The following is a 144,179-nucleotide window of genomic DNA, read 5'->3' on the forward strand; positions in this document are numbered from 1 at the left end:
AAAGTCTATGCGGAATCCATTTTCGCAGCTTTGAAACCTTTCCCAACTGAACCAGGTGCCTGTGAACTGTTCCATGCCATGAATTTAACATCTGAGCTATCATATCGACCGTCAAATTTGGCTCAGCTTCCACGAGTTTGAGCAAGGCGTCGGAGTTAAAGACTTCAGGACGACCAGCGCGCGTCCTCTGCGTGAACAGCGTTTATTTTTGCAGCAGCAGTTGTTGCACTTTTACCACTTTTATAAAAAAAATACAAAATACTCCATTTTATTTTTTAACAACATGTGCTTCTATCCGCAATTAAAATCACTTGTTGAATGCACAATATATCAAAGAAAATATAAATAGTTGCGTTATATTCCGCGAATAATTTTGTGTAAGCAAAAACCGTAGAAAAGTGAAATTATGGGTAAAATACGCACGAACTTATGGACTGATCTGATATTAACACCTGTACCTATGATACTTCATAGTTTATATCATCATTAATCGGTATACGTGCCACATTTGATTTCATAAACATAAATCGCAAACGTTTCATACTTTTTTGACCTGCACTACTCAGATAAATAGTGAAAAATACAAACTTTAATCAGGCCTCTCTTTTCACTTATTTTCTTAATTAGTTGAATTTAGAAAAGAAGCAAAAAAAAAAAAAATTATTGTATCATTTCCAATTTTTCCATTTGCTAGTTGACCCACTTCTTTCCAATTCAACTGCTTATCTACTTGGAGCAAAGCTACTCAGCTCATCAATGCTCGTTCAACAAACGTGCCCCAATTAGCGCAGCTATGTTGATGCCACCTGAGCAACACTGTCCACTGGTGCGTGTATACAGCGCATAAATATCGGAGCACCGAACATTATGTTGGAATTTGCCACCAAGCCACACCCGAATAAAAAATAATCACCTACACACACACACACACATGGAGACATGGGTATGCACATAAAAGTACGCAAATAAATGCACACAAGCAGAAATATAAGACACGCGCTTTGAAATTAATTTTTTCTTCTTAGGGTTGGTAAACATAGGTTGGTAAATTAGCGAATACACGGCGTGGCATGCAACATGGTGCTAATGCATTAGCGAAAGCTAAAATGAGATACAATAAAAAATGCGAAAAGTTATGTATTCACTCAATAAAGTCGAGGGAGGAATGCGCAGAACATAACAGCGCGCTGGAGATGAGACCGTCAGCCAGTCAGCCGGCCAAGCAGCCAGGCACCTCGCTAGCTAGGGGCATAGAATATATTGCAAAATTATACAATTATGTGGCGCAGACGGTGCACGCCCTCCGGATAACATTGCCAGCATTAGCGAAGAACAGCGCAGCTGGAAAGTATGCTACACTTCTTTATTGTACCCACACACCTAAGTATGCGCGAGTATGGCGGCAGTAGCGCGTTCTTACGCGTGATGAGTGCTTTTGTAAATTATGGCACTACTTCAGCTCCACGCCCAGTTGGTATTTCATGTTTCAACTGCCTGCGCCGGTGAACATGGTCATTAGTCAAATTAATATGCAGAAAATGAGCGCACTAGAAAAAAGGGAGAGTGCGAGAGAAATATGTTTGCATGTATGTACGCAGAGCGATGAAAAAATTAATTCCAATTTTTTTTGTTGTTTCTGTAAATTATGTAATTTAACTGAAAATGCCTGCTCTGCCGCCAATGGAGCGCACCAGTGGCAATAAAAACAGTTGCTATGAACGACATGAACGATGTGTAGAACAACAGCGATAACAAAAGCTGAAAGAACAATAGGAGTAAATTTTGCGTGAAAGCTTAGTAGGAGTAGCTGTAGTGAGCAACAAGGGATTCTAGGTAAAGCAACTAAGCCCAAGTGAGGTGCTCCAATTGTATGTGGGTGTCTTTCTGATATTACATATTTTATTTTGACATTGACAGGCCCTAGTGGCCTTAAAACTTTACAACTTTAGGAAATTTAGAAAATTAATTTTTAAAGTGAGAGCTGTGTTGTCAAAGTTGTGAGTTTATTGAGTAACATTTTTGGATCAATTTCATTTCCATTCCTTCTTCTTGATTGGCGCGATAACCGCTTACGTGATTTTGGCGGAGTTTAACAAAGCGCGCTGGTCATTTTTTCCCACCAGTCTTTCTCCAGCTGATCTTTCTAACGCGGATGAGGCCTTCCTCCTCCTCTACTACCACCAGCTGGTACCGCATGGAATACTTTCAGAGCCGGAGCGTTTGTATCCATTTGGACGACATGACCCAACCAACGAAGCCGCTGCATCTTTATTCGCTGCGCTATGTCTATGTCTTCTCATTGTCATTGTTTCATCGTCTGCGATATTCGCCGTCACCAAAATGCAAAGCTCTAAAAATCTTCCTCAGAATCTTTCTCTCAAACACTCCAAGGGACGTCTCATCTGATGTTGTCATCCTCCAGGCTTCTGCACCATACGATAGGACGGGCATGATGAGAGCCTTGTAGAGTGTTAGTTTTGTTCGTCGAGAGAGGACTTTACTACTTAGTTTCCTACTTAGTCCAAAGTAGCACTTGTGGGTAAGAGAGATTCTACGTTGAATTTCCAGGCAGACATTGTTATCGGTCTTAATGCTTGTTAATGCTGGTTCCGAAATAAACAAAGTTTCTTAAAACCTCGAAATCATAACTGTCAACAGTGATATATGTGCCGAATTTCCATTGAATTTTCTTTACCTAAATATATATACTATATTTTTCATTTAACTCCTATTGGAGTATAGGGCGGCTATATGAGTATCTATAAATCACAGCATGCACTGAGAATCTATTGACATCTATGTGATTAGCTGAGGCAGAATGGGTGCTTGATATAGCGAAGAATGAAGGAGTGCGAGAAAAAGACGAGTCAGCTTTGTGATTTAATTTAATAAAAATTTGTTCGAGAGCCATAAGTAAAGTCTCTTATGCATGCCGTAGACCTATTTTCCATGCTTCTAGTGTTGGTGGTACGATATAGAGCTAACTAATTTAACCTTAGTATTTGTTGGACCAAGCAAAGCATCCTTAAATTGGCTCAGCCTTAAGACGTGGGGACTTTCTAAAATATTAAATGATTGCCGTGTTGCATAAGTGATTCTTAAGAAGCTGTTTGGTATGATGAAAGTATCAAAGCTGGTGACACTAAAAGCGATTCCCATCCAAAGAATTTCGCGATTTAGGTACGTTGGATGACGGCTTAGTGAAACATGAACAAATGACAGAGAAACTTGCTAACAGATTGAAGCAGCGAGGGAAAGTTCTTTCTAACAAAAAATTGAACATGAAATTACGTCTTAGGTCCCTTAATCGTTTGCTTTGGTATATTTTGTTGTACGGTGTGGAGGCATGGCCACTAAAGGTTACGACACATTTGAGATGTAATGATGAAAATATCAGGGACAGTTAGTACCAAGGAAGTCTTAACAAAACTTCGAAAGGTTAGAGACCTTTTATTATAAGTAAATATAAAGCGCCGCAAAACCGCATATTTTGGTCATATTATACCTGGACGAAAATGTGAGTTGTTACAACTGATTGTGAAAGGTAAAACCGAAGGCAAACGAGGCATTTGAAGGACGCAAGTGTCGTGGCTGCGTAACCTAAGAGAGTGGACAGGATTCAGGACTATCAAGCAGTTGGTTGGAGCAGCACGAAGCAGAGACATTTGTCATAATATTTCATTTAATATTTTATAACTTCGTTTAATGCAAAAAAAGAAGAAGTAGTTATTTATCATATTTTTTATTAAAATTAATGAATAACTTATTACTGGAATCGCTTGCGTTCTGTATCAATTAGAATAAAGAAAACGAAGATAATACAGAGGTGGAGATACTTAAAGCGAATCGCTGCTCTCAGTGAATTTGAGCAAATCAGCTGATTTTGTGACGTAATATGTAATGCAATATTGGTATTCATTTCATTGTTTTATGTTTTCTCATTTTTATTGCTATTCAGGAGTGAACTCCCCCTACAACGTTTTCTTTCATGTTTATTTATTGCTACGTCACAGCCAGAATCACTCTCGCGGTTGTCGCAATTTTGTAATCTATCGTTTTTGGGGCCAATTAGCGCATGAAGAAGACATTTCGTTACACTACTTATGGACGATACACCAAGTCAAGTAAAACCTTATATTTTGACTCTCTAATAAATTTTTCTCAGACTATCTTATGAGAAAATTCTGTCTACTGCCGTAATTTCTGTGCCTTCCGAGCGTTCCTCAATCTTAACATCCAAGGTCCGGGCCATTCCATTTGTACCTTATTCGTGAAGCATGTCTCGTAAGTATGGAGTGAGGCTCCATAACAACAAGTTTCTACAACTCGTAATACTAGGTGGTTCAATAAGTTTTACGGTTCGATAAGAAATACACAATTTTATGATTTAGAATACTCTTTATTATACCGTATAGGCTCCTTCAACGTCTATACACTTGTTACAACGAGATTCCATTTTACAAATTGCATTTCTGAAGTGCAAATCTGGAAGGGCTGCAAAATGCGCTTCTACTGCTGTTATGACCTCATCATTTGATGAAAACTATTTTCCACGCATGCATTTTTTTAGGTCTGGAAACAGATACAAGTCACTGGGGGCCAAATCTGATGAATTCCTTAGAGACTCAAACAGTTCGAACTTTAATTCATGGAACTTAGCCATTGTCAAAATGCTCTTGTGACACGGTGCTTTGTACTCATGAAAAAGAATTTGTTTCTTTTGCAAGCTTGTTTTTTTTCACGAATTTTTTCCTTTAATTTTCCTTTTCCTGAATTTATTGTTTCACCAGTTTGTAAGTAATTCACAAACAAAATTCTCTTCACATTCCAAAAAACGAATGCTAACATCTTCTTGGCCGATTTCCTACACGAATCCGTATCTGACCCGAATAACCAGGTTCACACCACTCTTTGGCCTTTTGTTTTCATTTAAGATCAGGATGATAGACCCAAGTCTCATCCATAGAGATGAATCGACTAATGGAGTTCACTTTTTTTTAGCGAAAACGCTCTAAATGCTGCTGAGAAAGTCGCAAAGAAAGTTGCTTACACTGCCCAATGAGAAGCCTCGGGATTCTTCTAAGTCACGCTTAGTCACTCGACGATTTTTCAATCCGATATCCTGTACATTTTCGTGGCTGACCACTATCTTCTCGCTAGTCCAAGAAGATACAATTAAATTTCATTTTAATTTACACAGAAATGGGTTTTTAATGCCAGCGTCGCGTATTAATTCGAGCAGGCTTCTGAATTAGCCATTTCTTCGCTCTGTCATTTCCTATATCTGAACACGCAGATTCAAGAGGCTATCATCAAATTCGAATTGCCATTTTGAATTTCTTTACCAGCTTGAATTTTTTTTTTTGTTTTTACAGGAGAGGTATACCGGTTGGCGCTAGCTTTGTTTCAATCTGCATACATCTTGCAGGCTTCCCAAATAACTGTAGTGACTGAGTGATACCAAATTTATCGCTATAAATACCAACCCCACTTCCGTAAAAGCTCCTTTTTAGTCGAACTCGCCGCTTCTGATTGGAGAAGGTACCTGAAATTCCGTGATAGAATCAGTGTTGGCTGCTCTATGCTCGCTGGCACTGTCTTTTGTATTATATTTGTCTTCCCTTCTCTCGTGTATAGGTCACGTGTGCAGGGCCAAGCACGCGTGACTTAGAATATTGGTTCACTTTATTATGCTAGACGTTATTGCAACCGTTACCCGTTGCTGTACATGCTGCTCTTTTTGCACTGCTCAGTTTATATTATATGGACCAACTAAGGCACTTTGTGTTAATATCCGCCTTATGAAAGAGTCTTACTCTTGTTAGGAAGAAACTGATGCAATGAGCCGAGTTCACATTGCGAACGTTTTCAATTCATCTTTCATAAGTCGTTTGAGGGCAGCAGACACCAGCTTGACGATCTGGCAGCAAAAATCAGAATTTCCTGCATACTTACAGGAAGTGTTGGATGAGAAGAGTCATCGTATTCGCAAGCTGACCACTATGATGTCAAGGCCTTTCAATTTCGAGCCTGGTCGCTTCGAATTGTTCGCCGAGAAAGTACGAAACTCTGCGTTATAAGTTGACTGCAGGATTGGCAGTGCATCGTGCTTGCTTTGGTGTATTGCGTTTCATTATGAATTCGTCAATGAATCCAGGAGATTTGTGGAAGAGTGACCTCAGACTAATTTATCGATCTTTATTCTTTCTACTGAAATCTATCCAGGTCTCTTGACTGAGTGCTTGGACTTGTCCAACCCCCCACAAATCTAATCTAATCAATCTAATTATGGATTGTGAAGTATGATAGTTGTGATGATTGATGCAATTCATCGATGGTCTGATGATTCACTCTGGTGATCCATGCAATGAGTTCGTTGAAACCGATACCCGTCATGTGTCGCTGCGTTAAGGTGTTAAGGGTACCCGGTGGTCTAGAGCAAGAAAATTTCACCTATTTTCACGATATTTTTTTGCCATTAAAAATTTAAAAAACGATGTTTCATCTCTTCGGGCTTATTAGTACGTTTATTGAGCATACAAAAAATTTGTTTTTTTACTTTTGAAACCATATTTATTATTATAAAAATGCCGCTGAAGATGACCCTCTCGAAAAATCGAACCCGGACGGCGTAGATGACTTCGAGACTTCTACTCATCTGAAACACGAAATTCAAGAAGATTCTTAATCAAAAAGAGTGCAGTTATGGTCAAAACTAGAACAAATCGAAAAAATGAAAAATTGACAAAATGGCGCACTTTTGAAAAAAAAGTTCGTAAAATCGGGTTTTTTTCACTAGTTTTTTAGTTTAATAAATAGGAAATTATTTAGATAAAAATATGATTCTAGTTCCGACGATAGCGATATATGTTGTGAACAACATATCCAAACTTCAAGTTATTCGGTTGAATAGTTATTTTGTTTTCATCCCCGCCGTGCCGCAAAAAGTCGTTTTGGGATAAATGAGTTTAAAGTTTGAGGCACAGGAGCGCGCCGACCGCTCTCTACCTGGTTAATGGGCTGTAGAAGCTATAATATTGGGAATTTCCGCATGAAAATTTCACGGTATATTCTTAAAATACTATACTTTCGAAATATCGAAAAAAATAGATCTTTGAAAATTCTAGACCACTGGGAGGCCTTAAGGTGTTTGAGATTAAATGTGCAAACCATGATGCCTTACGATCCCAATCACAAGATGGGTCCCACGAAGCCATTGCGGGATAATGTGTCCGTTGTGGAGTCCGAGGAGGGAAAAAACTATGAGACCGTAGAGGCAGAATACAAAAATCCAGCACCCAAACCACCGCATGAATTGGCGGAGCTTCTAAAAGATTTGTAAATTTTTAATCTAAAAAAAGCTTTTATGGAAAAGTGAAGTGGAAAATCTATAAAAAATTAAAAGTGACGTCTTCAACGGACAACCCAAAAAAAAAGTCATATTCTCCGTAACTCAAGTGCGTCCAAAATTTAGCTCTTCCAACGGTGGCACAAGCATACCTAAGCGCCCGCATCCGTTTTAAATTACACGAACTATGTAAAAATTAAAGTTCAATTTTGTATGAATAGCTCAAGCCTCCGGCGCTGAACTAACTTAATGCTCTCACTCTCGTTTTCAATGTAGCCAAGTATGTAAATTTATTTAACCTTCACTTTATTTATTTAACTCTGCATGTGCTTGTGTCTGTGTGCACGAGCGCAGATGCGCCTTTGAAGTTTAGCAGCAGGAGAACCGTTGCTTTTCCCCTAGAGATAATTTCCCCAATCCGTTCCGACCTTTGTCGCTTATGTATTGTACGCGCGTCGTTACGCAGACAAAGTGCGTCATCGAAGAAAGCATAGCAGTCGCCTTCTCGTCCGTAAATAAATAAACGCCTACCCTCCGTCATTCGGGCGCTCTGGCTCACTGGCAAGCAGGGAAACGAAGGCGTAGGAACATAACAAAAGAAAAACAATTTAATTTTATTTGCCTCAAGAGATTGCGGATGAAAAATTCAAGATGCTACAGGTTTACCATCACAAGCAAAAGCCGTCAGTGTCGCGCCCATTTCCTACAAGTCCGCATACCGTCCCCGCCTACACCCGATACACCCATTCATTTTATACCGAAATTCATTGCTTTATGCGCCTATTTTGGTTAAATGTATTACCCAGATCGGTTATTTCTTATGAGTCTGTTTTTCCTTTTTCTTTTCATTTGCTTGGTTGTGTTGTGCTACGTTGCGTTGCGTTGGCTGCTTTGTTTGGCTATAGTATTTTTCCACAGCATACAGACTACCAGAATTGTGCTGAGGAAGCAGCTACGTATCTGCCTTCTATAGGCCGGCCAAAGGTTGCTCATCGTTGTGACACAAATTAACCGCCATTACTTTTAAGCGTTGCATGGCGACAAAGAAAATGTGTTGTTGGTGGTGGTGCACTTACTGCTGGAAATTGCCACAACACGCTCACAATATATGTTCAAGTATGTGTTGTGTGTTGGTACAATGGGAAGGTAAAAATGAAAATGATAATAAGAAAAAAAAATTCAAATACAAAAAAAAATATATATTAAAAAACAGGAGAAAAAACCTTTGCCAATGACCGCTACGTAACTCAGCTTTGCCGTAGCCGAAGGTGAAGAAGTTGCTGCAGACAGCATATTTTTGCTGCTGACGTGGCTGCTGTGGCTCTACACATATTTATTACGGCTATTAGTGGCGGCAATGGTCGTTGAAACGAAAATCATCTCATTCCCTTTATAGCTTGACTTTCGACAAATTCATGCAACACTGCGCACATTACTTATTTGTTTTTGTTTTTTGTTGTTATTTTTTATTATTCCTGCCTTACAGCCGGAAGTTGGTCTTAAAATTTGGAGAATCCATTTCTTTATTATTTAAAATGTACGACCATTACGTAAATCGTGTTTGAAGTGGTTAAAGAGGCAAATTAATGACAGATTTGGGGCGAATTAAAAACTAACTCTGCATTAAAAACCGACATAGGTCGCGCGTTTATGGTTTGGTGGTTTGGTTTCGGATGGTTTCGAATTAGGTGCAAATGGAGGTTTGTAAATTGCAGCGTAAGTGATTACCGGACAAGCGGTTTTATGGCCAAGTCAGCTCCTTGAACTCTGGAGAAAGGCACGCAAAATTGCTCAGCAGAAGAGATAATCTTAGTACAAGGTCAGGTTTTCGGAATTGAATAGTGTTGGTCTTCCTTTCTGCCTCAATTTGTTACTTGAAACAAGCAATATTTTTTATTTACGAATGTGTAGCATACACAAATATACAGCTGTTTGCAAAATAGTAGTAGCATTGCCACAAGAGTATGCATTTTTTTGTTTGTTTTTGATGCGTAATCTAAATGTCGATCTCCAAGGTTGAATGAGTACCGTTCGATGGCTACTGTGAATGCGAGTAATTAATTTATGCAAACAAATTTTTCTAATAGCATCTTCGATAGGCTACGGCACAGCACCGAATGTATCTCTGTCATAGAAAGGCTTCTCATAAAAACCATCTGCCCCTCAGAGTCAGCATTGTAAGCGCCCCAAGTTTTGAGGCAATATCAACACTTACACCGAAGAAGAAGCATCCTTGTAAAAGGATGTATGTGCTAATTATACTTTATTTTCTTTATATTAATACCAGAAATTAATATATGTATGTATAATTCATTTCATTTCGGAAAGCACAATTATTTAGAAGAGAAAAAGCGTTTCTTCCAGAACAACTAAATGCCATAGACTGCTACTAGTTCAGAGCCAAGAGAGCTTCTTCGTAGTGTTTGCCATTATTATCGGTTGTTATTGCTGAATGCTTTTTATGCATGTACTTATATGTACCAAGTAGCCAAAGTAGTTATATCTGGAAAAAGTATTATTAAGAATCATATTTGGTTTTTTAATTGATCGCTCCGAAAATACTATCATATATCCAATTATATCTTTTCTTCATAAATAAGACTTATTTTTCGATTGTTCGCTCTGAAGTAAAAGGTCATCAGATTAGAGTTACCTTTTCGAGATACTTTTGTTAGGTCACTCGTGACTGCTGTTAGTTCGATTGCTTGTTTAACACAAGACAATAGGTGGCCCTAAGGCCCATTGTGACACCTGCATTTAGTTTCCTTCCCCTAACTAAGTTGCTTAAACCACATATATCTTTGTAAAAACTTAACTAGTCCCTCCAGTGAGATTCTTTGCAAATTTCCCAGGTTCTTTGAAGTGCAGGACATGCACAGAGGAAGTGTTATAGCGCCTCAATTTCTTCTTCATCTCCACAGCTCCTGCACAAGTCATTGTGAGGTACACGCATTCTACTGGTTAGGGTGTCAATAGCGCTAGTAAATATTTAGTTCTTTGAAGATTCAATTTTGGTCAGAGCGCTTTTTGAGGCACCGTAATTATTAGTCAGATACCACCTCCTATTGGTTTCTGCGATTGCGGTCAAGTCAATCGCGGTGTTCAGTTCGTTTAGAGGAATGCTTAAGTCCTCTACCACTCGCTGAAGGTCCAGTTTAGAGCCTTTGCTTGCACACTCAACCCCTCTTTCATTTCCCTCTACTGCAGAGTGGTTGGGAACCCAAACAAAAATGTGGCGACCTCCTGCATTCTTTAGCATATCTTGAATTGGTGTGCGTTGAGGCCAGTGCTTTGATCGCTGCTTGACTATCAACGAAAATGGTAAGGTTTGCCGGGGGTAAGCCCGTTAGTCTTTTCGTTTTTGCTGTTTCGTCTATAGCGTAGATCTAAGCTTGGGAGACGCTGCATCAGTCTGGGAGTCTAAGTGAGCAATTTATAGATAATTTTTCTGAGTAAACTCCTTACCCAGTGCCATTGCCCATCTTTGAGCAGTCAGTAAAAATATGGTGACCACTTTCATCTGATATGACTCTGGTTTGACAATCCTTTCTGCCGGTAGCTTTTGTACTCTCTTTTCAGGTCCATGTTGGCAAACATATAGTCTGTTTTCGATGCGTCGTGCAAGTGTTCCACAGATAGTAGGACTGATGCATGACCGTACGTATTTTGTTGTTGTTGTTGTAGCAGTACCTTTGCTCTGTCAGTGTAGCATAATCACCGGTAGTCTTCGTCTAGCTCGTCTAACGGTAGGCCCAGGAAACTAGCTGTTTCGGCAGGTTGGGTCCAGCGAGAGAGGGGTGTTAGATGAGTGGGCTTAATGGGGCATGTGAAAAGGTGATTAGTGTCGTGCGGGGTGCCTTCACATGCTGGACATATGTTTAGTATGTCGGGGTCAATTCTGGATAAATAGGAGCTTAACCCACTACAATATCCAGAACGTAATTGTGCCTAGGTTACGCGGGACTCTCGGGGAAGTCGGAGCTCTTCGTCTGCGATTGGTGGTGGTTGGACTCCGATAACGGCATTTGGGGGTCGGGAGCTTAAGAAGGTGGTGAGAGTCTCCCCATAAATGTCGTTTATGGCCTGTCTGTACACTGTCCGATCCAGTAGCTGTCTGTTGGTTTTGTCTGAGATCTCGTCCGCGTAGCTGAGGAGATGCCTCCTGATGTGCCTGGAAGATGGCTCAGGCTCGAGCACGTGTCTGCATGGGTGAGGCCTGCGGTAACACCCTAGCAGAAACTGCTTACTGAGCAATTTGTAGTGCTCCTTAATAGGCAGCAATTGGGCCGCATCATGTAGATGTTGTATAGGTGACATCAGAAGACATCCTGTCGCGGTTCTTAGTACAGTGTTTTGGTAGGTCAGAAGCTTCATCCACTGCGAATCACTGGTACCAGGCGACCACGCAGACGCAGCATAGTTTAGAACCGGTCGGATTATTGCTTTAAAAGTCGACAGGAACTTTTTCTTGTCTTTGCCCCAAGTGCTGCCAGCAAGCGACCTTGTTGCGATTCTGTACTTTAGTTGCACTAGCGGTTTTGTGCGCTGTGACTTCCAATATTTTGGGGCTGTTAACCGTCGGAATTTGTGTATCATCGACTTTCACCTTGAGTTGTAGCTGCCTTAATCCTGGAAGCAGATTTGGCGACTATCCTTTTATCAATGCTATCAATGGGTGGATAATGTACGATCACTTCCAGCGCCGCCTAAGGTGTCGATCGGGGTGCACCTGTTATTCCCACATAAACTAATCGTTGGACGAGGGCATTACAAGCTTTCAACCTTTCCTCGGTGTTGTTTTACAAGAAAGCTCTGAATCCAGAATTATGCCAACCCAAGTACGTTCGTTCGATATGGTTAGTGGTTATGGTTATGGTTATAGTTAGTATGGTATCCTATATATTCTAGTGAACAGAGCTAGTTCGGTCTTGGGCTGCATTAATCTTTGGACCATTTGAGCTCGCCCACTTGAAGAGTTCCCTTAACGATGATTGCATGAGCCCGCTGATAGTCGGGAGAAACTTTCCTGTCATCAGGATGACTAAATCGTCTGCATAAGCATGCCTATTGTCAAACTAAATACATAATTTGTTTCAGTGTTCATCGACATTTCCTCATGGAAAGACAAACGCCTCAACAGCATTTACAGATCATACAAATGTATTATCTCTAAATTGATCACCTTTTAGTTGGTTTCACTACTTACACAGGGTTACAAGCAAAACCGTCCTATATAGTTAAGAACACAATCATGGCTCGGAGGTTGCCATGAGTCTTCGAGGTTTAGACGAGTACTCACGAGGACTGCCTTGGGGTACCTGACGAACGAATCGGGACGTTGCGTGATGATCGGAGAGGAATTACCAAAGTTATTTATCGGCCTTTCTTTGTGTTTGTGGCATGCGTCTTGATGTTGTTCCATAAATATAAGACCTACAATCTAAATCCGACTCCGAATGGCAAAACTTTTTTTGTGAGGATGATGCCATGAAAAAGACAGAAATTCACCGGTAGGTTTGCCATTTCAGGTAATTCTTGATTAATTTGTTAAAATGTCAAGTTGTCCAATCCTTAACCGTTTTCGAGATATTCGATTTTAAGTTATCTTTGAAAAGTATTTTTTCTAGCGTCAACGAACTGACTTTTCTCTAAGTGTTAGTTGAAAGGCGTGGCAATAAAAATTATCAATGAAATTTCAACCAAGCTGTGACAGTTAAATAAGTAAATGGATGCGTTTAAGATTTATTTTATGACTTTTTACTAAGAATTGCATAAAAAAAAATTGTTTGAGGAAAACTATTCTGGAAACTATTTTAAAAACTAGTACGTATTTTCAGGTGTCCTCAAGCTCAGAGCCTTATTTGCCACTTGGCTGCCAACGTAGATGTTTTTGGCAGTTGCTACTTAAGTAAGCAGACAATTCTCCTACAAGGACCATCTTTGCTAGCACCACCACCGACTTCGACACTTCAATAAAAATTTCTCTGCGATATTTTCATCTAGAGCAAAGGGGGTGAATCTTTAGATATTTTGATTCAAAAATTTCCAACGAAGAGGCCAAGGTAGACTCCGGTGTCGGGCCGGTATTCTACTCTTGATCCCCAAAACTCTACAATTCAATGCGTATTCCAGCCAGAATTGCCAGCGATCAGGGAAGCCTGCTAAGCCAGCTCTGAGCAAATGCAAGCTAGAACCAAGAGAGCTAACTTCGCAGATAAACTTTACAGGCATAATTTCCAAGCTTGTAATGTAGTGTATAGAGGAACTGAACTCGCTCGTTCGATATCATTCTAGTATGAATTCAAAGTCCCAGGAATATTGAGGGCAAGCAGAAAGCATATAGGCTTGCTACGCTAGGATCTCCTCCTTAAGCTCAACCAAAGCAGAACTAATAAAAGTTGCCTTTAGGCGGATTAAGGCCGAACTTAAGTCTCACTGTTTTCGTATTACAAAGAAATAATGAAAGGAACTAGCAGACTGTGCAATGTCTAGAAAAACTGCATGTAATATATCAAAGATCAAACAAATGTTTGTGTATGGGCGCCCCTTAACCCTCAGGATTAATCGCTGCTCTTATAGGACACTAAAAAGTAAGGAAACACACGGCTGGGTTGAACATACCAAAGAACAACATATGCCGCTGCTGTGAAAAAAAACTCTTATTCACTATATTCGCAAATTTAAGAACAATTGTGGTCGATTCTGAATGCTGAACGCACAGCATCCCTGCTAAGCCAAAATAGGCAACTCCATATCGCACTGATTTCTGCGGTAACAAGACATTGTCTTATAGACAGATGCACTCAGAGGCTAGGCGTGGAGATGCCTGACTTGTGCAGAAGTTATTTAAACAAAAAGGATTAGGCTATCTCGCTCTTGTTCAAATGGAGGTTCACCATTTTACGTGAACAATTTTTAAATGAGTTGGAGGATATCAGCGCAATGGAAATCACTAAAGCGTGACTATTATAGTTTCTGCAAAATTTTCATTTGTTTTAGGGAGACCAGAATAAGCCCCCTAAACGATATAACAATGAGCTTTGAATCTGAGTAGGTCTCATAATGGACAGCCGCTAAAAACTAACCTTACCCAACCATCTTCGCAATTGTCCGAATTTATCAAGAGCAACATTGCACAGCATTCCACAAACCGTTCCTCAACAATGATGAAGAAATTTTTCAGGAAAAGAATTTTGATCTGTTGTTGTCTTCTAGATCCACGTCGTTGGATATGTCGTTCTTGAAAACTCGACGACCAAAAAGTAAATGGTTGTGGTATTAAAACGGCGCATTAGTTAAGTGTCACCCACTTCGGGAAACATAGCCACTCGAACAACCAGGCAGTCAGCTACTACTTTGGTAACACCTACGGGTCATACACAAAATTTTACTAATTATAAAACAAATCGCGAGGAGAATGTTTCAAAATCTGTGTCATTCATTGTTGACGTGACAGTCCTTCGAAATTCTTCAAAAGGAATATAAGAGCTAAATATTTAAGAATATTAAAAATAAGGTTAAAAACATGCGCGGGCATATAAAAGCCCCAACTTAAACACTTTCTCATGTTTTTATTTCATTACTAGGCGTTCTAGGTCAATTGGCGCTATGCATATCAATCGTGGCCAACGAGTGGGCGATTTCTATTCCTCTTCACGTTAGTTTCGAGGTTTGGGCATAATTCGCATACACACACAACCATAAGAAAATGAACACATTCACAGAAATGTATCTTTTAATAAACACACATATATCCATCTATGCTGTCACATATACATACACAAATTTGCTGGCACAGGTGTTTATATAGTGAAGATTATGGTAATTTGTAAGATTCTTTCATCGCCCAAAATGACACTGAATACGCCGCTGAAATACCAAAATGTGTCGGCAAACTCATTTCATTGCAAATAGCCATTTTGGGAATATGAGTGGATCAGCTTGAGGGCTCACATTAAAAATTTATGTACATATTTATAGATATGTGTATGTGTGTGCGTATGCATTTTCGGTCTGGCGTCTATGGACGTCAAACTTGACTTAATGCAATAATTTGTTAACGAGATTTTTTCACAAGCCAACTTTGGATTGAAAAGATTTAATTTTAATAAAATGTCACAATTTTTTTCTTCTATACTATTAAATAATTTTGACATAAAACATTAATGGCAAATCGGCCACTCTTAGAATGATTACAATCCCAGATGCTCGTAGAGGTACAATCAACAGAAGATGCTTTTAACATGGAACCAAAATGTTTACCGAAATCCTTCACGACTTCATTCAGATTAGTAAATAAATTCAGCTTAAATCTTGTGCTGTTGCCTTTCACAAATCAACTGAAATCAAAAAGTGTTTCGAACGCCAGTTTGGACAAATCCTTAAATCTAGTAAGGTAATTCATTTGCAGAATAAAAACTAGACCGAAAACTGCAATAGCGAACCCATCTATCAAAGTAAACAGGGCCAACAGTACAAGTACTTTGGGAGTAAATCGAAAGCCACTTTTTAGAAGTTTTTCACATAGCATAAAAAGTAAAAAATCTTGTCGTAAAACTGATTTGCCAACTCAACTTTGAGTTGCTTAACAGGCCTCATATTAAATTTTGGTTCCTATGCCTTGTTATTTGGCCTTACAACATATACGATTTTATCAGGTGCACCAAAAATAACCACTTTGAACTCACCTATCCCGAAAAATCTGTGTGGTTCAGTCGGTGGTCAATCACAATGCAGTTCAGCGAATATACGTAGGTTGAGTGCATACCTCGTCTTAAATTAAACAAGGGTACACTTCTTAATTCATCTCTCAAGTATACTTTATTTAACGACATGTAGTTGACCTACGAACTTGAAGCTCTAGGTCTGGCTTTAGTTTTTTTTTATGCAGATGTTCATATCAGAAAAAGCGACCACAAGGCGTCCTTACGGATAGAGTAACTATGCAAAATTCTTGACTTGAAAAAATACATCTTTTGCTTTGAATTAAATTTTTTACTGTGGGCAATAACTGTGGATGAATATCCCATTCTGAGTCTGCAATTTTGAATGACACGCTGGAGGACTTCGGTCGGTGTACCGTGAATAACTTTAGTAATGTTGATTTTCAATGCCTCAATCGAAGCTGGTTTATCCACAAAGTATTTAGACTTTACACACCCCCAGAAATAAAAGTCCAAAGGTGTGATATCGCACGATCTTGGTGGCCAATCCACTGGTCCAGGACGACAGCACAGTAAACCTATTTCTTCCCTGGCTCTATGGCAAGTAGCTACAAAGGCCGTTTTGCTGGAACTAAATGTCGTTTATCATGGCGCGTTAGCATTCGCCATTCGCTGCTACATTGGGGCCAGCCTCGTCTTTGAAGAAATATGTGTCGATTATTCTTCCAGCTCACAAGTCGTACCAAGCAGTTGTTTTCAATGAATGTAATTTCTACTGACTGGTTCTGGAATGGATTCGGGATGTTACGCCCGTAGATACTAAGTCAAAAATGGGCCTTATCACTGTATACCGTAAGTTGGCGCACGATAAGTCTTTTGATGATGAAATGCCAATGAATACTGAAAAAAATTGGCTATTTAGTTTGACAGCAGTCGCGCGTGGTCTGTCAAAAAGATCCTATTTGAAAAAGTAACTCGAATCTGATAACCCCTTGGCTGTGAACTATCTTACTAACGATTTGCTTCGCAACTAAACTGGTTCGTCTTCTATCTTTGTGAAATGCTACTAGCGGGTATTTTCCACATTGCGATACCGAACGAATTGTCAGTACCTATTGTCATCCGTCTTACACTAGTTAATGAACTAATTCATAACTGACTTAAAACATTCGAGGCCACTTGAGCTGATGAAATAAATAGAAATCGATTAATGAAAGTTTGAATCATATTTCGTTATAGCGAATGTTATGACTAACAGCAAAAACATGTTGCTAGGTTTAATACGATTTTATTTGAAAAAAAAAATACACTTTTTCTGTTATTCAAGTTTATTTTGAACCTTATTTGAATATTCTACGATCTTATAGTTTTTCTTAGATGTAATGGCAATTAATGGAGGAATATTTATTTGCATACATCCCAAATTGGTTCTTTTGCAACTAGATCCAGTCTAGTTACTCTCGACCTACTATGACTTCTTCCGTCAAATATCAATTCACGAACTAAATTGTTTGCTTATTAGTTAGACTTTTCATTACAGGCACTTCCTCATACAAATACCAGGCGCAAGCAGTTGAAAAGTATAACAATTAAAATTCGTTGTTAATTTTAGACTTATTTAAAAAAGTGTAGTTTTCATAAATTTTAACTTTAAACTCTGTTATTCAAGTTTATGGTTTGATTTCTTATACCGTATCTTTCTTTTTTTTAAGTAACACCCCCAATTGGTCCTTTTGTAACTAGTTCCAGTCTAGTTACTCTCGACCTATTATGACTTTTTCCATCAAATACCAATTCATGCACTAAATTGCTTTCTGAGTAGTTAGATTTTCACTACAGGCACTCCCTCATGCAAATACCTGGTGTAAGCAGTTGGTCAGGCAGCAATTCAGGTTATTAAGTGTTTCCATATGTATGTACGATATAGTTGCAAATAGGCAGTATACATTCGTATGTGTTTGTTTATGTGGCTGTAGGTAAGTGAAATTGCTTTTTGAAATATGCATATGAGCGTGAGGGTTGTTGGCAGGATATACATGGCATTGCTACAAATGCCAAGGGAGTATTTTGTATAATCGAAGTGAATGAAATGGGGAGGCTGCAAAAAAGCGAAAATATGAAAAATATACCAGGTGGATACAAAATATGCGCACACAGGCGTGTACTTGTAAACAAAAATAAATAAATGAATAAATGAGTGAATGTAATTTTTGATATATTTGTATATGTGCATGTTGCTGGGCGCGTACTCTTTGAGGACTTCACAATTCAGTGCCCACATTGGCGCCCAAACGCGTATATTTGCCACATTCTGCCTTAACGCCGAGGCCAGGAGTATTCAATAAATTAACTAAAAAATACAAAAAAAAAAAATATAAAAAAATAAAAAAATAAAAATAAATTAAACAAAAAAATAGAAATGCATAACGGCTGCCCTGCAAATGCTAAGGGCAGCAAAAGGTGTGGGAAATTAATGGTATTTTCTTGAAATAATAGTACTTTCTGTGTAAAAACGAATATAAATATATAAATGTATGTATGTATGTGCCAGATCCCTCGCTCGTTTTTTTGACGGTTTTTATTTCACTTTAATTTAAATAATTTCCACATTCAACTAGCATCCGTTTAAAAAGCAAGCGTTTTACTTTCCTGTTTCATGTGTCAGTTAGCTCAGCTGTTGATTTGCTTGTACTCGAATGCCAGCCATTCTGCTTTCTAGTCAGTCGTTGTGCCGCCCTTCCGACAAGCTGTAAACATTGCAACCACATGTAGCACATTCAAATGCGCCACAGTTACACACTTACACACATATATAAACATATTTTCCTTAACTGTGCTCTCGTGTGTTAGTCAATTATTTGTGTTTTTATCGCATGTTTTATTATGCATTAACATCGCAGATATGTTGCGTATACGCCGTGTTGCGTTCTAAATAACCATGGCAAGGGAAAACGAATATGAGCGACATAATTGCTTTTGTGAACGCGATGTGGAGCATAATTAAATTAGTACAAATATGTACATTTGTAGCGTTTTAGTTCACTTAATTTTATATTCTTGCGGCATGAAAATTTTGGAGATACTTTAAGTAAAATCATCGAATGCCTAATCTTAGCCGTTTTAGTCTTTTTTCTAGATCAAAATAGGGCTTAAGGAAGAATTTTAAACTTTAAAACAATTTTTAGTTCTTCTTTTATTCAAAGTGATCACGAATCAGCTGCTTATAGATCTCCACATCAGCGAATTATAATCAATTTTGCAATTGAACTCAGAGCGTCTGACTTAGGAGTTGAAGGCAGTTTGCTCATGGTCGTAATTTTGATAAGTTTTTTGGGTCAGAGTGAGAATAAGAGTGTATGCTCCAGAAAAAACTTGAAAGTGAAGTCCTTTTTTGGAGGTGCTAGCGCAGAGACTGCTTAAGCAAGGATGATCATGGGGACATCTATACCGATGATAATAAACCGGTCAGTGGCGTCGAGAAAGGAATTTTCAAGCGAAAGTACTAAATATTGATAACAGATGTTGAGAAGACTGGTAGGTAGATGAAATGGTGGAAGTACCGCTCTGGCACTCCCCAGCCATCACTAAAGCGCCATTTTGATAACATTATGAGACCCCTGAAAGGTAGGTATCTACAGAGCTGTTGATGAAGTAGAGAAGGAAGACTACAGAATAAAGAAAATACGATTATTTTTAGATGCCCATTAGCATTCCTGCAACGCGCATCTCTAACAACCAATGCCAGTATATTCAGGGTTTGCAAGTCAATGTTTAGCTTGGCAGCCGAATGCATAGACCTTTTATTCGTGACATAACAACGAGACAGAGGATAGATTTAAAAATATCGAACCCTTTTTTAATGGACCATGAAACAGTCAAACAGCATGGAGTTACTTAGGGTGCGACCAGAGTGAGCGCTGAAAGCCGAGCCGAGATTGTCAGTGCGATAAAGATTGTCAGTGCGATAAAACTGATTACATACAAGTCAATACAAATAAGCTTGTGTATAACACAGTGAGCGCCGACAAGAGCAGAGAGCAAAGCCGATGAGTGCGAGAAAACAGTTTCAAAGCGTTTTGCTCGCTTTTTTGGATTGTTGATGTTTACTTTTTAGAGTGCAGTTGTGTTTTTAACACACTTTTATTAGGTCGGGTTGTATGTATGTATGTATGTAACTGAATCTTTGAGCTTAATTTTCACTGGCTTCTAAAAATCTGATCGACTTGAAATTTTGCACACCTAATTTTGCATATCCTAATTTAGCTGGATATTTTCTTAAATCATTATATAAATGATGAAATTCATAAATGACATAAGAGCAAAACACATGGAATAAACAGAATTTCAGCGCTGATTCTCGCATTCACTGTGTTATATACAAATTTTCTTCTCGCATGAAAATAAGCGTCAATAAGCTCGGCTCGGCTCCGCTCGGCATCAGCGTTCACTCTGGTCGCACCCTTACACTGCCTTAGCTTATTATGATAGACCCAAACTTGAAGTCCATACGAATGGCTAAACCAAAAAGGAACGAGCTTAGCATTTGCAAGATTTGGAAGCAGATTTGACCCAACTATGACAAGTCAAAAACATACAACTTTCAGAGAAAGTAGCGCCACAAACTATTAGATCCTAAGCTTTCAACTTTGGAGGAACACCTGAAGAACTCTTAGATGTAGATGTAGCTGTCTGTTTTAACGCATGTTTTACTTTTGTTAACCATATTATATAAAGTGGGTTATTCCAACGCCTACTTCGATCTAGTTTTTTTAAGCCTTATGCGAAAGTTTCTAAGGATTGTTATATTAGAAAATTATTGCTTAATCCTCTAGTCCGATCCAGCTTGGAATATCCTTCTTTTATTTGGAATCCATTTTATGCTTCAAACTCTGGTAGAATTGAGCGAGTACAACGCAGTTTCGCTCGTTTTGCCATTCAACGGCTTCATCTTGATGATTCCTATCCATCTTCCACTACTCACTGCTTGCTGATAAATCAGAAATCACATACAAGTAAGCGAGAAATTCAGTCCATAATGTTTATTTTCGATGTTATTAGTGATTTAGTTGGCTTTCCACATGGGACACCAGGCGCTAGGAAGCTACTTAAACAAAATTTGTATGGCGTTCTCCAAGTGTTTCTCGATTAACATAAGTGAATTGATTGTCCAAGTGGCTTGAATATAAGAGTGAAACCACAGGCTTTACCAGATGATCTAGCGAAAGCATATCAAAAAGTAAATTGAGGCGCTAACTGCGTTCTTGTCTAGATACTCAACAAAATCAGCTTAATTTGAGTAGTTACCATGCTAAATACTTCAAGATTTGTGACACTGTAAGGAAGATCGAGTTACATAGGATTAATTTAAGTTATATGGTTGCCTACGGAATAAACTCATAATTTAAGCAATTAAGCAAAGGTACCTCCCTCTTTGGTGTCATGAAAACTGCAATATGCAGGGGGAATAAAATTAAATCATGGAAAGTAAACTCTAAAAAAATTAAGTACCGCCTGTGCCAATTTTGCGAATGTAACATCTCCCCAGGTCTTGGCAAAAATTGAAAGGCTGCCCGGAAAAAAGCGGCAAGTGAAAAGGAAGGAGATGCTGAGGTGATTCCGCCTCATTATCTGCATGCACCACTTATAGAAAATAATCTAAATCGTTTTGAGCCGTTCTGACTGCATTTTCAAGGACAACAGCTACGGTGTCACTGACAAGAGGTATGTGTGTGTTTATTAGCTGCAAAAGCTCTCTCGATCGCAGCTGGCCTCTGTATTGGCACAAGAGCTTTACATATTTACAAGTCAGCGTTCTTTCGGGAGGAAGAAAAGTTTGTGAAGAATTCTTGCCTTCATTTTTTGTATAGGACCATTTCTTTTTAACTCCAAAAGAAGCCTAGAAATAATTTGTGTGAATCTGGAGCGTTACTAGAATAATTGCATTTTATGTTAGGCTACAAAACCAATATTAAACGAAGTATAAAATTTGACGCTTAATGTTTTTTTTTATTTTTTTGTTTTTTAGTGGGTGAGGTCGCACTTACAGCAACCATCATTTACTGCGTCGAGTGGTGTGCCAATAAAACGATCCCTCCTCTCCTTCTGTGGAGACACCCTTACCGGAACTGTTTTCTATATGACTTCGGGAGGGCCCAGAATGGCATCCATAAAGGACCGTAATATGTTCTCGATGTATTTCTTTACCGCGTTCCAGCTGTCCTCGCGTTCGAGCATTTTGCTGATTATGTTGCTCGGCATGATGTTGCCAATCTGCTCCCTCAGAGTATTTCTTTCCGCGAACCATCTGTCACAACTAAAAAAAAAAAACGTGTGTTCAACGTCTTCGCTCAGCGCTTCGCTGTGTATGCACTTAAATCAGTTACCTTGCCCATGCGGTATAGGTTTCTCCGGAAGTATACGTGGCCCGAGAGGAACTGAGTTAAGAAGTAGTTCACTTCTCCGAAGTTCCTTTGAACCGATTTGTCAATTGATGGAGTAAGTTTCGCCGTCCATCTTCCACTCGGTTCAGTGTCCCATCGGCTTCGCCACCGCAGCAGGGCTTGGTATCTCCGTTCTGAGAAGCTAGTGATTACGTGTTTCTTTATGGAGTCCCACGCATCCATACGTTCCCGGACCATGAAGTCGACGGCTGATCACAAAAGTTGCTGCGTCTGAGACAGTACGGTAAGTTGAGGCAACTCTGAGTGCCTCCAGTGCTTTGCACTTGGCTTTGCAGTTTAGCACAATTCCCCAATCTTCGCTGCTGTACATGAGAATCGAGTTTGTGGCCGTCATAATTAGTTTTTAAGCCATTAATCTACCAAGCGTACCTGTGACTTTTGCTGGTTTGGTAGTCACATGCCGTATCTGGGTCCAAAAAGTAAGCCTGCATTCAAGTTGAATACCTTAGTATTTCACTACTTTTGGGACCACCTACCAACGTGTCGCCTATTTGCATGCTAACCTCGAGTGGCATGTGGCTTCGTGTCATAAGAATGACTTCGGTTTTATATTTAGCGAGTTCCAGGCCGTGCTTCTCAAGCCATATTTGCCACCTTAACATAGCTTGGTTCATTCAGCTTGCTCCTAACGTCCTCCACAATAGCGTCCGCTTAATTTCTATAATAGAGTACAAGCAGCTTAGTCCATCGACTCTCTAATTTATTGGTAAGTATGCGAATACACATGAAATACGGGAACTATAAAGATATTGAGCTTAAAATTATAGGTAGGTAGGTGAAATGGTTGAAGTGCCAGTCTGGTACTCCTCAAGTAGCAATGAATCGCCATTTTGATACCATTATGAGACCTCCAACAGGCAGATTTCTACAGTCAGCTTGATCTATTGATATAGTGGATAATATTGATGGGATTTATGTAGGTTGGCGCACTGCCCCAGGCTGTCGAAGAAAGGAGCATTTAGTGACCTAAAATTATACATTATGTACATATTTACAAAATTTAATATACTTAAATTGCTTGCTTTGATGAAATTATATATACTTGAAAAACACTAAATACATTTTAGAGCAGTAGTGTTTTAGCTTTTATCTCTCCAAAATTAAACACTCGTAGAGGAGTGTGAGTGAAAAGGTATAAATAATCGTTTACTCTATAAGAGGCTATGGGGGCTGTGAAATTCGTTTTTTAGCTAACGAAAATGGTGCTGATTAATTTGAAACATTTTTATAAAGCGGTAAGATATTTATAGGTACTCGCATAGATTCCAAAAATTCGAGAAATAATACTTTTATTTTTTTATCGAATTAAAAAAAAAAACAAGAAAACTAAAACTCATGAAACAGTCTAGGGGAACGGGTGTAGTAGCAAACATAAGATCTTATTTTACGGAGAGTTGATTGAGATTCATTCAAAAGTTCAAAGTGCTGGGCAGGTTATAAGATTAAATGATTAGGGGTAGTCAGCATTTTCAAAAAATTTAACGTTTTTGCATTTTCTTAAAATATAATATCTTAAAAATATTGTGTGAAAATTTGAAGTGAATCCGACAAATACTTTTCGAGTTATTCAACAATTAACAAAGGACGCTCCAGAGCGCGATAGCAAAACTTTAAAAGCGTTTTTCCCAAAGCTATGTTTTTTTGAATTGGGGATCACTGTAACTTGAAAACCGCTTGGTAGATTTCAACAAAATTTATACAGCTTTTGAAAAACATAAAAAACGTGTGGATGATCGAAGGATTTCTTTTTCAAAAATTTCGATTTTTTTAAACAATTAATTGTCGGTTTTTTTCTCGAAAATCTGAAAAATATTTACTGAGGCCACCATATTGTTAATTCTGAAAAACGAGTTTTGATTAGGCTCAAAATTATCTATTAATAAAACTAATTTCTCTTGTCCGATTGTTAGAAAGCCCTACGAGTTCTGAGGTGAATATACCCAAGTGGGATCATCTTTGACCCCACTTTTAAACCTCGATTTTTTTATTTTCGTGTTTTGAGTTGTTTTTTTGCTTTTTTTTTATTTAAAAAAAACTGCTTTATTTTGTCTGTTTAGCATTCGCTCTACTTCCACCGCGTCTGTAAAAATGACACATGTGCTTTGCTCGTGATTTTAGTACATTTTTTTTTACTTAGTTCTTGGACTGACCTCATGTGGAGTTGTAAAGTGAGTCTAACTTTGAAGCTCCACCTTGCATACTAGGCGTCGGCGTTGCTCGGTTGAAACTGATATTTTTTTGTTATATAAAGAAGAAAGATTGGGCTATAAATTATGACCCTAAAATTGAGTAAATTTGTGAAAGCATTCTAATACATTTACATACATTTAAATTCGTTTTGGGTCTAAGTGACCCCACCCGGGCATTTAAGGCTGATATGGTAAGGGGTTAGGGGTAGTCAAAGGCCTGAAAAAATGATGATTTTCAAAATTTTTTTTTATTAGTCAGTTGCTTTATTTTATAAAAATAAAAACAAAGCATTAATACATCGTGTTTCGACTTGACTTCAGCAAAATTTCAAAAAAAAAAAATGTATAATTATAAAAGATATTGCTGTTTGTGTGGAGCCCGTTTCTCCAGAAGTCTCTTGCGGTGATCATCACAAGTCCTTGCAGATTCATTTAAAATCAATCGGACAAGAGAAATAAGTTTTATTATTAGATAATCTTGTGCCTGATCGAAACCTTTTTTTCAAAACTAACAATACGGCGACCTAAGGAAATATTTTTCAGATTTTCGAGAAAAAACCGACAACTAAATTGTTTAAAAAATCGAAATTCTTGATAAAAAAAAAATTCTTCGATCAGGCACGAGTTTTTTATGTTTTTCAAAAGCAGTATCCATTTTATTGAAATATACCAAGCGGCTTTTAAGTTACAGTGATCACCAGTTCAAAAAACATACAGGGTTGCCAATATTCGACGGATCCATCTGGGAACCCTGTATCTTTTGACAGAGACGTCAGATCGCTTAATGACATACCGCGTTGGAAGCGTCAGTCCAAGCAAATTTTTACCATGGAACAGTACACGCCACGCGAGCGCTCCCAAATTGTTGAAATTTACATTCAACAAAAGAAGTCAATTGTGAAAACTCAAAGTGCGAATAAAAAATTTAGTAATGTGAAAAGTGCGCCTTCTAGGAACACCATTAAACGCCAAAGAGGCCAAATCAAAACGAGCAAGGCGTCGCCAAGGACATCGCAAAATCGCCGATCTCAGCAGTTGGGCATTGCTACAACGAATTATCCGCATTGATTTGCATTTATTCCCGTATAAGATTCAATTGACGCGAAGATTGTTGCCAGCGGACAAGCCTCCTCGATTGGAATGGGCCCAAAGAGTCATCGAAATCCATCGGGTCCGTCGGGGCAACCCTGTAGTTTTGAGAAAAACGCATTTAAAGTTTTTACTACTACTCCGGAGCACCCGAGCGCGCTTTGTTAATTGTTGAAGAACTCGAAAAGTATTTTTCGGATTCACTTAAAATTTTCACACAACATTTTTAAGATATTATAACGGGTGATCAATTAAGAGGAGTTTTTTTCATTTGCGTTTTTTTTACAGATCGCGCGCGAGTTGTGGCAAACTGTCATCGTGGATTTGTTGAACAGCGTTTGGCATTTCATCATGGAAAGACTCACACCGCAACAACGTCTACAAATTGTTCAACTGTATTATGAAAATCAGCGTTCTGTGACAAATGTTTTTCGTGCTCTTAGACCGCATTATGGTCAACATAATCGGCCTGCCTTAAACGCTATTCGACATACCATCAACAAATTTGAATCCGAATATTCATTGGTGGATAATTCTCGACTGAATAGACCACGTCCAGCAAGAAGCATTGAGAATATAGCGGCAGTAGCAGAGAGTGTACGTGAAAACCGCGATGAATCGATTCGGCACCGTTCTCAGCAACTTGGACTGTCGTATGGAACAACTTGGTCAATTTTACGGAAGGATCTTCATTTAAGAGCATACAAAATACAGCTCGTACAAGAACTAAAGCCAAATGACCTTCCTGCACGTCACCGTTTTGCTGATTGGGCTCTTGAAAAGATTGAAGAAGATCCGCTGTTTTCGAGCGAAATTTTGTTCAGCGATGAGGCGCATTTCTGGCTCAATGGTTACGTCAATAAGCAAAATTGCCATATTTGGGATGAAGAGCAACCAGAACAGGTTCAAGAGCTACCTTTACACCCAGAGAAAACAACGGTCTGGTGTGGTTTATGGGCTGGTGGAATCATCGGTCCATATTTTTTCAAAAATGATGATGGCCGCAACGTAACTGTGAATGGTGCTCGCTACCGTACCATGATATCGGACTTTTTGCTACCTGAAATTGAATCTAATGATCTCTACGACATTTGGTTTCAACAAGACGGAGCCACTTGCCATACAGCTCGTGAAACAATGACTTTATTGAGAAGTCATTTCGGAGAGCAGCTGATTTCACGTTTAGGACCTGTGAGTTGGCCACCAAGATCTTGTGATATCACACCTTTGGACTTTTTTCTTTGGGGATTCGTGAAGTCCAAGGTCTATGCTGATAAACCAGCTACGATTGAAGCTCTGGAAGCCAACATCACGACATACCAGTCGAAATGCTCGAACGAGTGATTGAAAATTGGACCTTCAGAATGGACCACCTTAAGCGTAGTTGCGGCCAACATTTGAATGAAGTCATATTCAAAAAGAAATGTCAAAGAATGTCCTTTCAAATGATAAATAAAGGTTTTGAACATAATTTACATTTTTGTTTTTTTTTAACTATTGAAAAAAGCACCTCATGATTGATCACCCGTTACTTTAAGAAAATGCAAAAAAAGACATTTCTTTGAAAACACTGACTCCCCTCACCCCCTTAAATTAAACGCAAAAACTTTGCATGTGATGCTAAAAACCACCTTTACTACAACATAAAAGCGTGGCAGGTGTGCAACTTCGATAATCCGATGTTGTATAGAAATGCTCCCATCAATCAATAGGTTCTGACACTTTCCTTTGCATACGCTTCAAAAACTTTCAACAACAATTACGAAAGCGATTATTTTGATGTATAAAATTTCACTCCATATTTTTAGTTGTCGAAATTGTACTAATATTACATGACACTTCTTTCTATGTATGTATGCGTGTAATCTGCATTTTTTTGCATTTGTGAACGCAAATGTTAGTACGAACGTTTAATATTGTAATCGCTGTATTTATTGTGCAGACACGCACGTACATACATACATCACTTGATACCCATGAGGGAAATTCAGCAGAAGTTGAACAATTTATATATTTTATCTTTTCTAAATAATGAACTGTAAACGCCGTACCTGAATGGCGTCGTGACTACCATTCGGAACTGCCAGGCTCGAATAACCACGGGCACGAAATACCAATTGACTACCTTTTTCTTATAGCGGTCGCCCTTCTGCAGACAATGGCAAAGCTCCAAAAGTAGATCTGTCATGAAAAAGCTTAAAAGAGATTGTTTTCAAATGCACTTTTTTCTTGGATGTTAGCTCAAGTGCCCCTCTTTTTTTCTATTATTAGTTAAAGGCTATATGTGTTAAAAAGGAATAAATTATTAAATTTGAAACAAGTTCTGACAGCTACGAATCGACACTTGATGGATTGTGAGTTTACGGTTTGTCACTAAGTGTTCTCTACTTCACATCAATAACAGTAACATAAAAAATAAAAAAAATTGTGTAAGGAAATTTAAAAAATTAGTATGTTTGTTTAGGTATTCCGTAGGTGGATTGAGGGCTCACCTAGTGGAGCGTAAAATTTTATAAGAACGAAAAAATTTAAAAAGTATGTGACTGGAACAAAAAACTTAGCAATTTAAACTTCTTTTTTGATTATATTGGGCTGCGGAATAAGTTCATAGCATTTTTTATTTTCTTTCATTTTGCAACGATTTGTTCGCTGTTTAACACAGAGTGAGTATTCATCCGATTGAATTCTTTCTGCTACACAAAACTATGTTAATTGCATTTTTGAGTTATTTAATTTTTTATTAGTTTTGAGGCTTAGAAATGTAATAGCCAGGAGCCAAAAATCAACATTTTCAACACCTGCTATTCTTTGCTTTTAAGCGAGGTCTAAAAGCTGCGGAAGCGCAGGACAATTGTATTAGGGAAGGTGTCGTGTATGGACAAGGTGTCATAGGCGAGTCTACAGTACCGGAATGGGTTGCAAAATTTCAAAAATGGCGACATCGATGACACGTCTCGCAGCGGATGGCCTTCTGAATTCAATGAAGAACGTCTCAAATCACTTTTGAAAGTGAACGGTCGCCAACCAGTCATGAATTGGCGGAACAAATGAGCTGCAATCACAAAATTATTATCAATAACCTTATTTCAATGGCATTTACCGAACATTTGGTAGCTTGGGCTCACGAACTCAACGAAACAAACCAAGAAAACCGCCTTCAAATTGCTGCTCATCATCTCGCCCGCCATCGAGCAACACGCGGTCATCAACAGGGCGTTTTGTACCGAATCGTCACGGAAGATGAGAGATGAGAGATGAGATGGTGCCTGTATATTAGTTTGAAGCAAGGAAAAGAGTGGGTGGCTCCAGGAGATACGCCTAAAGCCAAGAGCCTAGCCGGGTATGTGTTTGGGGGGACTGTGAGGCCATGGTGCTCTGGGAATTTCTCGAGAAGAGGAATCAATCAATAAGGAGTTTTACATTGCCCTACTACACCGTGTGAATGAGGCTATTCGACTGAAAATACCTTATTGACATGGTAACACCATAATCCTCCACGACAATGCTAGGACCCATGTTGCAGAAGTCGTCAAAGCCACACTCCGATAGTTCGAATGGGAGATCCTTCAGCATCCGCATCTCCGAACCTTACACCAACCGATTACCATCTTTCCACTCCCTGTCAAACCATATGAAGGGCGTTCTTCTTCTTCTTAGCCAGTCGTTTCTTTCTCATGCTAACCGGCGCCAATTGAACACACCAAGTGAAGCCAAGTCCTTCTCCACCTGATCTTTCCAACGCAAAGGCGGCCTTCCTCCACCTCTGCTACCACCAGCTGGCACCGCATCGAATACTTTCAGAGCTGGAGCGTTTGTATCAATTCGGACGACATGACCCAGTCAACTTAGCAGCTGGATCTTTATTCGTAAGCTCATACAGCTCATAGTTCCATCGCCTGCGATATTCGCCGTTGCCAACGTGCAAGGACCAAAAACCTTATGCAGAATCTTTCTCTGAAACTCTCCAAGCGCTTCATTCATCGTCCAAGCTTCTGCGCCATACGCCATATGAAAGACGTTACCTTTGATAATAAAGAGGTCTTTAAAAACTGGCTCAACAATTTCTTTGAAATCCAGACCAGTCGATTTTTGATAGAACGGCATCAACAAATTGTTCGAGAGGTGGTAAATAGCAACGGCGAATATATAATGGATTAACTTATTGATATAATTATTGTTTTTTATTTAAATAAAATTCTTCGGTAAAAATGCTAGGAACTTATTCCCTCTCTAGTACATAAATATGCAACGGGGTAAATAGAGCGTTTTCCAATAACAGGTGTTATTGTGGAATGGATTGCGCTATCGAGAGATGATTAACGATGATTTTCTATAGCCGGATTTAGTCGGTATTGATCTGGACGACGTTTATTTTCAACAAGAGGCGCTACGTGCCACACAAGCAACGAAACCATTGATCTGTTACGGAAAAAGTTTCCGGACCGTGTTATCTCTCGAAGAGGGGATCACAATTGGCCACCGAGATTTTGTAATTTTTTTCTTTGGGGTCAGGTGAAAGAGAAGGTCTACGCCAGCAGCCCAAGGCCGATTCAAGACCTCAAAGATGGAAATCGTGAGGCTATCGAGGACATAGAGCAGCCACTTAGCAATTCGGTTATGGAAAATTTCATGAAAAGGTTATTGTCCTGTAAGCGTGGTCGTGATGGTCATTTGCCTGATTTCATTTTCCACTATTAACGGCATACCTTCCTCTTTATAATGAAATAAACATCCTATAATTTATATTAAAAAATAATACTTGTCTTTGAATATCAAAATAACACTTCTTATTGAAAACCCCTTCATTTTATTAAATTTGAAAATAACTTTTCCCACTATTCCTGACTTGTACTGGCAACTTATTGCATGAGAATTCGTATTCCAGAAGAACGCGCTTTACTCCTCGAGGTAGTCAAGCCCACTCTGAATAACAAAACGATTCCCAATGGACGAGCTGCTCCTAGCGTTGCACCAGAAATATGTTCCACTAATTCAGATTTTCCCTATAGGGCACCACACGTCGTCCATGGAAGTGTGAGTGGATAATACGGCGAAACTAAATATTTGTTTTTGTTGCTGTAATTGCGCACCCAACTGTCATGTAAGCACGATCGAACACATAAACTATAATATCTGCATAAATACGGAGGTTGAATGGATCCCTTGTACACGCGTGCTGGTGAAGGATATTCTGAGAAGTTCAAGCATTAAATATGTATGCATATGGATGTGTGTGTGGATATGCCGATATAAGTGTGTACACTATTTCGTTTGCTTGCGCCATTCATCGGTTGCACTTCTGCATCTGTGTGCGGGTGTTTGGTGCCTGCATACATGCATATTTTCCAATTGCTTATGCAATATGCTTATTTGTGTATATATCCATGTATTTGTGTGTGCCATACACACACATGCAAATCAGTTACTGACATTTATGTGCTCACTGCGCTGTACTCGCTCTCGGTGCAGCCGGCATCGCCGCCGTATTTGCATCCTTGGCCTCTGCTACTTTTCGTATTCAAATCCCAAAACGTTGCGAGTTGCAGCCCTTTTTTATGTAATCATGCATTTTAGCTATTTGTGTATGTATGCATATGTAGATATGTTTACTTGTGAGTTTGTCTATGCAGAAAAATTCGCATTTGCATGCCTTTCACTGCTTTGCCTACGTTTCGTTTCGTCTTTTATATTGCATTTATTTCCTTTGTTATTTTGCAAATGTTTTCCATTTTTATTCGAAAATAAATGCCAGCACAAATTTTGCATTATACTGGGCGGATTTTTTTTTGCGTACAAATATAAACAGATATTTTTTTGTACTCCCTCGAGTTTGCCTGCTTAAGAGCCGTTTGCCAATGGCCATGACATTTCTGCTTATTTACTCGCTTGTGCAACATTTTTCAGGTAATTGAATATAAATTTTTTCTTTGTGAATTTGTTCACTCAACTTTGTGCACTCAGTCTGCCACAGTTAAAGAAATATTTCATACACATAAAAGTATATCGCATATACTTATGTATGCACATTCCCACATATGTACATGTAAATATATGTATTTAATTGGAATAACTGTTTGTGATTTTTGAGTCGATAAAAATGTTTGTGAAATTTACTGGCATAAAAAGTGCTCACCAATTATTTTTCTACATGCATTTTTTATAAGATTTGCCGGAATTCGAAAAGTTTCATTACAATTTAAAAATTTGTAAACAGAATTAGAAAAAAATACCGCTATGTGTATTTATGTATTATTACTATTATTGATGTTGTCACGCTGACTGGAGGCGCAGCTCGCCGAGCTCGTATTCGGTAACATTTTAGTTTTCAAAAGCAATCGGTTGTTAGCCCTAGGGAACGGAAGAGTTGGTGGGGGAGTATTCTGTAAGGAGCTTCCCATCAAACTTAAATTCAGGCTTCCGGACCACTGTAGTGTTTTCCAAGCGGAGGTATCAGCAATTAAGAAAGCAGTGGATTGGTTGCTTTCCTCGGTAGTCACTGTTAAGGAAGTAAATACAGGGTGGCTGATGAATTTTGCTACATTAAGAAACTCAAATAACTTTTTTTTTAGTGTATGGAATTAACTTATTTTTGTTTCAAGTTGAAGGTCATTAAATTTTATTAAATGTAGCTTAACTAGTTTTAAAAATAATTGAATTTAAATGCCCCCCATGCTCGTTGACACAAGTGCGGCATCTTAGTAAAAAGTTGTTCATTGCTGCTTTGAGAGTTGCGACAGGAATAGCCGCAATTGTTGCCCAAATGGATTGTTTTAGTTCATCTAAATTTGTTGGCTTTGTTTTATAAACTTCTTGTTTACATAAACCCCACAAGAAAAAGTCAGGTGCAGTAAGGTCAGGCGACCTGGGGGGCCAACCAAATTCGGAGTTTCTTGAAATCAGTTTATTGGGAAATTTTCGTCGCAACTCTGTCATAACAGTCTGGGCTATGTGAGACGTTGCCCCATCTTGTTGAAACCACACAGAGTTGAAAGGAATTCTCTTTCGGCGTAGTTCTGGATAGAAAAATTCTTTCAGCATTTTCAAATAACGGTCTCCAGTAACCGTAACGGTGTGACCATTTTCTTCAAAAAAATAAGGCCCGACAATACAGCGTGAAGAAACCGCACGCCACACTGTCACGTGAAGAGGATGCAATTCCGTCTCGTGGAGTATCTGTGGGTTAGAAGTACTCCATATTCGACAATTTTGTTTGTTCACATTGCCGTTTAAATCGAAATAGGCCTCATCAGACATGAAAAGGCAGTTTAACACGTTTTGGTCTTCTTCCACCATTTGCAGGATCTTCTGGCAAAATTCCAAGCGAATCGGCAAGTCTGCTGCATTCAGTTTGTTAACCATTTGAATTTTGTAGGGAAATAAGTCTAAATCTCTGTGCATTATTGTTTGCAAAGACTGTCGGCTGACACCAAGTTGAGCAGATAAGCTTCTTGTTGAAACCCTTGGATTGCTTTGTATAGCTGCAGCTACAGCAGCGATCGTTTCCCCCGTCCGAACTGGTGGGTTTCGATGATAAGGCCTTCTTGCGACTGTTCCTTGCTCAGCAAAATTATTCACCAGTCTCATTATGGTCCATCTGCTCGGGGGATCGCCGCCAAACATCCGCCTGTACTCTCTCTGTACCAAAACTACGGACTCCAGTGCGTGATAGCGGCGGACTATCCAAATTCTTGTTTGCGTGTCCCAGTTATCCATTTTAATAAATTTTAAAGATCAATCTGCAAATTAAAATAAAAATGGAACAGATAACTTAAAAAGAAAAAAAGTTATTCAATTTTTTTTGGTAGCGGCTTTCATCAGCCACCCTGTATTTACTCCGATAGCCAAGCGGCAATTAGGGCCTTGGGCTCGTTATTTGTGCGTTAAAGATTGGTCGGGGAATGTCTGGCTTCCCTCTCGCTTGCATCCGAATACTTCGACATCAGGCTCTTTTGGGTTCCCAGTCACAGCGGCATAGACGGACTGCTGGGCTGATGGACTGGCTAGACAAGGAACTGTGGAGCCGGTTTCGTCGCGAAATGAGAGCATTGGGATTCCCTTAAGAACCTGTGATCCGCTCTAGGAAAGTTGGGCCTCGAGTCAACTCAGCGAGCACTGGGCTAGTGCGCAAACGTGCCAGGTCACGAGATCCTTCTGGCCACGGGTAGATCGGGGACTCTCGAGTGAACTTCTAAGGCAAACAAAGCCCCAGCTCTCGAATTTGGTGAGTATCCTTACCGGACATTCCGTTAGCTGTTCATGCGGTGAGATTTGGGATTGCCTCAAGTCCGTTCAGCAGAAGCTGTCTTGAGGACGAGGAGAAATCATCTGAACGCCTTCTGGCAAAGATTTAGACATCTGGGCTCTCAGTTTTTCGCTACACCTGCGGATATAGCTGGTCTAAATATCACAAATTTGGTGAAGTTCGTAAGGAGCTTGTTGCGGCAAATTACGAACGCAAATCAGCCATCGTTGGCGTCATCGTAAAATGCATGGTCATCATCGTCTCTAATCCCAAGGCTCCTTCTTTTTTCCCTTCTCCTTTCTCCTCCCCCCTGTATAGCATCAGAACGGACGAACTTTCAATATTTGTCCAAGTGTGCCCTAGGCTAGGACAGCCATTTAACCCAACCTAACCTGGTCCTAGGCACCATCTTAGATCTAACTGGTGTTAGAATCATGTCGTTAGTTAGTCTCTCGATACAAGGCCGACCCTATTTGGAGCTGCCCATCCTGGATCAGATGCTGAAGTCCGATTTTGGTTCGTGGTTGGTACTATAAAATACAGTAAATCTCAACAACTTGACAAGTATATATCCACAGGGCTTTCCTCTATCCGCCACCTGAGGACGCGTCCGATGTCCGAGATTAATAGCTCCGCATGCGGTTGCCCTCCCGTTACACCAAAATGTTATAGCGAAGTGGCTGCGACTTGTGAAAGTTTGCCGAGCCATCTTTGTAGTGTTGGGAAAGTTAAGGTGACAGATTTACATTCAATTTATGAGATGTGAACAAATTACATTCCAAGCTATCAGTGTTGACGTTTGTTTGCGGTTGCATGTGGGCCATAACGTTCTGCTAATTTTGCATATTGTCTGGTCTCTCCACCTACAATCCACGATTTGGATGTATTTTGAGGAAATTGTATTCTTGATTGTGGGGAGAATACTGATTCTGCAAGAACTTAATTCATAACAGATCCACCTATTACCAGCTCATCCGCTTTTTTGATACCTTCAATGTTCCGATATCCGGAGACTCAGATTATGGGAACGTTATGGTTATGGAGGCGTCATGTGCCACTTGGAGGCGGCATAAAACTGGGCCCTACATTTAATTTTTAGGACAACAGCAAGACGCATACCCCAAATAGGTAAAGGAGTGTGGTCACGCAGACAACAAATACTTACTAACTTTTTTTTTAATAATTTTTTCCTAATGAAAAAAAAATTTGAGATGGTGATTTTTTGACATTTACGCGCTCTGTTGCTTAGACTAAGAGTTATATTAGGTGCGTTACTAAGTTCCTGCTGTTTGTCAATAACATATGTCAAAATATGGTAAACAAACTGCTTCGACACATTAGTGATTTTGTTTCGGTATTAAATACTTTTGGTTTCGTGAAAATGTCTGATTTTGTGCCGAATAATCGTCATTTGCGGGAAGTATAGATTTTCCTATTTCATTCGGAAAAAACGGCGGCTGAAGCGCATCGAGAGCTACAAAAAGTTTATGGAGATGCTGCTTTGAAAGAAAGAAACTTGCGGAGATTGGTTATTGGTTGCGTCGCTTCAAAGACGGTGATTTTAATGTTAACAACCGTTCGCGTGAAGGAAGGTCAAAAACCTTCGAAGTTGCTAATTGAAGGCATTGCTCAACGAGGATCCGTGTCAAACGCAAGAAGAACTTGCTTCTGTACTAAGAGTTACCCGGCAATCCATCAATCCATTTCCAAGCAATTGCATGCTTTGGAAATGATTCAGAAACAGGCGACTTGTGTTCTTTATGAGTTAAAGCCAAGGGAAGTGGAACGTCGTTTTTTCGCCTGTGAACAACTGCTCCAGCGGCAAAAAGGGAAGGGAGGAAGGGTTTTCTTCATCGCATCGTGACGGGTGATGAAAAATGGATTCATTACAGCAATCCAAAGAAAAGAAAGCCATGGGGACTGCCCGGTGATGCTTCCACGTCGTCGCCTCGGCCGAATATTTACACTGAGGAGGTTATGCTATGTATTTGGTGGGACCAAGTTGGTGTTATTTATTATACCTATATATTGTATATATATAACTGGTGCGTACACCCTCTTTGGGTGTTTGGCCGAACTCCTCCTCCTAATTTGTAGTGTGCGTTTTGATGTGTTCCACAAATGGAGGGACCTACAGTTTCAAGCCGAAATACACTCGGAGGTTTGCCATTGTCTGCCGAGGGGCGATCGCTCTTAGAAAAAGCTTTTTCTTAATTTTTTCATCTTTCACCGAGACTCAAACCGACGTTCTCTCTCGGAATTCCGAATGGTAGTCACGCACCAACCCATTCGGCCACGGTAGCCGCCAGGTGTTATTTATTATGCACTGCAAAACCAAGCGAAATCATCACTGGGGATCGGTATCGACTTCAATTGATGCGATTGCAAAACCTGTTGAAACCTACCTGGCAAATCCTACCCCACCCGCCACCTCCCGCCGCCATCTCCAGATATTGCGCCGTCCTAGTATCACCTGTTTTCATCGATGACACATAGTCTAGCTGACCAACAGTTACATTCATATGTAGACATCCAAAAAATGGCTTGATCCGTGGATTGCCTCAAATATGAACAGTTTTACCGCGACGGTATACGAGATCTACCAGAAAGATGGGGAAAAGTAGTAGCCAGTAGTTCAATTATTCACTTGTAACCATTTTTTCAGAATAAAGTTGTATGTGCTCAAAAAAAAAACAAAAAAAAAAAACAGCGAGAACTTAGGGGGCGTCCATAAATTACGTGAGGTGTTTTTTTCAATTTTCTGACCCTCCCTCCCCCCCCTGGTGAGATGTCGTGAGATTTTATTCAACCCCCTCCCCCATCCCCCAATCTCACGTGAGATTTTTCAAAAGGTGGGTTTCATATGTAAACGCGTTGCATTGTTATTGTAAAAAGAAAAAAAAGTTGCTTCCTGCTTTTATTTACGACTAGTTAAGACTAGTAATCAATATTGCTGAGAGTTATAAGTGTAATAAAAATTTAACAATAGAAGACTTAAATCGAACTACTGCGATTAAAAAAAGAATATCTACTCTAATTCAGTCCATGGAGAATCATGCGCGGTTTCAAGAGAGACTATTGGGACCAACATGTCCATATGATTTTTAGTAAAATCATGTGCTCCTTCAACTTCGTTCTAATCTAGCCACTCTAAGCCGTTGACGCTTGCGCACAGTAACTCATTAGCTCGTCTTGTGACAATCCGTGGGGGTCGAACTTTGCGGAACATACGCGGTTGCTTAGCTGGTGCAATGTGAGTCGCTCTTCTGTGCTCTGCAGCTCTTGTGATAGATGCGAAGTAAATACCGCATGTACTGCAGCATATTTTCTCTAAATCATCACGTATACTTGGGCAATAGAGATCAATAGACGTGCTGATGAAGGCATTCAGCGGTTCAATCGGTACGCGTATTAGAAATGGAGCAAATGATTTTCCGTCATGTTCTTTAAAGTCCGGAATTGTCAAACGTCAACCTGAGTGATAGGGCGTTCGGCTCATAGTGGCCCGAAAACAACCGACGGGCTACACTGTACCGCAAATTCAGATTAAATTGAGCTATTTGGTATAAAACAAATATGGTGGTTTGACAGTAGTAATGTATAACGTCGAAGTATGAATGAAATTATTTTCTTTCGAACGAATTAGTGAATGATCTTAATCATACTACGATTACGCTTGAGATTAAATCTTAAGCATGTACAATTTTTTTGTTTCAATCAGAAAAAAATTGCGTGATATTTGCCGAGACCCTCCGCCCCCCCCCCCTCTCCAACGTAATATTAGATGAGATTTGACTCGACCCCCTCCCCCCCTTAAACATCTCACGTAATTGATGGACGCCCCCTTAGTTGCGCACCTAATACTTAAAAAAAAATGTATATTTAAAAGAAAAAAAAGTAGTCAGTATTGGTCAAAATGTTCTACATCGCCCATAAATATCAAGCGCGTGAGTTTAAAAAAATATATAAAATCCACGAAAAAGAATTCCGATAAAAACCAACTGACCATCTGAGTTGTTATAGATCTCTCCTTTTGTGGGATAACATGAAAACGAACACTCAAACCCACAGCCAATTTCCTTTGGCTTCAATCGGATTGTGTAAAAATTTAACATGTTCTGGTTATTTGCAATTGTTAACATATTTTTATTATAAATATTTATGTACTTTACGTATCAGTAGAAAACAAAAAAAAAGAAACAAAAGAGTTCAAACAAAACATCGGTTTCCATGTTCAAAATATTGTAATCGCTTCAAAAGGATTTAGGCCTGTCAATGCGGCTTTAGCAGTGAGACAGCAATTTCAATGATTTTTTAGCTGTATTAAAAATTAAAATGCAAAATACATTTATTTCAAATGTAAATCATTTAAGCTACGAGGTAAACAAATCAATTTGATTATTAATCGCCCATAAATCACCCACAAGCATACAAAATAAATATGAGCTGACATGAATTTCAGCACAGCGGCGTTTCAAGCTTTTTGCGATATGTAAAAAGTGTCAAAATTCTGGATTGCAAGTGTAAGAAGAAAAATAAAATATTTAAATAAAAATAGAAATAGCAGTAAAAAATAACAACAATACTCGTAACTGCTGCACGGCAAAGAGCTGGTGCAATATTTTATATGAAATTTCATAATATGGTTTGCACGGCCTCGGGCTTTATGTTGAAATTTTGTCGCTTAAAGTAAAGCGCTAAAAACAAGTTTTTTATACACTTGCGCACACAGGTGTACACATATGTACACACATGTGTATTCTCATATGAACCCATAAATATTTAGTGAAAAAAAAGAAGAAAATCATAGGAAAAAACAGCTACTGCATGCGAATTTTTTATGACAGCAACTTTTTCAACTTTTTGCTTCTATTAATCTTCATTTTCCGTTTTTGTTTGTCTCTTTCTCGGTATTATCTGCTTTGGAAAAACGACAACAAAAAAACGCGCAAACACATAAAAATTACAAAAAATTGCACAATGCAAACAACTACAACAATAACAACAGCTATCGTTGAAGGCGCACTGCGAAATGTCAATTTAATCATCGAACCACCGGCGGTCAGACGCGGCCAACATGCCATCGTACGCTGTCTCTATGATTTGGAAGGGACGCCACTCTACTCAGCCAAATTTTATCGCGGTCAATTGGAGTTCTATCGCTATACACCTGGTGAATTTCCGAATACGAAAGTTTTCCCATTTCCCGGCATACATGTCGATGTGAGTATACAATTAAATATCCATACATACATATATACATATATACATACATACAAACTTACGTGTATTCATAGTCGGTGATATTGTTAGTGTGCATGTGTGGGTGTACGTACAAGTGTGAGCTCTGCCAACATATCAATGAATTTATCTGCTTTTGATTCCCGCACGTATTATGCACATACATACTCCCATTTAGATGTACATATGTATGTGTGTAATTGGTATGTGGCATGTATGGAGATTTTGTGCCTTTGTTTCCAGTTCACTTGTATGTGTTTGTATTTGAGTTTTTTTACGTATGCATATCCAGGACAATTTTTTTCAAGCTGCAGTTTGTATCATTTCACTTCGGTATTTTTGTGGTATTTTTATGCGGCATCGAAATGGAATTAAAAATGGAACTGTAAAAGGCAGAAAAAAGACAGAGAAGATGCAGAAACGAATAGCTTGACTTTTTTTTTTTAAATAAACTTACTCCATATAGTGCGGGTGCACACTAATGCCAACACTTTTGAGAGCAACCTGTCCACGCAAACATATGGAGAATTTTTGATTTATTCAAAGTTAGAGAAATTATAAATAAAAGCTATTGAAATTGAAAGGAAATTTGAAAAAGTCGAGCCAAGGAGCACCAGGAGATTTGGTGGCTCCTAAAACAGTCAGGCAAAAAAGCCCATTGTATTTAAAGCTCTGGAAAGGGGGTAGATAGTCAAGGAGGGAATGAGAAATGTATCAGAGAAAGAGATAGGAAAGAATAGAGACAGAGATAGAGATAGTTAGTCCTGTGAGAATTCTCCAGATTCTTTGGAAAATCTGTAAACATTCTCAAGTTTTAGAGAACGAATATTACTCATTCTCATGGCATGGGAACCCAAAACTCGTAGCCACATGACAGGCACGCTGGGTCCTCGATAATTCCAATGGTGGTCATATGCTGATCCCATGGGTTGTGCCCTGTAATGATACCGACCATCAACCGAATGTTTTTCCTTCTAAGTTTTAATAGAAAGTTTGACAGTTTTCTGTTCGGACTTGTCATAAAACACTTTGCAGTTCTGCAGCATTCTAGACCGGACCATCGATCGCTATTTATGCAAATTGCATACACAATGGCTGATCCAATTCATGATTCCGATTATTGGCTCTGGCCCATGTGGTGCACCGCTGATCCACGGTTGGCCAATTCGTCGGCGATTTCGTTCCTTTGAACACCGGAGTGTCCCGGATACCATATAAGTACAAGTCTATTTTGTCTTGCGACAGAATTGAGCTTCTTCTTACATTCTTGAACAATCTTTGAGGTTTACTTTGCCTTCTCCAGGGCCTTCAGTGCAGCCTGACTGTCATTGAAAACTTCAATCTGTTTCCCGCTCCATCTCCTCTCGATTATCCATTCGGCTACTTTCAGGAAGGCAAAAACTTCTAAAAGCTATTAATGACCCGCCCACTGGTTAGATATCAAATGTTTCATTAAAAACATGCGATGTTTTTAGAAATAAGTCCTTGCAAAGGATTTAAGAATTTTTTTTGTTGTTCGTTTTTTTTTTTTTTGAAGGAGGCTTAAATCAAAATGTCGAGACATTTCAAAGGTGCCGTCCCACCAATGACATGCAGGGCACGCTCCCACTAATACCATAATAATCCCACACCTCGGTTAATTCTACACTGGGACCACAAAAGTATAACCAAAACAGATCTTAGGATCCAAGATGGATTGCGGTTCGCCGCGGTTGCATATTCAAAAGACCGCGAAACTTCCAAGTCCTTTTACCTGGAGAATCGGCGAAGCCTCTTTCAAGTAGCGGTTCTCGGGGTAAGGAAGCTTGCGGAATAATGAGAAATCACCCAAAAAAATGTCAGAAGCACGTATTTTTTTCAGACAGTCAAGCCGACATTTTATCTATAAAGTCACCAACAGACAATTCAAAAATCGTCAGACAATGTATAGAAGAATTAAATGCCTTAGCACGCACGACATATGTACATCACTCTCATCTGGGTCGCTGGGCATAGGAGCATAGAAGGAAATGAAAAAGTTGATGAACTGGCAAGACAGAGAGCTTCCTCTAGAGCATCCGAAGTTATAGCAGTGAGCTGCCTTCAAACTGTATATAAAAGGTCTTGCAATTACCCGAAGTGTCTTGCAATTCTAGAAGCTGGCTTTTGACAGATGGACGAACTCCGATACCTGCAAAATAGTCCAGAGCTTATGGCCCAAGAACAGACGTCTTCAGCATTAAATCAACAATGGCTGGCCAGTTTTATGTTCTAGTCATGTATTTTTATAATATTTTCCTTCTTGAGAAATTTCAAATAGGAAGACACTCAAAATTTTCCTTGATTTTTGATAATTTTTTACACTGAAAGCTTTGCCCTTTTTGCCTATACAACGAATGATTTTTTTTCAATACATCGATAAAATGTACAACATCGGCAGAGAGAAAAATTATCAAAATTCAAACGGGACTTTTAGAGACTTCAAACTTGCACTTTGCTATATTAAAATGGAATTGACTATGAAACTTCGTACCCAAAGTTTTTTAAAAGTTCTGTTTCTCTGGCCAGTAGCTGTGGATGAAGCTTTAACTCACTTAAACATGGGTGGGTTAAAGGTGGTAGCATATGCCGATGACTTGGTCCTAATGGTCTCAGGTCCCTTTCCATCAGTAGTGGCTGAAATTTTGGAAGGTGCTACACTCAGTAGATGGGCTACCAGTGGCGGCCTCAGAGTCAACTCTGACAAAACAGAGTTGATGCTTTTCACCAGAAAATACAAGCCTTCACCTTTTAAGATTCCAAGACTTAACAAACAGTGTCTTAGTCTTTCATAGGAAGTCAAGTATCTTTGTGTAATACTTCACCCCAAGCTCCATTGGAAGCTACACATGGAAAATCGGGTAAAGAAGACCTTCTACTCCTGCAAATCTATGTTCAGTAAAAAATAGGGTCTCAAGCCACGCTTCGTACTTTGGATGTACAACTTAGTGGTTCTGCCAATTTCAGAAGGGCTACAATACCACTAAGCTAGCGAGAGTGCAGAGAACTGCATGTGTGGGCATCACTGGTGCTTTTAGAACAAGGCCCACTGCTGCGCTCAACGTTATTATGCACTTACTTCCTATAGATCTGCAGGTTAAACCCATTGTTGCTCAGAGCGCTATTAGGTTGAAGGAGATTGACCTTTGGAGGCAACTTTCTGTAGGACATAGTAGCATCTGGAAGCAGGTCTGCCCTTCCCTCTGTGTTACTCGCACTGACTTTTCCATCCGCAAACTGTGCTTTGAGGGTTGTGCTAGGGCTATCTTTCCGAGCAGGCAAGATTGGAAAGAGGGGAGAGTCGGTACGGATATAGATGCCTTTGGTTTTCACTGACAGATCCAAAATGCAGTCTGGAGTGGTAGCAGGGGTTAACTCTAAATCAGCCAGCATTTTGATCTCCTTTAAACTGCCGGAAACAAGCAGCGTCTTTCAAGCAGAAGTCTTCGCGATCCTGCAGGCGTGCAGAATGATTCGGGATCGCTGTTGGGAGGGAGACATTAATATTTTTTTCTATATTCAAGCAGCGATCAAGGCCCTGTCGTCGCCGTATTGCAGCTCTCTTCTGGTGAACTCCTGTAAGGAGGAACTCAAACGTCTCGAGCGTGCAGGAAACATTTCCCTTATCTGGGTTCCTTGGCAGAGGAATATAGAGGGAAATGAGATTGCCGATGAGCTTGCCAGGAAGGGGTCGAAAGAACTGGTTTCAGTTGTCCCCTTCTCAGACATCGGTGTCCCCTTGACTGTTTTTAAAGGGAACTACACAATTTATTTCTAAAAAAAGCGCGAGACGGATGGAAGTCTGTCTCATCGTGTGCTATTTCGAAAACACTATGGCCTTAATACGATAGAAACAGAACGCTTAAGGTGATAGGAATCCCCCGCCATTCAATTTCCAAACTCATTGCGGTGTTCACTGGTCACTGGGTGATCGGTACTCGTGCGGAGAAGCTTGGAATTCCATACAACTCCTATTGCAGAAGCTGTGGGATTCCTGCAGAGAAAGAGGCTGTTGAGGCCGGATCTCTGCAAATGTCCGGCTCTGGCGAATAAGCGCTTGAGATTCCTTAGCGTGCCCTTTGGGGAGGACTTGAAGAAATTCTCCACGCTAGATCCCTTTTCTCTCCTATGCTACATTAACAGCACTGGATGACTGTAGACGGTTTTTTCTCTTAATCTTTTCACAGGTGGTGGTCCACATTATGGTATCAAAAAGGCACGTAAGTGCTACTTGAAGTGTGCGTGGGGTACTCTTGCCATCTTACCTACCTACCTACCTGTTAAAACATTTTTCAATTTTGATGAAAATTTTTCGAATGTTTATAAATCTTGTAGAGAGTTTGAAGTTTACATTAATATGCTCTTTCTTATGGAATGGACTTTACTTTTCTAAAAAAACATTTTTACTAAAAATTAGTAAAAAAATATTCATAACTTGTGGTGCTTTTATCATATATTTTTAGCGTGACAAGTGAAACTGCAAAGTACCACAATATTCTGCGATAGCGTGGCATATTTTTGTAATTTTAAGTAATTAGTATATTTTTGTTTTTGCCTTTTCAATTATATCCAATATATTAGAATTTTTGCAGATTCTAACAACAAAAAGTCAAGTTGAAGTGAATTCTACAATAACATTCGCTTCAATCGCTCGAAGTTGACCACAGAAGAGATAAAATCCTGTTTATTTTAAAATAAATTTTTAATCGTTGCAGCTTACTTTTAATATCTTCACAGCTGCTGGCGTATAAACTTATTTGCTTATTTTTTATTTTTTTTTTCATGGGCTTCAACTAACAATACAAAATATTTTTTTACAAAAGTATTATTGTATTTGTATGAAATAAAAGATCTGCTACACGCAATCCGTTCGCCCTTTTCGAGCTGCAAAGATCCCATATTTAATATTGTATTTTCCGTAGATACTCTTTTATATTTTGATATTTTGATATATACATACATACATACATACATGCGCAAATAGGATGTAGTTATTTGGCAAACAGTGGAAAGCTTTCGAATGCGCGTTTTATTGAGTCAGTGGAATGGCCCACGGGTGGCAGCAAAGGCGACGGGCGATCAGTTATGCAAAAAGAGAACTAGCAGGAGAATACAAAGGCAAAATGCTGTTTCAGGATAGTTGCTTTATGACATTTGCGAATTTACCAGTAACGCTGCGTGTATCGTTCCTTTTGCGCGCTCTCCCTCTTTCTCTCTCTCTCACTCGCTCGCTTTGCCACTTGCACCTGTAGTCAGCAGCGCGCTATTAACACAACCAAGCAGATGCATATATGCAAGTAGGCAATGCATCCATCTACTCTGTAGTGAAACATCAAACTAGTCAGAAAATTACTAGTTTACCACTAGAACGTCTTGAATGAAAAGGGCAAAAATAACAAATGCAAATATAAAAATGCTGGCCAATAGAATTGGAGAAAGTGAAATATCAGAAGAACAACAGGGTTTTAGGAAAAATAGGTCAACGCTAGATGACATATTTATATTTCAGAAAACAATCGAGAAATCGATATAATATGACAAGTCTGCTTATCTTTGTCTCGTTGAACTCTCTAAAGCCTTTGACAAAGCTTAGGCTTGTCTGGAAATACGTGATTGGAATTCTTTAAAAAACTGAAAATAGACAACCGAATCATATCACCTATCAATATTAAAAATCTTAACACCGATAACACAACAAGCATAAGAGTCGGTAATGAAGTGTCTAAGAGTCGATCAGCAACCTCTGGGATAAGGCAAGGTGCCAGCTTAAGCGCTATACTCTTTAACTTAGTTATGGATGAGATAATAGCAAACGTCAAAAATGCAGCTAGGGGATACAAATTGAAAACGGAAATAAAAATAGTTTGCTATGCGGTGGACGCAGTACTAATATCTGACAATGAAGGCGATTTACAACGTCTCCTCTACGGTTGCGAAAAAGCTGCAGAAACATTCAAAATTCGTGATTTGATGATGAAGTAATGAGCTAAATGAGTGCATAACTTAAAGGTTGATGAAAAAATTTCAAAAAACTGTTTTTGTCGAGGATAGAAGACGGACTGGCAGACTAAAAACTGGAAGTTCTGTTGAGAATCGATACCTAGATGTCTCAACAAATAGACATTCGACTGAGAGTCCACTAATTGGTGGATTTTACCGGTAGTCGTGCTCATTGTGGACATTTAGGTGATTTAGTTTTTCAAGTGGAATTGTTAAAAGTCGTATTTTGAATAGAAATTGGGAAACCTGAAAGAATTTAAGTTTTTAAATGTTTTACTTAAAAACAAAAAACATCCAGGTGTGTCTTTTGAACTACCCCTTATATTTCACTACTGGGTACGTATGCTACATAAATGAAAAAGTGATCCAACATTTTTACTTGACTTTATTTCCAGGTGTTGAATTCGCCATGCCACCCCTCACCTGTACCACCCGTCTCACCCGTTCATGGTTGCCATGCCACAATTGCACGACAGAGTCGATGCTATTACTGCCTTGTACGCCAGTCAAGGATTTTTGTCCTGTGCAAAAGTCGAAGCTGCTACACACACACACACGCGCATCAATAAATTGATATCAGGCGTTGCAAACAGCTTTTTGCAATGCAAACTTTTCATTTAAATTTAACGGCATGCAGAGTTGCCTTAAGGCAGCGTTATTTATATGTATTTGTGTGTTGGTATGTATACAGTTATATAGCGGTATATTTACACCCCGCACGGTGCGGCAGTTAGTATTACGTACCTGTGCAAAATATTTTCGGTTCATCGTTCACGCCGCAGCAAAGAGGCAACAAAAACCAATTGCGTCCAAGAGTCAAGTGGGAGGGGCGCTAGTGAACCGCTGCTTTTGAGTAACTTTACGCAGCTAGATTATTGAAAAAGTTTGCACATTTCGCTTCCTAGTGCCAGTTAAACCTTTCGCATGACTCGTCCTGTGTGTGCTTCATAAGCCTTCCTGTTATTGCTATGCCGCCAGCGAAATGCAAAATGCAAAACGCGTCCATCGAAAAATGTGGCATCATCACCGCAACGCCCAGGTGTGGCGGCGGCAGCAGTTGACACTGCCAACTGCATTTGCATTTATCTAAAATTTTGCCGATGTTCGTAGCTTTGCCACCCACTTTTTACCACATTTAAGTTATGCGGTCAGGTTTTACGCTTCTCTCTTCACTTCTTTTTGCTCCGCTCAATAAACAAACGCTACTTTCCCGGCTTTGCGAACAAGTTAGTCGGCTGAGTTTTTGTAATTAGGTATGCTGTTGGTGATGAACAGCTTGGCACTAGTAGTTTTTTACATACTGTTCCTACGTACACACACACACATATATATATATATGTATCTATAAGTCTATAAAATATGACTTCCAGATGGCGCATTTTATAAATAAAAAAAGTTTGCGCAAACTAGTGAGACTCAGCTAATAGGGTGAACCAATTTGATCAATTTTATTTAGGCTGGCTGTTCCATGTACATGGCTGGAGAACGTTCCAAAAAAATGTTTGTAAATCTGGCTCTAAATTTTCAATTTATTATTGCTCTGCTTAAAATACCTTAATACCTTCAAAATTACATTTTTAATAAGGTGAAAAAATTAGTTTAAATATTCAATCTTTTAATGGATTTTCAATGGACGCTGATTGATTGCCTGATACATTTAACTTCTCGAATCTTTCGCTTGAGTTAAAAAGGTATGATTTCAGTGATTATTAAGAATGATCAATTTAGAGTTCTCAGATCGTAAATTCAAATAAAACAAAGAAAACTCAAATTTATTGGGCAATTTTTATTATTTTTGTGTAGAACCATTCATGATATTTATTTTGTGAGGGCAATCCATTTCAAATGTTGGCCGCAACTGCGCCGTAATTCGGTTATCCGTAATCGCTAATTATAATTGACTCGCTGGAGGACTTCAGCCACTATCTCACTACCTTCCAATACCTCAATTGAAGCTGGTTTATAAAGTGAGTAGTTCAAAATGGAACAAAAAAAATGTATCATACTAACAAAATTCTCCTTTGAGATTAAATTATAAGAAAACCCGAAATCATGTTGGCGATTTTTAGAGATATAAAAAAATTGTTTAGTTTAGAGTGAAAGAAATCCTCTCAACATTAGCCTTAAATACCCCACCCCTGTATTCGGGCTAGGGTAGGTAGGTCGGTTTGGCAGCCAAACTTAGATTCTCTCAGGTTGACAACATTTAAATGTCCAACACCACCACGTCCACAGCACGCCAAAGAGTCAATTCGTGAATGCCTAATTGTTGAGAACGTCGAGATTTTAGTTATTTATGTTGAAGGTTGTACAGCAACACTTTGGGCTACAGCTTTTGCTGCTTTTAGTCGATTTTATCCTAAAAAATACAAAAATACATACAAAAAAATAATTACAATTTTTATAAATTTTTCTATTATTAGAAGGCCATTACGCATAATAATAGAAAAATTTATAAAAATTTTAATTATTTTTGTTATTAAGTAGAGTTTTTAAGAATAATGGTCAGAATTAAAGAATTTTCCTTAAAGAAAACAATAATAATATAAAACAAAAACATCTAATTTTTTCCAACATTTTTTTTATTTACGTATAAATACTTTATCTTAGAAATTACAAAAATAATTAATGAATAAAAAGATCATCCCCCAAAACTTTGAAGAAAGGAAAATTAATTTTTCCCAAAAATATTTGTTAAAAAGTATATTTTATACTAAAAAATATAAAAATTATAAAAATAATAAAATGAACCGAAAACATTTGACTTTAAAAACTTTATTCCTGAAAATTTTTTATAAAAAAATTAAAAATAAATAAAAAAGTTAAAATTTAAAATTTATGAAAATAATGCGAAACAACTCCATATAAAATTTTTTTCAGAAAAATTTAGATTTTTTCGAAATAACATTTTTGTTCAAATGTATTTTATCCTAAAAATCAAAAATTAAAAATAATTAAAAGAACTCTAAAAAATTCCATACACAAATTTTCAACAAAGATTAAATCTCAAAATTAGTGCATTCCCCCTTTTTCTACCCACGACCGAACTAGTTTCTTGAAATTTTTTCACCGAACTTTGAATTGTCGACTCATTCGTATGAGTATTTCCACAAAAAAATAAACAAATTTTGCGATATGCTTTTTTCTTTAAGGTAGACCATTTTCTTAATAGTTAGGTTAGGTTAGGTTAGGTTTGGCAGCCGCATCGCACATAGAGATAGCGCAGACACTTAGACCACGAAATGGGGCCATTGTGAACCGAAGGGGCAGGGCTACATTTCCTTTTCCATATTGAATCATCCTGACCTTTTGACAAAGCGTAAAAGGTTGTTGATACCTAAAGTGTATAGATTATCTAAGGCGTTTCAGCTCAGAGCCAATATTGAACGCGAAATTGCTGGAATTTCGGCCGATTTATGCAAAAGAGTGGTCGAAAATTGGGTTCAACGATTGAACTTCGTAAAACGTGCACGAGGTGGTCATGCAAAAGAAATCGAATTTCATACTTAAATGTATATGTTCAAACTCGATAATAAAAAAAAAAAAATTAGTTAAAAAAGTCAAACCGTTTGTGTTTTATTCAAAAAAGTTCAAAAGTTTAAGCGTTCTTACTGAAAAACTGGCTAGGGTCTGGCTAGAGCCGGACATGTGCAAAAAAGATGTTGAATTGTTTCCAACTCCTCCTCATTTCTGCAGCTTCGACAGAAATCATGCGTGTAAATGCCTAATCTCCTTGCATGATTACTTCTGAGACAATGCGCTGTGAGGGCCCCTACTAAGGTCCTAATTTGAAGTGTACTCAGTTTTACAATATTCCTGGACAGACGTTCGATATTGCTTGGCCGTCTCATTAAAAGATTGGCGACAATATAAGACACTTCTTGATGTTATTTGGAATGCATCCAGTACCCATAGGGCAGCTTGGCTGTCCGATAGAATGCAGATATCCGTTGATGATATTCCGTTTATCTTTAACCATTGTAAAGATTCATGAATAGCGTTTATTTCCGCTTGAAAAACACTACAGTGATCCGGTAGTATAAAGGATTCACTGATAAAAAGCTATTCGCAATATATCCCTGATCCTACACCGGTGTCCATTTTAGATCCGTCCGTGTAGGTCTTAACGGGTGTGTTGGGTGATGGATCTTCTTCAAGCTATTCCAAACTAGAAGGGATTTTCATTAAGAAATTCCTTTCAGACAGAATCAGAGGATGGGAGAGTGATAATCACAATCATTGGGTATATCCGTATAGTCTAGGATGGTTGAAGGTCCATGTGTGACAGTCTTCCATTGTGAGCTCGCTCTGAGTCTTAAAGCGGTACAGGCCTCTGAGTATTTGCAGAAGAGTTCTCGGGGTGGCAGATGTAATATGGTAACCAAAGCCATGGATGGCGTGGTTTTCATGACGCCACATATCGCTTATTCCGCTGATCTCTGCACCTTATTCACAACCAACAGACATCATTTCCATATAGGAGAATGGGTCTGGCGACATCAGTATAAAACCAATGAGCAACCTTAGGTTTAATTCCCCAGGTCTTACCTAAAGCACTCCAGGCGTAAAAAGCTAGGTTCGCCATCCTAACTCTTTCTAAGATGTTTAACTTCCAAGTCAATTTCCTATATACGTTTAGTCCCAAGTACTTGGTTTATTCCGAAATCACAAGACTTGACATAACAAGACATGATACTTTTTACTAGAAAGTATAAGGACCGGCGAGGAGTCTTCCAAAGCTAAGCAACAGCGAACTACATGTCAAAGATCATGCGAAGTACCTCGTAGTAATACTGGGCAGTAAATTACCGTGGAAGCACAATGTTGACGAAAGGACGAAAAAGGCTAGTAACGCACTGTCTGCATGCAAAATAATACTGGGCGTTACTGGGGGTATATCGCCCTCACTGATGCATTGGTGCTACATGACAATAGTCAGGCCAATATTCCTGCGATATTGTCAAGGCCCCAGTATGGTGGACTGGAACAAGAAAACGACATATTTAATGCCATTGGAAAGAATCCAGCGACTAGCTGCGCTGTGCATAACAGGAGCAATGAAAACCACGCCTACGGCGGCACTAGAAATGATACTTAGCACATCACCTACTGACCTTACGGCAAAATTCGCGGGAAGGTTAGTGACTGCTGGAGTATTTACTTACAGAACCTTCGGTCACAGCTCAATAGGAAAGTGGAGCTCAGGTGGCACAGACTACATGACTCCGTATTTTAATTGGGAGAGAAGGTTTCACACAACAATTGAAGTCGGAGAATGGCACAAAGGCATGAAGCCTAGCCGTAGAACTTTTCACATTTACACAGACGGCTCTAAGGTTTTACACGGAGTGAGCGCGTGTATCTACTGTTCAAAACTAGGGACTAGGCAGCCAATCAAGCTGCCAGACCAAGCGGAAGTTTTTGCTGTTGGGAAAGCCGCGGAGTTAGACTACACAACAACTGAAAAAAAAAATCTATAATTAATATTTACATGGACAGTCAACCAGCAATAAAGGCAATAACCTCACTTTGTATTAAGTCCAAAAATGTCCAAAGGACCAGGGAAGCCATAGAAAGGCTAGCTGTAAACAGAAGGCTGCATATGTATTGGTTGCCTGGTCACAAAGGCAATATGGGGAACGAAATAGTAGATGAGATAGCAAAAAGTGCTGTTAAACTACCTTTTGAACAAGAGAACGACGTACAAAAACCGCTAAATACTATATACAGGGTAGCCAATATTCGACGGATCCATCTGGAAACCCTGTATCTTTTGACAGAGACGTCAGACCGCTTAATGACATACCGCGTTGGAAGCGCCAGTCCAAGCAAATTTTTACCATGGAACAGTACACGCCACGCGAGCGCTCCCAAATTGTTGAAATTTACATTCAACAAAAGAAGTAAATTGTAAAAATTCAACGTGCGTATAAAAAATTAATTAATTAATGTGAAAAGTGCGCCTTCTAATGATACTCTTTCTAATCCAAAGAGGCCAAATCAAAACCGACCAAGGCGTCGCCAACGACATCCCAAAATCACCGCTCTCAGCAGTTGGGCATTGCTCGGACAACGAATTATCCGCATTGATTTGCATTTATTCCCGAATAAGATTAAATTGACGCAAAGATTGTTGCCTGCGGACAAGCCTCGTCGATTGGAATGGGCCCAAAAACCACATGGGTCCGTCGAATATGGGCAACCCTGAACAATGAAATGGACAATTACATGAAAAGGCGAGTGGAAGCTAGGTGGACTAATTTGACCACATGCAAAACTGCAAAAGTTATGTGTAGAACCAACGATAAAAAACTGACTCAATTCGTACTTACGCTCTCGCGAAAAGTCTGCAGAACTATCATAGGTATGCTGACAGGTCATAATCTATTGGCTGCACTTGCGTTCAAGATAGGGATTGCTAGCAACGACAAAAGCAGGAAGTGCAGCGAGGAGGTAAAGAAAACTTTAGAATATGTTCTGTGCGTCTGTCCGGCAATTATCAAAAATGCGCTCGAAATGCTTGGGGCCCCAACAGTTTGAGGATCCTCCTGCGCTGCTAAGGTTTGTTAAAAGCGATTACATACTAAAGGGTTTACCAACAATATGCGTTATTCCCGTAAAAGATCAATGATTTCGTTCCTTGTGTGGCACATAGCGCCGTCTCGTTGAAAATACACATTAATACCAATCCCATCCAATTCCGGCCATAAAAAATCGTTAATCTCGATAGCGCAATCCATTCACTGTAACTGTACCGCACCAAACAGTCACACGTTGAAGATAGAGAGGCTTTTCAACAATAACTCTTGGATTTTCTGAGCCCCAAATCCGACAATTTTGCTTGTTGACGAAGCCACCGAGGTGGAAATGGGCCTTATCACTCAAGATGATTTTTCGATGGAATTCCGGTTCATTTGCATGCTTTCAACGACCCAATCAGCAAAGACACGACATTGTTGATGATCGGCCGGCTTGAGTTCTTGTGTTAACTGGACTTTATAAGCCTGGAGACCCAAATCTTTATGCAAAATACGATGCAATGACGTTTGTGGAATGCTTAATACCAAAGAACGACGAGGTATGGGCAAACCTGGGTTTTCTTCAACGCTTTCGGCTACATCAGCAATATTTTCGGCTGTTCTTGAGCAACGTGCACGAAGCGTCTCTGCCAAATGTTCACCGTTTTTATAGTGGGTTTTAATAGTTTCAGTGCATTGTTTAAGCGTGCATCGTTCCATTTTTATTAATGGCGTAGTTTCTACTTGTCAAATATCAAAAAAGGACAGCTTCAAAAGTGACATCTACCGAAATAGCGGGCTATTAACAATAATACCTGTTATTGGAAAATCCTTTACTTTAAGTCTTAATAAAGGTCAGTCTCCATTTGGCATCGCTAAGGACCACAAGGTCTATGCGTGGCTTAATGCCAGCCGAGTTAGTCTAACCTATTTTGAAAGCCGCATTATACAAACAGATCAGGAATAGAGCGCGTAAAGGTCAAAATAAAGAATGCCATTAATAAAAATATATTTTTAATTTTCATTTAGTAAAGAGTAATTCAATACAAAATTACAACACAATTACATTCAATACCGATACATTCATTAGGTTTCATGCCGCATGGGTTACAGGCAAATTGAGGTTATATAATGGGTGGTTAAGTTTCAAAGGCCGGTGTTGATTTTAAATAAAGTAGAATTTTTTTAAGAAATTATTGTCACTTTTCTTTATTATGATAATATTGGTATGCCTCAATTACGTATAAAACAAAATATCGGCCAAATAGCCGCCGCGGCCTCGGCGGCACACCTCCATCTGATGGTCCAAATTTTCGACGACGCTGAGGCATAATTGAGATTCTATGCCGTTAATGTGCCGAATTATCTCATCCTTTCGGTCTTGAATTGTTGCTAGCTTATCGACGTAGACCCTTTCTTTCAAATAATCCCAAAGAAAGAAGTCCAACGGTGTCGAATCACATGATCTTGGTGGCCAATTGACATCGTCGTGACGTGAGATTTTTCGGCCGTCAAATTTTTCGCGCAAAAGAGCCATTATTTCATTAGCTGTGTGACAAGTGGCATCGTCCTGTTGAAACCACATATTGTCCACATCCATTTTTTCCAACTCGGGCCATAAAAAGTTCGTTATCATCTCAAGACATCAAACACTAATGATGCCGCCTTTCCATAAATCGCACCAAACATTCACTCTTTGTAGGTGCATTGGTTTTTCGGCAATCACTCTTGGATTATCATTCGCCCAAATGCGGCAATTCTGCTAATTGACGAATCCACTGAGGTGAAAATGTGCCTCGTCACTGAAGATGATTTTCTTCACGAAGTGCGCGATATGCATTTTGATTTGAACGCCCGATTTCATAACAAGCCTGAAGAACTTTAATGCGTTGTTTGATTGTGTATCTTTCCATGCTTCAAATTGAATTAGTCTGAAATTGAAAAATATCAAATGAAATGCAGAAAAAGCTTGACGTTTGGGTGTGATTCGCATGCAACATCGGCCCTTGAAATTTAACCACCCTTTACAACCAAAGAAAGGCGAGTAGTTGAACGTTACTTTTTGCTTGAAATGCGCTCCGTTAGTGCACTGGAGTCTAAAAATGTGCCGCTGCTAACTACCGATCTCGATTCTGCCAACTCAGGTCGCCACCAAACACTGCACTGATATTATATCCACAATTGCGTCTACATACATACAAACATTTGGCAAAAGCAACCCACTTAGCGGGGTGCGCAATAGCAAAAAGTTCTCAACTACTGTAAACTTTACCAACTATTTTCTTTTTATATTGCCGCGGTTCGGATGATTTAATAAACCTAAGTGCTTTTTTGTGAGTAATGCAGGTGAAATTGTGGCCAAAGTAATTTACAGTTACCGAGGCTAACAAAAACTCACAGGCACCCAAGTCCCTTTGGTTGTGTCTCTTATTTTTCTGGTCCTTTATTTTACACTTACAACAAAGAGCAGCAGAATTTATTTCTCTTCCATGGAAATTTGATTTGTAATTAGTCAGCTGCATTTCATTGCATTGAAACGCATTGCCATTGTCGAAAGCGTCGGACGTTTTGTTGCTCAGCAGACGAAAAGTTTATTTGGCAAAAATTTACATTTCCTTTTGTATGCGAAGCGCCAGCGACCTTCAAACAAAGATTTGAATATATATTACCTTTGCTCCGGCTTTACATTTAGTTTTGTTTCGTTTGGCAGCCATTGGAATTATGCGAATAATTTTCGCTTTTAATTTGAATTTATTTTTCACTAATGCTTTTTAGTTCTTGTTCAAATCATTCCTCTACTTAGGCATTTGCATTTCGCTTATGCGGCATTTTTTTGTTTTATGTATTTATACTGAAAGTTTGCGCAATATTTCATTTGTCTCCACAGGTGACCAATTCGAATGCAACGCAAGTGCTCATCCGCAATGTGGGCTTCGGATTGTCCGGCAACTTCTCGTGCGAGGTGACAGCTGATGCGCCACTTTTCTCAACAGCCACGGCCACGGGCATTATGCAGGTTGTTGGTAAGTGAATAAGAGCGAATTTGAAATGCTGTAAGTTTTTACTTTTTTTAGTCAGCTGACTGGCATGAAAATGTCTCCGTTTTCTGTATTCCTGGGGAAAGAAATTTTGTATTTGTCTAACTAATTAAGCTTCCTTGCTTGAATTAGGTAATATCGATTTAATTTGCTTGAAAGCCATGAAATTGGGTCATGTTGCACAAATTGAATAAATTTGTTTGATTTCCTCAATAAGTAAATGTCAGCAGGAAACTTAATTAAGGAATGAATGGGATTGCGATGTAGTGGACTTTTAAATATGGGACACCGAAATTTAATAGTAAAATTTTGACGGTACACTTTTTGTCGATTAATGGCTAATACACTAAGGGGGTAAGGGTTTCAGCGGAAAAAAACACTATTTTTGGGAATTTTTTTCTTAAATATGGATTGAGCAAATTTATTAAAGCCTTTTGTAGATTATTAAGCATACTTTTAACTACGTTCTGTAATTTTTTTATGTGGCAATACATAAAAATAAGCCGGTGACAGACCATGTCCTGGAACGCCTTGAAAAAAAAAAATTTTCAGTGATCACTGTATCTCGGTCGGAAATTATCGGAAACCAAAACCAATACAAATTTAGTCAAAGTATCATCATTAAATCTTCCCCCAACGTTGTGTGGGTAGTGTGATAAAGGTATTTTGTAAAACACAAAACTAACTGACGCAGCACGTTCAAATTTTCACAGGAGATGCCTGTTGACAGGAGCACTATTTCTTTTTCAGTAAAGAGGTCAGAAATACAAAAAGTCACGGACTTATATTCTTGAAATGCTAAACAATAAGATAAGAAAAGAAAATCGATTTCTTGAAAGTGCAAACCCTTACCCCTCCCCCCTTAAGGGGTTAGGGGTAGTCAGAATTTTCAAAAACTTGTATTTTTTTTATATTTTCTTAAAGTATAATATTTTAAAAATATTGTGTAAAATTTGAAGTGAATCCGACAAATAATTTTCGAGCCATTCAACAATTAACAAAGGGCGCTCCAGAGCGCGATAGCAAAACTTTAAAAGCGTTTTTCTCAAAGCTATGTTTTTTGAACTGGTGATCGCTGTGACTTGAAAACCGCTTTGTAGATTTCAATAAAATGTATACCGCTTTTGAAAAACATAAAAAACTCGTGCCTGATCGAAAGATGTTTTTTCAAAAATTTCGATTTTTTTTAAACAATTAATTGTCGGTTTTTTTCTCGGAAATCTGAAAAATATTTCCTGAGGCCGCCATATTGTTAATTTTGAAACAAAGCTGCGATCAGGCACAAGATTATCCATTAATGAAACTAATGTTTCTTGTTCGATTGATGTTAGATGAATCTCCAAGGACTTGTGATGATCACGGCAAATGACTTGTGGAGAAACGGGCGCCACACGAACAGCGATAACTTTTACAATTATTAATGTTTTTTGAGAAATTTTGCTAAAGTCAAGTCGAAACATATTGTTTTAATGCTTTTTTTATTTTTGTGAAATAAGACAATTGACTAGCAAAAAAAAAAAAAATGATTGAAAATCATAATTTTTCGGGCCTCTGACTACCACTAATCCCTTAAGTACACCTAATTCGTTTTTCACGCTACAGATACGTTCCCCAAAAATTCGTGTGAAAAATTTGAAATATTAATTAACATACTAAAATAAATATTAAAAAATTCTTTTTACAGTTTACTTAAGAATTTATATCATTCTTACATATTTTAATTCATTAAATTTATTATAAGATATAAATTATTGAACGGCGAGTCTAAGAAAATTCTCCTGGGACTAATTTAAGAGCTTCGCACTCTATTTGCTCTATGAGATTCAAGAAAAATTCATAAAATATTGAAAATAATATTACAAAAAAAAAAACAATCAATTTGTGTAAAAAAAAGATTTGTTTTTCTTGTTAACTCGTGCTAAATCAAGTTCGTGTAAAAATAGAATTAGGTGTCATCATACCAAATCAAGGCTGATAAATTATCAGGTTCGGTCATCTGAAGCAAAATTGTGCAAGTGACTTCGGCTGCACCGATACTCCGTAGTAGAATTCTGCCCGCTCATTTCATACGTATTCACTCGTCCAATCAGGCGTTGTTCAGAGGGCAACGAAGTAGCATCTATTGAGATTGCGTTGTTTTTTCCGTATATTATCAACACAGACTCAATTTTTTTCCTAAACACACAGCTGTCAATACCCACCGCGGTTATGTCAGCCAATCAGCTGATTCCTTCAAAATCACTGTGAGCCGGTTAACGGTCTGATGTTGGCCACACAACTGCATTCTGTACATCGTAATATCAAACCCATTGAACAAATTTCGTTCTCTCAAAAATTTCTTAAACTCTCAGGCATATGAGCGCTAGTTGCTGTGAAGTGAAGTGTAGTGCTGTAATGCACGTAGTGAAGTGTAATTAAATTAGACAATAAACAAGGTGGCCCAAATGCTGTCGCGCCACTTGAAGTCCACTTTTTCATTTCCCTATTAATACGGGAATGTATTTGCATTTATTTTATTTTTTAGGTGACAGTTGAGCGACTTCATATCAAGTTATTCAAGTATTTTTTACACTGCCGTCAATTCCTTCTATAATTACAATATAATTGATTTTTTAGGCTTGATCATAACCAGGGGTAATTTTTTTAAATTTAATAATGAATTTTTTTGTTAATTTAATAACATGAGATTTACCAAATGCTGAAAATTGGGGTATAATAATTTTTGAAATGCAATATCTTCGATTCTTTTTAGAATATCTAGAATTTTTATATATTTTTTTTTTTAAAACAGAATATACTTAACCCTCTGCGACTGACGTGACTTAATTTGCCCAATTCCACTGACATGGTAGTATATCAGACACCATTTCGACGAGTTGCCTTTACCAAAGTTCCGGCTTGTAAAGATGGTGAAACTATTTACATTTTTTTATAAAAGACTTATATATTTATTTATTAACATATTCATTGAATCTAAAATGGCAGTTTATGTTGAACAGGTTTTGTTCTCATTTCACAAATTATACCTTAAAACTTATATCTATACAAAAACAACGAAAAATATTCCATACCTTATTTTTTTTTAACAAATGTTTTATATTTACTTTTGTTTATACTTAAGCTCAACAATATATTAAGAAAAAAGATAAATTCAGTGGTTAAGTTAGAAATTATTTCACGTTGAACATTACTTAAAAATGTGTCCTCCAAAAGTTATGCAATTAAAAAAAAAATATTCCATTCATTCATTCATTAGAAAAAAATTTTTGCATGCTATATTAAGCTTAAACTTATCAGTCTAGTAAAAAAAGATCATATGAATCATGTAATAAAAAGTTACAATTTTTGTTTGCAGGTCTCAGAAAGTGGCTTAGAGCATCGGCGGCAAATTGGCTTTAAGCTATTGCATCAACAATATCTAGTTACTCTTTTTATTTTTGGCGGAAAAATAGTACAAATGAGTTAGATCGATTCGTTGGTGGGGGAGGGGGAATATCTTTACTCTTGGCAATCTTTCATTATACACCCGAAATTTCATGTGATCTAACGCCAATTCTCTTGCCAGATTGAGTAAAAAAGTTTTTCCTCTCATTTTATCATCACTGTCTGAACACATTTGATTCAAAACAAAGCTATTAATACCAATCATATCTATTAGTCTTTAGAAAACTCCCATATGCCGACGAGTCTTACGGCTGTTTGAATATATCGAACATTTTTTGTCAACTTCGTCGACTCCTCCTTTGGTAAGGTTGTAATCTGCTATCAAAACTGGTTTTTTTGTGTCTGCATCCATTTCTTGATTGTAAGTACGTTGTTGTTCAGCAAGGGACCTGACTTGACTTGAAACAATAAGTTCTTCATCTGCTTTATCATTTGAAACTTCGTTTTCTAAAAGTTCAGTTTTTATTATAGAAAAATATGAACAAATTTGAGTGAGGGTAGCTTTTTAGAATTACCAAAAAAGAAACTTAAAGTACCCAAAAATTAAATTGCCAAAAAAAACTTAAAATTTTAAACAACAAATATAATTTTTGTCTCAAATATTTTTTTAAAAGTATACACTAACATTAAAGATAATTCTCTTCAAAAACTTCACTCAAATATTCTCAACATCGAATAAATTTCGAAAATATTAATTCCTACAAATTTTCGAAACATATTTAGTTTACATCTTTTTATACTGGACTCTACAAATAAACCAATTTTTAGAAGGATTGACCACGATCTCTAAAATACTGGGATCCCTTCGCACGAATGGCTCAGTTACTCTATTTATTGTGCCTCCAAATGGAAGGGTTTAGTAGCCATCAACATTACCGCGAATACTCGCAAGACAATTGGCTATTTCTCTGGAGCTCTCTAAAGAATTTCTATCAAAGATTCCTCGGTACAAAATCCAGTTGATTCAAAGTCTAGTGACAAATCCGTGTAATGTTGGTAGATAGGTTGGTTGTCGTATGACACACTTAGACCTGTCGTACATTCATTCTGACATCTCTAGAACGTATCCTTACATTATGGGTTGCTTTCTAAACCATTCTGTAATTTTTATAGTTTTAAAATAGAAGATTTCGTTTTTTAAGTGTTTAAGAATTTTTCATAAAAGTACCCTTATTCATGGGTGTTTCCGATTTAATAAAAAAAAAATTTAAATTTGGACCTAGACAATATCTTTCAAAATCATTTAGTAGCATTTAAAAAAAAAAGACTTGAAATCGATCGAAAATTGGATTCTGTAGTTGTTTTTCAAAAACAATGGTCTAAAAAGCCCACTGCGCGTCCGCCCGATCTCGAACGTAGTTTTTTGATGTTATGCAGAGAAGCTGGTCTAAGTGAATAAGTCGCATATCTTTCAAACTACCAAGCTATACCTTGCAGACTCTGCAGGCCGTTAAGAACAGCATTTTTTAGCAAAACAAACAATTTGTCGTCAAAAATCGCGACAAAATTGATGTAAGAGCCGTCAAAGGTACCAACATTAACTCTGGTAACGATGATTTTTTAAATATTTAAGACTGAAGTTCATCGCATCAAATAAATACAGTCGGTAAAAAATAGAATGATTTCTTATTATTCATGGATCCACAGCGAAAGATAATCGGATGCTATTTTTAAGACCTGCACTTACATACGGGTGCGAGGTCTGAGTTCTGAGATCCAATGAAACCGATCAGTTAAATTGTTTTGAAGGAAAGATTCTAAGAAACATATATGGACCTGTACGATTTGAAGACGATACTTACCGCATTCGGTACAACGACGAATTAGACACACTTACAGGTACATCAAAGCGCAAAGGATACGAAGGTACGGTCACATTTTTAGAATGAGCAACGATAGAGCTATAAAAAAGATCTTCGAAACAAATTCAAAAGGCGGCAAAAGAAGAGGCTGGCTGAGAAAACTATAGAGAGATGACATTGAAGGCGACTTTAGAGCTATGGGCCTATCTGATATCAAACGAAAAGCTGATGATCGAGTGATGTGGAGGCAATTTTTAACGAAAGCAATGGTTCACTCCGAACTGTGATGCTATAATGATGTTGGTGATGCTATGGCGACATTTTGTTACTTGGCGCTTAAGAGCTTTCATCGAACCTACTATCTGCAATATGAATCTAAAAAAATGAATCTATTTAGGTAAAACTGTCACGTAACGCAGCAACGAACTCGGTGAGAAGACCCCTTAGGGGATTATGTGCAAAAGCGACATATTTCGTACACTGAATAAGAAAAATAAAATCATCAACGCCAATGTTAAACAGCTTTTTGAAAATGCGCAAAAAATTTACTAACTCTTCAACCGACTGCTTGATAACCTGATAAGAGATGGCCAAGCACTTTTATCGTTTCACTTACGGCATTTGCATTACGAACATATTTATTTCCAAACTGATGTTTATTTTCGTACACTTTTTCCGCACTTACTTTCGATTGCTACGTTCTGGATATTTCCCAGTTTTCAACCTTTTATTTAACGCAACGTTTACTAGAAACGCCTGAAAGCGCACCACGAAAGCGAAAAAGTGTGTGCGTGTAAACATGATAAGCGCAGCTGGCGTATCCTTCTCAGAATTTGGCGGTTGGCTCATACCAACAATCTGCTGACTACTTCAATTCCAGCCAATAAGGGTGTTGATGTCGTTGATGAGGGTGAATAGTGTTAAATGCTCAACGAAAAGGCAGGTGCGATACTGACACACTCACACACACACCCCCAGCTATGGCTTTGGGGAGAAAAAATGTAATGGAACTAACTCATAGCGCCACAACAGTAGCATTCCACAGTATGCGCAAAATATTGGCTTCGGCCACCATTCGGCACTACTCCCCCTTTAGGGAGCATGTGGCAACTAGCAGAGGATTTTGTAGAAAATTGCGAAAATTCTACTATTAGCAGGTCATTTCGTTCCGCGCGTTTCAAGTGATAATAGCGGAGATAAAAAAGGACGATGAGCAGTTAGGGTGGAAGGCTTGGTACTACTCAAGGAAGTAGGACAATGTGATAATAGGTATAAAGTGCATTTAATACACTGAGAAATGTAGCTTTCACTCATAATATATTGCAAGAATAATCTGTTTGTGTTGAGTAGAAAAATTAGAGAATGATTTACATGAAAATGTAAATTATAAAAAAATCATACAAATATTTTTTATATTTAAAAATCCTAAAAAATGAAAAAAAGTATTTTCAGTATGAAGAAGAAAAAATTATAAAAACGTTTTTCATTAAAAAAGTTAAACTCATAAACTTATTTTTTTATTAAAAAATCATAAAAAATATTTGTTATTAAATAATCTTTATTTAAAAAATCAGTAAGAAGAAGAAAAAATCATAAATACGTTTTTTTATTAAAAAGGTTATCCCTTTCTTTATTAAACAAATCATAAAAATATATTTGTAATGAAAAAATCATACTTAAATATTTTTTTCTTAAAACAAAATTATAAAATGTTAGTTTTTTGTAATCATAAAAATATTTTTTTATTAAAAAAATCGGGAAATTATGAATCATAAAAATATCGTAAAATAGTTTGTTATTAAAAGCATAAAAAAAAAATATATTTTATTAAAAAAATTAGAAAGAAGAAGAAAATAATCGCAAAAATATTTTTTATTAAACACACACAAAATTTTTTTTGTTAAAAAACATAAAAATATTTTTTTATTAAAAAATTTATAAACTTTTTTTTTAAACAAATAATAACATTTCTTAAAAATTCACAAGATTTTTTTTAATAAAAAAATCATAAAATGTTTTTTTTTTTAATTCAGTAAGAAAAAGAAAAATCATAAACGCGTTTTTTATTAAAAAGGTTATACAATTTTTCTTAAAACAAAATCATAAAATATTTGTTTTTTTTTTTAATTATAAAAATATTTTTTTATAGAAAAAATCATGAAAATATAAATCATAAAATAACGTAAAAAATATTTTGTTATTAAAAGAATCCTAAAAGTTATATTTTTTATTAAAAAAGTTAAAAGAAAAAAATTATAAAAATATTTTTTTGTTAAAAAAAATCATAAAAAAATTACATACATAAATTTTTTTTTTAAATCAATAAGAAAAAGAAGAAATCGTAAGAAATATTTTGTTATTAAGAGAATCCTACAAATTTTATTTTTATTAAAAAAGTTAGAAAGAAGGAAAAAGAAAAAAATTAAAAAAATATTTTTTTATTAAAAAAAAAAAATCATAAAAAAATTTTGTTATTAAAAAAATTATAAAAATATATACATTATAAATTTTTTTTAAATCAGTAAGAAAAAGATAAAATCGTAAAAAATATTTTGTTATTAAAATTAAAAATTATATTTTTTATTAAACAAGTTAGAAAGAAGGAAAAAGAAAAAAAATTATAAAAAAAAATTTTTATTAAAAAATCAAAAAAAAACGTATATCATAAATTTTTTTTTTAAATCAGTAAAAAAAATAAAAAGTCGTAAAAAATATTTTGTTATTAAAAGAATCCTAAAAATTATATTTTTTATTATATTAAAAAAGTTAGAAGAAAACAATTATAAAAATATTTTTTTATTAAAAAAACCATAAAAAAAATTTTTTATTAAAAAAATCATAAAAAAATTTTTTTATTAAAAAAATCATAAAAATATAAAAATCATACATTTTTTTTTAAATCAGTAAGAGAAAGAAAAAAATCATATATTTGAATCTATATTTTTTTATTAAAAATGTATACAATTTCTTTTTATTAAACAAATCACAACATTTCCTAGAAAATAGTTTGGTAATAAGAAATTATAAAATAATTTGTGTATCAAAGAAGAAGAAATATAATCACAAAATTACTTGTTTTTTAAATGTTATAAATTTTTTAATAAAGAAATCATAACATTTTTAAAAAAAAATCGTAAATATTATCATAGTTTCTTACTAAAAAAATCACAGAAATATTCGTTTATAAAAAATCATTAAAATATTTTTTTATTATTGAACGGTGCTGGTCATTTTGGCTCTTCTATTTATCTGAAACACAAAAGCCAAAAAAATACGAAATAATTGAAATAATAATATGATTCTAGAAAGGGCCATTGATGTTGAACAGCAATTGATGTTGTGAACAACGTATTAAAATTTCAGACGGATCGGTTGAATAATTTTTTTTGTTTTTTTTTTTAACAGCACCAGACCGAAAGTAGTTTTGAGATAATTGAGAACAGCTGACGTGCGACGACCAATGCGACCATTAATGCCACCGCGTGACAAATTTAACTCAACCTCCTAAAACGGCTGTAGAATCAAAAATACTAGGAATACGCTTCCAAAAATTTTACATATACATATTCTTAAAAGCCTATACTTTCGAAATATCAAAAAAAATCGGTATTTTATTCAAAATTCTGGACCACTGGGACCCCTTAAAGACTCTGCTGTAAGATGATGTTAGTAGTATATAAGCGCATACCATTTTAACTCATTATTTCTTAGACCTGTTGAGAATTGCAACCACTTAAGCACTCAGTCAAATACGTTTCTAACTTTTTATTACTTTTATAATTTTGTTTCAGTGTGCAGACGCCTCATCAGCCGATTTAGTTCTATTTTTACAATTGTGTGTTTTAGTGTTCTCGATTTTAAACAAACTAAATAAAATTTTTGCCCCCTTTTCCTTGTCATCGACTCAACAACTGAAGGCACGTCAGATAAGCATTTCACTAATGCTGCCTCCCGCTAACAACCAACCAACACAACCAACCAACCAACCAACTAACAAGTGTCAGACGAAGAACATTTTCGGTTTGTCTTCCTACTTATTGTTTAAAGTTGAGCTGATTTAACGATCAAATAAGGTTCCGTTACCGTGAAAAGATTAGAGAAGATTACAAGTACGTTGTAGTCAAACGAAAGTAAGAGGAAACTACCACCGCAGAGAAATTGAAACTTTTCACTTTTTCTAACTCTTTAGTTGTTTGTGGTAAATTGAATTTGGAGCTCATACTCCTTCACAGTTTAATAAATTCTATGCATAAAGAGGTAGAGGAAAGCTAAAATATATGTAGCAAGTGTGCTGTGGCAGCTTCTCAGTGACGTTGCGGCAGTGCTCGGCTTAATGGCATACAAACACTAACTCATAACTTACCCGTATAATGGGGTACTCGTACCTATTCGGAAAGTGTGGACAGTAGGGGAATTGGATTTAGCTGAAACCAAATAGGAAACTGCAAAATAAGAAATTATTAATGCACCCACAGGCGTTGGGTGGCTCGAAGCACTCGTTGAGAGTTGGTGAAATAATAAGAAAGAAGAAGAAGACTAACTTAGGAGCTGTGGATGTTGTTCTATTGACAAACACATGTTGGTTTATTGTTGGTGCTGGTGCAGCATTTCACTTATCTTTTGCTGGCGAACCGTGGGGAACTAAAAATGGAAAATAAATAAAATAAAGGGTGGTCAAAAGAAAAGCTTGGAGAATTGAAAAAGCTAAAAAATTACAATACAAAAATGTATTATTACACCCTTATGAGGCATAGTCAATAGGAAGCCATTATTTTTCAAATATACGGCTTTTAATAATCTTTAACTTTGAGTTTTATAAGAGTGATCGAGTTACGTTAGACGAGTTTAAAAAAAAAAAAGAGGTTGTCTGTAAAGTCGGTTTACTGACGATAGTTTAACGTGATAACGTCATAAGAAAATACTGATTGAATGGTTGCATTTTTCAAAAGAAAATTTTAATTTTATTTGTTTGATAGATATTTTGTATGGATATAGAGAATGAGTTAACATTAACATAACATAACATAACATAACATAACATAACATAACATAACATAACATAACATAACATAACATAACATAACATAACATAACATAACATAACATAACATAACGTAACATAACATAACATAACATAACATAACATAACATAACATAACATAACATAACATAACATAACATAACATAACATAACGTAACATAACATAACATAACATAACATAACATAACATAGCATAACATAACATAAAATAATATAACATAACATAACATAACATAACATAAAATAACATAACATAACATAACATAACATAACATAACATAACATAACATAACATAACATAACATAACATAACATAACATAACATAACATAACATAACATAACATAACATAACATAACATAACATAACATAACATAACATAACATAACATAACATAACATAACATAACATAACATAACATAACATAACATAACATAACATAACATAACATAACATAACATAACATAACATAACATAACATAACATAACATAACATAACATAACATGCTGTTCAAGCAAGGTAACGACGCATGAGCAAGTTAACGACGCATTTTTTGGTGCGTGCAGCCGGCTACATAGAATTATAAGACGTTATCACGTCGAAGAATAATAATAACATTAAAACAACAGGTATTATTAACAAACTTGGTTTTATTTTAAATTCTTCAAGTAAATCAAATTAATAATAATCAAAAATTAATAATAATAACATTAAAACAACAGGTATTGTTAACAAACTTGGTTTTATTTTAAATTCTTCAAGTGAATCAAATTAATAATCAATAAGAAGGCATATGCAAATACAAATACGTGATTTTATATATGTACATATGCGCATATACATACATATATGTATACGCTCACTTAAGTAGGAGAGAGCAAGATGTCGAACGTTGCCGTTCGTTTGCTTTGTTTGCTTTGTCGTTCGTTCCGCGCTTTCGCTTGCAGTTCATTCAATGCAATGAGCAAGGTAACGACAAATGAGCAAGCTAACGGCAATGAGCAAGGTAACGACATATGAGCAGGGTAACACTAATGAGCAAGGTAACGCTAATGAGCAAGGCAACGACACATTTTTTCGTGCGTGCAGCCTGTTAAATCGAATTATAAGACGTTATCACGTCAAAAGAAATAAATAAGTAATTGGGGTGCGTCTGGATGTTGTTTTAAGCCGATTCCGAACGGCAATGGTATATATAACTAGCTTTTCCATTATTATTACACTTGGAGGTTGGCCATTACCTGCCGAGGACCGATCGCTATTAGAAAAAACTGTTTCTATCAGTTTGGTGTTTCATACAAGGAGATTTGAGCTCACGCACTGGTGGACGAGCACAAAATCATTCGGCTAGACGGCATTAGATGGATAGAAAATTGTATTAAAAAAAATTCCGTAATACTTTTGTGTTTTCTCAGCTGTACATTGTATGAGCGCTCGTCTACCATGGACACCTTCAAAGAGAGAAGAGTTCACAAGCATGTCGCTATCCCGACTTACATCGCAGTAGCACAGAAAATCAAACCAGTTGAAGCCTTGCACGATGCATTGAAAGCATGAATAAATATTGGAAATATCAAACAAAAAAACAAACAACCAACGAATGGCACTATAATTAACCTTTCTATCTCTCTATCCGCAAACTGGAGCTTGAGGATCGTGCTAGGGCAATCTTTCCAAGTAGGCAGGTGTGGAACGAGAGCAATATCTGTCTTCACTCACGGCTCCAAGATGGAATCCGGAGTCGGAGCAGGGGCTTACTCTAAATCAGCCAATTTTTCTCTTTTCTTAAAATTGCCCACACTGCCAGTCTTTTTCAGGCAGAAGCCGCAATATGCCATGGTGCAAATCCTAACTAGTCAACTCCTGCATAGAGGAGATCAAATCTCTTGGGAGTGCAAGCAACCATTTTTTGATCTGAGTTCCAGGACATTAGATTATATTGGATTAGATGTTTGGGGCGTTGGACAAGTCCAAGCATTGAGTCAGGAGGATCATTGTACTATACCCGGATAGATTTGAGTGGAAGGAATAGTTAAGAGGCAGGATAGTTACAGTATGGATGGTAAGACGGAAAAATTTGTTTGAGGTCACTCTTCCGCGAACCCTTAGGATTCATAGATAAATCGTAATGGATGCAGAAGAGAAGGAGTATGAAGTTGATTCATACTCAGTACAACGCACCCCAACAAGCAAAGTCTGATTCTAGAAAAACTGCTCTGCAGTGTCCTCATTCTCACGGCAGAATAGGCATATTGAGTCGCCAATGATTTCCTTGATAGCCATATTCTGACCACAGGCTTTGTGCCCTATAATTACACCTACCAGTGCTCTCAAGTCCTTCGTACTAAGATTTAAGAAAAAGGTCGCTAATTTCCTGTTTAGTTCTTTCACAAAGCACTTGGCTACTCTGCTGGAGCCCAACTCAGATCAACGTTCTTGATAGTTGAATCAATGCAATTCGAATTGACAACTAGAAAGGGTTAAGAGTGTAGTGGTATGCTTGCAGAACCTTCTTTAGCCAGTTCATCAACCAACTCATTTCCTGTATTACCACAATGTTCAGGCACCCAGTTTTGTCTTACATTCACCGACTAATTTCGAAGAGAAGCGTGGGTTAGCAAGGACTCTTAGCGCAGCTTGACTGTAACTACAAATTGCAGGACATAGGAACATAGAGGGAAGTGAATTTGCTGATGAAATTGCCAGGAAGGGGACTAAATTGATCTCAGAGACCTCCTAACCGGTCATCGTCATCCGCCTGACAGCTGTTAGAAGAGAACTGCACAAATTATCTCTCAGGAAAGCGTAGAAAAACTGAAGATCCATTTCTTCACGTGCTATATTATATCGAAAACCCTTTGTGGTCCCAGTACAATAGAAGAAGGACTCAGAAAGTCTTGTGGACTCTACGCCATACAATTTCCAAACTCGTGGCTGTGTTTAGCGACCATTGGACGATCGGCACGCACGCGGAAATGCTAGGTTTACGTTTTAACCAGCATTGCAGAAGCTGTGGGTACCTTTCACAGGAGGAGACTATAGCACGCTTTCTCTGTAAATGTCCGGTTTTAGCAGCTAGATGATTAACGTCACGGGGTGCTTCTTTCTTCGACAGCCTGGGGCAGTGCGCCAACCTAAATCCCACAAATCTTCTCCATTATATCAACAGATCTGACTGGTTGTAGATATCTGCCTGTTGAAGGTCTCATATTGGTACTAAAACGGTGCTTTAGTACTACTTCGGGAGTGCCACCGTTTTAGCTAATATACCTAAAATTAACCTCCGAGGCTGCCAATATACTCAAAGAGGCTGACGCGGCTCAGCACGAAAAATGTAAATTTTTGACTTCCTGTGTGGGATGCTTAAGAGCTTAAAGAGTTATAGGAACCAGCCTTAAACAAATCGGTAGTGCTGTCTCTGTAGCGCTTACCGCTGGGTTACAAAGCGTATAACTCAAGATTTGTGAGCGAAAATCGCATAGGGTTGGTTCTCAAACTATTGAGTTATAGAGTTGGCTGAGGGAGTTGATATTCCTGAATAGAGTTTCATATGCAGAACGTCGAGATATCCGTAGTGAGTGCTTCATTGTGACCAAAATTTCTCCAAAAAAACCCATTTGAAAAAAAAGCCTTGAAAATAAAAGTTGTATAGCATTGCATTTCGCAGCATTTTTTCATGCACTCATTGCCTTCCACATTGCCTACTGACTGATTCAGCTGAAATTTCGTGTGTGCAAATGCCAGCTGTGTCAAAACTACATAAAACTCACAAAGAAATACGAACTTGAACCACCCTGTCTATGCACGTAAATATGAACAAAAGTAGTGAATGAAAAGCGCATAAACAGACTGCCGTGATCAGCATAGTGGCAGCATCGTTGAGTGGTTCTCCGACAGCACGTTGCACGTTGCACGCCACTACCTTTACTTCCTCTCCTGTGCTCATGCATGTAGTGGAATACACACTATACTGCAGCTACTACTGGTAAATGTATTAAGAAGCAACAACAATACACACAATTTTATTTCAATAATATGCAAAATAGCAACGAGACAAACGGAAATTGCTTTGGGGATGTTGTATTAGTAACTGGCACTGTTCGCCTACAACTGATCCACATCAGCTTCGGTTCTGTACGATGCTGTGGGCATTAATAAAGTAGAGAGAGAAAAAAATGAAAATAAATTCATAAAACTATAAAATAGAATTTTTGCAAAACTGCTCTTTCAACGGAGCAACGCCCAAACCGTTGTCTGTGTGTATGTATGTATGTGTGTATGCATATTTGTAGCACTTCCTTCCGCTCATCCATCGTCTGTCTTGAATTATTACGAAAGGAAAAGCGTTACGCATAAATCAATAAAGACCATAACGAATAAAAGTAGGGTGGGAAAAAATGAAATAATAATAAACATTCTTTCAATTTTATTAAATTTTTTGATTTGTTTTTTCGTTAAATCATTTTGTTATATGCATTTTTCTGTTGCTAACTACGAGCTACATTTTTGGCGCAGTGCAACTGCTGCTTTTCCCTCTTGTCCACTTCTGTAGGGCGATAAACGTACATACATACATACATGCATGCGCATGAGTGTGAAAAGAAAGGGAAAGGCTTGGGAATAGTTGAATTTTTAGTAGCTGGAATTGAGTTAAGTGCTGCCGCTTTCTTACTTACACCTGTGTGCACAATAAAAGCAGCGTCACATATAGCAAAAATGTGATTCTTTATTTATTTATTACTTAACTTTTCTTATTTTTATTATAAAAAATATAGTTTATATTATGCTACAACAGAACTATATAACATAAAGTTCCATGTTTCGTACAAAATTAAAAAAAAAATCAAAAAGTTCAAATCAGAAACTTCTAATCAGAATCCCTACAAAAATTTCCAGTGTGCAGTTTTGTAGCCCGTGAAATTTTAGTACAATAATATGCCAATGACAGCCGCTGTAGCTGAATTGCTTGGTGCGCGCCTACCGTTCGGAAGTGCGTAAGTTCAAATCCTCGTGCATGAAACACCAGAATGACACTAAAAGTGTGTCTCCCCAGAAGGAGAGAAGGGTTCGTTTTAGTGGCCACACCACACGACCCAGTAGACGACTGTCGCTGTAAGCGCGAAGGCGTTTTGAACCATACCTCACTCAACAAAAACAAAAAAACAAAAAATAAAAAAAAACACTATTACAGGGCCGTCGAGGTAAATCCGGAATGTTGAACTTAAAAACAAAACTATTGGATATTTACTCAAAAATAATTTTATTTGCACTTAACTTTGTATAATGTGAGTACACATATCATAGTTGAAACCTATTCAATGTAACCTCCATCTCGTGCAATTATCTGTTTCACCCGGGACCTGAAGCGCCCACATGCGCGAGCTACCTCCTATTTGTCCATTGTCGTCATCACTTCCTCGATGGTTGTCTTCAGAGCGTCCTTAGTGTTATGAGGCTTCGCGCTAACTTTTGCTTCAACTGTGCCCCACACGTAATAATCAAGAGGATTGCAGTCTGGGCTTGAAGGTGGCCAAAAATCTGGTGACCAGTGGTAGGGTAGGTTGTTTTGGAGCCAAGCCTGAGTCTTCTTTGTCTTGTGAGCAGGTGCGGAGTCCTGCTGAAACACATATTCTCTTCCAGCAGCCACGCGGTCCATCCAGGGTTGCGTTTGTTTTGTAGCCAAACCACTCAATTATCTCTTTGGGGCTTTTTCCGGCGCGAAGTGACTCTACTATCGCAGCTCTTCTGTTCTGCTCTCCGGCACTCCAATGTCAACCAGGAAACAATACACTAAAAATATGTCCCTTTATCAGCGGTTTTAGACTTAACATTACTGCTCCAGAGCTTTCGAAATGTTTTCCGGATTTACCTCGAAGGCCCTGTAATAGTGTTTTTTTTTATTTTTTATTTTGGTGGGTAAGGTAGGGTTCAAAACGCCTTCGCTCTTACAGCGACGGTCGTCTACTGGGTCGTGTGGTGTGGCCACTAAAACGAACCCTCCTCTCCTTCTGGGGAGACACCCTTCCCGGAACTGCTTTCTATATGACTTCGGGAGGACCCAGAACGGTATCCATAAAGGACCAATTCTATTCACCCTCATCTGGGTACACCGTATTTGTACCCATCTTTCATGCTACAGACTCGTCTTCTTGTGTCTCTATCTGTGCGGTTTCACATTGCTACACTTTTTTGAGGTCTACCGTTTTTTCCCGTAGTACGTTCTTGATATATTTCTTTACCGCACTCCACCTGTCCTCGCGTTCGATCATTCTGCTGATTATGTTGCTCGGTGCGATGTCGCCAATCTGCTCCCTCAGAGCATTTCTTTCCGCGAGCCATCTAAACTACTAAAAAATGTGTGTTCAGCGTCATCGCTCAGGGCTTCGTAGTATATGCACTTGGAATCGGTTACCTTGCCCATGCGGCATAGGTATCTCCATCGCACGCATTGCCTTACAAAAATGATCTGTGAAGCCCTGGTTTAAGCATTGGGTCAGGATGCCTACCATGCAAAACTGGTGCTGGACATACCGTTCTAAACTCTTCAGCGAGTTGTTGCTCAGAAGTGCACAATTTTGAAAACGAATTGTTTTTTCTACGAATTTTACTCTTGCACCAACTTTAATCAAAATTTCTGGAGTAAGCAACCCAGTGCCTTGCTAAGGGATCCGATTTGCCAAGAGGGAATGATAATGCTCTAAACTTTTTATGAATAAGTCATGAGCTGCGACTATGCTCAGTATTTTTTGAAGATTTCATAGTGAGATCCCCAGAACATGAATCACTTGACGGAATGCTTCTTTAGAGTCTCAAACGTGACGTGCTAAAATATTTTTCAGAAAATCGGAAATTTTGAATTGTGTATAGGTAAAACTTTAATAAAAAATAAAATTAAGTTAAGTAAAGTTGAACCTGAAAAAACTTTACTCGCGTTTTACTTAAATTATGACTTCAGATTTTCATCTTTGGATTGATAATGTTGATTGATTGTATTGACTATATTGGTTCGCTTGATACGTAAATGCGTCCTGAGAAGGGATTCACTACAATTTGGTCAAACATTTATAAATGAAATAGAGCTGGAGAAAGTCAATTTTTTCCTTTTTTTATACCTTTCCATTTTTGTAATTTTTTTTTGACTAATACTGGCACTGAATCGGGAGTGTACTTGGAACAATTATCCTTAAATTCCTTCCTTAACTTCCAAGCTGAGATCTACACTATAGACAAAGTAGCAAAAACGATAAGATTAATGCACTCACCTCCGGCAAACCTTGCAATTTTTCTTGATTGTTAAACAACAATCAAGACGCTGGCCTCAGCGCCCATCAATTCAAGATGTATTAAATTCTGCAGGGGATCGGTCTCGCTTACCCAACAACACAACACCACACTTTGTTGGGTTCCCGTTTACTCTGGAGTAAGGAGAAATGAAAGAGCGGATGACCGTGCAAGCAAAGACTCTGAGCTGAACCTTCAGTGAGTGTTAGAGGGCATAAGCATTCCTCTAAACGAACTGAACACCGCGATTGACTTGAGCGTAATCGCAGAAACCAATAAGACTACTTTGACTACTAACAGCCGGATCTCCAAAACACTCTGGCCAAAACTGAGTCTTCAAAGGACTAAATATCTGCTAACGCTATTGACAGCCTAGCCAATAGAATGGGTATACCTCACAATGACTTCTGCAGGAATTATGAAGATGAAGCACAATTTGAGTCGATACAATTTGTGCAGTCGAATGTAATGCACTTGAAAGCATCCGTTCTAAATATCTTGGCGAATATTTCTTTGAAGACCCGGGAAATTTGCAAAATGTCACACTCGAGGGACTACTTTCCTTCTTAAAAAGACCTAAGTGGTTTAAGCAATTTAGTAAGGGGATGGAAATCAAATGCGGATATCACAATAGCAGTTAGGACCCCCGAGTGTCTTGTCAACTTGGCGGACCTAATCCAACCTAACTAGATTAGGATAAATGGTTTTCCTTGTTTGGGGCCTACTTGAACAGAAGTTCTAAATTCGTCCGTTGTGATACCATATAGGTGAAAGGAGAAGGGAGGGAAGAAGGAGCCGTGGGATTAGGAGATGATGAGGACTTACGATGACACCGATGGTGGCTGCTTTAGATTCGTAATTAGCCGCAATGAGCTACTAATGAACTTCACCAAATTTGTGATATTTAGACTCGCTATATCCGCAGGCGTAGCGAAAAAATGAGAGCCCAGATGTCTGAATCTTTGCCAGACGAGAGCAGGGCAGCTGAGGAGATGGAGATGATTCCACCTCGTCCTTTTGCAGAACGGACTTGAGGCAATCCCAAGACTCACCACATGGACACCTAACGGACCGGGCATTGTAAGGATATCCACTAGCCTCGAGAGCTGCGGCATTGTTAGCCTACCCGTGGCCAGAAGGATCTCGCGACCTTACACGGTTGCGCACTAGCCCAGCGCTCGCTGAGTTGACTGGAGGCCCATCTTTCCAGGAGCAGACCACAGTTTCTTAAGGGAATCCCAATCCATTAATTTTGCAACGAACCCGTCTCCAAAGTTCCCTCTAGCCGCCTCATCAGCCCAGCAGTTTCTCTCTAGGCCACTGTGACCGAGAACCCAAATGAGCCTGATGCAATCGAGAAAATAATTAAATCGTAGCAACTTTGCCATGCGTGTCGCTTCTATTATTGTGAGCTCAGGTGTACATACTTGCACTTTCGGCTGCAAGTGCCTGAGTGTGCAAAAAATCGTATCGTGTGCCATTGATGTTGAATTATTAAAGACCTCTGTTGCTTAAGTAAATGATATTTTATAGAGGGTGAAAACAATGTAAGGAAATCCAATTGTGTATTGAATCAGGCTTGAAGATGTGCAGATGGCTCAGGTAAAGAGGACATTGATATTAATGTTATTCTTCCTGATACAGTAGCATAAAATGCTATCTGAAATTTTTGGAAGGATGCTGCAAAAATAATAACTTTTATTAGATATTAGGGAGGCCATTATCTAGTCCATAATTAATCACCCTATCGAAATATATCATATTTGATACTTATGAACTAGACAGTATTTTTCGTGAAATATTCTTAACCTAAATGCGAACCCATTTAAGAATTTAGAAGAAGAATTTTCACTCCAGTGTCATTCCCGTGATGCTCTCTGGTGATTTTCTAAGCGTGTGACCTATCCATCGCCACGTTCTCCATTTGATTTATCACAGAATGAGCTCCTCATTCGTTGACCTCCACAATGCGTCGTTGCTGATGGTTTTCAACCAGAATATTCTGCAAGTGGTGCGGAGGCATTTGTTGACGAAATATTGAAGCCTCTGTGGGATTGTGTTGGATACCAGCCATGTTTCACTTCCGTATAACAATACTGACTTCACATATGCAATTACTTTTTACATGCTCAATTCATTTCCCGTAAACTAAATAAATCGAGCCCTAAGCAACACTTAAAAAAAGATCTCTACAACAGCGCCACCTAGCAACAAAAAAAAAAAAAAAATACAAAATCCTAGGACCTGACTGAACGCTACTTTCGCATTAAAACAAGGAAATGAATGTTCTAACCTTGAAGAAATAAATGCTGGTGTGCCGCAAGGAAGTATTATTGGTGCGCTCTTGTACCACCAAAGTCTTGCCGATACTCCCGAATGGCTTGGTCGTCACCCTCACCGACGACACAGCCATCCTAGCCACTGCATCATTTTTGAAGAAGCTGCAGTCAAATTTCAACTTACAACAAAGGCTGCTTAAGAATAGACGAGTCCTGACGCATAAAATTGAACAATACGAAGTCGGTTCATGTAAATTTCACCAACAAAAATGTTAATCATCATTTTCGATGGAAGGAGTATATAAAACTTAAACGACATTAAATCCATCTGAAGTTAATAAAAATGAAATTACTAATTGGGCGAAGGTCAAAGCTCTCCATATATAACAAAATAGGTATACATAAACAAATTTTAGAACCTTTGTGTTCTTATGGCGCCCTATTATGGGGTCGCGCCATTCGAAGTAATATAAATATACTTCAACGACTTCAGAATAAAATCCTTCGAGATCTTCTCAACTTACCTTGGTTCGTTCTCAATAAAGGTATTTATCGCCACATAATAATCTCCACGGAGGATCTATGTGACCTCAAGATCTCTGAAGAGGAAGCTTGTAAACTCCTCCATACATGATCTGGCATGATGGCTGTTAGCTTAAAAAAGAGATTATGAAAATCTCCTCACAAAATTGGATTTGTGATACCAAAATTGTACTGCTCGTTAATTTATTTTTAAGTATCTACTTTTAGTTGCAGTATCAACAAACATTATTTTGTATTTTATTTTTATTTGTAATAAAAAAGCCTGCATGGCAAGTATGGATCACAAGCTCCGATTAATAGCCATTTCGCTATGTTAGCTTTAAATCAATAAAAAAATTTCGTACTTCATTTTTTCCTTCCTTGCTTTTGTCCCGTTTAAGTTGTGGTCAGCTCTCCTAGTTCACAATTGCCAGATTTTTCGATACTGTCCCGTTTCGGTGCTTAAATTTACAAGTTTCATGTCGCCATAATTTCTCCTCTTCTTTACTAGAACAAATGTTTCGTTTTCGTTTTGCGATCGGCTGCTACTTGACTCAAGATAGTATCCCGCCTAACCTAACCTAAGACTAGCACCGTAAACTCTGGCTTATTGAGTTCCTCTCCTGTCATCTCCTACATAAAATCCCAAGTAAGAATGTCGCTGTCCTTCGTGACCCCATCCTCCGCATATGACTGAGTGGCTCTCCAGAGAATGTGCCTGTTTATTCCCCGGGAGGTATATCATATCTCTCCTCCCCTTCATACGTATATAACTGGCATTCGTCTATCCGCCATTAGTGGATGCGCTCTCTAGGGACTTTAGGCCCCCCCGAGAATTTAAAATTCTCATTAAAAATTTTGTATTTGGTCTTGTTTTGCCTTTTCCTGCATTTTGTGAAAATAGGAAACACATCTGGTCTACACGATGATAGATTTGCATGGTTTGCTTTAACTATGGTGAAAGAGAGAATTGTGAGGAGATCTTCGGCTACCACGTCACATTAGGTTCCCACGACAGTCGGTTCTACGTAACCGGAACGACCCAGATTTGTATCCGACCAAGGACTGTCACTTCAGTATGCTGCTACAACAATAACATAACAACAACAACAAAGCAACGAAGTGGCATCGTGTTGAGTTTTTGCTTATATCACCAACACAAACCCAGTTTTTTTGTAAACGCATTTCCTGCTCCGTCAGCCCATCAAGTGATTCTGTCAAATTCGCTCAGAGTCGAATGACGGTCTGTTATAGAGCACACCTTTTCAATCCTTTCCACCACGGGTCTGGTATGCTTAAAATTGATTAATGAAGTTAAATTTCAGATTTTTGTCTTGAGCTCTTGTTCGCTTCGTCCCTTCCTGCCTCACTTTGCTTTCTGGGACAAGGCATCAATTGACGTTTTGATGTTGAAAAAATTCCAGACATCTTTGACGTTATTAAAGACATTGCGAGCTTCTCGTTTCTTCTTCCTCTTCCTTTGCTTCCACCAGCTGATACCGCATCGAATATTTTCAGAGCCGGGCATTTGAATCCATTCGGACGACATGACCCAGCCAACGAAGCCGCTGGATCTTTATTTGCTGCACTCTGTCTATGTCTTCATACAGCTCATCGTTCCATCGCCTGCGATACTCGCTATCACCGACGTACTCAGGTTCAAAAATCTGCCGTTGAATTCTCTCAAGCACTTCAAACGATGCTTCATCGGATGTTGCCATCGTTCAAGCTTCTGCGCCATACGTTAGGGCGGGCATGATGAGATCCTTGTAGAATGTTAGTTTTGTTTGTCGAGAGAAGACTTTACTACTCAATTGCCTACTTAGTCCAAAATAGCACTTGTTGAGAAGAGAGATTTTTCATCGGATTTCAAGGCTAGATTTCCAAGTGTGATTTTCAAGGCTAAAATTAAGGAACGGCTAGTCGCTCAGATGCTTAAGGGAGTTGATGGGCATAAAACAATCCAAAAATAGCAGTTCATGAACGAGAAACTCTCTCTATTGCCTTTACGTGCTCTTTCCTGAAAATTTAGCAATGCTCAACTCTGTCCAACACACAACTAAATGATCATTAGGAGTATATCGGCTGTCTGCAGAAGTTTAAATAATGTTAAAGAAACGTGTTTAGGCAATAGAACCTTGAAGGATAAGCTTGAGTTCTATGACATTGATAGGCTTTAATAAAAATCTTCAACAAAAGCAAAAAGATATGAAATGTGTGTATAAAAAATCTATCCGCAAAGTAGCATCGTCACACACAGCCAATATGCGGATATCTCGAATCAAGTAAAGCGTTAAATTAGTCCATTAGTACGCTACTGATGAGGACATACGGAGCGATATATGTATTTTCGCACACATATACACATACACACGTGCACTAGCGAGATTGAGTGTGTCAAAGCATTCGTAAATAAATCTCCAAAGCCGGATATGAACTTCAGGCAGACAGACAGTTAGATTTACAGTCAACCAAATGGTTCGGAAAGCCAGCAGACTGACAGGCGAAGGCGGAAAGTAGTTGAGGAGCGATGGAGTGAGAGTGCGAGAGAGACAGGGGTAAAAGATAAAGCAGCAAATATTTCGAGTGACAAGCTTAGAAACAAATAAGATGGCGTCAAATGCAGTGACACATTCCAACGCAGACACCTCTCTCTACCCACCCCCCTATTTGTGTGCGTATTTATGTACGTACATAAGTACGTTTAATGCACACAGCCACATATTTAAAATGTTAAGCTTGTATTTACAAACATCGAAATACAACCGAAATTACATTGAAGGAGCAACATAAATGAATAGCAATGGGAGAGCCAAAACAAACACAAACACAAAAAAACAACACATTTTAGCCACTAAAGTGGAATTTAGCTGTCAGGGCACATTTGTCCATATTTAATGTCAAACGGAAATAAAGATTAACTGTAGTTGCTACTGCCAACTGCTGCCATCCACCACATTTGGGCACAAAGCTCATATGAATCCAACATATAATAACAACAACAACTACGCTCACAGTTATTTCCATGATTTGGTGTTTTATTGAGCGCATCCAACGTTGACTGTCACCGTCTAAAAGGTGTATGTGTTTGTGATTGTCGTCAATGTATAGTAAATACATTTGTATGTTAGCTCCACCGGCAGCGGCAACTCAGATCAACAACAAACCATTGCCAAAGTAAAAGTATTAACAAATCAACGACAAATTCAACGGAAACATCAACGACGCAATGGAATGACAACCTTTAAGAGCAAAACGCAAAACAAACAAATATTTTTGCACACTGTTTTCATTTTCATTTATGTGTGCGACCCAGTAACCTGAACTCAAGTGCCAGCAATTGTTGCTGTCACTGTCAATATCATTCTGCATTATTCAGCGTCACCCCATCGCCGCTACCATTTAGTTGCTTGCTGTTGCCTAGCTGAAGGCGGGGGTGGTGGCTAATAAATTGTGCTTCTTGTCTACAACTAACAAGGCTACTAAAATTGTATTTTTGTATTTTATTTTTAAGATTTATTCAACGATTGATTTTGCTTAGGTAGACACTGCGTTACTGTGGTTATACTGTTGCTATGCTAATGGGTCATTTCAGGGCAAAAGGAGTAGTTGGTTGAGAGTTTGATTGAACTTGCGTTTTTATTTCGCCTCTTTTCTTTTATTCCGGCTCTTTCTTTTATTCAATTGTCTTATATTAATTTTTTTTTGTTATGCTGGGCTATCACTGATAGATCTTTTTGCAGAAAACCTTGCATCGAAATCTGCAGGAAGACTGAAAGCCTTAAACGAACTCACCGGACCTATAGACATAGCTGAACAAACCGAAATAGCAGAATAATTCTGACTTTGTCTTTAATTTTTAATTTGATCCGTGGTGCTGTTGAGTGCCCGATACTTTTTGAGATAATTTTCTTTAATATTCTGGCCAGAGCTCTTAGTAGTTTGGAGTTCTTCTATTTTGGTCTCTCAAATCTGTTTATGCTCAAAATGCTCCAATTACTGGACATTTGGGTTAGGTTAGGTTGTAGCGGTTGTCCTTTGTAGCACACATTCAGACTCATGGCCCATTGTGATGCTGCGTGGGCAACTAGTCCTTATCCCTCCAGAAACCAATGTGTACTATTCAAAAATTTCGCAAGATCCTTAATTTCGACTGAGCCGAGGTCTTCTAATTCGTTAAAGAAATGTCCGCCCAAAATGGCGAGTATACGTCTGGATAGAGCAGGACACAGAAGGGTTCGGGATCGTCTCTTCCTCGTCTAGATAACTTCTGCAGAAGTCATGTGCCTGCACACCCATTCTCTGGGCGTGCCTTCCGATTAGGCAGTGCCCCGTAATAACTGAAATCAGTGTGTTAAGACTATGCTTATCTCTTCTTAGTAGAAGTTCTGTTCGTTTAGCATTGAGAGTCGGCCACATCTGTCGAGCTATGTTGCAAGTGGCTTCGTTATGCCATCTTTCATTCGCTACTCTTACAATTTCCTCGCGGATACGTAGTCTACATGTTTGCAAGGGAGTACCTATATCATTGTCTATGTACTCATCAATCAATTTGGTACCGATTTTCGTTAGTTCATCGTCTCTGCAGTTCCCCTCAATGTCGCAATGCACTATGGTCTGAAATTCAAATTTTTTGGCATAAATTAGAAGGAGTGGTACTAGGCCATTGAAATTTCGCACACAGGTTATAAATGACTTAGTTAAGAAAAATTCCAAGAATGGATGAAATCGGTCATTCCCCAGGGGTACCTCCCTTGGAACTATAGTAAAAATTTTTGAATTTCAGCTCTAAAAATTGCGATATCTTAACGAAAATTGGTAAATATGTTATTCTCGTAATACGCATCGACGATACCAAGAATAGTGGAAATTGGCCAATCCCTAGGAGTACCTCCCTTGGACCTATAGTAAAAATTTGGTTTCATAAAATGAAAAATTTGCATATGATAGGCAAAAGTGGTCAAATAATTTTATTATCCAAATATTTATACATATGTTTTTACTGAAACAATTATTTTTAGAATAACATTAACTGTACATCTGAAATGAGAGAAAAGTTACAGAATTATTAAATTCACTTGCATATAATATTGTATAAAAAGTTATATGTACCAAGCAAATCATTTTTGGAGGTAACAGCTTTTCTTATTTCGCTTTGTTCTGCTTGATGCGCAGTTTTCTTTAAAATAAATAATAAAATAATATTTTAAATCACTTTGTTTTGATTTTTTTGCCGGAACAGTAGCTGCATGAATCAAAAAATCAACATCGTCATTGTTTTCACAAGAAAGATCACTTGCCAGCTTTCTCTTAAGCCGATCTTTTGCATCTGTGTAGCTAGCCTTTGATCGTCCTGCTTTACTTGAACAGGGGTTTTCAAAACCATTTTCAGAAATTTCAATAATAGTTGTTGCGAAAACCCACTGCGGGTATTTCTCTTTAAATCTATTAACCTTACGGTTACATTTTGATAATTTTTCGCTAACATATGCTAATAAATTTTGTATTTTTTTTCTTATTTCATCTTTTTTCTTGAAACTTAACTCATTAGGATTAATTTTTTTAAAAACCCAATCCAAAACAGCATTCGTTTTGCGATCGCCCTCTATCCAAACTCCAAGCATTTCTTCGTGTTGGAATTTAAAGGTTGCTGAAAATTACAAATATACTTAAATGGGGCAAAAACGGGCAAATGTTACATACATGATTTTAAAGAATATACCCCAAACTTCCACCGAACATAAAAATCTGGAACAATACGGGGCAATACACACAACTTTCACTCCACAGAACACAGGTTAATACGAAATTTTCGGTTAAAAAAGCTATTAAACAAAACTCCACACGATACAGATATGACACAATAAACCACATTTTTTTTCATTAAGTTAAAAAATAAATACCTTTCTTATAATCTTCCATTATAAATTTATTTCTTTTTTTCGTTTTTAACTATTATCGAACAGCTTTATTCTTACAATATTTTACTGAACTGTTTACAAGTTTGTTAGTGCTTCAGAAGCATCATGTTTTATAGCTCATATTTAGAACAGAGTTGCCATATCCAAATAATTTTTTTTATATTTTAGACCACTGAAATGTCTCAATTAATACTGCGTATCTATTTTTTTGAAATAAGAAAAAAAAAATTTTGGATTTATGCCAAAAAATTTGAATTTCAGACCATAGTGCAATGGCCTGACCCTCAATTGAGTTTAATAACATTTCTAGATTTGTTGAGCTAGATTTTTCATTGTCAAAAGAACGCCTATTGAAATTTTTGAATATTTATTAAAAATATAGTTTAATTGTACTTCCTTTTTTTAACCCAAAGTACAAAAAATTGCGTGGTATCGAGTATGAACTTATATTTACGAGCATCGCAACATCCCTATTGAGCTATCGTCTTTTAAGTGGACAGATAAAACGGCCATATTTTCTCTGATTTTCATTAAAATTATTTAAAATGAAGAAGTTTTTTCAAAATTGGCATACAGTTTATTTATACATTGAAATAATATAAACATTTTGTTTTTTATTTTAATCATTTAAAATGGCGGATGTACACTTAATTCTTCCAGGAAGGTCGCAGCGGGGCTACTCAATCGGCGGACATTCTAGCATCGGCGTCAGTGACCTGAATACAAAAACCAAACATTTTTTGGTTTATTAATGTCATAATTTCTATATGAATTAAAAAAAAAAAAAATCGCGGAATAAAAAGCTTAAAAAAAAATGAATTTTGGGGCGAACTTTCCTATTATTTTTACTTCGAAAAATTATTTTTTCGAAAAATTTTCGAAAACTTGTACATTCACATAGAATGTAATAAGCAGGATGTGCGCAAAATTTCAGGGAGATCGGTCAATAACTTTTCGAGTTATCGTGTACGCCAATTCAAAAAATATAGTTTTGAGAAAAACGCGTCTAAAGTTTGAATACATGAAAATTCAACCTCTCCCAGCCCTCGAACGCAAAGAATAGAGTCGTCACGGTTGACGATCTATAAAATAAGAAATACTTAAATTAAGTTCTAAAATTTTTTTGGATTTTATTAACAATTATGAAAAAATAAAAAAAAAAAATTTTTTCGAAATTTTACAGGTGTCATCTGTCCCCTTAAGTGTCAAAATATTAGTTTGCAAATAAATGTTGCAGATCTTCTTGTTTAATTAAATAACTATTTTCTTACTTTTTATTTGATATTTATCCATCCGTTTTCCATAGAATGCCCCTAATGTTTACTGCCAACTTTGCTTCCGCTGCTCCTACACATTCACACACTTATGCATGTATTTTATGTTAAGTATTTTCTTCTTCTTACCCCTAATATCACGCTTCAACATCAACAACATCCAACAGACTTTCGCATTGGTTCAACTTTGGCTTCATTTACCTTTAGCCGCTTGATTTAACCCACAATTGTCGTTGGCGTCATTACCGGCGTCGTTGTTGTCGCTAGCGTCAGCGAAGTGTAAATATATTCGTTGATTCCTCCAACACAACTCCGCTCAGCCAATAACCACATAGCGACTTGCGTGCAGAAATCCATAATCAGCAGCACAATACAAGTAGACGCGGCGTCATTCTCGTCTGCCGAATTGTTTACGACCGAACCAAATTTACTTGTGCAAATTTGTTTGTTGTTTTTTATTGCAATTTTTACTCATACCATTTTTTTTTGTTTGTTTTTACATATTTGGCCTACTTTACAGCTCCTTGTCTCAAATCATTAGAATTTTTTCCAAATCTGCTGTTCGTGCAGAAATTTGTTTACAAACAAACCCAGGCCCACATTTTCCAATTCAAGAGTTTGCATCAAATTTTCCACTCCCCTTTATTATGTTCATTGTTCATTTGTAATCCGCATCTTTCGCTTTAATTCTTGCTTTTCATTCTCACTCATTATTGCTTGAATTTATAATAGCAAACAAAAGTAAAAGTAACAATAACAACAGGAAATTTTCTCAAGTGTTTTAAACAACGTAATCCCTGGTTTACCATTCAGCGTTTGTTGCATCCCATTTAACATTTTTATTGTCATTTTTTGTTTGTTTGCTGGCTGTGGTTGTTGCTGCAAACCGAGACTTGAAAAATCATTCACTCGTTCGAATGGGTTCAAAGGTGCCTTAGCCTCATTTCAGACACACAATATTTGCGCATATAAGCAGCAGCACGAGCAGACTTACTTACATTTACATACATACTTACATACATATACATACATACAGCCATACATACATACATATATACATAGATCCATAGAAACGAACAGCGAGTTGCGTGTACCTACTTAACAGCCAGCATTGGCAAGGATAATGCGAAGCAGCAACAATTCGTTGTAGTTGCCACTTCAATGCATCAGCAATTTGAGGTTCAGTGCGCTTTGTAGATTGATTTTATTTGCAATTTTACATTGGAATGTTACTACCAAGCAGGATGACTTCAGTGCTTTGAGATTTTTAGGTTTTATTAATCTTGAATTATTGAAGGTTTTAGGAACTCCATACAGAAGGTGAACTATTTAATTTTAAGGTTTCTCATATTTTTTCAAAAATATTTTTTTCGTTTTCATTCATCATTGTTCGTGAGCTCGAGCACCTTAAAGTAAATAAAGCCTTTGTATATCGCATGATACTGGTAGCATTGCGAAACGTCATGGAGGTGATTAGCAAAAGACGGCCACCACTCGTGAAATGGTTCAAATAGTGAAGAAGCGACTTGAGCGAAATCCCCGACGAAGTGCCAATCATATGGCGAAAAAACTGAAAATATCTGACCGTAGCATCCACCGCATACTGAAAAATGATCTTAAAGTCAAGCCTCACAAGATCCAAAAAGCGCATGATCTCACATCGAAGCAGTAACAAGTCAGACTTGAGAGAGCGAAGCACTTGCTTAGTAGGTTCCGCCACAGGTAATAGTTTGGGTCACTGTAACCGCAGATGGGCGCTCTCCAATCATTTTCATCGAGCCTGGCGTAAAGGTAAATGCGAAATATTATCCGAAAAGTATTCTGCAGGTTGCTCTGAAGCCGTGGGCAGACAAACAGGACTCGACATCGGCTCACAAAGCACGAATGAACCAAGAATGGCGAAAAAACAACGTTCCGAACTTCATAACGTCCACACGATGGCTCTCAAATTCACCAGACCCGGTCCGATGGGTTATTCTCTTTGGGCCATTGTGGAGAGCAAAGACCAAACTAAAAGATTTACCAGTCTCGAGGCGCTGAAAAAAGTCATTGTCCGCGAGTGGGCCACAATACCTGCAAGCCACTTTCTGGCAGCTTGCGATTCATTTCTGGGCCGTTTCAAGGCCATAGTCAAGGCAAAAGGTAGTCATATCGAGTATAAGTAAATTGGAAATTGAAAAAGTAAATTAATAAAGTAACTATAAATTGAAAAGTAATTTTTCAACTGAATTTATGGCCTTTTTAATTGGTTACAATTCGAGTGCTGGATGCAGTATGTAAAGTTATTCGGAGCGGGAAGAGAATGCGTGATTTGAAAGCAAGTAAAAAAAAACTCAGCGCGATTTTCCAATCAAGCCACTTCAAATTTGCATCTAAATTCAAAATCACCGGTCGTTATTTTTAACATTTTCATAATGAAAAGAATATGAAAACATCTCAGGAACTACTTCAAGCGGCCATTATGGCGACGGCGAATCTAAACTCTCGGAACCGATGTGGTCCTCCTATATGGCTCTGAGACCTGGCTTGAGTCTAATCACATTAGCCGACGTCTTCAAACGCTTGTCAACAATTGCCTCATAATTACATCCCGTAGCTTCTGGCCGCCGTAGCCGAATGGGCTGGTGCGTGACTACGATTCGGAGTTCAGAGAGAACGTAAGTTCGAATCTCGGTGAAAGACCAAAATGAAGAAAAAGTGTTTTTTAATAGCTGTCGCTCCTCGGCAGGCAATGGCAAACCTCCGAGTATATTCCTGCCATGAAAAGCCTTGTCATATAAAATATCTGCCGTTCGGAGTCGGCTTGAAACTGTAAATCCCTCCACTTGTGGAACAGCATAAAGACGCGCACCACAAATGGGAGGAGGAGCTCGGCCAAACACCCGAAAAGGGTGTACGCGCCAATTATTTATAATATATATATTGGCCTAGAAGAATCTCCAATATGGACCTTCTTCTGCTTACTAAAAACTGCCCAATTTAATTCCGAAATAAAAAAGCGAAAATAGAATTGGATTGGTCACACTCTCCGCAGAGAAGACGATAATGTTGCCAAAAAGTCTTTTCAATGGAGTCGCAAAGAAATTGACGCAGAGGCTGCCCACGTCAAGATTGGATGCCCAAAATCTCCCACGAGAGCCCTTCAGCCACCACCTGGAACCAAATCAGACACATAGCGGCTGACAGAGATCGTTGGAGAATATTTGTTTCCACCCTCTATTCCGACTACGAATGATACCTATAATATGCATTATGATGTTTTTCTTGTATCGTTTGTTTATTGTCAATTGAGAATGCCATCTAAAGGTACAATTTATCAAGGAATAATAAATAAAAATTTTTTTGTATATTTGAAATGCACACAGAAACGAGTTCACGCACATTTTACTATTTATCCGCTTCGATAAAAAAATGAACGGAGTTTACGATTGCAAAAGAATAAATTTGCTTGGATATCAAATGTTTGGAGTTCTTAAGAGCCAGAATTGCTATACACCGGAACAAAACAGAACGATCGTTGAACAAATATTTAACTATAAATAACAAAAAACAAAAAAAAACGTCAAGCTGAGAACCAAATTTTGGTTGGCATCTGATTTACAAAGTAAATTTATTATAAATAGATTCCCGTTATTGGGAAGGCTGGAACAGGACAGCCCTCAGTTCCCTCTAGTGAGTTTTCCTAAAATTAATTGATCCATTTACTGGTGCGGGAAGGAATGTAACGACTTATAATTTTTTACCAGCAAGTCACTGACATCAAAGTTATTAGAAAAACGAGCTACTTTTTTTGGGAAAATTCGTGGCAATAAAAGGCAATTGCCAAAACTGGCTAATCAAAGAAAAAAAGGGAATTTATCCCGAAACATGAAATTTATAAAACCGGTTCTTTGATGGTATATAAAAAGAAGCCATCTGAAAAGTGCTTCTACTGATTGAAAATAGAAAAATTGACATAGAAAAAATACTAGAAACTATTACATTTTTTGTTAAGACTGAATGCGGGGTAGATATCACAGATCTAATAGCCAGAAAATGTAGTGTGAACTCAGGATCCCGAAGATGGCCTCTTCAAGTATATTTTAACATTCCCGAATTAGTGGCAATGAATTCATGGACTTTGTATAACAAAAAATTAGTTTGCATCAATTAGCAGAAAAACTTTCCGTAGAGTTTAAAAATCCGTTCCTTATTTTCTCTTTTTATTCTTACTCCTCTTAATTGATTCTTCAGTGGCCGCGGTTATTAAAAATGCTGTGTAAGTTTTCGAATTTTGTCATCGTCTAACCTTCTGTGCCATGCAGTAAGTTAGTTATAGAGATAGGCTTATAGAGTGTGGTTTTTGTTTATCAAGAAAGGTCTTTATTTTTCATAAGTTTTTTGTGTCCAAAGTAGCCGAATACAAGCGATCCAATGTGAACGATTGAAATAAATTACGAAGAGAGCGGATGTTTGTGTACGACGATGAGACGGATGGGTAATAAAGCAGAGAAAAGCCTGGCGGTGATTAAATCTGTGATTATACAAGTTGGCAGAATTATGTTTTTGAATAGCTTTTTTACTAAAAAAAAATATAAAAAAAAATCGATTTTAAGTGGTGGAAATATTTGTTTTGACCTTTAAGCGTTCCATTGCTCTTCGAGTTGTGTAACGCAGCTGCCATTTGCAAAAGTTATAAGTCTGCCGATAAGGTGATTAATTTGGCGTGGCTTTCATTGTCATCAACAAGACAATGAAAGCCTCTGTGTTCGAACAACAACTACAAACTTGAGCAGCGCCTCATCAAGAAGAAAGTGAACCAATATGCGAGTGATAAACATAACAAATTTCTTCCTTATAAAAATAGTAATTAACTTAAAAAGTTTATTAAATGGCGAACACAATTTGGGTGTACTCTATTTTTTTCTACTTTTTCGGTCATATCATAAGACACATCTGTATGTCCCAGTATGTTAGTCAGAAAGAAGAATAGACATAAGGGAATGTGAAAAGACTATGTAAATCCTATTCCAAGTAATAATACCTAGAAGCTGTTGAACCCAATGTTTTTATCTTCATCTTGATATGCTGGATTTAAAGACCAACAACCACAGGCGATGAGACAGGCGTCAGGATGAAAGACTGACAACTGACAAGCGGGAATCAAATATCACATGCACACATTTCTATTGTCTACAGTGAACTAAACTCCTGCATAAGCGAATTCGTATTTTTTTAACACATTGTGATTCGTTGTCATTGCCGAAGTGAGGTTTGAGTTAGTTTAGCCAGCGATCTGTATTCACTCAGCAACAAGTGTTAGCAAGAGTTGCTATGCAATGTAGCGCGCTCTTCTCTTTTAAATGTGAGCATTTAGTCTTATACTGAATTTCATTGCCTTTCGAGTTACGACAGAGGTAGCATCTGCAACAGAAGAGAATATCATAAACTTCGCGAATTATTCGATTGCACAGTTGCTATTGTTATGCCTTTGGCGTTTGCTTTTCAAACAAAAAGTATAACGACGCTACAATGGAAGAAGATGTAAGTATATACATATATTTTATTGATGAAAAAACAAATTTTGGTAAAATATTAGTATTAAGTATTTAAAATTATGTGTTATAGTTACCGTCTAATAGCCTCACATTATCAAGCAATGTGGAAAACAGTGAAGAAGTAAATTTTTCGGAAATAAAATTGAAAATTTTAAATAAAGAGTACGAAATATGCAATAAAAAAGGGCGTAGCACTGTTTGGCAGATTTTTGGCAAGGTGAAGACTAGCACTGGTGACGAACTAAATAATATATATTAGTTGCGTGCAGAACCTGTTGGAACGTATATAAGTTCAATCAAAATAGCACTTCTAATTTAGTAAGACATAAGTGCTATAAAAATTTTAAAGACAGTGTTTCTGTATCGAAGATAGAAGTTAGTGCTGATTTGAAGCATGTCGGAATAAATATTTTAACAGAATGGGTAATTGCAAATTGCCGTCCCTTTCAAATAGTAAAGGATTCGGGTTTACTGAAATTCTCAGAGTTTCTTGTATCAATCGGCGCAAAATACGGACTCCACGTCAATGTTGAAGCCTTACTACCTCACCCAACAACAATATCAAGAAATGTATCTACTTTATATGACAAAACTCTGGCAAAAGTTAAAAATGACTTACAGTTTGTAACTGGAAATAAGATAGGTTTTGGCTTAACATCCGATATTTGGACAGATAACTATATTAGAACATCGTATGTTTCCCTGACTATACATTATACAAAGGATGGTGAACTTATAAATCGGCTATTAGGATTGTCCGCCTTTGAAGGACAAAGATGTACAGGTAAAGTTTATTTTAATAGTCAGTCGGTTATGTTATGATTTTGTCTTTAGGGGAAAATATCCAACGAAAGGTGTTGAACATTTTGAAATTTCATGACCTACTTATTGATAAATCCGTTTTTGTGACTGATAGAGGTAGCAATATGAAGAAGGCTTTTGAGCCTTTTAAAAGAATTTCATGCATAAACCATTTAATGAATAACGTGTTGGAACAAGCAATAACAAGTATTCCTGAGCTCAATGAGCTATGTGATGCAGCTACCAAGCTTGTTAAATTTTTTAAGAAATCTGGAGAGAATTCCGGTTTACAAACGACCTTAAAAAGCTTTTCACCCTCCAGGTGGAACTCAATATTTTATTTGCTGAGCTCAGTAAAAAAAAACTGGGCAGAAATTACTGATATTTTACAAGCCAAACAACAACTGTCTAAGTTGAATAGTATTAGCTTAAGCTATATAGAGGAAATATTAAAAGTATTAGAGATTTTCGAAGAAGCATCAAAGGAACTAGAAGGCGAAAAGTATCCAACGCTGCATTTGGTACTACCCCACATAAACAGACTAAAAAGTACTTGTTCAGTTCGTGAAAGTGACTTAGCTTTCATAAATCACTTTAAAGAAAAGTTAAATAATTTGTTGGACACCATTGTTTTTGAAAATCTTACAGTATATCACAAACTTGCCGTATTTCTGTTCCCGCCAACAAACAAGTTAATATTTTTCAACGAAAATGATAAGACTCTCATAAGAGATGAATGCAAGACTCTAATGTGTAGCTACTTTAACGATACGACCATCCAAGACCATCAAACTACACCTGAAAACCCGCCCACCACTCGGAAAACGCAGCTTTTCACAGCATTTTTACAACCAGCTGAAAGTTCTAATGAAGAAGATAATATAAATAATGAGATTATCAGATACGAATCAACTAGCGTCATATATTATGACGAATTCGACGTCCTTCAATGGTGGCGCTTACACCAAGTACAATTCCCTTTGCTTTTCAAAGTAGCCAATAGTCTGCTGGCGATTCCAGCCAGTAGTGCCGCTTCGGAAAGGCTTTTCTCAAAAGCAAGGAACTTAATATCAGAGAAGCGAAGTGCAATCGGTTCCAATTCATTTTCTGTGCATCAAATAATGTTTTTACATTATAATATGGATATGAATATATTAAATTAGTGTACGCTAATATTTTCTGTTATTTATTAAACTTATTCATGAATTAAATTTACTTTTGTTATATGAAATAAAAAACTTTTAGATACATATGTATGTACATAAAATTCCACCTCTTTCTAATACATACCTAATTACATTTATGTTCGTATACATATATTCTAAGTACTCAACAGTAAAATCAATTACATGTTTACATATTTTTAAACTAATTTACAAACGGTAATTTGTTGAAGTCGACCATATTGCCAATCGATTCATTTGCCACTCAAATCAATAGCTTTTCGAATTATGAACACCATGGACAATAATAATAAATGAAACATCTATCGTTATTGCAGTGTAGTGAGATCACTCTCTCTCTTCGTAAACATGCTCTTTAGTTCAGATGTTGAGTTAGCGTTATGTAGATCAAGTAGCAGAGTTTTATGCGAGTGACTTAGAACGCCAAATGAGTGAACCGTTGCAGGTGTTTACAGTGAACTTATCTGATTAATAGGAAACTTACATTTGTATGCGTGTGTTCATATATACATGCATGTACAGATTAAATGATGACCCTGTAGGAAAAACATGCGCTGATTGAGCTATGCTCTAAATGGGATACATTTAAAATAGCCAAAAAAGTCATTTTTTATAAATGCACAGATGAATTACAATGTGTGTCGAGTGAATTTTTTTATTTGGGTTTATATACCGTAAAATATTAGATTGATTAAAAAAATTAATGTAAAAAAATGTAATTTAATTTAAAAAATTGTAATTTTTTTTACTAGTATTAACTAAAATTTTTATTAATATTAATTAAGCAAGCTTTTTTAATTTTTTTTTATTTTAAAAAATGTAATTTTTTTGATCAATATTAATTAAAATTTTTATTAATATTAAGTAAACAAGTTTTTTTAATAAAAAAAATATTAAATTTTTAGTAATAATAGTTGTATAAATATTAAATATAATATTTTTTTTTTTAAATGTAATATTTTTTTTAAGGTAATATAGTAATCTGGTCAAATACTCATTTTTTATCGATATTTTTTAGGACCTTTTTTTTAAGAAAATAAAATGCGATCGTTTTGATTTTATAGTATGTTATTATTGACATCAAATAGTATACAAAAACAATTTTTTTTTGACAAATTTTTTTGTAATAGTGTGGCATCAAAGTAAGCGTCTTAAAAAAAAATAGGTGGCTTGTCAACAGGTTTTTGGCTCTGCAGAACATCTGAAACGATAAAAGTTAAACTGATTATTATTCTCTGTGCTTGTCATTCTAGCAGGTGCTACAAGGGAAACATTTTTTTGAAAAAATAAAGTCCGCCATTTTTTATTTTTTGAAAAAGGGGTGGAAATCAGACTGTAGTATGGAAAGTTAGGGCTGAAAAGAAACGAAGGAATAAAAAAAAAAAAATAAATAATTGGCGCGTACACTTCTGTTAGGTGTTTGGCCGAGTTCCTCCTCCTATTTGTGGTGTGCGTTTTGATGTTGTTCCACAAATGGAGGGACCTACAGTTTCAAGCCGACTCCGAACGGCAAATATTTTTATGAGGAGCTTTTTCATGGCAGGAATACACTCAGAGGTTTGCCATTGCCTGCCGAGGGGCGACCGCTATTAGAAAAATGTTTTTATAAATTTTGATTTCACCGAGATTCGAACCAACGACCTCTCTGTGAATTCCGAATGGTAATCACGCACCAACCCATTCGGCTACGGCGGCCGCCTGAAACGAAGGAATAACATACTATAAAATCAAAACGATCGCATTTTATTTTCTTAAAAAAAGATCCTAAAAAATATCGATAAAAAAAATGAGTATTTGACCAGATTACTACCTTAATTAATAATATATTAATATTTTTATTAATTAAAAAATATTTTCTAACCGCCGAAATTCGATAGGAATAAGTTTAGAACTATTACAGGAATTCTAATCTGCATTGTAGATTGAATCAACATTTTACCAACCTGTGGTTATCCTCCAATGGAAATTGCAGTTTACTAAATTATGCATAAGCGGCACCAACACTTTTGTAAACATACTTCATCAGAAGAAGAAATAAAACTCAATAAATTAAGACAAATACTAAAATTTGTCAAGGAAGTTGGGCCCAGAAAAATACTTTCAATCCATGAAGCGGGCATAGTAGATTCCTCCGGACGTAGCGCTAATTCCTCTCATAACAAAAGTAATATAGTAAAAGCGGTAAGCTCTTGGGCAGGCAGCAAGAAACTTCATAATGTTTTTGTGCTAAGAAAAAGTTTCCAAATAAAAAAATAATAAAATAGCTACCGAGCAAAAGTAAGACACTTCTGCGGATTTATTCATTTGTGAATAAAATGTTTATAATATACGAGTAAGATTCAGTAATGAAAGGTTTGTTCAGTAAGCAGCTTTCCCATTCCCTCTTGACAAATCGGTTCCATTAGCAAGGCACTGGATTCCTAATTTTAGAAATTTTGAGTAAAAGTGGAGGGAACGTAAGATTTGTAGGAGAAGCATTTCGTTTTCAAAAGGGTGTGCTTATGAGCAAGAACTTGCTCGGTACATATGTCTAGTACCAAAACGATATGGAATACATCCTGAAATATCACTTAAGTCAGGATATCAGAGAGCATTTTTTGGGGAAGGCGCGTGAAAGATGGACATTTTGACAATCTGACCCCGATGCCTTTCAAATATAGGTTGCGGAGGTACTTACTACGTTGGTACTAAGTTACCAACAAGAGTTCATTTAGGAATATGTTATTAATCACAGTCTCCGCACGGCAGATGGTTTTTTATGGGGAACTGTTTCATGGCAGAAATACCCCCCGAAGGTTTAGCATTACCTGCCGAGGGACGTGCGCTATTACAAACATCATTTTCTATCATTTGGAGTTTCGGGCTTCTTCCGAAAGGTACCCACGCACCAACCCATTTCATCGCTGATGTAATAAAAAATAATTAATTAATAAATCAGTACAGGTAGTTTGTCAAGTAGTTTGTAATGTAAGAATAATCGTGACTTGGGGATCAAAACTTTAAACTTACGTGGGTAGAGCATAGTAAAGTATGCCCAAAGTTTCTTTTTAGTCAACTAAATTTATGATGTATGCGCCTCTTTTATATGAGCACATAAACTGACGAAATCTTAATTTAAATAAAAATTTCTATACTAACAAAAGAGTGAAATTTTAACTAAAATAACACAGAATATTCACACTTGATATTGGCTGGTTGGTTGGTTAAAGTGGTGATTCATCTAGAATACAACTAGCGGGACAATTTTGTTGTTACAGCCTCGCTATCAACTTGTTTAAGGGGGTAGTATGGTTAATTCGGTGTAAAACAAGCATATTTTTCGAAATTTTTTTTGTCGACACAGTTGATTTATTCAAAATTTTAAAATTACTTCATTATAAAGTCATATTTAAAGAATATTGTGTGAAATTTTCATTGATTTTTATGAAGAAATAAGTTGGTGGCAGCGAATCTTCGCGGACGTCTCATAAAAAAGTTTTATTGCGGTGTCCCTCAGAACTCATTACTGGATCAACTAAAATCAAAAAACCAAATTGATTTCATCAGCTAATAAAGTTTCGCAGGTAACAACGTCGAATTTTTTTTTTTTTTTTTTTTTTTTAATTTTTTAAAGCGCTTTGAAGTCAAAACACCGATTTTTCATAAAAAAAACTTGAAAACTTTGTTGTTTTAAAATATGACAAAATTTAAAAAAAAAAAAAAACTCGACGTCATTACCTCGTGAATAAAGTAAAGAAACAAAAAAACCAAATTTGAAAAGAATCGGTGCAGTAGATATGAATCTACAGTGGACACCGACCGTAAAAAAGGCAAGTGTGAGAAAAACGCGTTTAAAGATTTGTGAAGATTTTTACAGCGTGAAATCCGGTTGGAGAGGTAGATACTTAATCCTTTGTGTCTTTGTCAATTTTTCTCTAATGCACTTCAAACTTTCACACAATAATCTTAAGATGTTATAGAATAATTTAAAAAAAAAAAAAAAAAATGAAAAAAAAAAAAAATACCATACTACCCCCTTAATGGCTATTTGCAGCATGACTATATCCAGTCTGTGCGCTGTAAGAGACTCTCGAACAGTGGTTTGTCTAGGGTTGACATTCTCTCCTTCCATAAAGCAGAGCATTCACAGAGGAAATCGAAAATTTCCTTTTTCTCTCGTTGTTTAAAACTGTAACAGTGAGTGTAGCGAGGGATGTCAATTTTGGCTGCTTGTTCCCCGATAGACCAAAAGCCAGTTATCACCGTCGTGAGTCTGCAGATATTCTTTCGTTTCATATTTGTCAGTATTGATGTTTATTTATGGTTAGTCGACTAGAAATTTATATTTAAATTTCAAAAAGCATCAATGATTTGTTTCTTCATTACTTAGTTCAAGGGATATACATAGCAATCGCTACCAGTATTTGATACATTTCTCCCAAATCACATAATGGAAAATGCCCAACTCTGCAGAGAACAGACTACTCTTTGCGTTTATGCAGTTAAAAAGCTAGAGAAGTACTTAGAGCGCCTTTACAAATTTCAATTTTTTTACTAAAAATGATCAATAAAAAAAAATTCAAAGCTTTTAACAACGAAAATCGCCCGCAAATTTTTTGTAAGAAAAGTTATACAAATATTGAAAACAAACTACTTACAACTAGCAAAATGTAATTGAGAATAATTTTTAGTTTAAATTGAAAAATAGTCGATCAAGATTTGTTTAGTTAAGAATCCATTTTACTTGAAAAATGAAGTTTCGAGTATTAGACGTTCAAAATTTTGTGGCCGGTAAGCAGCGGACTGGAAGCGACTGCGATAAATTTCAAAATTAAAGTATCTAGATATTTCCCACGGTTTAGTTCTTAGAATAAATAAGTTTTAATGTATTAGGGCACAGAGCACGGAAAGGTACTAATTCTCAAACTGCTTATTGATAGGTATACCATTGACCATTGGCATACCTATGACCGCGATCAAATTAATAATTAAGAATAACATTATCCAAGAGGCCCATGGGCCATAGAGGGATAAAGTCACATGCATGACTGCTACGCTACTATGGCCTCCAATACTCGTAAATAAGAAAAAGCCAAAGGAACTGTTCGGCCTTTCAAGAGAGGATATCTCAAAGGTCGTGGCCTGTAGAACCGGTCATTTACTATTCGATAGACATTCCTTGAGAGTAGGTGTTTTTTCCCATGAATATTGCAGAAGTTGTAGGTACGAGGAAGAGGAAGAAACGGTTGCACACTTCCTTTGCAACTATCCAGCCTTAGCTAAAATCAGAGCAGCTTTACTTTTGAATTCTCAACTAAAAAAAATAAATGAGATTCCCGCGTCGCACAGTAGTATCACAATGAACCTGTAAGTTCCAAGTGGCCGACCACCACCGTAACCTAACCTAACCTAGCCTACACTAGGGCATCTTTCAAGCAAAAGAAAATCGGGTTCTAGAAATTTGTACCGTGACTTAACCCTTTAGCATGTCAAGTGATAATAGTTTGCCTTCTGTTGAAGCCTAGAAAGAAGTCTAATGAGAAGCTTCCTTATATAAAGGGTTTTCCAATAGCAGGTGTTAGGTGTTAAACAGGAGAGACGATTAACGATTTTTTATGGCCGGAATTGGATGGTATTGATCTGGACAACTTTTACTTTAAACAAGGCGGTGCTCTCGAAGAGGTGATCTCAATTGACCATCGAGATCTTTTGATTTAACACCTTGTGAATTTTTTCTTTGGGGTCACTTGAAAGAGAAGGTCTATGCCAACAGCCCAGGGTCGATTCAAGACCTCAAAGATGGAGTTCGTGAGGCTATCGAGGACATGGGGCAGCCACTTTGCAATTCGGTTATAGAAAATTTCATGAAAAGGATATTGTTCTGTAAGCGTGGACGTTTTCTCGCTTCCATATTACACGAGGGAGAGAATGACAAATCTATTTTTGTGTTCTCACAAACCATATTAACTTTTCCCTTATGTAAGTATTTTATTTATTGCGAATACTAAAAGTAATGAAAATCTATCTTTTTAATCCCCGCTTTACTTCTCAGATCGTTTTATTTCTTTTCCACCTCTTTCAAAAATAAATCAATGCTTGGTATATAAGTGAATGTGCTATTTAGTATACATAGGGTGGTCCTTAAATGTATGAAGTAAATTTTTCTTCAGATTTCCTAAGCCTGAAGCCTTACGTCGACAATAAAAATTGGTTTGTTTATTTCCTTTTTTTTCTTTTTTTCCTTGTTCCCTTCACTCGGGAGCATAGGGCCTCAGTCTTGCGTTGGTTTCGTTAATCTGTTTTGATTTCTGATTTCTGGTTAGCGTGCCACTAGCAGTCCCAAGTAGTGGGAATGCCCAGCTGTCGTTGCTTAGGAACAACGCCTTCTTTAACTGCTTGGGGCGCCATCTGTGTGTCACATTTTTCTAGCAGAAGGATCGCCCAGATGGTTGAGTACTTCGCTAAATTTTGTGTGTCTGCGCTATTACCGCGGCCGCCCGCTTCGTCTTGCTGGCGCGACTGACCCAATGTGTAACTGTGTGTTTTTCTTTGTTTTTGTCTGTCTTAGCCGCCACACAATGCAAATAATGCGCTGACTATTGTGCGGGAGTAAGGATGGAAAGGATACGTTTTTGGGGTTGAGGAATGGAATTGGAGGATTTCTTATTTTTTAGTTTTTAGAAGCTGGGAAAATAGGTAAATTTGGAAAAGTGCGAGGACCGTGCTGAACCGGCAGGCTCGGGCACTTACGCTATACTACCGAGGCAGCCTTATTTGCCTTTAGTTTTAATTTATTATTTTTTGTTTATTATTATTTAATTTAATAGGGCGGACTCTTGTGTGGCACAACTTAACCATCTTCAATTGGGATGAAAATCTATATGTATTAGACTAGAAAAAAGATCTTTTAGTTTTTGCGCCTTCTTAGGGTAATCTAAATTTTGATCGCTGTGCGACAAGCCTTAACCACCACCAAACGGTACCTAAATTCTTATGGATATCTTTTGCCTCTGTTTGACGGTGACACTTTATTTTTATGTACCACCCTAATGTGTCTGATTGTCAATTCGACTATATTTGAGTTAAATCCTGGCAACAAATCTTTCAAGTGTCGTTATTTACTCGTACATACACATATCCAAAGGGATATTTTTATATCTGTGCATAGATATGCCCATTTACCCACTCACTTAATTCTTTGTGTGTGTGACATTGTTCATTTAATTCTTTTGCTTGTCTTTGGGTCGTTTGATAACATTTTTATTTGTTGACTATTTTCCTTCACAAGTGCCCATTTACTTTATTTACTTTTGTATGGTTTATTCACTCAAATTAGGCAAGCATATTACGGTAATGAACGGTAAGGAGTTTTACTTTACAGAATTTAGTGTTGAAGTGCACATACAAGCAGACATACACATTTAGGTGTATATGAAATTACGGTCAAGCAAATATTATTAAGATAGTTCCGTTAGTAACTAAAAATTAAAAAAATACCAGCCGCACTCACATGTGAAGTGAAACTTCTTAACTTCTGGATAGAATTTAAGTATTTTACTGAGGACTGAAATGATTTTTTATAAAATTACATACAATAATAGTGGATAATATTATTATTCATTTATTTCTGAAATTTGTACATTAGTCGGTGCTTCAATAGCCTATACATTTTGTATTGATGATGCAATAGCAGCAGTGGATAAAATCGGTTTGTGGTAACTGAAATAGGATATATATGTTCTTGACTCGATTGTGTCGATATAGCGAGAAAATGCGGCATCTACCGTTGTTCCTGATTTTGTTGTTGAAATATAGCGGTCATTACTCATTTGTAAATTCAGTTGATGTTCCAGAAATACTATTAATTTCATGGAAGTGTCCGATGCAAAATTTACATTGAAATCTCCAGTTCAGGTGCGAGGTTTCAGATCGTCGCGTGGAGGAAGAAGTTTACTACCATCACGAGTGTATCTTAATAACAAACCATGTAAAAATGCAATAATTTCGCTGATATGTGAATTCGGAATTATGTAGACACCCACAATTACAATGATTTGCCCATTTATCGCACGGCACACAGAAATACAAATATCACCGACATCTTTTGCTATAGCTGCATTTGATGTTGACTGTACAGCGGTAAATCGTAAGTGTGATGTGAGGACATTCACGGTATCATTTTTGTTGTGTTAGATAGCGACTCCTCCGGTTCGAACATTACTTCTTTTACACTGGATGATGCAGTTAAAATTCGGTAAACTGATTTCCTCGTCTTCACGCAACCTAGTCTCATGACAAACTACCACATTGCATTTTTCCATAACTGGATTCAATACGTCCGTAGCATGAGCACGTAGACTTTGTCAATTAAAATAGTATATCGACAATCATTCTCTTTGTTGTATAAATTGAATCATTTGTTGATCAAGAGTTTCCAAACAATTCATCGACAATCTTAGAAATTCTGCTTGCAATGATGTCTATTTCCAATGTTTGAGATTGTAACACTTCAGCAAAATCAACTTGTATATCAATCAAATTCGAAGACACATTCACAATAACTGGAAAAACAACTGGCCTTTGGACGACAATAGTATTGACATCTTCCAGCATCTTTTTTCGCTGTCTATATTCACGACACCGCTGAGCGACTGATTTCCTCGTCTTTGTGGATGTAGTTGAGGTCGGATTCATTGGACTTTGCGTTGAATTGGCCTGATGCACGTGGGCTTGAACGACAATTATTCTTTCCTCAGTATTTTCAACATGAACTTGAGCCTGCTCAGCTTGACCATTCGTTTGTGATGAATGTTGATGCAATATGTTACCATCGTCTCTGCTGGTACTGGGTTGTGGATTGTCTGGATTGACTATGGGTAATACACTTGGCCCGAAGAAATGATTCACTTGGGCCGATAATGATTTGTCTCCGATAGTGACGACTGCATTTCTCAAAGCCTTCTGTCGAGCCCTACATTTTCGATTGCGTTGTGCTGCTGTTTGCGCTGGCGATTTTTTTTAGTTTGACAATATTTTCCGAGCTCTGTATTCTCGTGCACGTTCAGCAGGTGTTTTTGGCGAAGTCTATAGCAAATAGTAATACTAAATTGGAAATCAAAAATATTTTTTATGGTCATCCAATACAATAATATAACTATTATAAAATTATACTTACAAATACTCAAATTAGTGATGTCAAATCGGGTTTAGTAAGGCACAGCAGTTTTTCCTCAACAATACCTGTGAACTGTGTAAGATAGATCTTTCATAATAACAAGTGGACTACACATATCCGCGTCGTTTTCTACGTGTCTAGGCGTCTGCGTCTCCTCGCCCATGTAATGCGCATGCGCGTGTATACGGATGTCACCATATGACGTAGGCCGTAGGCTGCAGTATATGGCATAGTATCACTAATAATATGTATACTATATATTGTCTGTGTATACTCTGTAATACGTAATATATCTACAGAAGCACCGCACAAAGCGGAGAAAGAGAACAGCTTGTATGCCGTAGGGTTATACATTTCGTGACGGTTTTTCGTAACGCTTGCTCGTGTGTCGCGGTCTTGAAATTATTCTCTGACGCGCGGAAAGAAGTTTCACTTCAAAAATATGATGAGTTCATTTAAAAGGTTACTTCATTTTGGGGAATAGGAAAATGTCTCTAGTCTCTACATTTTTTCGCCAAAAACTTTTTTACTTTGAAAAAGAGATGACAATGCGTACCAAAGTCTCTACAGAAGGCTACCATAGAGACAAAAACTATTAGCATTGCCTTCAGCTGCAATCAGCGTTAGAAAACGTTTACCGCGTATTTTATTTTTGATATTCGGAAGCCACAAGAAATCAGGTGCCAAATCAGGGCTGTAAGGCGGGTCATCCATTAGTTCGATCTTTTGAGCACTCAAACCCTCTTTTGGGTCAGCCGATGCGTGAGAGCTCGCATTGTTTTGCTGAGGGATAATTCGTCTTCGACGGTTAGTTTTCCTTAATCCTAAAACAAAACTTCTGGCAAACAAATGGTTGTGTACCACTCAGAATTGACTGTTTTAAGTTTCTCTAGTGGCACAGTTGCTACATGACTAGATTTTCTGAAAAAAGCAGGCGACCATTTGCGATGCTTCTTCGGTGAACAACTTTTGTTGGATTAAGCTCATCTTGGACCACGCATAGTGTCGATTGCGACTTTGTTTCTGGCTCATGTACATATATCTCAGATTTGTTGTTGTAGCAGATGATTAAGTTCTCTAGTGCGGTGTATGTATGATAGTTACCGATTATCATCGTCTAACTGATCTAACGCTCAGGCCAGGAAACATGTTGTTTTGCTGGGTTGGGTCCAAACAAAGAGGGGTGTTAGTTGAGTGATGCTTAGAGGGCATACGTGCATTCATATGCCGTACATGTATTGGGTACATCGGGGTCCAAGATGCTCCACCTGTTACCATGTCATAGACGTGCGCTGAACCACCGCGGCTGAGTTTCTGCAACATTTCTTTACACCAATCGACACGAGTCTGTTTTTGGGCTTTTGTAAAATTATGAGAAATACAACGAAAACAAATCTCCGTGACGACTAAATTGAATGTATGCTGGCAATAATGCCCAAGGATGCCTCTTTCTCATGATGTGAATATGCCACATGACAACTTTTCCTTATCAATTGAGGCACAACATCGATTGTTTTTTCACGAACTGGTTCGGTTTTTGCATGGCCCTCAGAAAATTCATCGTGCAAGGATCGACGGCCACGTTGGAGCTCATTGTACCAGCGCTTCATAGTAGCTAGATGTAGCATTTCAAAGCCACAAGTCGAAGCGAATTCATCAACCCACTCCTGCCTTGATAATCCACGTCGAAAATCGTAATAAATAATCGCACGAAAATTTTCACAAATTAATTGCATTTTTCGAGGATGGTTCCAGGTGTAGAAGCCCACGCAAGTAGGGAAAGTACCTGACCGCCATTCACTTGTGAGTTCGTTTAAGCCTTGTGCTAGTTCAGAAAGGGATGGTACATCCTGCTAACTCCTGCTTTGCGCTTATAACCATCGCATGGAAATTACCAAGGAATACTTGTTTAGCAAACATGAATCACGAGAACATGAAAGCCATGAAAATTCGATCTACTAGCAGCCGCCCGTTCCTCTTAAATGGGGATCAAATTGAGAACGTTGACACCTTTACCTACTTGGGTAGTAGCATTGCCGCTGAAGACAGAGCGAAAGTAGACGTTATCGCCAGAATAAATAAAACGAACGGCGTGTATGCACAGCTCCGAGCTAACTGGTCTTTGAGCATCCTCAGCGTACATACAGAATTACGGATCTTTAGGACAAATGTACTATCAGTACTCCTGTACGGCACGGAAATCTGGCTCACAAATAATTGGATCGAAATCAAATTGCAAAGCTGTGTGAACAGATGCTTACGCAGGATATTGAAGATCTGGTGGCCCAACACAACGATCTATACGAGAGGTGCAAAATCCAGCCGGCAGCTAACATGATTACACTGCGAAAGTGGAGGTGGACAAGGCGTACGCTTCGCAGGACGCAAATGAAATCTGCCGTCAAGCACTGATTTGGAATCCAAGGTACTCGCAAGGTTAGCCGTCCAAAAATATATTGGAACAGAACTGTCCAGAGAGAAGTTGAAAAGTTGAGAGGAACATCTTAGAACGAAATCAAGCTCCTAGCAAAAAATAGAATCAGATGGAGGTGTTTTACTGAGGCCCTATGCTCCAGTGGGAGAAACAGGAACCGATGATGATGATGAACTTCATTTTTGGGTCAGATGAATTTTCAACTCACTGAAAAGAGAACAAATAAAGCTCATATTTAAGTGAAAATGTTGTATTTAAGTTAGTTCAAACTTTTCGTTAAAAACATCGAATTACAACTCATGTTGTTGTTGTTGCAGCATAAACATTCCCAATACTTACATACGGGGAATGCTGCTGGAGTGACAGTCCTTGGCCGGACATAAATCTGGGTCGTTTCAGTAAGGTAGAACCGACTGTCGTGGAAGCGAATTACAACTCATCTCACGTTGCGTTGCAAAAGCGCGGAACATAAAAGGCAACCTCGTATGCTTATAGCTGCCTTGCATAACGAAATGCGGATATAGAACTGATCTGCGTAAATAGTAAATTTTTTTCGCCTAAATACGAGGGGTGCCTTTTATATGTCGGGATTTGGCAACCCTGGTGTTGCAATCTGGCAACTGACAGCTGTATCGCAAAGTTTGACATTTTTTGGCTTTTACGTACTCATAACGTTTTGAAATACCTGCGCTATTTGTGTTGTGTACAGTAACTTAAAAGATTAATCTCGGTCCAAAAATGGAATTAAATCGTGAAAATTTTCGTGCGATTGTCTTTACAACTTTCGACGTGGATTAACTCAGCAACATTGCATGGATGAACTTAATTCATTTTTTGGCCATGAAGCTCCATCAAGGACCAGTGTTTATCGATGGTATGGGGAATTCAATCGTGGTCGTAGTTCACTCCAAGACGAATTTCGTGAAGATCGTCCAAAATCAGTTGTTGTTCCGAAAACCATTGATGCTGTGCGCGAACTGATATTGCAAGATCGTCATGTGACCTATCGTGAGATTGAGACAATCTTAGGCATTAGTGGTACTAGCATACATTCAATATTGCATAAACATTTGACTGTCAAAAAAATTTGTTCGCGTTGGATCCCACACAATTTGTCAATCGCTCAAAAAAAGGCTCGGTTCGATTGGTCGAAGGAAATGCTCAAAAAATACGATCGCAGGGCTTCGAAACACGTCTATGACATCCTGACAGGTGATAAATCATGGATTTACGCGTATGAGCCCGAAAGTAAACAGCAGTCGACTGTATGGGTGTTTCAAGATGAGCCAAATCCAACAAAAGTTGTTCGCGCACGAAGCACTTCCAAGCAAATGGTCGCCTGTTTTTTCGGAAAAACTGGACACGTCGCAACCGTTCCACTAGAACAACGCAGAACAGTAAATTCTGAGTGGTACAAAACCATTTGTTTGCCAGTTGTCTTCCAAGAAATTAGGAAAACCAATCGCCAAAGACGGATCACTCTTCACCAGGACAATGCGAGCTCTCACACATCGGCTCAAACAACTGCATTTTTGAGCACCCAAAACATCGAGTTAATGGGTCATCCGCCGTATAGTCCTGACTTGGCACCGAATGACTTCTTTTTATTCTCGTACGTAAAAAACAAACTGAGAGGTCAACGTTTTTCGACACCTGAAGAAGCGGTTGCGGCATTCAGAATTAATGTTTTGGAGGTACCTGATTCAGAGTGGCAAAAGTGCTTCGACATTTGGTTCAAACGCATGCAAATATTTCATGGAGAATATTTTGAAAAACAATAAAGTTATTTTCGATGATTAAAATTTGTTTTTGTTCTCTAATCCCGAAATATACAAGGCACCCCGCGTACATATTTATACAAATTCACCTATTAAATAAAAGCATTCTAATAAACAGTCGTACAAAATTTAAGAAGTCGCTACTACCCTCTAAATATCTACCCTCTCTTAATTTCTGCTCTCTAGAAACGATTCACGACTAACCGCAATGCGCCTAACCTACATCTCGAGTTCAAAAAAAGGTTGCTACCAAATGTTATTGTATTAAAATTCAAACATTTTCTTAGGCGCTTCTTTAAATTAGTTTTACTTTTTAGTCAACCCACACAATTTGACATATGCTGCTATATCGCATTTTTTAACACTCGACAGCAGGAGTTGATGGACCAGAGAGGGGATATTAAAGAAGAGACATACAAAAAGGCAAATAACAGAAACAACAAAAAATATATGGAAAAAAGTAATGCTTAAACGCTAAGTTGGGGCGGCATTGCCCTTTTGAACTCTGGCAGCAACCACAAGCCAAAATCATGAAAAGTGCCAGCTAAAGCTGCATGAAATTAAACTTGAAAGGTTGTCAGTGACCCTCATTAAAAAGCGGCAGCCAAGCAGTAACAACAAAAAATAAAAAGCGTTCACACACACACACACATAGACAGATTTAAACTAAGCTGATAAAGAAACGCCTAATGAAAAGGTCACTTTGATGTGCTGCAAAACGTCAAACACGCCCATGACGTTAGCCACACCTCCTCCAGCAATGTTTCTTCGACGCAATGAATTTGATTTTAATTTGCTTGACCGGCGCACGACCAAAGTTGTGGCAAATAATTTTTGACCTCGGGTCAGCTATGGAAATCCTTGCTTGACTACATAAAGTAGAGCTGCCAACACCTACAAGTGCACAACTAATATAACACGCTTACACTCACACACACATACACACACATTGACATTCACATGTGTAGGAGTATTTTGTGAGCACTCAAAGCATAATTGTTTTTTGCCAACAACACTGATTTTATGGTACGTACGTATGTTTGTTTGTGTTTAAGGGTATGTTGTGCCCGATCTTGCCTTTGCTGTCGCCTTTGGCATACAAATTATATTCTTCATTAGTTACATTGCTTGGTGACTTAATTAAAAAGTTCGCCGTAGATGCCTTATAAAAATATCACAGCAAAGTTGAAGATGCCGAGTTGTGAAGTGCTACAAGAGTTCGCTACTATGCCGGAAGATGTGAAAAGGGACTAGTGTTAGTGGTTGGTTGGATGTTCTCAAAGTACGTCAAAGTTTTGTGGAGCTTTTTCCAGACGTCTACTCATAAAGCGAAATGAAATTGTTGGTGTTGTAATGCACAAGTCAAGGGTAAAACTTAACGTATTTTGGACTTCTTTGAAAGGAAGCTGAAATTGACTTCTCTATTATGAAGTGTGTGCGTGTGTGTGCGTATGTGTGGTATGCTAAGGATGCCAAATTGAATAAGGATGCAAGTATTTTAGTTGGTGAATGTTTACGTATGAGCTAATGCAATATCTGGGCTTCAATATGAGCAATGAAATAATTTTCCAATATCCCCGTAGGAAAAAAAAACAACTATGTAGAATCGAAAAATTAGCAATTCTTCAGAAGAAAAAATTCCGAAATCACTAAATCAGATTTTGTAATAAATAAAATAAAAGTGTATTTTCCCGAAGCAAAGTGATGAATAAAATACGAGGGTGGCTATTTATATTTCAATCTTTGGTCATTTCTAGTGTTGTTCAGTGTAAAATGTTTTCATTGTTAATTTGTTCATTGTAAAATTTGACATGTTTTCCCATGTACGCACTCAAAATACTTTGTTGCATGGGATGGAAATTGGAATTAAACTGTGAACATTTTCTTGCGATTATTCTTCACAATTTTCGATACGTTACCTACCAAGTGCATACGTTTGAGTGTGTCGATAGCCGTTAATTTTAATTTCGAACCAACCAAAGTTGGCCTGCATTGGCTTCCACTCAGCTTCTTAAGTTGGATCTCATCTTACTAGCAGAATCGCCATTGGTTGGTCGTCGTCGACAACGTTAGGTCTCTTCCTTTCGTTGCCTACACTGGGGTTCCGCAAGGTAGTATTCTGGGCCCACTTGTTTTGTTCTGTTTATCAACGATATTTACTATTGCTTTTCGTCAGCAAGATTCCTGCTTTCTGCAGACGACGTTAATTTTTATTCGACGATTACTAGCTCCCTCGACTCTGAATTGATGCAAATTGATTTGTATAGTTTCAGCAACTGGTGTATCAATAATCGTCTATTGCTCAACTTAAAAAAAGTGCTTTAAAATTCCTTTTCCAACCGTGCCATTGTTATTGACTCATCTAATCACATTTCGAGAACACCCCTGTCACGTGTAAGTGAAGTTAAAGGCTTGGGTGTAATATTTGATTCGAATCTTTCTTTTACTAATTATATAAATTTAATTACAGCCAAATCTTACGGCATACTTGCTTTTCTTAGGCGTCATAGCTCCGATTTTTCCAACCCTTATACGCTGAAGCTTTTGTATAGGGCGTTTGTCTATTCCAAACTGGAGAATTCATCTTTCAATTGATCTCTGTATTACCATATTCGTGCCATGCCGCTAGAATTGAACGAATCCAGAAAGTATTCTTACGTTTCGCGTTGCGTAATTTACGCTTTTCGGATCCTATTCCTACATATGAAGCGCGATGTTTATTGATCAACTTAAAATCATTGCAAAGCAGGAGAATAATCCTATTTTTATGTTTCATTTTCGAGTTAATCCGTGGCACTGTTGACTGTCCGCTGCTTCGTGAGAGGATTTTCTTTAATATTCTATGCGTAGGTCGCAGTTCTTCTATATTGGTATTTCAAAATCCCTTTATGCTCAGAATGATTTTATTTATAGAACCTTAATTCAGCTTAATAAAACCTCTAAATTTGTTGAGATAGATTTTTCATTTTCAAAAGACCACCTACTAAAATCTTTGAATACTTATTATAAATAGTTTAATTGTACTTTCTTTTTTTTGCCTATTAACCTTAAAATAGTCTATAAAATCATTGGTTTAACGAATAAATAAATAAATAAGCAAACAAATAAACAGATTACTTTGTTTCAACTCCAATTTTAGGGGATTGCATTTTGCACTTCTTCTTTTGTCACTTCTAATTCCTTGTCTAGGGCCTCTTGCGGCATCGCTAGTGGGTTAGCACATATTTCAATATTTGTTTGCGCTTTGAGTATATTTGGCCCTATCACGGAATCCGTCATAGAGAACCTATGAATACGAATGTCTACTACGAACACGAAAAAAGTGCTGCCAAACTCAAATGTCAAATTTTAATATTTCGACAACAGCCCACTTCAATGTAAAGAAGGTAATTTGCAAATAATCAAATTAGCTGAATTTTCATATTAGATAAAATGTATTCGTTGGTATGTGCGGTAGTGTTAAGGGGGGGATAGGGTTTAGCGCTAAAAAAAAACACTTTTTTTTGAATTTTTTACAGAAATATGGCTTAAGATACTTTAATAAAATCAGTTGCATGTTATTGTACATTTTTTCAATAAGTTTTTAAAAAATATTAATAATAAAATATTGACAAATAAGCCCATGACAGAGTTTTTTTGGAGATATATTATGTTTTTCGAGAGGTGCTCTGCGGTGCCAATCGGCATTCGTCGTAGAATCATCTGAAACCAAAAAAGGCGAATTTTTCAGTTAAAGTATGACGTAATGCTCCCCCTACATTAATACAATTTTTTTTTTTTTCATTTTTGTAGTTTTGGTGGCAAAAAAACGTAAAACGAGCATTTTTGGCGAAAAATTTCGCCATATTTGTAAGTGAAAAACAACCTTAAAAAAAAAAAATAAAAAAAAACAGTGTAGGGGGGAGGTATTTTTGATTTAGAAAACGTGTGCCAAATTTGAAAAGAATCGGTTGAATAGTTTCGGAGTTGTGATTGGCACCGACTTTTAAGAAGTCGTTTCGGGAAAAACGCGTTTGAAAAAATGACTGAGAAATTATCGATACTCCGCATTCGAGGTAGAGTGCCTACAAAGGCTATAACTTTGAGAGTTCTGCTCCGATCCACTTAAAATTTTGGCACAACATTCTTGAAATGATTTACTATAAGATGAGTGAAGAAAAAAAATTTCGATTTTGTGACCCTACCCCCCCCTTAATGGAGGAAGAGAGAAGTAAACGGAGTCTCAAAATAGAGCGAAAAATTTTGAGAGATGCCAGCAACCTCTCGTTATGGACAAACCATTGTAAGTGCTTGCTTTTGTGTTAAAGAAAAATTTAACTTAAATTCGGTTTAAAATCTATCTATATATATACAAATTCAGCCGTTTTTCGCGTTGTGATGAACTTTACGGAGAATGGCTCAACCGATTTCAACCAAACTTTGCCACATTGAAGAGACACATGTGGAGAGGGTTTGTGTTTTAAGAATCGGATACCAGGGTCTCAAGGAATAGGCCAAAACGTGGACCCGGGTAACCCTAGGATGTGTTTGTACAATATGCGTAGCAAATGGAAGCTGTTGATGATTTCTATAGTATAGAGTATTTTTCATACCGTTCCGTGACTAGGGTCTCGAGATATAGGCCATGGTTCCAACACGACGGCGGTACTTGTCATACAGGGCGTGAAACAATGGATTTATTGCGTCATCGTTTCGGTGAACAATTTATCTCTCGTCTCGGACACGTGGATTGGCCACCAAGATCATGCGATATCCCATACTTGGACTTTCATATGTGATAGTGTGTAAAGTCCAAAAGTTTTGCGGATAAACCAGCTTTGACTGAGGCATTGGAAGCCAACGTTACTAAAGTTATTCCCGAGACATCGACCGAAGTCCTCCAGCGAGTCATTCAAAGTTGGTGTTTACCGATGGCCGAATTAAGCCCCAGTTGCGGCCAACATTTTAAACGAATTATCCCTGAAAAATAAACAATGCCCAATAAATTAGAATTTTCATTGTTTTACTTCAATTTAAAATCGGATACCTTTAAATTGATCACTTTTTATAACAGCTGCGTGCTTGCATACAGAAACGGCATTTAAAAAGTGGTGCATAGATATCAGTAGTGAATAATTCCTAGAAGGTACCTTTTTTATGTCAATTCTCACATTTATCAAGTCGACAGATGTACGAGGTTTGTTCAAAAAATAGGTGAATTTTAAAACTTCGCTGGCGACGTACATTCGACTTTGAATTAATATTTTTTTACGTCGTCTCGAAGATACGCTATGATCAGAAGGTATCGATGATGTTTAAATAAAACAAAACAGAGTTAACTTTAAGGCAAATTTATTTTATCTCCTTCAAAACATGACCCGTCTGAAGCAACACTCTTGTGCCAACATTTAACCCAATCTTCCATGCACTCCTGGTAGGCCGACGAAGGGATGGCCTTCAGCTTCTTCGTCGCATTCTCTTTGATCTCCTCCATCGACTGAAATCTCCTTTAACGAAGTAGTAACTTCAACTTGGGAAACAAAAAGAAGTCGCACGGGGCCATATCAGGTGAATACGGTGCTTGCACGATGGTATTTACTTGGTGTTTGAGTAAATAATCCAGCACAACTTGGGCTCAGTGCGATGGCGCGTTATCCTCAGGCAAAATCCAAGAATTGTTTGCCCACATTTCCGGCCGTTTGCGACGTACAGCATTAAACGCTTCAAAACGGATAAATAATATTCTTTATTGACTGTCTGGCCCGATGGAAGGTACTAATGGTGCACTACGCCTTCGGTTCGTTTAAATTAAACATTCCCGCTACTTTTTGATCATCGGGTAAGTTCCCGCTTTAAACAATATTGTATTGTATTATATGTTTCGTTTGTTTGTGAGAGGCATACATAAGACAAGTGTTTTGAGTGTACGTCGGTTTTCTGGTTTCTTTTCCGGTTCGCTCATGTCATGCAATCTTTTCGGAAATTTTGGGCATGAAGCGTGTGGCAACGAAGTTCGTTCCAAAATCGCATGAGCATCGCTCAGGAATTGTTGAATAACGTCACCGATGGTCCAGTTTCGCTTAAAAGTCATAAATGGTGAGGAGTCACTGGTATATGATTATGACATCGACACCAAAGCTCAATCGTCCCAACAGGAGAGTCCAGGAGTACCAAGAGTCGAAGCTGCTGCACTGCTAGAACCATAAACATATCTTCGAGACAAGTAAACCAGCATAAAAAATAATAATACTCCAAAGTCGAATGTACGTAGCCCGCGAAATTTGAAATTTTTTTTTCTGAAAAACAAATTTTTGAAACTGTATAAAAGGTCTGGAGACCCAATGCACTACTCAAAAATTTCAATGCCACTTAAAAAAATTTAACTGTTTGAACAAGTTCTTATATAGAAATTACATCCTGAATTTCGAAAACAATATTATTTCGGATTCGAAGGTCTTTTGGCAATTCATCAAATCAAAAAAGTCTTGCTCAACGGTGCCAAACAATGTTTTTTATAATATTAAATATGCAAATTCTGCCATAGAATCTGCCAATTTATTTGCCGACTTTTTTTGCTCTAATTTTGAACCCAACTTAGACTTCGATTCTAGTTTGCCCTCTAATAGTTTTTCACTACTCAATTTTGGGACTTTGTGCCTATTTGTTACTGATGTGGTCAAGGGTATTATGAAGCTCAAGTCTCACGAAAACTGACTCGGATGGCCTTTCGGGCATCTTGCTGAAGAACTGCTTGAGTCTCGCTGAGCCCTTACAATTATATTTAATAAATCGTTGTCCTCTGGTATCTTTGTTGATGACTAGAAATTAACTTCCGTTACGCCTATATTTAAGAGTGGAAATAAAAACGATGTTAGCAATTACAGACCGATTTCGAAGCTTTCGTCTGTCTCAAAACTTTTTGAGATAACAGTGACTGATAAGTTATATTTCGCTGTCAAAGGCCTAATATCTACCAACCAGCATGGTTTCGTTGCAAGTCGCTCTACTGTCACTAATTTGTCTATTTTTAATGATTACTGCATTTCAGCCTTCCAGAACAGATCTCAAGTTGATACAATTTATACAGACTTCTCTAAAGCGTTTGACAAAGTATCGCACCGAATACTATTGTGGAAACCTGCGTCATTGGGTATACACTCCACTTTTTTGTCGTGGATCAAATCATATTTGTCCCACAGGCACTGCGTTGTAGCCGTTGATAATACGACATCCCGTGCATTTATTGCATCCTCTGGTGTCCCACAGGGAAGTGTTCTAGGACCCCTTCTCTTTATACTCTTTACTAACGATATTGGTTCTTGCTTTTCTTTTGCTAAACACTTGTTGTATGCTGTTGATCTTAAAATATTTGCGGTGATTAACAGTGTTAGTGACTCTGAAAAGTTGCAAACCGACTTGCACAATGTCCTGAACTGGTGCTATTTAAACCGTTTGCCACTAAATATAAGCAAATGCTTTAACGTAAAATATGCTAAATCAAACAATACTTTGCATCGATCGTATGGTATTGCTGGCTTACCTATGCAATCCGTTGAGGAAATTAAAGACTTTGGCGTTATTTTCGACTCTAAGCTGAATTTCACCATTTCATCATTTCTGGATCTATTGATTGTCCTTCCCTTTTAAGTAAAATTCAATTTAGTATACCCAACATGAGGCTCCGACAGTACGAAACCTTTAAAATTGGATTCTTGAATGATAATATATAATTTTTCACATATAAGTTTTAAGAGTCGTTTCTGAATAAGAATTGTGAAATCTACATTTTTACATGTTCTTTTTTTAAACATCAACTGGAGACGTCTTTTGAAAGACCTTTTTAGAAAAATCAGAAAAAAAATTAAAATAAGTAAAATAGTAGGAATAAAAGTTTTATAAGAAAAAACAAACCAGCAGCAGAAAAAAATGAAAATAGAGCTGCCAGCAAATTTCCCCCCACTTGTTTCCCAAAATACTTTTTGAACTTTTTACGGGCGCAAACGTAAAGGCCGAACTTCTTATTGAATTAAAGGCAAAACTTTGAAACAATTTTCACTCCTGTGTGAGCAGTTTTGCAACCTTTTCATGTGTGTGTACACACACATGCATATGTATCTGTGCACTTACCTATGTATCTGTGTACACGCATATGTATGTAAGTGTAATTTCATGCATGAACAAGTAAGCGCTGGTGCCTTTTATATTAATTTGTCTCCAACTAAAAGGAACTAAAAGGATAATTTATTTAGGGTTAAGATACGAAATTCTTTCGTCTGACTTTTGGGTAACTTGGACGACAATTAAGCAGAGAATTAAATTTTCCAAAACGCATATCGAAATTGAATTAACATCTAGTTAATAGTCGTATCGCGTCATTTATCTTCGTTTTGCTTAATTTTTGCGTAGCTCCAGCCACGCTTTCAATTTCAACTTATTTATCTGCATATTTCATTTGCATTTGCTTTGTTTCTTTGCAGAGTTGCCCGAAAAACGGCCACAATTGTTCACCGAACATACGCGCTATGAACCGGGCGATGTGTTGCGTGCCAATTGCAGCACGCCACCTTCACGACCACGCGCCGATTTGAAGTTCACAATAAATAATATGGTGGTAAGTTTCCAAAGAGCTATGGCTTATAAAAAATAAGGCATTCTATATAAATTAGGGTCAGTCAATAGCCCTGTAGCTAGCGCTGTAACCTAACTATTAAATTTTATAATTTACTATAAACTTAATTCAATAAATAAATAAACAAAAATAAATTAGAGTCGAACGAAAAAAAAAAAACAAATATGAGTTGCTAAAGAGTTGTTAAATTTCTTTAGCGTGCATAAGTCAAACGTAATTTTTTTAGATATATTTACACACACCGATTTGTGTTAATGGATTACGAAAGTGTGAAGATCTCTGGTTTATTTTGTGTTCACAAAAAACCCATTATAAGTCACACTTAAGCCACCCTTGCCACTCCACACCACGGAAGCAATTTTTCTCCGCTTTTCATTTGCACTTATTCCTTGTTCGCTTTAGGCGTTCATAAAACCTTTATACAATTATCCAATTTTCAGAACAATGTTGGTCAACTGAATAGGTGCCCATCTTTTTCCTAGCCCAACACTGCCTTTGGGCAAACAAAAACATGTCCTGGTATCTGTGCAGAAGCGTGCATTGTCTTGCCACAAACAGGTGGATTGCATATTCGAAATAGTGTGGGAAAATTGCTCGAACACAGGGTGATACAAGCACAAGTATTTATCTTTTTAAAATTTTTATAAAATTAAAAAAAAATTAGTTACCTTTTTTTTTAATTTTATTTGAGAACAAAGAACAAAATAACTTAGGGACAGGGCCTGGTGAACTTGTTCACGGATGGATCGAAGTTGGAAGGAAAGGTTGTCGGAGGAGTCTTTTGCGAGTAGCTCCCCACCAGACTCAAATTCGGGTTACCGGGCCACTGCAGTGTGTTCCAGGCAGAGGTGGCCGCAATCAAGGAGGCAGCTGATTGGTTGCTCACATGCGTACTAACAGTCAAGAAAGTAAATATTTACTCCGACAGCCAAGCGGCAAAAAGGACTCTCGGGTCAGTGACGGTGCATTCGAAACTGCTCAAGGCATGCTTGACCTCACTTTCGACGGCGTCCGAATTCTTTGACATTAGCCTCATCTGGGTTCCTGGTCACAGCGACAAACTGTGAGGTGGATGAGCTGGCCAGACAAGAGACATGTGAGGTGATTTCCCCGCAAAGGGAGAACATTGGAATCACTCTGACTGTCTGCGGTCTGCTCCTGGAAAGATGGTCATTGCGCCAACTCAGCGAGCGTTGAGCAAGTAAACAAACTTGTAAAGTAGCGAAATCCTTCTGACCACGTGTGGACCGTGGGCGCTCGGGCGAGCTTCTGAGGTTGAAAAAATATCAGCTCTCTAATCTCGTGGGCTTTCTCACAGGTCACTATGCACGAGGAATGCATGCTGTGAGACTTGAAATCGAATTCCTCGCGTCCTTTTTGTGCTGGATGTATGGAGGATGAGGTGGCATCATCTCAGCACCTTCTCCTTAGTTGCTCTGCTCTGGCGGGGCTCAGATCCAGGCATCTTGGCTCTTACTTCTTTGCTACGCCTGCTGATATAGCCTGCGTTGACATTAAAAATCTGATGAATTTCATCAGCAGCCCAAAGCGGTTGACGCAAACGTAGCATAGTCATCGTTCGTAATCCATACGCTCCTAACCATCCCAGCACTACCTCTCCCCGCCCTCTCCCATTGGTTTTTCTCTTTCACCTCACCTCCTTCATGATGATATCACAAAGGACGAATCCATTTTACTTCGTCCAAGTGTGCTCATTCCTTGGGCGACCATACCAACCTAACCTAAGAACAAATAATCCCAAGGACTTAATCGGATGTTCAGTAGCGCATTTGACAAAATAAAATTTTCCACGAAATTCTAAAAAAAAATTGGAGCTCCTTCGCGTTAAACAACTTAACCGCATAACGCAACAGCACAATTCGATGCATCAAAAGATCGGTTGTTGGTAGTCCAGTTTCATAGCTTCAATTTCAGACCAGAGAAATGTATACGTAGGTATATGTAAATGGCTCTGTAGTAGGCATTCACACAAAAAAATTTTGTATCTTTTATTGATTCAACTTTTAGACCACATTCCGATATATCCTTGCCATGTGTCCAGCTACCCTGCCAGCCCCTGTTCAACCGCATTCCTTTCAATCATTGTTACCCTGCTGTCCCAAATAAAAGACTTGCTCTAGAATCTCAACACATTACGAAATTCCTTAAGGAATTCCTCCAAGGTAATAGGAAATCAGCAGCTCTATTTCGTTTTTAACACTATTCCATGCTTTTCTAATGCCTACTCGTATTCGTCGGCACATTCGTGCTATTGTTTGCATCAGTTGATTTAACTTGCTAAGAAATGTATAGAAGCTTGTCTCGCTATGCTGTGCACAGACACACACACACACACTGACACAAAAGCTGTTGTTGGTATCATTTTATTCTCATTACTTTGGCTTTGTTCCTTGAATCCTCTACGAGCACCTGGATAGTAAGTGATAAGATGTACCTGCAGTAAATCGAACTAGTTAGGGATCAGTGCCGCACAAACTCTTCCGGAGGCGTTACTGGTCCTCGCTCTATTCCCAAGCAATACTTTCCGCTATGAAATCTTGCACAGCTATGATCTTTTTAACCTTGCTCTACCTTCCTTTCCTCTCTTGCTGTGGAATGCAGTCTGAACTGTTCCGTTTTGGACTGCACTCGCAGTCGTTGGTGGCTTAAAATAATGGCACGCGGCTTAAGAGTTCCTAAGTTCAATTCTTCGTACAGCCAGATGGTTTTTAATTCATAACTCTTAGTTTTCTTTTTATACGAGTAACCATTTATATTCTATTGTACTAGATTTATTCTAAATCAATTTATACAAATTTTATTATGAAGCCTTACCCATTATTTATAGAAAAATCAAGAAACTACTGTATAGTATGACAAAATGGTAGATCAATTCAGCAAGCGAACAGCTGTTAAGTCAATTCTCAGATAAAGAGAAATCGTTCTACTCACAACGAACCGCAGATGGCACTCGTAAATTTTAGAAAAATTCTTACAGATTTCTGTAAGGCCAAGAGTATTCTTTTAAATAAATCTTTCATCATGGCGTTTTCTTCGAAAGAGGAATGAGTTAACGGTTTTTTGGCGACGAATATGATAAAACCATCTATGCAGATAGCTCAAAGTTAAATAAAAAAGTAGGCGTGGGGCTTAGTCTGTTAAACTTGGGGGTAACCAAGCATTTCGCCTACCTGATCATTGCAATCTATTTCGAGCGGCAGACATTGCTATAAAATATGGGCCAGAGTATTATCCACAAATGAAGTGCCTATTTACTCAGACAGTCAAATAGCTATAAAAGCGCTAGAATCCAAAACATACTCGTTACAAACAGCCATAGAATGCGCTACCATGGTAGACGGCGCAGATGAGGATGACGGAGCAGATGAAGATGTCAACTGCAGGCTTAACGAAGCAAGGGCGGTGTTCAGGCGAATGCATACAGTATGGTTGAGTTCGCAAATCTCCAGGCACAGTAAACTGCGAATATTCAGCTCATGTGTGAAGTCCGTATTGTTGTACGGAAGTGAACCATGGCTGGTCTCCAACACCATCACACAGAGGCTTTAATTTTTCGTCAACAAATAAAACGCAGAAAGTTGCGATGGATAGGAAACCACCAGATAGCATCACGGAAATGGCATCACTTGGTGAAGGTCGATGTTGCGCGAACTAGCAGATGCCGATATCATATGCGACGGCGCAAAAAGAACAACCCAGATCCGTGTACGATGGAAGAGTCTTGTCGAAGCCCTGTGCTCCCGAGCGGAGTGAACAAGGATATAAAAAATCGGAAGCCATCAACATGGTAAATTCAATTTGGCAAAATTTGTTTGCGTACTAAGTAAACAAACGAGACCGAAATGGAACAGCGGTCGCTCTAGGGAAGTTAATAGAAACATGATAGGTGTTTTATATGGTCATTGTTTAATAGACAACCGCACCAGAAGCTTACGACTCCCATACCAAGATTTTTGTAGAAGCTGATTTAACATAGAAGAAGAGGAAACGATCAGTCACCTCCTATGTGAGTGTGAAGGCTTAGCCAGAAGGAGACTTCGCGCTCTTGGTACTGCATTCTTAACAGATGTAGCGAATGTAGCGCATCTAAAACTAAAAAAGCTTTCCTCCTTTTTAAAAGTTACAGAATGGTTTAAAAATAACCAATTTTGTGAGGATAAGTTCCAGTCATATTACAATGGATCTACGACAGCTTTAAATGTGTCGCTACGACAAGCACCCTACTTAACTACTTACCTATCAAGATAAAATGGTGATTTTCTGTCAGTACAGTTACAGTCACAACATGAGCAATTTGAATGTTGGCGCTTTCAGCGAAAAACCGCGTGCCAACTCTCACATCCTGCATCCGTTTTACACTAATTCGAATATACGAGTACTTAGTTAAGTAGAGTATTTATGTGCGAGTGGTGTTTAAAGGACTAGTGATTTGGGAGATTATCACAAGTTTTTAAAGGCTTGCATGCTTGTACAAGTTAGTGTTGTTGTCCATACTTGCAGTTAGGGAGTATAACCTAAATCTTGTCCTTGGTCGGCCATACCTAAATACCAAAGGACACGTCGCTAACAGCAATTCGTCCCAACCAGTTACGTTGACATGTTAAACAGAAAGGGCTTAACTGAAGCTGACAAGCCGACATATTACATGGCTGAAGAAGACCGAGTTTACAAAGGTGGAAATCTAACGCAAAGTGCAGTATTGCAATTTCAGACACTCCAGCAATCGGAGCACCACGCATACATACATATACACATTCATGTACGTTAATGAATGCGCTTGAATATGTGAATTTGGGCGCAGAGGCTGTTACTGTACTTGTTGGACTTCTTTCAGCAACAATTTTGGTGAGCCACAGTGTAAAATTTTGAAGTATAATTTATGAAAGACAAAGATAAAGGTAAAGATAAAGATAAAGATAAAGATTAAGATAAAGATAAAGATAAAGATAAAGATAAAGATAAAGATAAAGATAAAGATAAAGATAAAGATAAAGATAAAGATAAAGATAAAGATAAAGATAAAGATAAAGATAAAGATAAAGATAAAGATAAAGATAAAGATAAAGATGAAGGTAAAGATAAAGATAAAGATAAAGATAAAGATAAAGATAAAGATAAAGATAAAGATAAAGATAAAGATAAAGATAAAGATAAAGATAAAGATGAAGGTAAAAATAAAGGTAAAGATAAAGGTAAAGGTAAAGATAAAGATAAAGATAAAGATAAAGATAAAGATAAAGATAAAGATAAAGATAAAGATAAAGATTAAGGTAAAGATAAAGATAAAGATAAAGATAAAGATAAAGATAAAGATAAAGATAAAGATAAAGATAAAGATAAAGATAAAGATAAAGATAAAGATAAAGATAAAGATAAAGATAAAGATAAAGATAAAGATAAAGATAAAGATAAAGATAAAGATAAAGGTAAAGATAAAGATAAAGATAAAGATAAAGATAAAGATAAAGATAAAGATAAAGATAAAGATAAAGATAAAGATAAAGATAAAGATAAAGATAAAGATAAAGATAAAGATAAAGATAAAGATAAAGATAAAGATAAAGATAAAGATAAAGATAAAGATAAAGATAAAGATAAAGATAAAGATAAAGATAAAGATAAAGATAAAGATAAAGATGAAGGTAAAAATAAAGGTAAAGATAAAGGTAAAGGTAGAGATAAAGATAAAGATAAAGATAAAGATAAAGATAAAGATTAAGGTAAAGATAAAGATAAAGATAAAGATAAAGATAAAGATAAAGATAAAGATAAAGATAAAGATAAAGATAAAGATAAAGATAAAGATAAAGATAAAGATAAAGATAAAGATAAAGATAAAGATAAAGATAAAGATAAAGATAAAGATAAAGATAAAGATAAAGATAAAGATAAAGATTAAGGTAAAGATAAAGATAAAGATAAAGATAAAGATAAAGATAAAGATAAAGATAAAGATAAAGATAAAGATAAAGATAAAGATAAAGATTAAGGTAAAGATAAAGATAAAGATAAAGATAAAGATAAAGATAAAGATAAAGATAAAGATAAAGATAAAGATAAAGATAAAGATAAAGATAAAGATAAAGATAAAGATAAAGATAAAGATAAAGATGAAGGTAAAAATAAAGGTAAAAATAAAGGTAAAGATAAAGATAAAGATTAAGGTATAGATAAAGATAAAGATAAAGATTAAGGTAAAGATAAAGGTAAAGATAAAGATAAAGATAAAGATAAAGATAAAGATAAAGATAAAGATGAAGATGAAGGTAAAAATAAAGGTAAAAATAAAGGTAAAGATAAAGATAAAGATAAAGATTAAGGTATAGATAAAGATAAAGATAAAGATAAAGATAAAGATAAAGGTAAAGATAAAGATAAAGATAAAGATAAAGATAAAGATAAAGATAAAGATAAAGATAAAGATAAAGATAAAGATAAAGATAAAGGTAAAGATAAAGGTAAAGGTAAAGGTAAAGATAAAGATAAAGATAAAGATAAAGATAAAGATAAAGATAAAGATAAAGATAAAGATAAAGATAAAGATAAAGATAAAGATAAAGATAAAGATAAAGATAAAGATAAAGATAAAGATAAAGATAAAGATAAAGATAAAGATAAAGATAAAGATAAAGATAAAGATAAAGATAAAGATAAAGATGAAGGTAAAAATAAAGGTAAAAATAAAGGTAAAGATAAAGATAAAGATAAAGATTAAAGTATAGATAAAGATAAAGATAAAGATAAAGATAAAGATAAAGATTAAAGTATAGATAAAGATAAAGATAAAGATAAAGATTAAGGTAAAGATAAAGGTAAAGATAAAGATAAAGATAAAGATAAAGTTAAAGATAAAGATAAAGATAAAGATAAAGATAAAGATAAAGATAAAGATAAAGATAAAGATAAAGATAAAGATAAAGATAAAGATAAAGATAAAGGTAAAGGTAAAGATAAAGATAAAGATAAAGATAAAGATAAAGATAAAGATAAAGATAAAGATAAAGATAAAGATAAAGATAAAGATAAAGATAAAGATAAAGATAAAGATAAAGATAAAGATAAAGATAAAGATAAAGATAAAGATAAAGATAAAGATAAAGATAAAGATAAAGATGAAGGTAAAAATAAAGGTAAAAATAAAGGTAAAGATAAAGATAAAGATAAAGATAAAGATAAAGATTAAGGTATAGATAAAGATAAAGATAAAGATAAAGATAAAGATAAAGATAAAGATTAAGGTAAAGATAAAGATAAAGATAAAGATAAAGATAAAGATAAAGATAAAGATAAAGATAAAGATAAAGATAAAGATAAAGATAAAGATAAAGATAAAGATAAAGATAAAGATAAAGATAAAGGTAAAGATAAAGATAAAGATAAAGATAAAGATAAAGATAAAGATAAAGATAAAGATAAAGATAAAGATAAAGATAAAGATAAAGATAAAGATTAAGGTAAAGATAAAGATAAAGGTAAAGGTAAAGATAAAGGTAAAGATAAAGATAAAGATAAAGATAAAGATAAAGATAAAGATAAAGATAAAGATAAAGATAAAGATTAAGGTAAAGATAAAGATAAAGATAAAGATAAAGATAAAGGTAAAGATAAAGGTAAAGATAAAGATAAAGATAAAGATAAAGATAAAGATAAAGATAAAGATAAAGATAAAGATAAAGATAAAGATAAAGATAAAGGTAAAGATAAAGATAAAGATAAAGATAAAGATAAAGATAAAGATAAAGATAAAGATAAAGATAAAGATAAAGATAAAGATAAAGATAAAGATAAAGATAAAGATAAAGATAAAGATAAAGATAAAGATAAAGATAAAGATAAAGATAAAGATAAAGATAAAGATAAAGATAAAGATAAAGATAAAGATAAAGATAAAGATAAAGGTAAAGATATGGGTAAAGATAAAGATAAAGGTAAAGATAAAGATAACTATAAATATTCTGATATTGATTTTGAAAGGAAAAATTAAGATGGCGAAAGATGAGGAAAGGAGGTCCTCACTCGTTTCAAATTGACACACTGCCTCTGCGTGGCGTCCCTTGTTTGAGCTGCGGACATCCGTCCGTAAGGAACTAATGTGTGCAGCGAGCTATGGACTTGGTACCCACCATTTAAAATAAAATCCAAATAAGGCTCTAATAAAGACTCCACCTGTGAAGAAACACAGATATGTACCAGGACGATTACAACGGTGATGAACTGGGCAAGGATGCTCTAGTGAACCTTCTTGCGACATCTACTACAGCTGTCGAGAAACGAAGAGCGAATTCGGAGTAGGTTTAGCGGTAGACTGGAGACGTTGCCACAGCGTCTCCCAGCTCAAGCTAGTGACAGACGAAAGGCCTGCCATACTCCTGGTCAAAACTAGATTCCTCAACATGAGCTTCATTTGCGTGCACGTCCGGAGGAACGCGTAGGAGGATTAGATCAAAGAATGCTGTTACGAAAGTCTCGAAGAAACCTGCGACCACTACTCCATTCACGATATCAAAATCACATCACATATGCCTGCTTAGCAACGCATACTCGTATAAGGTTCTGCCCAGCGTATTGTGTGAGCGAGCGCAGGCCAGAAACAGCTGGCGCGATATTTTAAATTCGGCCCAAACGGTCATATGATTGTAAAGCCTAGCCTAGCCTAAGAAAGGAAGAAAGGGGGGGATGAGGGAAAACAGCGGCAATTTAGTAAAATTTTATTTGGGCTGGCTGTTAATTTTGGAACCAAACAAACTACAATACTAAGTAAGAGTTATGGTTTCTGACATCTGATGAATGAATGAAAATTTTGTCTTGGGTGTTGTTTTTATTTAAAAAATATTTATTACTGTTAAAAAATTTACTTTTACTCCACAACATTTTTTCTTACACTGAAACCAATGCAGAACACTGCAGTTTATTAAGCAGCGAATTTTACGAGTAAAGCTGGCTCTCTCGGTTAGTATCCTAAGATTTTATATGCATTTTCGTTTGTGAGGGCCACTGACACTTGCCCTTCTCAGCAAAGTGCTTATGTAGAAGTGTGTGTGTGCGCTCAATGCCGCTTTGAAATAATGTCGCTTTTCAACACAAATTGTATGTGAAAAGTGCGCGTCCAAGACCGGATCCTGTACACTCATATACTCACACACTAGTAAATACGCAAAGCTTTACAAATACTCTGCTATCAAGATACCACCAAAGTCTCAGCACAATTGTCATCCGTTTAGTGGACATGAGCACAACCAGACATGCATGGCTGCAGGAAGGCAAAGTACCACGGGGAAGGGTGTGAGTGTGTGTGTGTGTGAATACATGTATATTGCCGAAATAGGTGTACGAGTACGACGGCAAGACTCAAGGTTACACAAGTACGTGAACATAGCCGGCCGGAAATCGTTGACTTCATAGCCAAGGGGATTTTTTTTGCTTGTTGCCACGGAGAGGTAGAGTAAAACAGAAAAATTGAGAAAATCAACATTTTCCATAACTACCAATTTTTTTTTTTAAACTATTTTCATTTTTATTACATGCGGTTTGTTACGTTAGCTTACAGCTGTGACAAAAACACTTTCATTTACCCTTGTCAGTGTGTGTGTGTGTGTGACTACGCCAGTGACACTGAAGGACACATCGCCACTCGTGCAAACTTTATGAGCGTCCGTTTGCAACAGTAGCCACAAAAGAGAAAAAAATAAGTGGAGCACCAACTGAGTATGGGTTGCGTTTGCTTCCAAAAGTATGGACCTACAAAAAAAGAAAATATTATATAATTGCGAAAGTGCTGGATACCAATGTTCGTATGAATTTTAATATTTTCTACTTTAGCGGTTGCACAAAACATACGAATATATACACGTGCACACAAGCATACACTCTTACCTTTGCGCTACTTTCTTCGCCTAGACACATTTGATGTGGTACACGGCGTATGAGTGCTCATATGCTTTATATGTATGTATATGTATTATATGTACTTATTTACATATATACGCACGAGTGCATGCACGAACATGTACTCAGCACAGCTATGTGGTGTTTATGTGTCTTGGACAAGGATTTTCCTATGCATGTGTGTGTTTGTATCATCGGTCTTGTTTGTGTGTGTGCTTGGTCAAGTTTTATATTGTTATGACAAGCACCTGAGGCCACCTGCTTCCAACAGTGAAATGATATTTAAAATGAAATATAATATTTTCTCCTACCTCACAACGTACCTTGAAGGCAGTTTCGCATGAGAAAAGTGAAATGAAAAATTTTACTACTTAATAGAAAAGGAAGCTGCAAGAAAATTTTATAAAAAACAAAAGAAAAAATATTTTTTGAGCATAAAACTTCAAGTTTCAAGGTGTTTTTTTTTAACGGAAACTATAGAAATTAAATATTTTATGCTTTTAAATTAACTAAAAACTAATTTGAAATCATCAAGTTTGTGAAAACTATTTTCAGCCATATCAAATTTACAAGTTTTTGTTCAATGTTTGACATCACAAAAAACGTTAACAATTTTATAAGGATGCATGCAATAAATAGAAAGGGAGTCATTCAATCTTTGCTGAAATTGAAAAATATATTGAGCACATATTTTCTATTAATTGTTGAAGTAGAATATAAGTAGGACATTACTTAGCGGCCACTGTAGCCTAATGGCTTGGTGCGTGACTACCCTTCGCAATTCAGAGAGAACGTAGGTTCGAATCTTAGTGAAAGACCAAAATGAAGAAAAAGCAGTCTCCCCTTGGCAAGCAATGGCAAACCTCCGAGTGTTTTTCGGCCGTAAAAAAGCTACTAGAGAAAATATAAAAAATATCTGCAGTTCGTGGACTGCTTAAAACCGTAGCGCCCTCCAATTGTGGAGCATCAAGACGCACGCCAAAAATTGGAGGAGGAGCTCGGCCAAATACCAAAACAAAAAAGAGTGCATGCGCCAACTGCTAAGGTGTAAGTCTTTCCATGATTAAAAGTCATTGAATACTGAAAAAGTTATGTAGTAAGTTTAACAGTGGTCACGCGTGATCTACCAGAAAACCGTAATGGGAAAATGTACCACCAATTTGATTACTCTTTGTAATATGAAACAAAGTATTCTTTGATTTGGGGAAAATTTACAGTCTTCAGTACATTACAATCATTTTTTTTCAAACTTCGATGGTTTTTGAAATTCAAAATTTGGCAACATTGCAGTTAGTAGTCACTGAAGCTAAGGGCAGGTTTTCTATAGCATTACCAGCCTGATTATTTAAATACTTGAAGTCAGCCAGATACGGGTGGGCCACATAGCGTTTGCTTTTTGAACCACCTATTTTTTTGAGAATGGTAACACAAATGACATGTCAAATGTGTTCATAATTTACTTAAGGGTTTGACATTTCCGAAATGGGACGCTATATGCTTGAACAAAATTGGGAAATATTGAAAATCTATTTCCAAAGTGGTGAGTCTTCTTCTTCTTTTCTGATGAAGCTCATTTTCACATCGGTGGCTACGTCAATAAGCAAAACTGTCGGATTTGGGCTCAGAAAATCCGCACGTTACTTTAGAGAAGCAAATGCATTCACAACGAGTCACTGTTTGGTGCGGGCCATTCATCGGGCCATTTTTTTTCGAAAGTGAGCGAGGAGCCGAAATGGCGAGCGTTACCGTGACATGCTTAACGATTGGTTTTCAAAAATTGAAGAGGATGACATGGACGACATTTGGTTTCAACAGGATGGTGCAACTTGTCACACTGCCAAAGTTACACTCGATCTTTTGGCTATCGTTTTTGAAAACCGAATAATCAGCCGAAATTCCGATATCAATTGGCCGCCTCGGAGCTGTGATTTAAGCCCGTTGGACTATTTTTTGTGGAAAGCCGTTAAGGACAAATGCTGTGCGAACCATCCAGAGACGATTGACGCTTTAAAACACGAAATCGAAGTTGCCATTCACGAAATTGGAGCCCAAACAATCGAAAATGTGCTTACAAATTGGGTTGATCGAATGGCCTACTGTAAAGCCAGTCGTGGCAGTCATTTGAGCGATATTATTTTTCATTCATAAATAACAATGTTTAATCCTCAAAATAAAGTAAAAAGTTTGAAAAAATATTGATTAGTTTTTTTTTTTTGTAGCCGATTCAAAAAGCAAATATTATATGGCCCACCCTATATTTATATTATTACCTATGCCTACATACCCGTCTCTATTCGTATTTAATTGAAATTTTATTGCCAATTCCGTCGAAGTAAAATATTGCAACATTCATATTTGCATTTCTTTGTATCGGCATTTTTTACTTTAACTTTAAATTCGCTAGCAAAACGTCGCTGAGTGGCATAAAAAGTTGCAAAGCTTTGAATGTCTGACGCTAGCATTTAAGCGCTTGTATGAAAATTGTGTGTGCCCCTATGACAAGCGCAAAAACACACGCATATTCGCAAATTCATACCAAATGGCGCATTTTAAACTTTAAAACTTGAGTTCTCTTTTTTACTTTCATATATTCTATATCATTTTTTTGGTTGCTGGGGTTTTGTGCAAGAGCTGTTTTTTCATACACAACTACGTACATCCACACATACACACATATATGCACACATACACATGTGCCACATTTCATATTTTGCTCTCCGCTTTCACCTATTCTGTCACTTTTTAAAAATTTAAAACAATACAACTTTAGTATGCGGCAATCACCGTCCTATGCATTGCTCCTAATCTGGCTAGAGTGCCGACGGTGAAACACTGTGAAACATCTATGCGTTTGTTTTTACTTTTTGTTTTTTTTATTTGTCTGAACAAAGTGTGTACTGGAGCTATGCGCCAGATTATTGCCGCCAGTTCAAATGCATACAGTAACTGACTAAGGAATCAGGAATGGTAAAAGTGTCCAATATTGGTCTTCCGCTTAAAAAAACAAAAAATAGCACCGAAGCTTACAGATTTAATGCGACAGCGCCGGGAAATTGCTTCAGAAACTCATATAGCGCAGACTTGCGGAGTCTGTTGAGAGTGCAGGAGGACTCCCCGACGGGGAAAATTAACCCTTGGCGCAGTAGATGTGATGGGAAGCAGCGCTCAACGCAGACGCCACTACACGAACCGCATCACCGCACTGGCAACGCTTGATGTACGAAACGCCTTTAACAGCTTACGATGGATAGACCTTATAAAGGCACTACGAGAAAGGTTTCGAATACCTGCACACCTGCTAAGGATTCTCCGCAGCTACCTGAGTGAGCGTGAACTGTTGTACGACACAACAGATGGCCATAAAACGAAAGCGGTAACGTCTGACGCAGCTCAAAGATCTATTCTCGGTCCCGATCACTGAAATCTGAGCTACGACGAGGTATTGAGCATAAAGATAAAAATGCCAAAAAATACATACCTAGTGGGATACGTGAACGATATAACAGCGGACGATAAGGCGAAGCTGTACCAAGTTATGATAAGGATGCAAATATGGCTTAAGGACCACGGCTTGGAACTCGCCAAATCGAAGTCATCCTTATGACACGAAGCCTCATGCCACTCGAGGTCAGCCTGCAAATAGGCGACACGTCCTTAGTGACCCAAAAGTAGTGAAATACTTAGGTATTCAACTTGACTGCAAGCTTACTTTCTGGGCCCAGATACGGCACGCGGCTACCAAAGCAGCAAAGGTCACGGGTATGCTAAGTAGATTACTGGCAAACATCGGTGGGCCAACACTGAGTAAAACAAAGCAAATTATGACAGCCACAAACTCACTTCTCCTGTACGGCACCGAAATATGGGGAATTGTGCTAAACTGCAAAGCCAAGTGGAAAGTACTGGCTCCTGTGCAATGAATCGCGGCACTCAGAGTTGCCTCAGCCTACCGCACTGTTTCAGGCGCAGCAATTTTTGTGATCAGCGGGCAGATACCCGTCGTCCTCATGGTCCAGGAACAAATGGATGCGTGGGACTCCAAGAAGAAACACGTCATCACTAGCTTCCCAAAACGGAGATGCCAAACCTCGCTGCGGTGGCAAAGCCGATGGGACACTGACCCGGGTGGCAGATGGATGGCGAATCTTATTCCATCAATTGGCAAATGGGTCCGAAGGAACTTCGATTAAGTGAACTACTTCTTTACTCAGTTCTTCTCGGACAACTGATACTTCCGGAGATACCTATATCGCATGGGTAAGGTAACCGATTCCAAGTGCATAGACAATGAAGCGCTGAACGATGACGCTGAACACACATTTTTTAGTTGTGATAAAGAAATGCTATGAGAGAGAGCAGATTGGCGTCATCGCGCCAAGCAACATAATCAGCAAAATGCTAGAGCGTGAGGACAGCTGGAACGCGGTAAAAAAATACATTGAGAACTTACTACGGAAAAAAATCCTAGACCTCGACAAAGTGCAGAAAGCGAAGCCGCACAGATAGAGACACAAGAAGGCGAGCCTATAGCAGGAAAGCTGGCTACAAATACAGTGGACTTAGATGTGGGTGAACAGAATTGGTCCTCTATAGATGGCCGCCGTAGCCGAATGGGTTGGTGCGTGATTACCATTCGGAATTCACAGAGAGGTCGTTGGTTCGAATCTTGGTGAAAGCAAAATTAATAAAAACATTTTTCTAATAGCGGTCGCCCCTCGGCAGGCAATGGCAAACCTCCGAGTGTATTTCTGCCATGAAAAAGCTCCTCATAAAAATATCTGCCGTTCGGAGTCGGCTTGAAACTGTAGGTCCCTCCATTTGTGGAACAACATCAAGACGCACACCACAAATAGGAGGAGGAGTTCGACCAAACACCTAACAGAAGTGTACGCGCCAATCATTTTTTTTTTTTTTTTTTAGATGCCGTTCTGCGCCCTCCCGCAGTAATACAGAAAGTAGTCCCGGGTAGCATGTCTCGCCAGAAGGAGAGGCTTGTATTAGTGGCCACACCACACGACGCAGTAGACGACGGCCGCTGTGAGTGCGAAGACATTTTGAATTCTATCTCACTCACCAAAAAAAAAAAAAATAATAATTCCGTACTTTTATTATTTATTTCATTGTTTAATGGCCACCTTTAGTGGCTTCAAGGCGCAAAGTTGTAATTGTATTCTCAAATAGCAATACGAACGAACCCTTTGTCAGAGTTTGTGTTCTATCAAATGTGAAACAACTACTTTATGTGATGATTTGGAACTGTTTTTTTTTCTGAGAAGGGCCTACATCCGTACACTTCGGTTCTGAGTAGTATTTTGATACCACATTTAGGCAACACACTTCATACACCTCATACAAAATTTTGGCAGTTTTTTCCATTCCTATTTAATTGGACAGATACTGTACATGTAGGTTTATTTGCATTTGGCGCCTCCAGCCGGCAGCAAATAGCATCAGAGCCTGCGCCTCAAAGCCCAACTGAAAACAAAGCACAGCTGGAGTGTAAAAGAAAACACCAAAATGCAAAATGAGTTTGTAGGGAAAAAGCTTTGCTACTAAAAATACTGATAAAGCGCAGCAGGAAAAATGAAAGCTGAAAAAAAAAGAAAAATAAAACAAAAAATTAAAGTAATGAAAACTAAAACACTAGCGGCTAGAAAACATAACAACAAAAACTACAAAAGGTACTAAACCAACAGCATAGCCTAAATGAACTTAAAGCTGAAACTTTTAACAGTTGCCACCAGCGGTATTCCACTGCTTGCTACTCCCTACAGCTGCTGTTGAGTGCATAGGTAAATACGTATGTATGGGTGAATGTACATAAATACTTACATACGAGTAAATTGTTTAGCTTATCACAGCTGAGCACTGTGGGCCCTGCTACCACAATAGTGTTAAATGATGGTAATACAATTAATCTGCATTTGTATAAGAGAATCGGTTAGCTTCTGTGATTGCAGCTTTACATTGAAACCAGCGAATATACCTGGTTTAGAGATTTTTCAAATATTGAAGTGTATTTGTCTATAAGCTGGTCTAACCATTCGTGTCTACTGCAATGCCTTCCACCACAAGTCCAGAAGAAATTCGTCTGCCTTTATGTGCCATTACGACCGTTGTTTTCTGTAATATGAACGCTTAATTATAAACCTAATGACCAAACCTTTTATTAGAACTAAGCTTACAAACGTCATTTCTTTGCCTTACTTTAATTGAGCAGCTTGCACAAGCTCGTACCCTCATCTCGACAGCCACGTGCCTGTTGACAATTAACATTCTGGAATCTAACGGATAGCCTCTCTTGCGAACAAATGCTACTTCGGATTAAGTAGCAAATTACTGCTCATTTGCTCAATGCTCTCTCGATGAACCCGAAACCGCACTTTATAAGATTCACATTATGCCCACCATAGTGAAAGTGTATCCCATACAAAAACAAAGAATATGTGAAAAATGTAGAGTGGCGGAATACAAGAGAACGCTGATTGAAGTGGAATAATTAGCATAACTTTAGCGTGACGCTGCTGTAGATGAGTTGTGTGAGAGAACTAAGAGGAGAGAGTGAAAATAGTTAGCTTTTGTAAATAAAAATTAAAAATTGGGTTCAGTTAAATTGAACGAGTAAGGCAATAGAAAGCAAACGTTGTATGCAAACAAAAAATGTTAGCAAAGCTCGACAATTACGTCGGTCTCGACAATTAGGTAAGCCTCGACATGCGCAACCTTCTGTACTGTTACCCATGGTACGAAAGGTATACAAACAAGGACAAAAAGTAGTAGTTATTTTTGAAATTGCAATTCAAAAGGGCAGTCGAAAGAAATCTGTCTATTTCACATTTGTATATGGCAATATGATGCTTGCTGGGCAAAGAATATTAATTCTATATGATTTAAATTTTTTTGACTTTTTTATTCCTTTTTACCGTTATTTTTAAAGTTAGCAGTTATTTTTTGCGGTTGCTTTTTTCAAACGAAACCGGCTGTTTAATGTTAAAAATGTTAAAATGTTAATTAAATGTTTAATTTTTTATGTCAAAAATAGCAGTTAGAATTTGGATATCTGTCTGAGACCATTTTATTACTTCAATCGCGTAAGTCAAAAGAGGTATGACCCAGGTATTAATTGCTTTGCATTTATTTATTACTGTTCAGACTGGTTTTTAATACAGCTTTCAAACAAGCCTCAAATTTGTTAATAAGGTTTTGCTTTATTAGCGTGTGGTTGATTCCTTTAAGTTGCAGAAATCCTAAATATTTATAAGATTCACTGCTATGCAAGTTGTCTATAATAATATTTTGATCTACTGCGTAGTTTTCTTCGGTTTCATCAAGCTGACCTCTAATCAGATGTATTTTTTTGCACTTATCTGTTTCAAATTCCATTCCTACGTCATCACTGAAAGCTTTAGTGACATCTATCAGCTCATAAAGCTTATGCTTTTTGTTTGCGTAAAGTTTCAAGTCATCAACAAAAAGAAGATGGTTGAACGTGTGCTCTCTTATTTCTCTTTTGAGTGTAAAGCCATTTTGCTTATGTGTAAGAAGCCTGCTAAGTGAGTTGAGGCCAATGCAGAATCATAGAGGACTTATGGCACCCCCTTGGAATATACCACGTTTGTTTGAAATCTGTTTTGAAACAGTTCCAATTAGAACCAGTTTGGTATTCCACTTGCTCATTATGCGGCCCAAGAGGGCAACAGTGGCAGCATCGATTTTGTATATTCTTAATATTTCTAATAGGTAATCATGCGGCATTGAATCAAAAGCTTTTCTGTAGTCAATAAACGCGACCCTTAATTTCCGCCTTCTTCTCAGAGCTACTCCTGTGATTACAGTGTCTATAATAAGCTGATCTTTACAGCCCATTGTGCGCTTCCTGCAACCTTTCTGTTCTTCACATAAAATGCTATTAATTTCACAGTGTTCATATATTCGATTGGCGATAATTTTCGTCAAGAGTTTGTATGTCGTGCTCAAGCAAGTAATTGGGCGGTATTTTGCTGGATCAGCAGATGGTTCGTCCTTTGGAAGAAGATAGGTTACTCCGGCAGTGAGAAATTCTGGGATAACAGGTATATTTTTCAGTATCTCGTTGTAGCATCTTGCGAGTGCTTGGTGCATTACTGAGAGCTTTTTAAGCCAGATGTTGTGTAGCTGGCCTAGGCCAGGGGATTTCCAGTTAGCTGAAGTACAAATATTATTCTTTATTTCTTCTGCTGTTATGTCGTAGAAGTGCATTGGTGCTACGTTATCCGCTTTTTCTTTTTCTTTGGCTAACCAATTCGCATCAGCATTGTAGTGTTTTGCTTGTGCCCATATTTTCTCCCAAAACTGCTCTACTTCTTGTTGTTGTGGATATAATGTCTGAGGTTCTGCATTGCTGTTTTGTTGCAGATTTCTATAAAAGCTCTTTTGATTTTTGTGGAAAAGCTGGTTTTCCTTCCGTCTCTGATTACTTTTGAGGTATCTTCTTAATCGTTTTGAGTAAGCGGCGAGTTGCTGTACTTTCCTATCAATTATCTCCGATAATTGGTCAAGACCTACAGTCTGAGGTTTAAGCGGCGCGATGGTTCTAGATACATTCCTTGACAACCTTTTAGATCTAGCCCCATTTTTAAATGAAGTAAGCCTCCCTATAGATTCTCTTAGACCGGCAATTCGTGTTTCGAGTCTCCTTTGCCACTTGGGGACTACTGGCGTTTTTTGCGTTGTTGTATTTTTAAATGTCTGTACCTTTGGGTGCTTCCCCAATAATCGTACAGTAGTAAGAGCAGAAACATAAAAGAGAGTGTTAACATATTCCAAGTTGGTGCCATTGGCGACATATGCTGGCAGAATTTTCGATTTAAGGGTTTTTACCACTTCGTTTAACTTTTCCGATTCGCCTAATCGGGGTATCCTTGGTCTTTGTAAAGGATCCATACCTTCATAATTCGCCAGATAATTTTTGAAAGTGTCTTTTACCTCCCGTTCTTCATTCGTTTCTGGACTATCGTTTTCAGTACTTTCATAAATCAAGTTGATTTCAGGTTGTACGTTGGTACATTTATTTTATTTTATTTTATTTTATTTTATATTGTTTTTATTTTTGACCAAAAAAACTTAAATTTTTATTTTTAAATGAAACATAAAAAATTATTTTTTAATTTTTTTGGCAATAAGCATAATAGTTACAGTGCCTGGCTACAGATTCTTCAGGTCAATTGTGCTTCTCTTGATATTTATAGTGCACGCCGGACGGCACGAGGAAGAAACCATTTCCGAGCTTCACTAAACTCGCCCACCATCGCTTAGAAAGTTTGCAAGTCAAAAACTAAAATTTTGTAATTTAAGGAATTCGGGATAATCACAAATCGAGATTACAAAGTCAAATTTGGCTTAATGATATCTGCGAGTTTTCACATTTACTCCTCCAAAATCCACAGCCACTGCCACTGTGCTAGATTATCGCACTTGGTATTAGCTTTTCCAACTCATTGTTGTTTTTTTAGTTTAACTTTTAGTCATATGTTCGTGCTTGGGTTTCTGTTTTAGTTCTAGTTGTTTGATCTTTTTTCGTTTGGTTTTGCGTTCTTGTTTTTCTGCTGCTGATGGAGTTTACAAGTTTACATTGGTTTATTTTTACTATTGTTGTTATCTAAGTTAAATTTTCAACTGTGTGGTGTTACTTATTTTTTCGTTTTTGGCTCACAGCGCAGTGATGATTTTAAGTTTGTTTTGTGGATTTATTTCTGGTGCGATTTCGTGTCGCCACTTGCAAAGCAACGCAACGCCTCAACGCGCTCCTAATACCACACCGCCCAGGCTGCTGCTTCTCAGCCTTCTGGGCATTGGTATTTATTTTGAGCATCAGCTTATTTGTGTGCACATTTATTTATGTGTGTGTGTGTGTGTGTGTGTGTGTGTATGTATGGGAGTATGCGTGTGCTTGTAAAAAAGTGAATGAGTGTTTATAAAATATGTGTTAGTATTTGTGGCTATTTGAATGCAACAGTCGCTTTGCTTTGGCCAGTTTTGTGGCTTCGAAGTTTTTGTACTGAACCGTTATCGGTCATGTCAAACGAACAAACACTCTGTTGGCTAACTACGCTTTTTCGCTGGTTTCATTTTCACAATGACTGTTGTTGATGCGTTTTAATGTTCTTCGAAGAGCGGTAGTTAACAATTCGTTTGATTTGAAATTTTTTTCTAAATTTCTTTCTCTAAATTTTTATATCTGTAGTACATACACAGAGGTGGACAGTTGCATTAGTAACTGCGTCATCTCCACGCCAGAAACCAGGATCATCAAAGCTAATGTGGGTAATATCAACATAACTAAGAAGGTCCACAGGGGCGCTCTCCACTTCTTTGGCTATGTGTGATGAGCAAAATCTTAAAAAACTTAATAGAGATGTGGTAAAAGTGGTGGCGTACGCTGATGATGTAGTGCTAATGGTGTCAGGACTGTGTCCCTATACGATCATTGGGATCAGCCAAAGGGCGTTAGGCGAGCTTAACTTTGGGTCACAGGTTATGGCCTAAGTTTAAACCCGCGTAAGCAGAACTTATGCTTTTTACCACCAGATACAAGGTACCAAATATCAGCGGACAAACTCTTTCGCTTTCACCCAGGTACTTAGGGGTAAATCTGGACTCCCAACTTAGCTGGAAATTAAACGTCGAAGAACGATTTGATTGGGATAAACTTATGCGTTTTATTAAATATGTCTCTAGTACCGAAAAATTCGAAGATACTCAAAACGGCGCTTTAGTGCTACTTGAGGAGTGCCAGACTCGCACTTCGACCATTTCACCTTTTCGTTTCCACTACCAGAATTATTGGATGAAGACGTAAGTCGAACCCTTGATGACATGTCTATAGAGTTGAATGTTGACAGATCATGTTGGTGGCTCTTAAAACACTCAGGCTAAAAACCCTATTGTACTTAAAGCTCTGAAAAGAGGGTAGATAGTCAAAGAGGGAAGGAGAAAAGTATCAGAGAGAGAGAGAGATACTAAAGAATAGAGACAGAGATAGAGATAGTTAGTCCTGTGAAAATTTTCCAGATTCTTTGGGAAATCTGTTAATATCCTCCAGTTTTAGAGAACGAATAAATTACTGGTGATGAAAAATGGATATATTATGATAAGCTTAAGCGTCGAAAATGTTGGATCCAGCTAGGTGAACCAGGTCCATCGAAAGCGAAAAAAATATTCAAAGGTTATGTTGCGCATCTGGTGGATAGGGTGTCAGAAAAATGTCATCTATTATGAATTTCTTAAGCCATCTGAAACCATCACTGGCGATAGTTACCAACTGCAGCTAATGCGTTTAAATCGAGCTCTGAGCTCTCAAAGAAAGGCGGCCGGATTGGGACCGTAGACACGACAAACTGATTGTGCCGCATGACAACGCCATGTAACATGCTGCTAAATCGATCCAGAAATATTTAGGGGGACTGAATTGGATAATCTTGCCTTAACCGCCGTATTCCCCAGATACTGCACCTTCCGATTACCATCTTTTCCTATCAATGCAGTCAGCCCTTATTGGGGAGCGATTTACTTCTTTTGATAGTACCGCAAACTGGCCCAGTGAATGGATGAAGTCAAAAGAACTCGAATTTCGCGTCAGAGGAATCCGTATGCTGCCTGAAAGATGGAGTAAAGTTGTAGCTTCCAATGTCACATATTTCACATAGTTGCATGGAGTATTTAATTGTTTAAGGGGTTGGGAGTAGTCAGCATTTTCAAAAAAATTAATTTTTTTGTATTTCCTTAAAGTGTTATATCTTAAAAATATTGTGTGAAAATTTGAAGTAAATCCGAAAAATGCTTTTGGAGTTATTCGACAATTAACAAAGGGCGCTCGGGCGCTCCGGAGCTCGATAGCAAAACTTTAAATGCGTTTTCCTCAAAACCATGTTTTTTGAACTGGTGATCGCTGTAACTTAAAAACCGCTTGGTAGATTTCAATATAATTTATACTGCTTTTGAAAAACATAAAAAACTCGTGTCTCTTACAAGTATTTTTTTTTTCAAAAATTTCGATTTTTTTAAACAATTAATTGTAGGTTTTTTTTCTAGAAAATCTGAAAAATATTTCCTGAGGCCGTTAATTTTGAAAAAAAAGCTTCGATCAGGCACAAGATTATATAATATATAAAAAACGAATTTCTCTTGTTCGATTGAGTTTAGTGAATCTCCAAAGATTTGTGACGATCACCGTAAGGCGTAGAAACGGGCTCCCCACAAACAGCGACAACTTTTACAATTATTAATTTCTTTTTTTGGTAATTTTGCTGAAATCAAAACATGATGATGACATGAAACATAATGTGTTAATGCTATGCTTTTATTTTTGTAAATTAAAGTAAGTCACGAGCAAAAAAAATTATTGAAAATCATCATTTTCTCGGGCCTCTGACTACCCCTAACTCTTTAAATAATTCGCAACTGTGACTAAGAAAGGCCAGCAAGTTATTCACATACCAAATATATTCCACAAATTAGCAAAACAGCATTTGCTAGCTCTTAAAATGCTTCTGAGCACAATTCGGCACTTAATATTGATTAGGTAAGAGCTCAGGTTTCATCGAAAAACGAGAGGAATGGGGCTCACTGAGATCCTATCGTCTACTCGTGGAAAGATGGACCTTGCGACAACTCAGTGAGCGCTGGGTTAGTGTACAAATATGCAAAGTTGCGAGATATTTCTGGGAGCTACCTATGGCCTGTTACCTGTGTGTGGGGGTGCTCGAAGGAACTTCTAAAGCGAACAAAGCCGCAGCTCTCGAATTTGGTAGGTATCCTTCCGGACATTGTTCGTTGGGTGTCCATGCGGTGAGACTTGGGACTGCTTCAAGTCATTTCTGCAGAAACTTTCTGGAGGATGAGATGGAATCATTTCAGGATCTTCCTTTCAGTTGGCCTGCTTCGTCGGGCAAAGATTTGAATATCTGGGCTCTCACTCTTTTGCTACAGCTGCGGGTGCTGCGGGCTTGAAGCGGTTACTACTATACTATAATTGGCGCTTACACTCTTTTTAGATATTTGGCCGAGCTCCTTCTCCTATTTGTGGCATGCGTCTTGATGGTTTTTCACAAATGGAGAGTCGTGCAGTATTAAACCGATTAAGAACGGCAATTGGTTTTTTTATGAGGAGCCTTTTTATGTCAGAAATACAATCGGATGTTTGCCATTGCCTGCCGAGTTTCGACCGCTATTAGAAAAAACTGTTTCTAAAATTTTGGTGTTTGATGGAGATTCATAGCGGTTATACAATACGAACGTAATTAGGCACTATTGATCGTCCACTTCTAATTCAAAGCTCTCTCTTCCATTTTCCACGTATTCAATATTCGACGGACCCATCTGGTAACCCTGTATCTTTTGACAAAGACGTCAGATCGGTTAATGACATACCACGTTGAAGCGTCAGTCCAAGCAGATTTTTACCAGGGAACAGTACATACGACGCGAGCGCCCCCAAATTGTTGAAATTTACATTCAACAAAAGAAGTCAATTGTGAAAACTCAAAGTGCGAATAAAAAATTAAATTATGTGAAAAGTGCGCCTTCTAAGAACACCATTAAACGTTTGTACGAAAGGTTTTCGACTGGTGATGCTCTCCCTAATTCAAAGAGGCCAAATCAAAACCGACCAAGGCGATCGGATGAGAATATTGCTCTTGTGGGGGCCAGTGTTGAGATGTCGCTAAAGGCATCCCAAAATCGCCGTTCTCAGCAGTTGGGCATTGCTCGGACCACTTTACAACGAATTATCCGCATTGATTTGCATTTAATCCCGTATAAGATTTGATTGACGCAAAGATTGTTACCTGCGGACAAGCCTCGTCGATTGGAATGGGCGCAAAGAGTCATCGAATGGCACGTGGGTCCGTTGAATATGGGAAACCCTGTCTGAGAAAATATTTAAGAGTTATTCCTGAGCGGATATTTACCTTTATATAGCGCGTCGCATACTTTTTTCTCTGAGGCCCTTTTTATCTAGGGTTAGAGCAGATTTTGCTCTGTTGGCATTGAAGTTTAAAAAACTTTTTGGAGTGATTAAGAGGGGAGCCTGCTTTAGAGGCTTCAAAAAATCGATTTTTTCGTGGATTTTTTTAGGAAGGAAAGAAATACTCGATTGAAACGAAACTTTCAGGTTTTATTGTTGTATATTTCAGCAGTCTTCTCAAATTTTTTCAATAAAATATATGTTATATTATGCCTGGTGAAAGCATTTTGCCGAGGCCCTCGAGTGTGCAAGTGTCGTGCGGCGGGAAAGATGCAGGTCGCAATTTTTAACAGAAACCAAACATCCAAAAAAGAAAATTTTATTTTAGTATAGTCTAGCTTCTAATTAAACCAAGAAAATTAAATAAAAAGTAGGAAATTCAAAAATTCTTCGCTAATTATATTAAAAAAAAAATTCAGTTTTTTGGAAAAACAAATTTACTTTAGATTGTTTAAAAAGTGGGTTAATCATAACTTTCTTAAGGTTTTTTAGGCTCAACTAGAAGAGAATTTAATTTCGAATACAATCAAAGTTATCTCGTTTCGATAGGACGTTTAACTTTTTCCCTATCTTTCCCGCCAATTAGGAAAAATCGTAAAAATAAAAAACCGAGAAATCGCATTTCGGGTGATCCGGCCGCTCGTATACCTGCTCGACGCTTGCTCACAATTTCTTCTGTAACTTCGAAAATATTTTGAATTTGCTTCTGGAATTTTGAGGACACATTCTTGAATAGTTTGGGCAGACATTTATGCAAAAAAACAATCGATTTTTTGAAGCCTCTAAAGCAGGTTCCCCCCTTAAGGCCGCTTGGGCCGCTCCAGTGTTCCTTGATTTTAGTTTGAGAAAAATGATTAGCCCTTCTGTCCCTTTTTTGGCATAAAAGTCTGTCTTCTCATTTCCTTCGTGTACTTCATGTCCTGGTACCCACATCAGTGAGACCTGATTATGAGTGGCGATAGTCCCAGATGTTAATTTCCTTACTTCTGTAATGTAATTATTTATAATTATTTATAATTACATTTCATATAAATAAATGAATAAAACTGGATCTCCTGCATTTGGTTACTTATTTTTTTGGAAAAGGGTTTCACTTATCATCACTCCATGAAGACGTGGCTTCATACGCGTATATGCAAACTCTTATGTGTGCGTGCGCTGGCATATTTAGCTAAGCTCGACCTTTAAAAGTGACTACAACAGTTGAAAGGTGTTGCTATAAATTAATGCGGAGATTAAATGAGCAAAATGAAAAAATTAAATGTACTACACTTAAATAGCCAAGCAGAAGCTGAATTTCGTGGTTTTTTACTCGAACTGTAAATACATAATATGATATTGTAGTAGAAACTTATAGAGCAAAGCTTTTTTTCTTTTCGTGTTGATATTAGTGAACTAAGTCAGAGTGTGGTTTGAAATTTTATATCTCATTATTTCGTAATGTAAAAGCACATATGTATTAGGGTCGTGCAACAAAATTGGAATAAAATGGATATCAAAATATATTTCTATTGAAATTTTATGTGAAAACTAATAAACCGGACTTTTCATAGACTTACTTTGCTGCCCTGTAAAAAATAGTGAAATCAGTAATATATTTTGATAAATAACACTGTGCGACAGCAATTTTCGGGCCCAAACCAAATGTAAGTAGTCAGGTAAAGGGTGATTTTTTAAGGGCTATAGGAAAGTTTTTCAAAAAAACACACGTAAAATTCAGAAAAATGCATGAAATTTTTATTTTAATCGATAGTACAGTCCATATAATTTCATGTTTGAAGATTATTTCATGCAAATCTTGACCGCGATTGCGCTTCAAATGGTCCATCCGCTTAGCCCAATTTTGGCACACTCTTTCCAATGTTTGGGCCGGTATCGCACATATAAATGCTTTAATGTTGTCTTCCAATTCGTTAATTGAAGCAGACTTGTCTGAATAGACATGAGTTTTAACATAGCCCCACCAAAAATAATCTAAAGGCGTTATATCGCATGATCTAGGTGGACAATTGACAGGTCCCGAAAGTGAAATAAAATGTTCACCGATCTCGCCTCTCAACAAGTCCATTGTTACGCATGCTGTGTGGCATGTGTCACCGTCCTGCTGAAACCACATGTCATGCAAGTCAAGCTCTTGCCTTTTGGGCCCAAAAAAGTTGGCATCATTTCACGGTAGCTCTCACCATTCACAGTTACGTTACGATTCGCAGCATCTTTGAAGAAGAACGGTCCAATGATACCTACAGGCCATACACCGCACCAAACTGTGACCTTTTCTGGATACTTTGGTAGCTCTTGCAATTCTTCTGGCTGATCTTCACTCCAAAATCGACAATTCTGCTTATTTACGAACCCATTGATCTAAAACTGAGCTTCGTCGCTGACCACAATTTTTCGATAAAAAAAGTGGATCCTCGGCCAACTTTCCAAGAGCCCATTCACCAAAAACTCTGCGTTGCGGTAGGTCGTTCGGCTTCAATTCTTGCACCAGCTGTAGTTTAAAAGGCTTCACACCTAAATCCTTTCGCAAAATGTTCAATGTTGTTGAGTAACAGAGGCCCAATTGCTGCGAACGGCGATGAATCGATAATTGATGATTAGTGATAACACTGGCCGATACAGCTGCGATATTTCCTTCAGTTCGCACTCTACGTAAGCGTGTTGGTGGTTTGATGTCCAATAATGTAAATTTGGTTCTAAATTTAGTCACAATAGCTCGAACAGCCGCTTCAGTGGGTCGATTATACTGACCATAAAATGGAAGAAGCGCGCGATAAACTTTCTTAACAGAACACGCATTTTTATAATAAAATTCAATGATTTGTAAGCGTTGTTCGTTTGTAAGACGATTCATGGTTAAATTATAGACCAAACTGAAGATGTTTGACAGTGAAACAAAACACGAAACTTTGCGTCAGCTGTTTAAATCAACTGTTTAAAAAGATGATAGCTAAAAAATCACCCGTTAGAATAGTAAAACCCTAACTGGGATTTGGTCCACCGGGTCACGCAATGTGCAAAGTTTACAATACAAATCCAATCAAAAATTGATCTTTGTAACCCCTGAAAAAATGGTCCGAAAAATCAACTTTGTTTTTATTGCTTTTATTAGATTTTGCGAACTGTTTTCCGTGTGCACTTCTCTATAGGGAGAAAAGGTAATACTGCTATAACAGCTCATAATTTATCTTACAACAACAGCAAAATGCAAAAATTAAAAAAAAAAAATGATAAGAGTCGAAATTTTGTGGATTGTGTTCCTCAATTTATGGTTGAAGTGATAAAATACCGTTGCGCATTGTTGTGGAATGGATCAACTAATAAAGTGGACAAAAATGTAAATAATTCTATTTCAAAAATGTGAAAATTTCTATTCAGAAAAAACAGCGAATTCAACCCTGCCCTTAAACTTAAATTCAGCATCGCTAACTAAATGAATTTAAGGGGGTGGTTTTTTCAGAGTTCAGCTCTTTTTCCACCAAAAACATCTTAGAGTTCTATTTGATATGCAATACATGAAATACGTACATTCGTTTTTGTAAAATTTTTTTCAAGTACGTTTAACCCATAGGTATTCAATGTCTTTGACAACCCTTAGTGAAGTTCTCGAAGGAATCTCTTTGTAGAACATATCAACCCTTTAATAACCGGTTTAAGAGGGCTTTTGAAAAGTTTTTGAAAAAATGGGTTAAATAGTAACATAATGGTGGGATTCAACGGGTTAAAATGTTATACCATAAAATTTATCATTGAATTTTACCAAAAGTCGTCTAAGACGAAATTTAAGGAAAATCAATATTTGTACTGAATTTTCCATATTATTTATTATGGCATTTGAGCAATACTGTGATACTTTAATACTAACTAAATATAATAATAATACACTTCATTAAAGTTAGGTTAGGTTAGGTTGAAGCGGTTGTTCTGTGGGACACACTCAGGCTTATAGCCCATTGTGGTGCCACGCGGGGTGCTTTCCCTATTTCTCCTAAACCAGTGTGTGCTTTCCAAACAAGTTTGAATATCCCTGATTTCTGTAGAACTGAGATCTTCTAACTCATTAAGAAATTTTATAATTTATAAAAATTATACCTGCGTCTGGATAGAGCAGGGCAGTAGCACAGTAGGGGCGAAATTGTCTCTTCCTCGTACTCATCTAGACAACTTCTACAGAAGTCATGTGCCTGCACACCCATCCTTTGGGCGTGTCTACCTATTAGGCAGTGCCCCGTTATGACTGAAATCAGTGTGCTAAGATTGTGTTTATTTTGGCTTAGCAGAAAATCTGTGCGTTTAGCACTAAGAGTCGGCCACAGTGGCTGGGCGATTTTGCCAGTGGCTTCATTAAGCCATCTTTCGTTTGCTTTCCTTACAATTTCTTCAAGGATGAGTAGCTTACATATTTGTAAAGGTATCCCTATGCCATTGTCTATGTACTCATCGGTCAACTTGGTGCCGAGTTTTGCTAGTTTATCGGGTCTATAGTTACCCTCAATGTCGTGATGTCCAAGAACCCATGTTACCTTTAGGTGAAATGACTCAACTATCTCGTTAAGAGATATGCGGCATTTCATGGCTACCGGGGAGGTTGTCGACTGTTTTGTGAGGGATTTTATCAGCGCTTGGCTATCAGTGAAATGTAGATGTCATTTCCGGATATCGCATCACACTATACCAGTGTCGCGGCTTTTATTATTGCCATCAGTTCAGCCTGAAGGACTCTACAGTCGTCGGTGAGCCGAAGACTGAAGGAGATCGCCAGATGTTCATAGTACACACCTCCGCCCATCCTGCACTCGAGCTTTGAGCCATCTGTGTATACATGGATAGACTTGCCCTGTCTTACATCGTCCCGTTCCCACTCTTCCCCTAAACTCTTCCCTTGTCGTGAACGTTGTAATGGCAAGTTCATTGAAGTTAGTTTTTTTTAATAATTTATGCCCAAAATAATTGTAATTCATTATTTCGTCATTATCAATAAATGCATATTCACCCCCCTTCCCAATCTTCCTAACTTTCTTCCTATTCCTCTTATCTCCTTTACAATGGCATCGCACAAGAAGAATTTTTTTGATTTTCGTCCGAGTGTGCCCTCTCTATAGGCAACCATTTCAACCTGACCTAACTTAACTTAAAAATATTCAGAAGGAAAAGAAGACTAAAATAAATTTTCAAATTCACGATTGCTTCTCAATGAATAATGAGAGATTTTATTATTTATAAAAATTACTAAAAACAATTTTCGTAAATTAGTAAAAAAAAATTATTTTCGTAAATAGTAAAAAAAATTTATTTATTTAAAGAAATCCAAAAAAAATATGGCAAAAACCTGTTTATAAATAATTATTGTTATTTAATTAAAAAATCAATCAAGCAAAAAATCGATAAGAATGAATATTTCAGTTGCTAAAAATCAGTAAATAGACTAAGCTAAGAAAACGTGGCGATAGTTTTTTAAAAAAAATCCAATCTTGCCCACTTATGTGGTTGAAATTGAAACTTGAATAGGTCGAGCCAAGGAGCACCAAAAGATTTGGTGGCTCCTAAAACACTCAAGCTAAAAAGTCCATTGTATTTAGAGCTCTGGAAAGAGGGTAGATAGTCAAGGAGTGAAGGAGAAAAGTATCAGAGAAAGAGATAGGAAAGAATAGAGATAGTTAGTCCTGTAAGAATTTTCCAAATTCTTTGGGAAATCTGTAATTATCCTCCACTTTTAGAGAACGAATATTACTCATTCTCACGACATCGGAACCCAATACTCGTAGCCGTGCTCTAGCAAAGGCAGGACTCTCACAGAAAAAGTGCTCAGTACTATCCGCCTCCTCCAAGCGCGATAGGCACATTGGGTTCTCAATGACTCCAATGGTGGTCATAGGCTGACCCCATGAGTTGTGTCCTGTAATAATACCGACCATCAACCGAATGTCTTTCCTTCTAAGTTTTAGTAGAAAGTTTGACAGTTTTCTTTTCGGAGTTGTCACAAAACACTTTGCAGTTCTGCAGCGTTTCAGACCGGACCATCGCTCTTTATGTAGATTGCCTACATAATCGCTGATCCAATTCATGATTCCTGCGGAACTGATTCCGATTATTGGTTCTGGCCGTTGTGGGGAAATCCCTGATCCACGTTTAGCCAATTCATCGGCAATTTCGTTTCTTTGAACACCGGAGTGTCCTTTAGTGTCCATTTATCTGGTTACTTTGCAGTCCTAAGAGTATAGAGGCTATGATTTTTTCAATAAAATATTAATTTTTAGCTGCTTTATATGAAACTTCTAAACAAAAACTACTATGGACATCATCAGGCATTTTGCTGCACCACTAAACAGTAGTAAATTTAACAACAACAACAAAAAGATACTTGCCTTCTTTTTCAATATAAGACAATTCCGGTACTGCCGTAACAAATATTTGGTATTTTGATTCTTTTTGTGAACCACCCTAATATACATACACACACATAAATGCAGCGTTCAAAAATGAATGCTCCTCGCAAACTGAAAACGGATGCTTTTGGAGGATTAAATATTTATCCGCTAAAAATTATAAGCTACTTTTTAAATAAATAACCAAATAAGTGCTCGCAAACGCATGCAAATCTGTTAACGTCGTCCACTGTAGTTGGGTCATTACTGCTGGCGTTACAAAGTTATTTATAGCAGCTTTTAATTCGATTTTACTTAAGACGAGCGAAAGTTTGAATCTCAGGTTTTGTTAACTTTTATTTTTAAACTCTTATTTTTTATGTATTATTTATTATTTATTATTTATTATTTATTACAAAAAAAAAAAAACAAAAAAAAAACAGATAACACGGTGTGACAAAAAAAAAAAAATTAAATATACTTTTATGGAGACCTAGCACAACTTGTAGGTATAGTAAAACTAAGAAACATGGTATAGGAGAAATTTCCAATACACCCCCAAAATCTCATTTTATGGCCATAAAACCGTTTTTCAGTAGGTTGATGTGAACAATCACTCCTAACTTCGCCAATTTCCATCCGATTTCGAATTTGTTTTTTTAGTTCGAAAGAACAAAAACAAGCCTTTTTGACAGTGTGTTGACAATTTTTCTGAAATGACAACTGACGAGACTGTAGACGGAAGTATTTGGATTTTTTTTATTTTTTCTCTATTTTTTCAACTTTGACATAATTTTTACGATATTATCCGTTAGTGAGGATTTTTTTTAGTACACTACTGTTATAGTAAATCTAATTTTGCGTCGAATGAGCTATGTTTGACTGTAATTGAATTAAAATTAATGGAGTTGTGTGAGTTTTAAAATTTTAGTTTTTTTTTTACTAATTTGGTATGTAGGTATAACTTACGCTAAATGGGAATAAGGACGTGTTTTGATGCGTTATTATAGATACGTAATATTTTTTGGAGTATATATGTATACATAAGAGTACACTGTACTGCATACAACACAACTGGTTAGAACTTATATTACGAAAATATCTGACATATTATAGCACTTTTTTTTTTCAATAGAAATATGAAAAAGCTCCCAAGTGTACCAAAGTTCACACTGTACATTGATTAACAAAAGAAGTTTGTTATTATAATTTAACCTTATTAAAACGTCAAAGTTTTACTGTTTGTTTCATTGAAATTCAAGAGATATAAATCAAAACGTTGCCAGAAAAGTCGAATTTCTCAATATTCTCCGATGATGTGGCATCATCAGTCTTATCATAAACCAGATGATTGTTATTTTTGTAAAACGGACGTAAACGGTCATCATTATAAAGCTCGAAAGCACATAAAGTATGCTGATGTTGCAACTGTTAAGAACCCCTTAGTCTTGGACGATATGATTGACTCAACTGCAAGTCATGAACTGAAAGAAGTTCAACTCATTGCTGATGATGATCAAACTGATAACAATAAACCTGATGATGAAGAGTACTTTCCGTCTGGTTCTAAGTCTTCAGAACGACACATTGTATCGAATTCAGATTTTCAGGATCTTTCTCGTGATTTACTTCTATCGGGAAGACAATCTGAAATGCTCGCTTCTCGATTTAAACAATGGAATTTAGTTGATAACGACTTGAGATGAATGATGATGATCGAATTTCTTACAGAGAAGTATTCAAAACTGATGAAGAGAATGACAAATGTACCGTACCATACTAAACTCCAAAGGGCCGTTTCCAATGCATTTTTAAGTTTGGAACCAGTTCCGTTGTGTACTGCACCGTACCGTACCGTACCATACCGTACAGTGCTGCACTGCACAATACTCCAATAAATATTATGTGTTTGTAATGACACTTGTTATCATTTTCATGCTTCGATGCCTACATACCAAATTAGTACAAAATAAAAATAAAATCTTAAAACTCACACAACTCTATTAATTTTAACTCAATTACAGTCAAATATAGCTCAT

At 37.3% G+C, this 144,179-nt stretch overlaps 1 protein-coding gene and 1 pseudogene across 1 annotated transcript; both read left to right on the forward strand.

The window, feature by feature from the left end:
• The first annotated feature begins 5,840 nt into the window (after positions 1–5,840).
• Positions 5,841–7,342, forward strand: LOC128854924 (40S ribosomal protein S3-like; annotated as a pseudogene).
• Positions 7,343–34,426: 27,084 nt separating this feature from the next.
• On the forward strand, positions 34,427–112,004 carry LOC128854929 (uncharacterized). Its single transcript, XM_054089418.1, has 4 exons — positions 34,427–34,508; positions 39,001–39,215; positions 54,657–54,792; positions 111,716–112,004. The coding sequence occupies exons 1-4, from the start codon at positions 34,427–34,429 to the stop codon at positions 111,883–111,885; spliced, it is 603 nt and encodes a 200-aa protein (XP_053945393.1). The 3' UTR covers positions 111,886–112,004.
• The last annotated feature ends 32,175 nt before the right edge of the window (positions 112,005–144,179 follow it).

This window comes from Anastrepha ludens, chromosome 2, assembly GCF_028408465.1.
Source record: "Anastrepha ludens isolate Willacy chromosome 2, idAnaLude1.1, whole genome shotgun sequence".
NCBI classification, from domain to species: Eukaryota; Metazoa; Arthropoda; class Insecta; order Diptera; family Tephritidae; genus Anastrepha; species Anastrepha ludens.

Bases quoted from the DNA above. Each gene is read 5' to 3' on its own strand.
- LOC128854929 (XM_054089418.1), top strand. From the start codon at position 34,427: ATGTCGTTAGTTAGTCTCTCGATACAAGGCCGACCCTATTTGGAGCTG. The intron at 39,216-54,656 runs GTGAGTATACAA...TTGTCTCCACAG, and splicing joins TTCCCGGCATACATGTCGAT to GTGACCAATTCGAATGCAAC. The intron at 54,793-111,715 runs GTAAGTGAATAA...GTTTCTTTGCAG, and splicing joins GGGCATTATGCAGGTTGTTG to AGTTGCCCGAAAAACGGCCA.